This window comes from Sinohyriopsis cumingii, chromosome 17, assembly GCF_028554795.1.
Source record: "Sinohyriopsis cumingii isolate HCF-2022 chromosome 17, ASM2855479v2, whole genome shotgun sequence".
NCBI lineage: Eukaryota > Metazoa > Mollusca > Bivalvia > Unionida > Unionidae > Sinohyriopsis > Sinohyriopsis cumingii.
In genome coordinates this window covers 72,256,752-72,400,930 of record NC_142977.1, presented here as the reverse complement: position 1 = coordinate 72,400,930, position 144,179 = coordinate 72,256,752, and the positions used below count along the sequence as shown (strand labels likewise).

Below are 144,179 nucleotides of genomic sequence, written 5' to 3'. Positions count from 1 at the left end.
ATGCTACTAGACCAAAGAATTGACCACGTTCCTGTCGCAAGGATAGTTGTCGAAACACCTTTCATGGCCGGAACCGTGGAAACTTTGTGCATAGCCAATCCGATCTATGAACATACGATTGGCAATGTACAAGGATCTAGACTCCCGACCATGTCAGGCTTCCGATTCCCGATCATCCAAGCAGTGCAAAAAAAGGCTCAGGTAAAGGAAGATAATAAACCAATACGTAAATTAAAAGTACCGGAAGCCATTACTGATATCTCCCGCGATGAATATCAGAATGAGCAAAAACGTGACGCGTCTCTACGTACAACCGCGGAGAAAGCATTATCGGGTACCCTGAGGAAGTATAAAAACGGGGTTCCTCCAGATTTCTACATCGCAATGGTTTCATGTATGCTTCCTCATAATATAAAGTATCAGCAAGTTAATAATTATCCAACGTTCTTAAAATCGTCAACTTCATGTATATACAATTAAATTCAACGTTTGCAATTTAAACAACTTTGGAATAGAAGTTTAAGTTAACATTTTAGATTTTATACTTTTTCTATTTTATAAATTTTATTTTCAGGTGCACCAAGTAACTTCTAATGCTTCTAGAACTATATCAAACAAACTGAAGGCAGATCGAAAACAGTACTGTAGCTATGACATTTATATCTGAGTCATTTTGACTTGCACATGGAAATTTAAATGACAATTTTCAAAGTCACTTGTTGATTTTATGTTATTCCGTAATATTTGCAATAAAAATATATCCTCTCCATTTGAATTTATATAACACTGAAAATATACGTTCCATTACATATTTAGTCGCTGAAAAGTAAATGTTCCTTTTTTACTTAAAATTCAATTGTGGGACACATGTGTATATTTTCCTATAAAGCTTTGGTTGCAATGCTTTAATATCAGTCCCAGTAATGATCGGTATAAGTTAATTAGTGCAAGAATCAAGTAACTACAATAAGCAAACATTGTATAGTACCCAAATTTAGTTGTTGTTTTAATAGTAAAACCATGATACAGAAAAAATAAAAATGATGAATTTAACATTAGAGGATTATACACAACCTGTTATCAAGAGCAGGATAGGAAAACTTTTGAACGCCTGTTAGCGGATTTGAGGTCACTGTTCTGATTTTATTCTTGACTGTTCACAAAATACTAGACAAAATTGTTTGCCTTTTCTTCATAAACATTTAAAACTATTACAGCTACAATCTGCGATTCGCGAGATATTTTTAAGTATCTATATTATAGCTTTCATCAGCTTTTTTTCGTTCCATCAGCTTGTTATAATGATTCAGTTAGACTTTTTACTCTCAGTAATAGCCACAGTACCTGGGGGCTTGGATTACGTTCCACGCAGTTGCCTTCTCTGCTTTAATAGCTTTCTGATTTAAATATGCATCCTCGGGAATCGTTATTACAATAAAATGTTTGTGTGCCAGATATTTAATTACTGCATCCTATGTTATTTATATACACTTCTAAATTCTGACTTAGGTTTCTTTAATTGCATTATAATCAGAGATAGACATATGCATTAATTTCAGAAAGTAAATTATTTTGGTAGTGAACTAAAGTTTTCTTTCTTAGCATCTTAATTTAGGGACGATATTTATAAAAATAGAACATATAGTACAGTAGCAATAAACATATTCAGCCTAAAAATGGAATTAAAATGTCAGCAGAATGTACAAAATCTGGGCTTCACACTTTAATATGATTCATGTATCTGATTACTTTACAAAATTCACTGGCTTAGGTATTAATTGATAAATATTATTTGTCGAGCACAACACTAATAATGTTTTGTTTGGAAGGAGAACATTTTCATTAAAATCCCCAGTCAAGGTTTAATAATGAGGATTACTTGACTGAGCTATACTTAATTTGAGACGCTCCGAAACAAATAATTCGCAGATGGTATATTTCTTCAATAAGTAAATTCTTCCGTATAGATTTTTTATATATCCAAATATCAGTTGGACAGTAGGAACATCGCGAATATTTTGTTGTCTGTTATGCATATCCATGCCACTCAAATACAGCCTTGTCATTCCTGAATAATGTAGAGTAGTTCGAAATATCCATTTTATCATGGTAAAGCCCAGTCGTAGTGAATATCAATACATCAAACTCCTACACATTTCTTCCAGTGGCCTAAGTGGTTATTGCGTCCGCCTCGAATACGGGAAGTCGCAGGTTCCAACCCCGGCAGAGTCATACCAAAGACTTATAAAAATGGTACTAACAGCTGCTTCGCTAGGCACTTACCATTAATATGTTAGTGTTCAGACTGGTCAGCCTGATGTCAGGATAATATGACTGGATGGGATGGGACATCATGGTACATGTTTGCAGCATGATGCTCCAGTGCTAGATATCGCTATAAACGGCCACATTGCAGACATCGTAACACACACACACACACACACACACACACACACACACACATTTCACGGTATCATATCGATTTTGGTTTTGAGATTCTGTTCGTTGAGGTGCATACTATTATAATGATTTCTGAAGATTTGCGAATCCAAGGTATGTTATATCTATAGTAACAACAGAAGGGTGCTTAAGCAGTACAATAATCCATTGCTCAAACACCATATTTCTGGTAAGGAAAAAAAATGATTTATGCAAATATGTACAAAGGTACATCAAATCTCATAAATAAATAAAGCTGACGGATACAGATGGAATTACACTGTGGAATTTGATTATAAATATTTACCCTATTTGTAAATTCAGTAATATAATTTATCTAGTTCTATCAGTTAGAATTATGGTCAGACTATATCTCTTCGTTTGTATGTACCTCCTGCCGATTTCAATAACGAAAACTATAAATTATATGAGAAATGCACACACCTTACTCAGTTCATTCATTGATTTATAATTTCTAACCTGACTGTGACCAGGGATGCTCTAACACCGCAATCGTCTAGACGTTTCATGCTTAACGAAATTTTTAAATATAAACGACGGCCAAAATCATTTTCCAGTTCCTGGACATGTCTATTTTCAGCGAAGGGGTGAATTTACGACTACACATGTATGTACGTAGAAGGAAAATACTTTGTCGTCTGTTTCTGATGTATATGTGTGCAAAAGGATATAACTCTAAACCCTCAACATCATGATAAGTTAGGGAAATATCTGGCAGTTACCGAATAGGATTGATTATGTCACAATGTTGTCTGAGGAAATCAAATTGCCCATCGTGTACGCAACATGGCGCCGTGTTAGTATGGAAAGTCCGTTAAGTATGAAAGGCGCATAATATGCCAGTTTTATGGCCTTTTGGTCACATACTGGTTAAAAGTTATAAATGAATGAATTGACTAAGATCTGTTCACTTTTTGCCACATTAAAGATTATCGTTATTGAAATCGGTAGGGGGTACAAACAAACGGGGAGGTAAAGTCACACTATAAATGAAGTGTATAGCTTTTGCTGCACTAATTTCAAGTGATATAGCTATATCCGTCTTATATTGACCGAAAGGGGCACATGAATCTTATCGATACAAAACCCAAAGCCTGTCCACATGATCAGATTGACAAGCAAAATGCTCATGATTACTGATTATATTTCATTTGCCAGCAACAATTTTACTCTGTTATTATGTGACTAAAAATGAGTCTTTATTGCCTAAACATTGATTGTGAGCTGATTGTAATGTTTACAAAAGACTAAATTTCAATAATATTTTTGAAAGTAGTTACTTCTGTTTAATTTTAACTCGATTTTAATGCTGATTTTGTTAGAAGCTGAACTTTTCCGTTAGAAATATTCGTGATAAATCTTTCTTTCAACGTTTACAATATAATAAGATCAGAGAGATTTAAAGGATATAATATAGAGACACAGCATCATAATAAACACATAATTATATGATCATAGAATAGAAAACGAACATGAAACAAGACAACAAATTCAATTAAGGAATAATGAATCTTCAATGACACTGAATATGTTTCATTTTGTGCCCATGTTTTCAGTTCATTTGAAAAGAAAAGTGTAATATATATATTCTATAATTACCTTTAAGGAAAGTTAGATATTCTTATTGTTCCTTCCTAGATGTCAATTATTTTGTTTAATTATTGTGTTATGTCCACAGGAAGATCAAGATACAGATTTCCTAGTTTTAAATATGAACTGAAATTCAGTTAAACTAGCCACAATGTAAAGGCAGATGTGCCTTATAACTGTAATGTTACGCAAGAAGTTATTAAAGCAAATGAAGCGTGAATTTAGGTCACGGTAATCTAGTTTGGGGTCATGACGTTTACATGTACCAGTAGTTGTAGAGATACATCTCCTCTAGCGTGCTTTGACAGTCAATGCATGCATGTCTGCACGTTATCAATACCTATGTAGACCAACCATGAAAAGTTAGCTTTTAAAAGAATTAACTTCTGAATTCGGACTTCTTAAACAGTGTGTCTTAAACAGTGTGATGTTGTGGACGTTATATGTTTCACCTTGAACCATCTGACACTAGACTTATAAGTGCTATGTGAAGTAAACAATTGGTTACTTTGTCAATGTATGCATATACTAAACCAGAATCTATACAAATGCTTTTTATACAAACCTTTAAGCTTATTTTAACTTCTGATAGTAGATTATCTTCATGTTTCTTAATTTCATGTTTAACGCCCTCGATGAGATCTCCTCAATTATATTAAATTGCTCGACTACAAAAAAGATTCGCAAAATGAGTTGCGTTGTATTATCTTGTAAAATTAAAACATACTTTATTTATTAAAAGTTATCAAGCATTTACCGTATTGTGAATTAAATCTGAAATGTTACAAATGAATAGTGTTCCGAATGAACTGAAGCCTTGATGTGTCACAATGGCTTTGTCCAGAATTCCTTACAATGAATTCACACTATTCCAAGGTTATTGTTTAGTCCAAACAGTCTTATGTAATTCTGATAAATATTTTAAATGTATTATTCCTCTCAAGTCAAATGTAAACACAATATTAAATACTTGTGCATAATGAAAATATGAAAATAAAATAAGAACAGTAATAAAAATAGGAATGGATCCGTTAACTACTTCTTCATTAGATAAATCCACACGTATCTATCTTTCACTACATCCAACGTGACATAGGTTGCAACAAATCCATCCTGATTTAATCATCCAACGGAAAATTACCCCAACTGTAAACATGTTCATTGTATGTAAAACAAGATATTTATGGCTCATTATTCTTAAATTGAATATAAATTCATGAACAAAATTTAGCTATATAATATCGTGTTATTTAGGATCATTACAATCTATAATCAAATACAAAAATTAAAAACAAATCATCGATATACATAACACAAACACTTAACATTGGTGAGTGTCGAAGGCCAAGAGTCGGCCAGCAATGATGTACATAAATGTTAACCAAAGTTACACATGCAAGTCTCCATCTTGAATAGTGCTTCCGAATCGACTATTTCAGTACTTGGTGTCATTTTGTAGAATTTGATAACACATACTTTTAAATGGCTATTATTCACTTAAAGTTTATCCTTATACATCGATATTCCTTTTGAAGGTCATTATTTACACGCCACATACAATATATCCGGCAAAAGCAATGTTAAATTACGTGGACGATTTTTTACGAGGTAAAAGTAAAGATGTGATCCAGGAAAAACTGGATTGAATATCGCCTGTTATGATGTCACAAAGAAAGTGCCGCGTGCTGGAAGTACATTCGTATTAACCTAATGTTTGTTATGATGGATTCGATTTCCTCTTTTCTGGACGTACTTTAGTTCCTAGCCACTATTGTAAAAGTTCACCCGCGATATGTAATTTTCATTTGGAAGTATGTTGATGACATTTATGTGCATGTGTGTGAGGGGTGTGTGCGTGATAAGGACTTTTAACGCAGGTTTAATAATATCAGTCATCTGTCTGCGGTGTGGTAGTTTATGGTGATTTCTAGTACTGGCGCATCATGCCACAGACATTAATCATTATGTCCCACTCAGCATTATTATTCTGACACCAGACCGACCGGTAATAACACTAACATTTACTGCTGAGCTCCATGATAGGCAGCTGCTAGTACCATTTTTATAAGTCTTTAATATGTGTGTGTGTGTGTGTGTGTGTGTGTGTGTGTGTGATTTGGATCTTCAACGTAGCTTTAACAATGTTTCAGTCATATCGCTACGATATCTGCAGTGTGGCAGTTTATAGGGATGTCTAGCACTAACCTCTTAATGCTGAGCGCCAAGCGAGGCAGCTGTTAGTACCATTTTGTTAAGTCTTTGGTATGACTCGGCTGGGGATCGAACCCACGACCTCCCACATCCGAATCGGACGCTCTAACCACTAGGCTACCGAAGCGGTTTCTTTGGATTGATGACATTGAAGGTACAGAGCCTACGATAATCAGGATTGACTAGATTTCTGTTAACCTATTTTAGTATTAAATTTTAGAACATCAGCAAATATTTAATTTAATCTGAGTAAGTGTGCCTACATAACCACATTGATATGTACTTTAGAACAGAATAGGAAGTTTGTCCTAAATTTATAATTCCGTTCATTAAAAAGTTACGTACATAACAGTTTAGAAGACCATAATATTTCACCAATTAGGCATGCATAAGTTTACAGCTTTAATGTTATAATCTATTTAATACATTCCAAGTGAAGCAAATAATCTGAATTTACACGCTTGCATTACATTTCAGACAAGCTACAATTTGTGAAAATTGTAGACATTTAATCAGTATGGTAATCAGGTATGTCATACGTTTCATGCATAAGAGATTGAACTGACTACAATATATTAGCCATTATATATATATATATATATATATATATATATATATATATATATATATATATATATATATATATATATATATATATGAATAGAAAGGATCTTAAATAATTCCGTTAAAGGAAGATAGTGACGAAACCGGAAAGATGTGAACAACAGTAAAATCATCCTCAATGGTACGTGTAAGGAGGAATCTGAGAAATGTGAGCAGAGAAATAACGTAACTAACTTAGAAAGACGTGAGATATTTGTTAATGCTTTGGCATAAATTACATCTTAATGAACATCTGATGTAATAATGTAACGTTAAAAGACATTAGTTGTCAAGATAGTACATTATGTGAGTATGGTCTGTTCTGGTCCACTTGTTATTGTAATTAGTACAGCATTTTAGATTTTGGGGTATTTTAGAAAGTGAGTTTCTTAGCCACAAAGAGGGCAGATACGTTTGTGTTACTTCAACATGAAAAAATATGTAAACAAATCTCTTGACCATACTGATATTTTGTTTCTGGCTCATTCAACTGTTTTGAAATAAATTCGACAGTGCAAAGGTTAGTAAGAGGATTTCTTAGTCACTAAGAGCTGGGTAGTAGGAGTGGATTTCTGGATCACTAGATATTTTTAAATAACTTTAACGGTAGGGTGTGTCTAAAAAGAGGAACTACGGGTAGGGAATCGAATGTATCATATATTGCTGTAGAAATCGTACTAATAGTGTATTATATAGCGAAGACAAAAATGGTACCGATCTATAATCAAACGAAATAGAAATGGGAATAGTAAAAGCCAAGATTGAAGAGACGACTAATGTAGAAGGTAGTCATATTGGTGAAGATGAAAAGCAACTTACTTTCTGTTGGAAGAAGTTGATGATTACACATTTATATGAGCATATGGTAGAAACATTGCCATGTACGTATTTCAAAGAACATGTAACAACGATAATATTCAGAACATTCGAGCAGCAAAGCTGAGGAGACATTTTAAACAGGATAGACACATTGATAGCATAAAAGCGAGATAAACCCTTGGCTGGTGTCAACAAACCATAGGAAATAAAGAGGAGCGGCAGAGAGTTCGAACAACCTCTTATTGTCTCACACGTTATTTGTAAAAATAAGTCTTCCTGGAAATTGTAAAAAAGGGATTGCAAACTGAGTGCCAAGTATGAGGCTTCACCGTCTCTGCAGCTATTAATCAAAAATTGTTATATACAAATAATGGCTCATCCGGAATCTTATACTGCTCGGTTAGCTCGAGAGCGACTGGAAGCAATTATGAAATTTCTCCCTGTGAGAGATTCTTTTAGAGAAAACCTACAAGCTCGACAAAAAGCAAAAGTTGAATTTGCAGAAGGCACAGAACAATTATTTAAACCCATCACTAAAGCTACTGAAAGAGTTGCAACAGATACTGAAGGTCTTCTTCATTCAATCAAACAAACTTTTGAACAAACTGAAAAAATATCAGCGAGAACGAAACAAACAAAGAAGATTTTTCGTGAACTTCCAACTGAAATAGCTGCCGTACGACCCCAACCCCAACCACAAGATGTTGTCTTTGATCCTGTCTCGGATAAAGATGTTGGTAAAGAAGAATATAAAAGGGAAATTGATTTCACGGAAAAATTTACTGATGGTTATACACAAGAAATAAAAAGATTCACGTTAAAACAATTAAGGATGTAATAAAGTTTGGTTCGTTTGCTGCTGAAAGTTATCCATCAAGACATAATTTTTTAAAACATGAATATACTAGAGTAAGTCGTGATGTATGGGTTAATTGGGTGTATAAAATAAATAGGGGTATTAGTCGGATATCCAAACAAGAAAATATTTATGACACTTTATAGGCGGAGTAGTATTGCATGATGAAATGCAACAGAAAAATTACAGAACGGAAACAAAAAGAACAAGAAGAGCGAAAACAGAAACAAAAGAACAGAAACAAAAAAGCAAGAAGAGCGAAAACAGAAACGAGAACAACAACAAAAACGACGACAAGAACGACAACAAAAGACTTCCTACTATCAACTTCCTCCTCCATTGCAACAAACGGAAACAGATGAAGACTTTTATAAACTATATGGAGAACCTACATAAGAAGAATTTTACGATGAGCCTGGTGCTACTGGTAGCGGTTTCACGGGAAGTGGTCTTGTTACTTATCCTAACAATATTCTTTCCGACATATCACGATTAGAAGTTCTCATAGGAGGAGCGCGGTCTGGAAATAACTCACCAGAAATAATTAATGAAGCAGCTGATATTTGTCAACGACTATATCAAGGTGGTGTCATGGATATTGGCGTTTACTGAGAACTTATCAATGAACTCGTTGATGACTATCACAGTGATTAGATATATAGATAAAAAATAAGATGATCATACATCAAAGACATCGTGGATCCGTAATGGTCAGAGTAACGAATTCCCGATTGCCTTTATATCAAGCAACTTACGGTGATGGTCTTGGTAACGTTATTCAAGTGTTATTTGCAAGAATGGCCCAAAAAAAGCTCCGATTGCAAAACAATTATCAATGACAGCTATTAGTGCTATTGGTGAAAAAGCTCCTGGTGCTATTGGTAATGTTGCTAGTAGGGCCTTTACTGTTATCAAAGATAGACTAGAATGATAAATACGCAGACCACAAGTGGGACGACCACCACCAGTAAAATTACCCAGTACGAAAATCATGCCTGCGGATGTTAGTAAAGTAATAAATCAAGCCGCAAATAAAAAACTAGCAGCCTTGATGGATCAAGGATCCGATGAAACACAAAAAAATATTACTGTAAATTTAATAGCAGGAAGTGGGCTTCGTACTCGCTTGATAAAGTCAACGCGGCGTTGATTTAAACCGAAAGTATATAATAAAATGTTTAAACGCATATCCGACCCAGCACTTGATATGGATGCACCGGTCATCAAAGATGAATCAATACGTGATTATCAATTTTATTCCTATGACGCAAGACAACCAAATCAACGCGGAAGCATGGAACTTCAAGTTCAGGATACAAGTAGATATTTCTTGCCCACTAAGGCGTTCATTGAAGTAGAAGGAGAACTTGTAAGGAATGTTGCGGCTGATATACCATATGATGCCAAATTGCGAGATGGTTTTGTTAACAATGGGATTATGGCACTGTTTGATAGCGCTACGTACATGTTTAATGGAAAAAATATTGAATCAATTCAGAAGGATGTCGATGTTGCTACAACAATAATTGGTCTAGCGAGATATTCTGATGATTATACAAATTCGTCCGGTCCATCAATGATGTTCGCTAAAGATGTTACCGACCACGCTGATCATGTTCAATATACTAAAATACGGACCCCACAGAATATTGCATCTGATCCACAACCAGATGATTTTGAACATGCAGCTAGACCAGCTGTTGCTTTTGATGTTATAAAAAGTGTTAATGCAACTTACAACTTAGGATTTGCAAAACGTGCATGAATGTTGTCAGGAAATAATAAAACTTTTTCATGTGCAATTCCATTCTCTCATATATTTGGATTTTGCAGAGAAGTTAGAAAAGTCATTTTTGGAGCTAAACACACAGTTGTACTCGTAAGAAAAGGTGATGATAATGATGCAGTCTGGCGGGGTGCTTGTGTTGCTGATGGCAAAGTAAATATAACAAAACTCTCACTGTTGACGCCTGTAATGGTTCCGTTATAGTCATGTATGGATCAAGGCGGTAAATCATTGCTATCATGGTTAACATTAACCACAGATGCTATTCAAAGCACTGTTCCAGGTTTATTTACTTGGCAAATTGCATCACAACAAGGTGTTTCTGCGCTACGACATATTTTTATTTCGCTACATCATTCTAATCGGACACATAGTCAAGAACGTTCTCATGATATTTGATCAATTTGGGGTTACCGAGGTTTTGTTGAGAATAAACGGACAACAAAAACCATCCGAAGATATATTATTAAATTACACACAGTCATGTGGCACGTGCATATCACAAATGAATGACATTTATGGGACTTGATCAAATATAGGTACTGGTTTGCAAATATCACAGATTTTACAAGATTATATCCAATATATTACTTTTCGCTGGAGCATCTTGATTTATCAAAACAATCTGTCGTTGACAAACATTTCAGAGCTCGCGTTAATGACCCGCCAGGTGGTAGCGTCGTCTACAGAGCAATCGCAGTCATACTAAGTGACAAAGCAATGTTACTTGAAGGTGGCAGTGGACGAATGAGAGTATTTGATGCACCAGTGGAAAATCTTTAATCCACGTTATTTAGAAACACGAGTATTTTATACAAATGTCATATCATCATGCTAGTGTAAGTCTGACTCCTAGTCAGATCAAGAAGCTACAATCCACGTCAGCAAAAAAATGTGGGACCAGAATAACGCTAAAGCACAATCAAATCACTGGCTGTAGAAATAAACTATCATTGACAGCTTGCCAACTTAAACATCTCAATGACCCTAAACAATCTAAGACTTTAATACGTGTTAAACTTTTTGCTTGTGCTATCAACAACATGGTTAAAACTTGAGGAATATTTCCATTTCTCGTAGCAATACCAGCGCTGCTAGCTGCTACTGCACCAGTCATTGCAAAAACAGCTACGTTATATGCTGTTGGATCCGCTGCTGAGCCTTTGCTGACTCGGCAGTAAGAAAAGCCATGGGAAAAGGATACAAAAAAGGGAAAGGGCCTAAGATTACCAGGGAGTCGCTTCACACGCGGATTAAGACTTCCAGGGAGTCGTTTCTCGTAAATTACAGGAATAGTTTAATGACACTAATGTCAAATTTTGATTTAATTTAATCGATGATGCTAAACAACTCAAAATAAAAAACTTCACAGGAGTTTTTATGCGTGATTGTTTATCACAACATCCCAACAACACTGAAACAGGTATTATTAATCTCGATGATAGCGTTGGTCCTGGAACTCATAGGGTAGCATACGATTGATCCTGGTGGAATTGTTTATTTTGACTCGTATGGGTTAGCTCCACCACGTGAGTTTATCAAATATGTCTCACAGTTAACAATCCCAGTTTGGTATTCAACGTTACCAACACAAAAATTAACCGATCCGCCAATATGCGGCCGTAAAGCAATTGCTGTACTTGACGCTATATCAAAATCATCATTACCAGCTCACAAAGTTGTGCACGGTTATACAAGTCAACGATGGAAATCTACGATTTAAAAACAAAGAAGAGAATAATGAAGTGTGATATTTACGGAAGATCTCGTAGTGATATTGGTAGAAAAAAAACTGATAATAGACTTATCAAAATACGTGACAACATATGATCTTAATGATCCAATAAACCAGGCTGGATTTGATCGAGATGAAGTTGTTGTTTTTCAGGACCGATATGGCAGGCTAAAAACCAGCAACATCAAATGGAATGATATAGTTCGACGAGTACTCGGTGCGGTCACGGATAACATCCCTGTATTTACTGACGTCGGTAGAATCAGATACTCAAGTATATCGTTTACAACCGTCAGAAATGAAATCGCTAATCGTTTAAAGAATACTGGTGACACAATGACAGGTGAACTCAGCATGACCGAAAATAAAATAGTAGTGCTCGGAGACCCAACACCCTCTGAAGACGCGGCATCAAAAAATATGTAGATGCCAGCTACAGCACCGTAGATAATACATTATCCACATTAGGGCCGAGTATGATGTTCACGTAAGTGCGTTTACGAATCTTCGTACAAATTTTAGAAAACTTCATGAAATCGCAGATGATTTCTTTGGCACTCCGTTGACCGCTGACATGAAACTCTCTGGTATCAAGACGGACATTGATACGATTAAGAAAACACTCGAAGACATCGTAAGTGGAATTCCTGATATCGTTAACAAAATTAGTCTGATTAAAATTCCTCCGGGAGTAACTCTCGGGCAAATTACCAACGTAGTATACACGATGTCATCCGGGATCGCAACATGGTCGCAGCAACATAATACTATCAAACACACTGCAACAGTTACTGGCTGTACAGGCTGTCTGTGTTCAGTGTTGCAAAATGTAGTATATACACTACATATCCCTGGCGGCATTCAACCGATACGTTTCCCGGGGTTGTGTCTGTTGTGTTAAAAGCAGAACCGATGAGACATTTATATTGGAAGGAGCTGATTAGAAATTCACCTCAACATCTTACTGGTGTTGTCTGGAATTTGTTGCTGAGACGCTTTAATTGGTTACTGAGTAAAATAATAATGGCTTTGACGAAATCAAACACAGAATCAAGGGTCCAAAAATATAGCTATGATCAAGTATGTGAATGGCAATCAGCGTTAAAAACCATCATTGACAAATATACAGTGAAAGTGAAAAAATACACGAAGCGTGCAGTTGCCATTGATGTTCTAGTTTATTCAGTGTCGACGTTAGTTGTGTCCACTGGTATAGTGTTCTCCGAGCTGACTCCGATAACAGTAGCAGTAGCAACAATATGTGTTTCATCATCAGCAGCAATTACAGGTGTTTTTAATATTATCGCGAAAAAGATATCAATGTGCACGAATACAAAATTGCACGATTATTCTACGCGGTTTCATACGGCAATAGCAGCATATTCTAAATTATCGTCGCTGATATCATTCAACTTCGACGACACAACAATATCAGATTTCGAATTTACCAACATGGTTAAGATATACAATGAAGTAATTGATTCAGAAAACCACCATTTGAAAGAAAATGAAAATAATAATCACCGAACTACTTCAGCAGATAGCCGCAAAACAACCCCGTAAAAGACCACAGTGATAACAGTAAACTCCACTAAACCTGAATTTGGTATTAATTTTCCAACTGCGATTCCGGTGAGTGAGATCGCTCTTGCGCAGTTGCGAGTAGGGTGGCGCTATACAGTTTCGCATTTTCCATAGGGTTCGGATTTTAAAGAAAAAGAATTTCCCCGGCTTTCCTCACTGGTTATACTAGCTATTTAAAAAAGACCTTGTATATCTTAGGTATAATTAAACGAACCTTTAATTCCCTTTATTTTGGTGTATGATTGATGGGTGTACTATGGGTTATAGAGTGTACAGCTTGGCCTTACTTCAAATGTGCACCTTTCAAAAAAGTGCTAGCTCTACTTGGTCATTTTCACTTCAGAGGTAAATTGTATAAAAAGAGCCGATAACTTTTTTTTTACATTTTATATATTTGGTAATTCATTCATTGCACTTTCAGAAGCTGGTATTGTCTAGCCTGGCAAAATTCATTTTCCCTATTTTAATAGCTGCTATGTATAGTGTACTTTAGACTAATTCAGGCTGATTTTTTAACACAAGGGAGCAGTCATTTTAGTTAGCAGTGTGCTTAAATCATGTAAAATTTCCAAAAGTACAAATATTCAAAGAAATATCACCCACATTACATTACTGTAGCATATAGGTATGCCAACATTCTCTCCATTGTGCATGTTTTAAATGCAAACTACTTCACCTTACATACGTCACTCTCTCTAAAGTACATATCAATTGGTGAGCCACAGATGGCCAAATATCAGATCGCAATCAGTCAGTAGATTACAATCAAATAATTCGTTGGTATTTGCAAATAAAAATAAACCGGATGGAAACCCCGACTGGATCGTCGTTGGAATACCAACCGGAAGTTAGGATATCGAAGATATCAATGATGAATGTGCACGCGGAATAAAAGATATCACAGGCCAGGAATCCAAGATAAAAATAACAGTTCATTAACCAACACTATCATCTGCAATCGAGATAAGCTCTCATCGATCAGAACAGTGTTGGGTTGGCCTGTTGTTGCTCTGGAGACTCCTCCACCATTACCAGAACCAAAAAAGTTAGATTATACCACGGATAAAAGCTCGTATCATGAAATTACCCCATATTACAAAAGAACAAAACAACATCTACTTGAAAGAAAAAATTCAACATATCCAAAGTTGACTGGTTATCTTACCTTCATTAATAAGGATGATGTAACTTGGTATATTGTTCAGGAAGATCTCGGGTATGGAGTATTTAAATATATGAATATTCGCCTAGATGAAATTATTGCATACTTTAAAATTATTAATCAAAAACATAAGCGACAACGAGAAAAACTACGGCAAAGTTTCCAAGAACCTCTTTTTGATATAACAAGTTCACGCGAGGAAACCATTAAACAAATTGAGATATTAAATCAGCTCGTATCTGATATGAAATATATTAACTATCGAGTAATTCAGGTAGCAATTAATACTAAAGGGATAGACAGCAAACAACAATTTTTAAATGAATATTCGATAACAGAAGCTGATCTTCCGAATTAAAAAATTTCTGAGTATAACGCAGACGAACTGCAAAAATCCACAAACGTTATCATTGATGAGTTCTTTTCTGAAATTCTTGAACAATGGAGAAAAACATTACCGCCGGCAACTATTCTCCGACACAAAATGACCCATCAGGGACAGGTCGCCATATATCTCGGGAAATGGTGAATATAACCTCAGTGATCACAGCCAGACTCGTCTGTGATGCAATTGATGGAAGCTATCAAGCAGATACAGAAATATCAAATCAAACACAGCAAGGATACATCTTATATACTTTTACTCCCCGAGTTTCACCTGGTTCTCACATTGTGCCAGTCAATCCCATCCATTTGCGATGTCATAATCCACCGTTATCAAGAATACATTTTAAACTGACTGCTCAATCCGGCAACTTGATTGACCTAAGAAATGAAACGCTGAGTCTGAATTTATATGTGAAATCTTCAAAATCTATGATCGATTTCTCGATCACAGCAAAAAAGAATTAATTCTCCGTCCTTGATAAAATCACCGAGATGGATTGACAAATGGAAGAAAAGGTCGAATTTTGTAATTTTGAAAGTAATAAGGTAGTCAAAGTGACAAATTTGTTAATTCTGAAGGGGTAAAGGGTAGTCAAAATCGTGCAAATCGACTGATTTGTTAATTCTGAAGGGTAAAGATTAGTCAAAATGTTGTAAATCGACTGATTTGTCAATTCTGAAGGGGAAAAGGGTAGTCAAAATCGAGTAAATCTAACAAATTTCAGTGAAAAACAAATATTTTACTGAAATCTGTCAGTGTAATCAAAATTATTTTTTAAACTAAAATTCAGACTGATTTTGTTATTTCTGAAGGGGTAAATGGTTGTCAAACTGACAATTTTCACAATAATTTTTTTTATTGAACATTGGTCAGTAACAGCACAAAAAAAAAATAATTCTCAAGGAGTCTAACTTTCATTTTCGTTACGAGACATAATCTTTCATAGTTACCGCAAACGAGTATGAATTATCTTCTTTGCTTCATATTCACGAGATAATTCTGATCTAATTTTTTCGATTGCACAGGAGAGAGAGTCAAATTCCTTTACTTCACTTTCTTTTATTGTAGCTAGCGGTTGACACATTGCTGTCTGAATCTTCTTTACGAATCGATATTCAGATGGCAAATATATCATCCATCTTCTTTTTTGTCTTGCAGTGTCTCAAAATCAGATATACTTTTTAATAGCAGAAAAAACATCACTGATATTTTCATAATTCATAATACAGTATATATATATATATATATATATATATATATATATATATATATATATATATATATATATATATATATATATATATATATATAAAAGAAAAGTATTTTACACTCATATGAACTCCTAGGGTGTCATATAATATCCTAGCAAGTCTAGAGCAGTGTACACTAAGGACATCACAACCCCATATGAGCCAATATGGTGCCTAAATGACATCATACAGGCTCAGGGGCATACAAAACACAACCCTTATGTGAGCCTCTAACTGTCAAACAACAGTCTAGTAGACTCAAGAGGGCGTGTTTTTGAGGACGTCACAACAAATAAGGAAGATAACACAACCGCTTGTGTGAGTCCCTAACCTGTCAAACAACAGTATGGCAGACTCAAGAGGGCGTGTTTCCAAGGACAGCACAATACATAGTATTTACATCTGTAAACTTCTAGGATTCCACCGCATCATAGCGAGTTTACAATTATACAGTAAACCTTAATTAAGGACAGCACAACACATAAATCTTAATTAACTTAATTCTAAGGAGGACGGCACAATACATTTACAGTATTTACGATAAGGACGGCACGGTACATGTATGTATACTTTTATAGTAAGGACGGCACAATACATATAGAACGGTAAAATACATATAGAACGGCACAGATAGATACGGGGTTATTTTCTATGCTCAACAAGATTTTGCACACCCTCCCCCAAAATCAACCCCTGGGAGCGCAGTAGGCGCCCGTCACGTGATGACATGGCGGGAAGATGTGTTTATCTGTTGAGTTTCGAAAACCCAAATAAAGAATACGGACCCTATAGTATATAAACTGGACTGATACCTAGAAATGCAAAGACAGGTGTGACTTATATTCTTAATTTTTTCTTAATTATAATCGCAGAAAAAATACAGATGAACAAGAAAACCAGACGGATTCAGTAAAACATATATATCGTCTGTGAGAAAAATGTATATTATGTATCCCAATGACACCTGCCCGTGTTGACAGTCCTTGATAAAAATCTACGAGGAGTAGTCGGATATATTTTACTTCCGTGTGTCATCAAACCGTTACCACAACAATATTGCTTACAGGTATTCTGAAAAGACTAAACGCTAGGAAAGAATGATAATTTACCTTTGAGTCTATGAAAAATTGTAATGTGTATACAATTAAGAAAACACTCGGGTACACACAAGGTAGAAGTTATTAAAGGTAGCATTGTGATGCACAGTACAGAACAAATATAGTGAAACTAGAATTCGGTTAATCAGAACAGGAAACGAGGATAACTCAGTTAACCGCATTTCATATCCTGAGTAGAGTTATCTCCGTTCATTGCCTGAACATAAGAGAATGAGATCCAATTTTCGCACCCGTAAGAAAAGGCCGATTTGGTTATATTTCCTGCAACACGTCGTATCCCCGCTGGGTTAAAACCGAAATACTTGGCAGCTGCGGTCATTGACCTAAATATTAGTTCTTCGCCGGTTTATATATTTAAATATTGAACCGCCTTAGGAATCTTTTGCATTTACCAGTGCCCACCGTGCAGAAGTCTCACTTTGTGTGATAGCTTGAAGATTTTGTAAAGAATTATTAAGTTTTTGTCCGTCAAAATGATCGATCACAAGACCATCTTTGATTTTTCCGTGAGAAACCTCGAAAATAAACCTGCGATTGTGATACTTCTTTTTCCCAGCGGTGAACCAGCATTATCAACTACTCCGACTGATTTCTTTCGCTGATAGTGTCTTACTACACCATCACGAGATCTCTGACAATTTTTTTGGCTCTATTTATACATAATACTATTTGTCTAAACTATAACCGATCTTCAAATCTAGCTATGTATTCCTCAGGGGATCTTATAACCTTATCAACAAGGTTTGTTATTTTTTTCTATCGTAATATCGTTTTAATTCTCTATATTTTTTATCAGAAGAACACGCACACAGCTGTGTTTTTCCTCTAACTCCAACGCCACACCGAAAACAACGCTGTGGACCAAGACTCACTCGTCGCGTACTTTGCAAATGTTGACCGCAGAATTCCTTCACGCAGGATTTATTACAAGGAGTTGAAGATCCCACCATCAACCACATACACTGATTTCTTATTTGAGCCATCGTATAAATAATATTTTTTAAAATACTTGCCTGAAATATAATATGGAAGAGTTTGAGAGATTATCTACAGTGGAGCCTTGGAAAACTTTTAGGATCGATCTTGACAGAAGAACCCCTGACTCGCGGAGGCGAACTCTGACTGATTCGACGATTAATCTGATTAATATTATGGGAGATGCTAAAAAAGAATTTCCTGATGATGGGGCATCTCACGTATGGTCAACATTCATAACTGTATGCTGAAGAAGTCAACGACGAAGTCATTGATGCTACAATGAACGATACGCCAGCGAAAAAGATAACCGATTATCTCAACGATCAGAAATATTTTTTCAGAATAAAGTTTATTGTGGCAGAAATAGATTCCATTGAGTGGATTATCCGTAACAAACTTGACCCTCTCCTTGCTAATGGAAAACCGCTGTTTTAAGTAAAAATTCCAAGCCAGGATTACTGACTGGTATTGACAGACCATATTATGAACGAGCGTATCCTATAACAACGATTGTTTATGGAAGTTATCAGCTAAATGATAAACCCAACGTCGATAAACTTGCACCAATGAGATTTTTCAAACTTAATTGTGTAGCCGAACGAGTAATCGAACATTTTACAAATGAGATGCGTGGAAATGGGTTAACTGATTTAAGACGTAAAAAAATTAATGAGCTGGCTGAATCGGTTAAGGATAAGTATACCGGAGCTACAATTAATGATGTTGCCGAGTTATCAAGTGAATTACAATATCCAATAATAATAAACATGTTAACGAGATACGTTTTATATGAATCAAAGAATAAAGGAAAGGGGACACCAATTGAAATTATTGATCATAATGCTCACGTGTGGACCAGCGCAGTTACAATATTTCCACGAGATTGAACCGTAAGATTTTACCCAGACTCTGGAAGAAACATGTTTGATTTTCTTCACGAAATAAATAAAAACTATCCTGTGTCAGTATGGTTATTTAAAAGTTCCGATGATGAAAAATATGATCAATTTGTAGGACCTAACGGTGAAATATATCATAAAGAATCTCTTGACGAAACGATGAAAAATCTTGCGGGGAAGTTTAAAAAAATACTGAGCAATTACTAAATAATTGTTTTACAGCTTCGTCAGTTGATCTCACTTCGCAAGAGAGAAAAATTCGTGGAAGCCAACACAATTTGAATTTCTCGAAGACGTACAATTAAGTTGATGTGAATACGGAAACGATGGACTGTGGAATAAAACATGACCGCAACGGCGTTATGTCGGTTGATATGGTGGCTTGTTATCCAGGGAGATTTTTAGGATTGGGAGAATGTTCTGGATATTGTAAGCGATTTGGACACCCCACAAACGAGATGACGATAAATGGACCACTGCCTGATTTTGACGTGACCGGGGGTGCTCGTTTAGTGTCGTTTGAAATGACTATGGGTCTTCATCTGATCTGTTATGTTTGTCTGTTAGACAGGTTTTAGAAAAACGCTGGGCACCAATATTTTTATTACGATATATGATTGATTGTAAAATACTGATATCGCTGATTGTAAGTAATGCAATTATATCATATCGGAAGCAGACCGAAGTTTGGTTACCATCACGTGATAATGATAGCGCCGCAAAAGATCTCGGTAGAAGAATAATTGGCAAGTTTATTCAAGGTGGCGCATATGATCATAAACGATACTATGCACAATTAATTTCAGATGATGCTGAATACGATTTTATAATCGCTGATACAACAACGAGAAATATATTTTTAAGTCGAGAAAACGCTTATTTATCTGACGGAACACGACTGGTACTGTTGTTGGTTATATGAATGGCGAATCGCCTCAGTATACTCATTTAAGATCTTCAATGCTCACGTATGTTTCTATAAACTTATTATCGATGATAAATAGATTCCCTGACACTGCAGTCAGAGTTGCAACGGATTCATTTTATATCGATAAAAATATACATCATTATTAACTCGTTTTACAAAAACAGATGAATGTGGGGTTCGTGGAGAACAAAACAAGAAATGTTATGTAATTATACTGAATCCGCAGATGTTACGATTGACGATATTTATTACAGCAATCAATTGCCTCGACAAATGTTGAGGGAGGCATCCGTGTATGATCCAGTATCCAGACACAAGACGGTCTATCTAATCGTACCGGGATGATCTGTAAGACGACTCGAGCGATCGAATTATTTCGAAAGAATTCAGATATATTTGTTTCAACACCAACACACAGACTTGCCAGAGAGATGAAACAACGAGGAGTACAAACATGTACTTATCACAGCTTTTTCAGATACAACCGAGATACATGGACTCATGACCGAATGGGAGCAAAATATATTACAAAAAGTATTTTTTGGGATGAGATATGCACAGTATCTAAAGATATATTAAAAATGTTTCACGATTGGCTGTTATTGAAAAACACCGCTGTGATCATGTGCAGCAATCACGGTCAACCACCACAGTTCGTTGGACCATCTGCACATGATTGGCTACAGAATTTTGTAGATTATTACTCGGAGATAACTGATGACCACATATCTCTTGATGCAGAATTAAACGAGTTCAAGAAATTAACCAGACTACAACCAAATAAAATTCAGTGTGAAATAATGCTAAAAAAATTTCAGAAACTTCAATGAACAACTTTCTACAAGTGTGGAGACCAAATGATTTCATAGTGGCAAGTATAAAGATAGTTCGTGATACACTTCAACAGCGGTTATTTCAGAGACATAAGAAAACGTTTCCAGCACTGTCTGTACCGTTGTGTTATACACCAGCTGATACACGACGACATAATATTGACCTTGATATATCAGGACAGACCAAGAAACAAAATCTTGTATCAAACGATATTGTTTTAGTTGATGTCAATAACGTTGAAGATGCATTGCGTGCGGACAAATCTCCGTGGACGCTAGGATACACAATGACAATTCACTCATATCAAGGGTTAACCATCTCTGATACGCTAGTTCGGATCGTAGATGATCGTGTCGAATGGTCAAGCTTAGTTTATCTCGCAGTGTCTCGAGTCAGACAAATATCTCAGCTGTTGAGAATTGTTATAGACGCTACAGAAATTATTGATGATGTAACCGACGATAGCACAATAAGAAAAAAATTAGCAGGATATAAACAAAGTGACGAAAAACGTGACTTTGATCTAGATGTTGAATGTGTTATGACACTGAAGCAGCAGCAGAATAATCACTGTGCGAGCTGTAATTGTGTAATGTTGTGGCAGTACTCAAGTAATAATCGAAGACAATTTACCGTAGATAGAAAAGATAGTAGTCGTGGTCATACACGTGAAAATGTGATGTTGACCTATCTCAAGTGTAATCGACGTAACGGCGCTAGTTAAGTGATCGCGGTGTTAATTGCGCATCTTCGGAAATTACTTGTAATTGTTCACGTGTTAATCCACGTTGAGGATCGGTAAATTGCGGGTCTACCCTTGGATCTTATCACGCTGGAAATTTTGTATGTTGTGATACTCCAGACAGGATCAATTGCTCTTTTTGTACCACCTTCAAGTTCACAAGGTTCACATAAATATCTTACAGTCACATTACCTAATATTGGATGAGCTGAAACATCACGTCGATGTACTGGTATATGTTTTATTTTGTGATCGTGTTAATAGATTTTATGTTGGTTGTTGGAATAATTTCATTATTTATGGCAGTTATCAGACTTGGTTATCTTGCAACCCACTCGCGAGATCTTTTGTCTTGAATGATTTCCTTCGCGTATTGATATCCAAATAACCTCTCAGCAAGCGTTCGATTAAATCGTTCAACGATCGCCTGATCGCTGTGAATTGCAGTATGCCTTCGTCGTATTTTGACATTATGTTGCTTCATCAGCGATGATACTGCACCCTGAAATTCTTTGCCAGGTTCAACCTGTAGCAAATGTGGCCATCGTAGACTACCTAGTTGATAAATTCGTTTAAACGTAGAAGCTACTTCAGCAGCTGTTTTTGTTGCTAGTGGCTCTGCTTCCTTGTATCTACTTGCAACATCTACGACAGTTAACGCGTATTTGTACGTTAATCTGCGTCTTCCAAGTTTGATAGTATCATGTGGTACAAATAAAATATCAGCCTGATGAACTTCATTAGGAACGCTGAAATCAACATGCGCGTGCTCTATTGTTTTAGGCGATGGTAGATAATTTGCCATATTGCCTGTCGGGATAATCATTTTCAGCAGTAGAACGTTCGACACCTGATGCTTCAGCGAGTTTACTAATCGGTGCTCTACCTTTCCAGTATCCTCTTGGGGAATAATAAATCGACCCCATTATTTCAATAATTGGTTGATTAATTACCGTTTCCCAATACAAGCTTACCCATCATTGCAGATCTCACCAACCAATTAGCTAATGATTCTTTGAAAGATTTATTTTTTTTATGGTATTTAGCGGTAGAATTAATTTCACATCTGCGATATGCCTATCTTGCAAGTTTTTACTTTTATAAGCTATATCATGCTCATGATACGCTTTATCAGTGGCGTTTATTGGATACTCACCTGGTTTAGGCTGATCTTGGTTATCAAGTCTGATATCAAGTCTGGTACCAGGTCCTTAGTAATTAAATCTTGGATGATGTTTTTCTCCTGGGTATTTCGCCCACGGAGTTCCTGGTAGTTTGGCTAACTGGACGGCAATATCACCTCCTCGCTTTTTTTTTTAAATGTAAATTTTTTGTACCGCATCGTTCACACTTACCTGTGAGTGCTGACCTGTTATTTTTTTGTTGTAATAGTTGTTAGATCACCTGTGGGGGTACGCGTCCTGCATTTCACACAATATAAATCCATATTTATTTATCGTTTGTATAACATGAATGTAATTGATTTCTCTGCGACACGAAAGCAAGAGCCGGTTAAACATCATGCTGCGCTACCAAATTCTATCCGAATGATCAATATAGATCCATCTGGATCTGGTAAGACGCAACTATTACTTAATTTGATAATGAGATGATTAAAATGGAATAAGTTGTATTTGGTAGCTCCGTCTGTAGATGATCAGAGATGTTATGATGTACTTAAGGATTTTAATGAAAACACAAGAGCGTGATGATGTTATTAATTTATTACTGATATTAGTGAAGCGCCGTCTGCATATAATATTGATGGATCCATTAACAATTTAGTTGTGTACGATGATGTGATGTTTGACAAACAGGCAAATCCCGCTCGGACATTTTCTCGAGGAAGACATAAAAACACAGACGTGATTTATGTAACTCAGCGGTATACATAAATACGAAACGTGATAAGGGATAACTATAATATTCTTGCTGTGTTTAACGGAGTTGACACGCATACATTGCAAAATATTCATCGGACTTGGTGCAGCGGAGATATGGACATAATTAAGTTTAGAAATGTATTTAGTCAGGCTCAGTCAACCCCGCATGGATTAATAACAATAAATTTGCATGATCCGCGGTCACGATATCGAATCGGTCTTCATACAATTTTTAATTAATAGCAGCAGAGAGGGTGAAGCCTCATACTTGGCACTCAGTTTGCAATCCATTTTTTACGATTTCCAGGAAGGCTTAATTGTACAAATAACAAGTGAGTCAATTAGAGTTTGTTCGCCCTCTCTGCTGCTAAGGGGCATACACGGGCAAAGGGGCAAATACGTTATGATCTACAATACAATTGAATTGACAAATGATAACCAAACTAATTTCGTGATATCGGTTTCAGAAATATTCACTACTCCTAATTCATCCAGCAACACAACTGATTAAAATTATTGAGTTTCTGTGATTTGCCTTTCTGAGAAAAAATGTGATAGGACATAAAGGAAGCAAAACATGTACATCATGTCCATTTCAACTATTCACGAAATATAATCTATCACGGGTTCTTTATGAATCAAACCAAATAAATATTTACCTGGCACAATTATAATACAGCTGAAGATTAGTTACTCTCTTCATACATTCTACGTTTCAAATCAAAATCTTGTTCAGAGCAAGCTTGTTTAGTCTGAAAAAAAAACAACAGATTTCATCTGAGGCGAGTGCATTGTCGAAGAAATTCTAGTTTTGGTAGACATAGTAGCCTAAAACACTTGGTCAGGTGCATGGGTACTTCGCATTAAAAATACAAGTTGATAGATCGATATCATATTCAAAGTGCAATATACCAATTGCTATAACGGTAAAATTAAAATAATATTTTTAATCATATACCACACATTGCAAAATAATGCAGTGTGAATAAAAATGGCTTTACATTATCTCTTATCAAATTCATAATTCTTAGAGTAGTGTTGTTGCCTATTGGCTCATTTAGCATGCCTATAATGGCGGAAGTCCAATCATGTGATGATTTTCATTTGCAATAGAACAAAAGAGCGTTTAGTATTCTGCTCCTGGTCTAAGTAAACAACTATTCTATATTCGCTCTCCTAGAGAAAGGTTTTGTCCGTAATACGTATAAACATGTTCTTTCGTGCTATCAGCACAGCACCTGCTACCTTCTCCGTAGCATGGCGTGTGTTGACAATAAATCGTCTCGGAAGTCGCTCTGTCATTTTACATCAGGTTCACAGAGCGTTTATACTATACATGGCTTTACCCTGAGAAACTTTAGAGGTTGCTTACCATAATCTTTACACCATGACTTACACCAAGTATAGTACCAGTAATTTTTGTACTTTACTTTTGCATACTTTGCACACTTCTTAAAAGTTTATTGACATTAAAAATCAATGCTATCTTACAGAACTAGCAGCCCATATAATTTTACAAGCCAAATACATTACCTGAATATATCTGCAACTAGCCTAAACTATTTTACATTATAATTGTTGAAGACTTTATAACTGTCTTTCCACAATGACTTGAAAGAAATAGAAAGTTAATTTTACATAAGAAAAAACGTCAGTTGTAAAATGATATCGAGAATGCAATCTATGAATTGCCTCTAATCGATTCAGTTATTAAAAAAAAAGAAAATAATCCAGAACATTCCATTAGCATAATACATTTTTATTAGCATGAAGATGTTGAAAAAATGTTGCAGTCTGTTAAATATTAACGATTTGGTTGCAGAATATTATCCTGTTGGTCTGTTATTGTCAATTCAATATAATATGTCAGATCTAAACTATTCTTACAGTTACTCGAGTTTTCTGAATGCTGGAACTGTTGTGAAAATTCAATTACTGGAAAATCTTTGCAGTTCGCAGGGTTTACAGAAATATTCTACGATAGTTTCTATCGTTTCCATTTGCTAAGGCAGACAGAAAAAAATAATTATATTCAGCACACCATTTTAACTCTTAGGCCTTTAAGTCGTATTATTATGACAAGGAGGTATCCATATTGCCTAATGGCTTGTTACATAGCTCCATAAGTAAGTACATGTATTTTAAAAGGCGCTACAAATATGAAATTATGATACTTGATGTTTGTCGGTTAAACGCCATTTTTCAGCACACTAAAGACAACCGTGTTGTTGGACAAATAACCCTGAGGAGCCGCTGACCCATGGGAAACTATTTAAAACCTTCCTCACATGCCTACAGTGGTGTACAGCCGGTACTCTAACTCACGCGGACAGAAATAACATGTTTAACTTTAAGAAGTGGTATATAACGTGTCCTTAGGATGAAAAGATGTTTGAGGATTGCGCTTCAATTGTAAAATTTGGAAAACAAAGATATTGGCAAATTTACTGCATTTTTTATCAATACTAAGCTTTTCGTGCTTCATTGCCATAAATCAATAACCCTAATCATTAATAAAATAAAAAGATGAAAAGAAGATAATATAAAGGGAAATGAATAGGGACAAAGAAACTGAAAGAGAAGGAGATACAATTATGCAAAGAAAGGGAATGGAGACAAGAGTAAAAAGAAAAGGAAAAGTGGATAAAGTAAAAACGTAATAACAATAACAAGAAGTCTGGTTTAACAACATTTACACAGTTTAATGAAAAAGAAACTTCAGTGCGGAGATGTTCCCTTATTTTCAATGTATGTAACTTCACATAACTAGCTTATGTACTTATGTACCACGGTTCTTTTAATTTTTTAAGTACAATAAAGTTACTATCAGTAAGCATATCTTTATTTTGTCTAAATATTCAGACTGTATTGGCAATGAACTTCTGTGCATTAATGGGGATTGGCCCAGTGAAAGCCATCATACGAGTTAATTTAAGAAAAAAAGGCTATATAGAAATTCAAAATATCTCAGTTCTAACGTCGATTCATATAAGAACAATTGGCTAAGAAGAGTATCATTTATGTTTCAATTGCTGAGAATACCTTGATTCAAGCCTTCACAAATGTTTTGGCTGCAGCCGCCAATTTTACCCGGAAAGGAAATGCGAATAATGAGCTGAATAAACAGAGAATCAACGTCGAAAATATCAACTATCTTTCGGGGATCTAAATGAATTACTTGGATGGTTTACTTGATCGACGGTTTTGTTGTGCGAATTAGATCATGACCAACCACTAGAACTTATCAGTGGCAAACTGGTGAACGCGTGCCTCATCAAAGTGCATCAAAAATAGGAAGTCATGGGCATAATGTTATTTTCAATATGGTTAAAACTAATCAGCATATTTTCCCATCTTGTACACTAAACAGACAAATTATAGCTCAAAGGCAAGTTACTATGAATACAATACCAAACGGTGCGAGTTATATTCGATATGGCCTGTATGAGCTTTAGATGTAGAATCAACTGACTCTTATGTTAATGATATGTCAGCCACCGTACAGTCAGAGTTCATTGATTGACCAGACTACAGTTAGAGCACATCCTGACAATTGTGTGTGAGATATGCTGATCAGTCACAACAGGCTGATTTTATAATACTAAGTTATCAAAGAAATTAGATAAAACACTGATCTTAAAACCAGTGTGCTGTCGCTGAGTGGGTACAAAGAATAAATAATTTTTAAAGTCGACAATCGTACGCATATAACAACCATCCGAAGTCATTTAACACAGCCAACCTTTTTACACAATGGAACTTGAATTAGGTGTCCTATAGAATTAACTTAAAAAACACAACCAAAAGAGTCACGATTCGAGCTTTCACGCAGCTGATTGAAATTCCTTTGGATTCCGATGAGCCAACCTTTCAAGATCTTTTCGGTCAACACAGTATTTGTATGAGTCATACAAGACTGATTTCCTGTGTAATAATACAGATTTGCACGTCAAGGTGGGCACCCTAACATCGCAAGAGTGGTAGATGTTCCTGCAAAAAGTTGGGTTATGATTTGAATATTCAAGTGGCAGTCTTGATTCATCACAGCCTACGGGCAACATTTCTTATCCTAATTTCGGTATGTAACTGGTCAATACATGTTAGGACTGGACACAGTTTTCATATCAACCAGTCTCGCTTCTCCACTTGATCAGACTACCAGTGGCGTGGTGGTTTCAGGGAAAAAAGTTGCTTCAGACAAAATAGAAAAGGAGCAAAAAGAAAGAAAGAGCAAGCAAGTTGGCGTGGAACCAAATAGTTAAACGAGAGAAAATGCAGAACAAATTAGAGGAAGTGGAAGTTTTGATGGCTAAAAAGACTTTAGAGGAGAAGTCGATGATCCAAAGAAGACTAGTAATGGGAAGGAAATGTGCAAAGACAAAATAGTGGACGCCCCTTGAACAATAACCCTACTGCAATGAACACGTGGACACCACTCTAAGACACCTACTGAACAATAACTGCTTAGAGCCTTAGCTCCCAAGGACAATAACCACCACGAGAGAAAAAAAACTTCTCTACAAAAGTACTGAGCAGAATATGTACCCAAAATTCAAAAGCATCATCTCCATCCTCGTTACTAAAGTTGACGAAGATTTTGTTTTACAGGTATGTCTGATACCAAGGATAGCCTTTGAGCCTGTTGCTGCTGTCAATGGCGACTTTGAAGTTGTTGTCGGAGAACTTCCTGAAGGAAATACCGTCAATCCTGGACTGCTTTAAATATACGTATACTGGTAGATGATCGAATAGTAGAAGGATAACATCGTCTTTATATCACAATGTGGACTATGTTTGATCGATCTACTTCGGTTTTTGCACGCAGTAATAATGTATTCAAGGGGCCAGCACATCCGTTTCCAGATTTACATTTGTTGCTCTCATCATAATATTTGGAAGGTTTTTCCGTCGTACGGAAAGAACAGTCCTTACAACAAGTCCAATGCACGTAGATGCACAGGGTACTAAACTGACCTTCCAAAAAGCGTTATGCTGATTGTAATGCACTCATTGTTACTTTAGACTCAACCAACAGAGACATGTTAAATACTTTATACAAACTGATTTGTTCATCTTGGAGGTCATTGTCCTAGGGGGATTTTGTTGGATAGTGTCCAAGTGAGTATTATTCTGTTACAGAAGAAAGAGAGAAATAACACTATTAGTGGCGGAAACGTGGAAACATAATAAAAAAGATTAGGGTAAGAGTTTACAAAGAAAAGAACTTTTGAGAAAAAATATTAAAGATGAATTTTGCGCACACATGTTATCTTAGTAACTCTATATAGTATAGATTACCATAGGGTACGACGGTCAGGGTGACAGCCAGGATGCTGCACCAACAGAAAAAGAGCGGAAGACTAGATACTTTAAAGCTGGGACAGTGAAAACGCCAGTCGACAATGGGTGGTTGCCGCAACAAGAAGATAAAAACTTGCTAGAGCTTCACTGGGACCTCAAGCTCCACAAATAAGATACTCTGATGCAATATCGTTAATTACAGGAAAATATGTTAAGTTACTATCTGAATCCTGCTAATCTTATATGTTGCAATGTTCATGTTTTTCAATCGTTATTACTTCATACACAAATTCCAGTGTCCATATACCAATTTCCTGTAAGGTAACATTATGGGTTGCAATAAGATCGTTTCATTTCTTGTGTTGGATATTAAAACCTAATGCAAAACAAAATCAGTGAATATTTTTCGACTTGAGTAAATGGTAGTTACAAAGGCTCCCTTTACATCTTAGTCATAAGAACTGGTTCCTTTGATATCCATCCTGAGTTGAATCTTTACTGTTGAAATGTGTACAATTAGTGCACGCAGCCAGAGTCCTGGGATGGATGAATAGAAACTTCAAACGGAGGACAGAACAGTGATGCTGACGACCGGAAATGGTATATATCCTGTATAAGAATTAGAATCCTATAGATCTATTGATTCTGGATTATTTAGTTTGTTGTGTCTATAATGTTGTGAAACATAACAGAAAACATTAGAGCATCACAAACATATACACATACTCTATATAGATATTTTAATTCTCCAAGTTAGACAATAAAAAGTTCAGGTGAATTTACATTACTGTGAATTAATTCCAAACATACAGTAAAAATTATATCACAAATCGAAACTATAGATTATGATTGGGTTCCGAATGAATTCCAGGTCTTGAACGTGTGGACATACCAATAGTGTGGAATATGCTGATGTGCAAACAGTTTTGATAAATCACAATGATACCATCCTGAATTCGTTTTAGCGAAATCACAATAATCTCCAAAGTAATATTTTAAACCAAAGTCAACAAGCACTTTGTCATTATAATGCAAAATCTAAATCTAAACACAACATTAAATACTTCTGCAAACTGAAACAAATTATAAAGAAAAGCAATAAATATAGCAATTAGGAATGAATGAATTATTTTCCTATCCACCGTTAGATACATCCCCACGATTCTAATAAAACTGTATGTCGCAAAACTTCCCACGTGACTTATGTCACAAGATGACTTACCTGATTTTTATCATAATGCAACCTACCTAACTTAATCATCTAGTGAAAAATGGACCCATCATGAAAACAGGTTCATTATATTGAACACGAAGCCAACTAAGCAACCTATTTACGATTCATTATTATAAAAAATGTAATCTACACCCATGGAAAAAATTAGCTGTATAATATCTTGTTTATAAAGAAACATTCCAATATATAATCTTGGACAAAATTAAGCACACACACACATACATACATACATACATACATACATGCATACATGCATGCATGCATGCATGCATGCATGCATACATACATACATACATACATACATACATACATACATACATATATATATGCAATGTATAAAATCTCTAAAACAAAAAAAAGAAATCGTCATATGTTAGTTTAAATTGTTTAAATAGTATGAGAAAAATGAGGTCCTTTGAGTGCACAATAATCTGAGAACATGTACCTTTTATACTGCTAGTACTGTTGATGCTAATGATAATAATAATAATAATAATAATAATAATACGAATATGGAGAATATAATCGATAATTGTTATAAACTTAATACTACATTTGTACCATTGTTTAATTTTTTTCTTTGAGTTTATTGTTGTTTATATTACATGTACGTTTTACTTATTTTAGCCAGACTACTGGACATTCCATGCATCATTCCATAAATGAACTAACTACGCAACTACTTAACTAAACTGATACTTGCAAAAGATTTCTTTGACAATGATCATTGAAGTCAGTACGTTGTGCCTCTGTTATATTCAGTAGTGTCTGTTTAAATGTAAAGTACAGGATAATCTAATATTCGATAAGATGCCAGAGAATGAGATTAATAAGGATTATATTTGATAAATATTTGTGTTCCTAGGCAACGGTTGGATAAAATATTATTTTAATATAATTCAAAACGTCTTATAAGAAAAAGGCTAAACAGTTTCATAAGAGTTTGAAAAGACTATTATGAACAATTAATAAGTAATAACCCAATTTGATAAAATACATCCTTGTTAATTGCACTCAAATGAATTCTGTAAAATGACTGTGTTTTAAAAACAAAATGATTACTAAATAGGAATTTGCAATCGAATGGTATCATGTTAATGCTATTACGTTGAGTTGGCATCATATTGAAACAGGAATAGGTTTTGACAGCACAATTGACATGCTTTAATTTGAATAATTTGTTTGCAATACTCCAATATATAGACCCTTATCAAATAAAGTTAATAGCTATATTATCGACGACACTGGGTATATATATATATATATATATATATATATATATATATATATATATATATATATATATATATATATATATATATATATATATATATATATAGTTTTCGATGATAGCACGTGCTGACATGTAACTGACAACACAATTTTCAAAAAGTTTCTTGACAGTAATATGACGCTTTGCTCTAGGTAATGATAACGCCTCGAGTTTGTCTAACTCCCGTAAGTATACAGTTATGTATAACAATGGCCAAAAAACATTAAATTGCCTAATACACGTTTATGCCAGTCAAATTGAAACCCCTGGTGCAAATTGTTTGTTGTCGAGTGTCAAATGATTAAAAATATGTAACTTCTTATATCCGCCAAAATCGCATTTATATACACTACTCAAGCTTATTACTGAACTAATTATAAATATTGCTGTTGAATTGAATGACTTTTTCTTTTTTCTTTCTTTCCTTTCTTCATATTTGAAATAAAGAAAAAAGTAATCAAATATATTTGGAATTAAAATACTGTGTTTAAAGATAAACGTATATTTTGGTACACTAACGTTTGCGTAAGAGTAGAAACAAAACTATCAACACGTTTCTAACCCTATCATAAATGAACTACATGCAGTTTGCATGATCTTCAGAGTAGTAGAAAACTGCATAGTTGTGATGACCAAGATACCTCGAGGATATATATATATATATATATATATATATATATATATATATATATATATATATATATAGATAGATAGATAGATAGATAGATAGATAGATAGATAGATAGATAGATAGATATATATAAGCTTACATAATGCATATTGAAGTTTTTCCTAATGTTGACAACACAGTTCATAGTAGTTTAATAAATGATTCTTCCAAAGGCAGCCTGAGATGGCCGTATCAATGAGGCCAATAAATCTATGATTATATTGATACGGTTAATGTTGAACCTAATGATCCAGATTTGTGTGCACGCTTTTTAAACAGATCTCAATTAATAATTTACTAACGAGTTTAAAATGTCTAATAAATGCACCCTTTGAAACTACTTCCACTAACAGCAGGATTACAAATATTTAAATGAAAGCAGCACAGATGCACATATTGATCTATCATCATTCTGCGGCGTATCGATTATATATTTAAATGCATAATTGCTACATACTTTTGCTATAATGAATATCATTCGTGTATGCATCTTTCCTTCTTCTTTGTACGCTGTTGCCGTTCCTCTGGTTTGCATTTTCCTATATTTATCAGTGCCATTCGTTCTGTCAAGAATCAGTTTAATTATCTTTTTTATTAATCTTTTGTTCTTTTTTAGATTTCGTTTCCAGTTGTACATAATACTAATGTCATTATGGTCATATGACATTAGAATTTCGAATATACAAGTAACATCTTCTATTAATGGTGATAATATGAACCCAAAAGGACCCGTTGGGCAATCAGCACATACTGTTTTGGCGGTTTCCGTAACAGGGATGGTTCTACTCCACAAAAATGTGGACGGAAATTATGTCTCAAATACATATTTAGAGCGTGCGTTCATTGATGAATGACGGAACGTTATTAATATATCAATGTACAGGGCCTGTTGAACCCAATAGTCCCCAATTTTAGGACAGCGCTAAAAACTAAGTGTACTGTTAGGTTCTTCATTTATTATCGTTAAATATGTAAGCTAAATAATGAAATTAATGCATTATCAATGCTAATGAATAGTTTATAATAAGCGATGCCCCGGGGAGGGAGGGAGGGGTGCACAAGGTAGAAGGTCCACCTAGGCCGCAAAATACCCTTGCACCTGCCTTATCTATAGCTCTCAAGCGACATTATCAATGATCACCATTCTTCATGTTTTATGTGTACAATCTATTTTAAATTTCATGTACTGACATGAAACAAAAACTATGTTTCACAATTAATAGAAATGTATTGTTACAAGCGTGAGGTGAAATTTGTAGCTCTTAAACCAGCAGAAGTTTGAAAGGAATCTTAAAAACTATATTGTGTTTTTAACATCTGATAAATATAAATCTTACAGTTGTATTCTATACATATGCGCTTTTTAAAACAGGTGAGCACTGTTACTATTTTACACTTCAAGCTTCGCAAACATATCAATCATTTAACACTTTACAACTGTTTATCTGACGCTTTACGAACTCGTTTCAAACTTCCAACGTATTTCGCTTGAACCGTTTAGCCATGCAAGATTATCGCTATTGTTTCAGTACTTTTTGCATGATGCACGTATCATTCAAATTCATAAGGTTAAAAGTTATTATACCAGAGACTTTCCCGAAAAAAGAGATTAATATAGACGTATACTTTTACATGCCATTATTTTGTATTCAAAATCTACATAATACCATTTTTAAAATCTTGACTCTCGAAAACGGGTAATTGAAGTATTACAAGTCAGGCTTACTGTGTACAGTACCGTATCAAAGAATTTGCCATCACAAACATTGATCATTCTGTTTTGAAAAATGATTTTGTCGTTATGAAATGTTCTGTTTATTAAAAGGGACGCTTGTTCTTTGATTTATGGTTTGTAAAAATGTTCAATTTACTTGTCCTAGTTTAACTTTGTTTGGGACTATATTTTATGCACAACAAATGAAAGGTGCACCCTCTGTTAGAATGAACAAATGTATTCGCTCTTCTTTTAAAATACTTAACATCAAAATAAAAACTGTTAAAAAATTCTTAAATGAATAATGATTTGATATTAAATTTATGAAACTCGTTGAATAATGTCCAACGTTTGCTCGTCAAGGAAAGCAAAACCTAGATATTATTCAACTTATTCAATACATTCAGTATCAAGTCATTACACATTTGAGACCCTCTACGAATGATAATGATAGTAATAAACTTGTCATTGACAAAGATGAAGAAGGAATCTTTGTATTTGAACATGATCGTTGTGTTTTAAGGTTTGCCACGCAATGCAATGTGATGCACAAATTAGCCTGAAGTTATATTTTGCATTATGTAATGGCTTTCCTGAATCCAACATATATTTTAGCGGAATTCTCTCAATATTGTACTTGAAATTAACAATAATTAACAAAATTTATAACACTGTTAAGAAATTCACTAATCTATTCGTCAGTTGCTTTTGTTAACTTGTTTTCTTTTAAGGTAGTGTCAACTGTTATTATAACTGAATAGTAATAAGATGTTTGTTCTAAACTGTAAAGAGGTGGATGGTAGTGCAAAGATCATAATCAAAATTCAAAGCTTTTAATAAAGGTCGAAGCTCACGTGCGTAATGCTTAAGTTTTAGTAAATTTTGGTTCCAAAATAAATAAATTTTAATTATGTAAAACAACCCTTAGAAATTAACACAAACAAAATACACAGGAGCATATGAACCTTTTTATGATTTGGAGCGAGAGATTTTCTATGGTTTTCTACCATAATTACATAAACATTTTAAACATTTATGTTCAGTTTGAGGCACTGAACTAAGTGTAAAGGGTAATATCCTAGTTTGTTTTCGATGTTATCATCCAGCTTGTGTATCCTCGTGTTTCGTTGCCCACCAAGTAATTTACAATACTTTGTTCGTGTTTCGTTGTCCACCAAGTAGTTTACAATACTTTGCTCGTGTTTCGTTGTCCACCAAGTAATTTACAATACTTTGCTCGTTTTTCGTTGTCCAATAAGTAATTTACCATACTTTGCTGGTGTTTCGTTATCCACCAAGTAATTTACAATACTTTGGTTTAGACTAAATCCCAATCTCAAGCTTAAGCTGAAAACAATTATCTTCATGTCTTGTCCCTACATTGTTAAAATAGTCTCAAACTAAACTCGAACTCAGCTTAAAATTCTGATACCTGACAGGCAAAGTAGAATCATTTAAAGGGCAGATGTCTGAATGTTTACGTATATAAAGGTGTAATTTATTCTTTATACTCTCGGGACATGGAAAGTGGCCAAAGTTCAGATAACTTAAACATCACAGTACTACTCATCCATAGATGCCAAAGAGGGATGTTACAAAGTACGATTAGCAAATGAAGACATCAACAAGGAAGATACAAAACTGTTATTATCAATGGACCAAGCGATACTTATCATCCCGCTTTGGATAACGTTGTTTTTCCAGAGGATTATTATATTTGCTTTAGGACTGTAAATATTTGCCAGACGTCAAATACAACGTCTGAAATATATGAGGATTTTACCAATATCCCCTGCACAGAAACAAGAGTTGCCTTTGTAAAATGTTATATTCCACACAAAGGCTCATATACCTTCTAAGAATTCTACTTATTTTTGGTTCTTTTTTCCCTCTTTCGTTTTGTATAAGATTTTATTGGGATATGCAGAATGTCTCATTTGATTATTTAAATTTGGTTGTATGGGCTTGTCTTTTTAGAATTTATAATAACATTTAACTTTAGAATTGTTACTAACCTGTACACTATATTAGAACTACAGAATCATGTGTTGGGTACAGTAGAACACTATTTATATTGTTTTGCTTTTCAATGAGGAGGAATGCATGGAATGAATATTTAAATATTAATGGTTTTCATAAATAATGACAAAATAAGCATGATTTGAAAATGAATAATAAGCTGTTCATCAATTCTTGAACTTGTTTCCAAATACAAACTGAACTGAATCAGTTCTTTTCCAAAACGAACATATATTCAGCTTGTCGTTTCTGACATACATTTAATCTTTGGTGTTGGTCATCAGTTTTCCGTAAAGTATGTAAATGAATTCCTGCATGATAAGGCAAATGGGACTTATGACGCTTGCGTGTCTTGTCTTTTTTATTGGGTGTGTGTGTATGTGAGAGAGACTGAGAGACAGAGAGAGAGATTTGAAATAAAAACCGACAGAATAAACGCAAATAAAATTGTAGAATGATATTTTGTAGCTAGTGGATTTTCTGCGGGAATTAATCTAGTTTATTCCTTGGAATGAAATTATATCACATGTTCTCACTGCCCGTCAATAGACACTAAAACATTAGGACCAAGAAAATAGCCGTTTTCATTTCAAAGCGAACCGAGTTCAAATCCAACAAGGTTCAATATATTTTCTTAATGTGTTATTTTAGATTCACTTGGGATGGAGAATTATAGTAATGTTTATAGTTTCTGTGCAAATAGTCACAACACAGATCATGACATAATTGGTAAACCACTGTTTTCGCAACGGATGTTACTCCCACTGTTATATATATTGCTAGTTAATACATTTGAGCATAGAATACAAATAATTCTGCTTCCTGTGAATGAATAGCACGGGTATAGTTCGCCTCATGGATGAAAACTTAACTATGTTTACTCGTGGATTTGCCACTCGTGACAATATATGTTGTTCACTCGATTCAAGAAAATATCCTCTCCATATTTATAAATAGTTACGTCATTGACATAGCGTTATAAATTATATGATGTGGTGGTGGTTATAATCGTTATCTAGAGGATGATCAACTACGGTGTTCCTGCCCGGATGGAGTAAACAATAAAATACAATATCAATTTTTTGTGCTTTTGTGTTCAACAATACCAGAGGGTGATTTATGTATATTGAACAATATTTCGAAATAGTGAGTTTTCTTCATCCTATGCCGCACTTGCAAAGTGCTTTCAAGGGGGAAAACAGAATGCTTCCAGCGCACAAACAATGTATGACGACTTCTTTTGTGTAGAAATGCCACACCGTAAGATTAAATCTTCACATTACGGAACGTCTTGTCAGTGAGCAGTCCACATTAAGGACTTGCACATTTTTAGCTGTAGAGGTATGTGAATTATTAATTTCTTGAGTATAAGTTATAACTATTGTACTACCTTGTTTATATTTGGTATATTTGCTATGTAGCATCGGTTTACGTAGCATAATGCAAATATTTTCTATTCTTGTCTGTGACTTAGCAACGGATTTATTTTAGCAATGTAAAGCTACATATTTAAGAAACGTTTAGTACCGTAGGCGTCTTGTCGGGCACGGTTAGGTTTACTTCTGAACCTGTTTGTTATTTTGTAATTATTGTGCCTATTATGTAATCTGTATAATGTACCGTATCTAACGTCATTGCGTTGTATCGTATATGCCCGTGTCATGCATAGTACACGGTGTTAGATGTATATTCAGCTGACCCGTGGGATCACATAATCACCGAAGTCATCAGCTGTAGAGCTTACCCGAGTGATCCGAATGACCCCAGTGATCACAGAATGACCCGAGTGATCGGAGTGGTCGGACTGATCCGATTGACCGGAGCGATCCAACTTATCGGAGTGATCGTAGTCGACGTGGTGCCAGCTGCAGAGCTAACCATAGAAGTTGACCATAGCAGCTGTGAAGCTTAGCCATTGCAGCCGTAGAGCTGAAAAAACAGTGTTGCTGGTCTAATAGCATGTGATTGGGCGTTGCTGACCGAGCTTGGTGGGAGCTAATTGCTTGATTGACCATACCGACGGCTTGATTGGCCAGTGTGACTGGTAGCCGAGTGTGCTGGTGATGGAGTGTGTAACTCCATACATGCAATCTTTTAGCCGTGGGCAAAAGTTTTGGGGTTTATGAAACCCAGTGTGTTTTTGGGACTGTAAAGATAATGTTTATATCTGTCCTTTTGTTTACATAATTTCACTATCTGAGTGAATACATATTACTATATGAGTAAAATACTACATTTTTTCACTATTTGAGTGAATACATTTTCTATATGAATAAAACACTATATTTGTTTTACTATTTGAGTAAAACACATCAATCGTTTCATTGTGAAATCACTGTAAATCATTCACACATTGTCCTTGTGCTGTGCAAAGTCATTTATTTGTATTTTCATTATTAAGTCCGTGCGTTTTATGTTTATTGATCCAATAGTTGGATCATTTAAAGGCACATATTAATCATAATTAATTGCTCATTCAAGTCGTTATTTATTAAACATTGTATTTGTATCAACATTAAAAGTGAAAGTGTTCTGTTGTAAATCCGAAATCCCACCCAGTTATCTTGGTACAGAAGGATACAATGCTCTTAAAACGTTACCAGTTTTTAAAAAAAATGCAATCTTCCGTTCTTTTTAAACCAGTAAAACAAAATTTCATCATGAATTTGAATGAGAAGTCGAATTCAATTGTCCAGCATGCCTGCATAACCTGGTTTCGTGTCAGTAACTCCAAATTCAACGTTAAAGGAGTCGTAGTATTTTCATTCCTCCCCTCTCTCTCTCTTTCTTTCTCTCCCTCCCGTTCTCTCCTTCTCTCTCTCTCTCAGCCTCTTGTTTGTCATTAACCGTTGTTGTGTTGTCTACTCTCATGCTCACTGTATGGGTGCATATACAGAGATATTTCCCTTTTTAAATAAATAAATATACAACGTAAATATGTGTCAGGAATTTACTCTTGACTTCGAACTCTACAACTCCCTTGTTACCTCAGATATCATTGTATCGTAATTCAACAAAACCTATGGCTAATATGGGTCAGATCGATGCCGGACAGGCTGATACACAAACCCAAGTACAGTAGATTAATATTTCTCCCTAAGAGTCTAGTTAGTAAAGTATAATATAATCTAGACCTCTTAAAAACCATTACGCCCTGCTGTAGATATATAATAAATAACTGGACTATATGTTTGCAGGCAGATGATCTTATCGCTGTTACCATCAAGTTACGGTTAAAAGAATTCACATCTTCATTAAACAAATGAATTAAAGAAAGTCACCTTATGTTTTAACTACACTATTTTTGATCTAAAAATTCATTGGTATACCATTTCCAGACACAGCAATATCTTTTCCTAGCCTACACGATTCGCATTACATATAAAGGAAATAATGTATAATATTCTTAGAATAAATTAGTTGTGTAACATTCAAGACAAATCAATGCAAACACATATCTTCCTAAATCGTATCAAACGAAACGTGATGAATGAATTTAACACAAAAAAATTCAAACAAATAATTACAAACTCATATTGAAGGACGAATTGCGTGTGACTGAGACAAATACCATGTGCATTTGTGTCTCTCTCGCTTCTGTCGTACCCGATTCATTCTGTAGCTTTAAAGTTCCGAGTCACTCAGTCTTACAGGCACCCGTCCATTGGAAAATTTTATGGAGCTAGTCCTTCTTACTAATCTCGGATTCAAGACTTTTCCCTTCTGAAGAAAACGTTAGACTACATTTGCGAAGGAGAATACTGTAACCATTAAATTTTGAGTGGGAAACACACAAACCTTGGTTAGCTTAGTCAGTTAGGATTACCTTTATCTAACAGCCGAAAATAAAAAAAACGCCTATCCAGGTTTGAGTAACCCCTCATTTTCGCCCGCGCTTTCTTAATATACCGATTCCTATAAAGTTTATAGAAGTTTCATGTTATGACACTTATTTCAAATGCCACAAAATTTGTCTCTGCGTCATTTTAAATATGTCATTTTCCCCGTATTAACCCCAAATTAAGCTTACCTTGTTGATCTGGCCATTATCGAACATAACCTAATTAAAAATCACACAAACAGTGATATTAAAACCATAGCATTCTAGCGATTTAATACAGTACCTAGACCACTCGTCAATTTAATTGGTTATGTGTCATGCTGCCTCTGCAATATTCACTCGGTTATTGTGTTGCAGTAACATCTTACAAAATTCACACTGTTATAAATGGTATGCATTATCATAACAATTTCATGTGTATAACTAGAGCAGAAAGTTACTTAATCACAATATAGACAACAAGCATACATACAACTACATATATACATCATAGCATTATGTTACTAAACGTGTATACATTTAGGTATTGATTAAGTATTAAGGTCATTGTGATACAAAATATTTGACCTAAGGATCGAGAATCCAGTAACTTTCTTAATCAGTATGTTCATCTCTCGATGCACAATATCGATTGGCACGGAAGTAAAATAAAATATTATTACCTGTATTAAAAGATATTTAACCATTATAGGAGAGCTTAGGTCCCATAAATTTATTTTACATGAAAGCGGCGAGTATTCATTCTATTGGTGCTAACTGCACTAAGTCTTAAACAGGTGGTGGATAGCACAACTCAATATGCATTAATTATGTTCAGTGCACCATTTAGCTGGATCAATCCAACTAATAGTTAAAACTAATTGCAGAAAAATCAATAATATACTTCTAAATAAAACGAAATTACAACAGGTCAAAACAAATCAATATGGCGCAAACAATTTTTGGAACATATTTCAAAAGACTTTTGATAATTGAATTTAAAAGTAGAAGAAATCTGTTGTAGAGAGCTTAGAAATATACTAAACTGTTATCTCCTGCAAAATTCTTCTCCTCGAACACCCATACTTCATCCTGTGTTAAGTTTTGATTATGGGAGTGAGAATGAGCATAATTTAACATCTGTTCTCTAATTTCGTAATTTTAACTTTGTACCATATAGTGAATAATTAATTTTTTTTTCGATGAACAACTTTATTCTGTTATTACCTATCCTTTATATGTTCAAAGCCCCGTAACCTGCAAATTCACTGCAAATATCAAATGACGCTAACAAAAATCAGTACTGCGAGGATGTGACATACCCGCTACAAGCCGGTTGAGCTCTATTTGTTACTTTTCCAATAGTAAGGAGTGAGATTTTCTATGAGGATATCCGGTGCGGAATGCCCTTTCACTTTTATCCTGACATGAGTATAAATATTTTTATAGTTTTAATGTGAAAAGGGAAATAACTCAGCAATGACTTTTTACATCTGAGATAGGCTGCTGTCGCCACTGTTCAAAACATTACATTTCCTATAAATTTGACTTCCAAACAAGACCGTGTTACTGCAAAATTACAGAAACATCAAAAGAACAGATTATAAATAATTGCTAGGTAAGGCAATAAATCCTGTTGAAAACGAATGACACGACAACTCTTGAAAGACGCTTTCAATTTGTTCTTATGGAAAGTATTTGTTAAAAGTATACGAATTGTAACATTTTTCGAAAACATTTTATATCATGAAAATTCATTGAAGAATAAATTAATTTTCATTACATAATGCCCAAAACATTAAAATGGTCTTCAAGTATCTCCCAAAACATCCAGGGAGGACAAATAATTGTCCCTAATATATTTTGGAGTAATTTAGCGAATGCCAACGATTGTGGATAAGACGGGATGCTGAATTTAATAGCATTATTGAAAATTAAAAAGCATATCCATACATATAAATTTGCCGGTAAACCAACCCATATCCACTAAACTTACTAATTTGTAGTCAGTCGTGCACTTTTTATATACCTTACATGACAACCATTTTAGGAGAAACGAAAGTGAAGAAGCATAGGAACCAGTTTTACAAGGGAGACAGGGCAATATAAATTGGTTTCTACCGCACGTGATTTTTGATAGAAAGCATTGCGTCATAATGACCTTTTAAATGTAAGCAAATGATGCAAATCTGCAATTGAATATAATAGCTGTTACTAAAAATGTAAAACCTTTACTTTTTAAAAATTTTTCATGTTATCCGATTCTAAGCAAAATTTAGCCAAGTTAGGCAGAAACACGTGGCATAGGTGTTAAGTGTAAACACAAAAATGATCCTGACCAATTTAAATTTGTCTGCAAAATGACACAATTAAGGTCATCATGATAATGTTAGGCTCGAAAATGACCCTCTAGTTTCAAAACAGGGCGTTCATGTATCAGTCATAATGCATTTTACAAATATTTAACATGCTCAATTTCATCTGGAGAGTTTTATAACAGAGAACCTGTTCTAGAAATGATAAAACTCTGAACCTGAATTTTAGATAACGTTTACACTTTTGATAAATCGGAAAGGCTTGCAAACATAAATTTTAATGAAATAAATAGCGACCACATGCTTTCTGTTTCACTGCATTTACTGCTATTTAAATTGTTTCTGTTTTCTTCAAGGGCGACTAGTTTGACGATCGTTAGTTTCATTTAAGAGCAACTACTTTGACGATCGCTAGTTTCCTTTAAGGGTTATTACTTTGACGATCGTTAGACTCCTTTTAGGGCGACTGCTTTTACGATGGTTTCCAAACTGGACACTTTTGCCTCCACACTACTTTTTGCTCGGGCTTCGAAGAAACACGCATAAAATCTCGTATTTGCCGGTAATGTAGGCACATACTGTTTAACACGTATCGTGAAGATTGATTAAAAGGTTCATGTAACTCGGAAATGGTCCTTTCTTAAGGAGAAAGGATCTGATTTTCTTTCATTATTAAGCTCACTGTGGCAATGCCGGAATTCATGTTGTCCCAGAGGTCTTGAACGATGTCCTACGAGAATTAAAAATTGCTTTCTGTACCATTATGCTCCCTAACTTGCAGCCATTCAATCTGACTGTCAGTATATGGCTACTACAGTGGTTTGCTATTTTGAATGTTCTTCAATTTGGCAAAAGAGCATGTTGACAGGATGAAAACACTAGAAATATGAAATAAGTAAGTCATACTCCAAGCCAAGGTAATATTATATATCACTTTTATATCCCCGTCAGGCAATAATACTCCCACTCTGCTTCTTCATCTACAGACTTTGCAATATATAGTTTTTACCGTGTTCTTCAAGTGTTATATTAGCATTTAAAAATAGATGCTTAAGGCCACGTGTGGTAGATGTCAAAAATTATATACTTAAATGTATGTATTATTATAAATGCCACAAGCTTGACAACATTGCTAAAGTACAGAGCCTTATAAAACCATCCTAAGTATCATTCCTGGAAACTACCGGATGCATTAACTGGTTTGGAAACAACACTGTATTTGCTAAAAAAACTAATACTTGTCATTACAATGCTAGGTACTGTATCCTGCGAGTGAAAGGCTGGAATGTTTGACTCATGGTATCCCGGGGTTGGGAAGAGTACTTCATCGATTGTGACCACGTGAGTATCATGTATGTCAGTGCTGTCCAGCCCGCGGCTCGTGGGCTGATTTTAAATGGCCTGCTAGGTCTCGAGCAGCTATATAGTCGTTGATTTTCAGTTAGCTGCTGCGACCCTAGGCTTCAAGAAAAACATTTTTTCAGTGGCCCATGGTGTCAAAATGTTGGACAACCCCGATTGTATGTACTGATGCCGTATTTATCATGTATGTGGTCCTCGTGGTTCTTGTTGACCCTGCACTGAGCTGTAGGATAACGTACAGGGAAGCCTGTGGATAACGTTCCGAAGTGGGCATGTGCGCGTCATCTGAGGACCAAGACATAGGGAGATTGAAGACTTTACCCTGGAGAGGTCAAACAATACAGGTATTATCAGACTGTTTTATATTACCACTGCAACGCAGGAATTCAGATGATATTCAGAGAACGGGAATAAAATGGCATGGTAATAAAGCATCTATCCAGAATATACTACTGGCAGATGATAGGAGAGAAACAATTATCGGGACAAAAGCTGTGACGTCGTTTTGCGTCCTCCTCCTACCCAAGTCATTGTGTTCAAACCAAGAATCATGCTGCCTTATGCCGTTCCTGCTGTTACAGGTACATCATTTATTATTCGTAAGTATCCGCCAAGAAAGGCTCAGTCACAAAGTAACTTCAATTCGCTAACGAAGAGTATATTAATTGTGCTCTCTGTTTCGTCTATTAAAGACAGACACGATCAAGTTGGCTTCCATTATTATTGAAAGAAATTACATAATTTGGAATAAAATCCTAAATAATCCTAAGAGTTCTATCACAAGTCCAAAAGTATACAGCGTTCCAAATGCATTCCAGTATTGAATGTGCTAATGTGCCAACTGCCTTGACCGAATTCATGTGCCAACAATTTTGATGTATAACAATGACAAAATTGAGATTTCTTTAAATGAACTCACAATAATCCCAAAATAGCGATTTAATTCAAAATGACAATGAACAAGGTTTAAAAGCATGATTCCTCTAAAATAATATTTGAACGCAACTAACAATGATTTCACAAAGACTCATATTCAAATAGCATGTATAATTGTTGTTTTTTTCTTGTTTTTTTTTCTTTCAACCAGACGGTCTCCTGATTTATGACACAAGAAAATGCCCTGGATATAATTCTTTTCAAATGGAAATTTCCATCCAATTCGTAAACAAGGTAAGTTCTGTTTTCTGACAATTAAGCAAACAAACTGACAACAATCAGGTTTGCGTGTAAAAACCAATGTCCTGAACTCAAGTGCAAGTAAACATAGTTTTTAAAAAATATTTTAAAAATGTATTAGTCACGTAGGCCCAAACTCTTAACCTCAATTATAGTCAAAGGTCAATTAGATAATACAAGTAAATATACATAACATTGTGGATAAATAATATCCACTGTGTTATTGTATAAAAGCACCATACAATCTCTGGTTTATTTCTACTTGCTATTTATAGCAACAACTACCACTACTATTCATTCTGTTAATGCTACTAATTATCAATATAAAATTTCATGGCGCTAAGACTATAATACTTGGGGATGATTTTCTTTTAACGAAAGATTAAAAATAAGACAGAACAGTTCTATGCCTCTACTATTGTACATGTTCGTTATCATCGTACGGATTATTTTGACCAAAACAATAATGTGGACCATATAACTGAATATTAAAACATACCAATGATAAATTAATCGGCAATCATCTGAATGTGATTACTTCAAGGAAATTCACCCACCCAGTTGCGAGATGGCATGAATTTTATGTGGGGCGTCTGGATTGATTCTCTCCTTCAGAAGTTTTGCTCACGGAAGATTATTTTAAAACAGGAAACCAAGAGGTCCGTAGTGTTCATATATTACCTGAAGGAGGAATGTATCGGTGAGTTAAATTACATTCATCAGAAAAACAAAATATCTGTAAAATAGAGTACATAACCTAATTCACTAAATAAAATAAAAACTAGACTTAGCCATGAATAACAAATCAGAACGGAAACAGCAATGGACAAGGGAAAGAAGCCCAAAGTATAAAGAGAGGAGAAGATTTTATATACCTTTCTGGAATGATTATATGTTGTTAATTAAGGTAAGATATTATGGAATTCCAAATAGCTGATGATCAAATATTGTTTTGGGTTTAATGCCATTTCGCGTCGCAGGATAGGCTATACATGACGGGAACTAAGTAAGAGCCATAGACTCATAACCACACTGGCCAAGCCTGAGACTCGAATCCACGTGGACAGAGGCCAAATGGCAGTGATCGGTCAATGTAAAGCGCTTTAGACCACGCCGCCACCCGCTGCCCCAAACTCTGATGAAGTGAGACCATTAAAATCTGATAGTTCATGAAAACTGTTCTTCCAAATTTGAAACTTGCTAGACTGACACGCACCTCCGCCATTGGAAGTGGTCTGTTTAAACCGATCAGCTTGTGCAAAAAAGCTTCAATATTTTAGTCACCATCAAATAATTGTAGGGACACATGATTCCTCTACATTAAAAAGAGGAATCGTCTTTAAATTCGATCGATTCAAGAAACTAGATCTGTGATCACGCATATAAACTCTGTATTAAATATAATAATCTTATTTTCATTGAGGAGAAACATATGATTGCACCACGAGAATAACGATGAAGAGGGGGATGGAGAGTTAAATTCCCAAATAATCTCAAGCCTATGTCTGATAGTCTACTTTTACAAGTCACGGAATTTCTTACGGTAAGTGACAATCTAGTTTTTAAAATACATATTTCAAATTCATCAAATAATAGAATTTTACAAATAAAAGCAATCTTCTCCTTTATTTTCTCGACCACCTGTACTCGATTGAGCCTTCACTTCCGCTATTCACTGTTTTTCACGCAAAAATATAACTTCATTCTTGCAAATTGTACACTACGTTAAGATATAGAGAGTCCCTGTACGGTGTTCTCCCCTGTCGGAAGCATTCTAGTAATCCAACTTTCTGCTTATCATTCAGGCAAGGGAACAAACCCTATCATACCATGCAAGAACGCAAGATATTTATTATAGTGTGAGTGAGTGTGTGTGTGTGTGTGTGTGTGTGTGTGTGTGTGTGTGTGTGTGTGTGTGTGTGTGTGTTGTGAGGGCTCTTTCAAGAAAGTTAATTATATGCTTTCTCTTTTCATGCCTGTTGGTAATGAGCTATTGTAGATTAAAGGTAGCAGGACAGACAGTTTATGTATGTTTATATACTATGATTGAAATTAAAACAATATGATATTGAGGTCAAAGGTCACGTGGAAGTGTCAATGTTGTAGATTTAGAATAGATCATTATCAAGCTAAATGAATTAATTCTTTGACATGCTTGAGTAACATTAACATTAAAGTCATACGTTTACAGGAGTATTATGATTGTGGGCTTAGGCTTTATTGTTTTTGCAATCCCCTATTTTGCCTCCCTTCCTTCATACAGTATTCAATCATCCCGCATCCAGCAGTGATCAGTGGATTATAATGTAAAGTCCCTCACACGAATGATTGATCTTTCTGGTAAGCGTTTGCCACAAGAGCAATGGAACCTTAAATATATCATGAATTTCCATCCAGCAATTTAGAAAACATTTATGTATGGGACAAAAAGAGGGTTTCACAATATCGCAATATACAATGATGAAGCATGGGGATAGAAAAGGAGCTGTTCACATCAAACACTTTAAGTCAAAACTGTTTGGATCCAGCACAAAAGTTTAGTGATCGTGGAAACATTATATTGATGAATGTTTGCCACAATTAATGTAATAGGTAATTTGCTCATAAACTCGTAAATCTAAAGGCTATTTACATGACATAATGAGTTAATATAAAGAAATTAGTATGTTAAGCTGGTATCTACATGTATATAGACTGATGTACAATGTAAACAAAGGTATCTGTGCAAGAAGCCATAAAAAACCTTATTTTCATTTTGTTTAAAAAATTCAGTTTGAACTAATGATCCAAAACTTCAAATATTCCGTAACTTGTTGTATTAAGTATTAAGGTAGAATCCAAATTTTTAGACTAATAAAGTTAGAATCCAAATAATTGTAGATTTTCATAAGTTTTGGTGCACCCTTAATTTCAATATTGTATGTGACTCACAATTTAACTGTCCTGAGTCTGTTCGGTCTCTTTGTAAGAATGAGTGCATTTCCTGTCCGTATCAAGTATTGCAAGTGTTTTTTTTTTTATATATAACTTAATTGGTGCATTTTCTTTATCTTTGGAATGACTCTAGTTAAGAATACTGTTGATGGTACCTGAAAAATGTGATTTATTTGTCCTTATTTGATCAAGCTAACACATGGAAATACCATGAGTGTGAGGGCTTATTAAAAGTGTTGCAGTCCCCAGTTTAGACATTACGTATGATAAGAGGTCGTTACAGTTCATGCATTTAGAATTGTATGCTTTCTCTTTCCATGGCTATAGACCAGGAGCACTTCATTGAGAAGCAGAAGATCAGCAGATGAAACTGAAGAAAAAGTAACACCACCAGTTCCTTTACGTATATATAAGATGAATGGTTTTAATAAAATGATGGTGAGGTCAAAGGTCATGTGGAAGAGTCTATTTTGTTGATCTAGGTATGTGTAGATCTTACGTACATGTGGAAATAGAGCACCTGCATTGACTTCCAATCACCAATAATTATACTCTTTGTGAAGCCTACATTACAGGTCAGTCATGTTTCTGCTGGGGCAGCAACAACATTGTTACCAAGCATTATTTAAAGGTTTAGGTTTTCCATTAGTATAAACACCTTTATAAATATGTCATGACATTTGGAACAAATCGTCATGAGACTAACACAATTCATTCTGTGACATGCTTACTTGCCCTTTTGAACTTGAGGTAAATATCTAAGCCATTGAAAATTTGCATTAAGGTTTTCGTTAAGATAGTTTCATTTGCGTATACTTCTTAAACATGAGCTGAAATTAATTTTATAATTCGGAAGAATCATTATAAAGCTAAGACAGTTAATTCAGTGACATGTTTCAATATCCTTGACATCAATATGATACATTTTACAGCTGTTACATATATCTCATTTCATTCATATTTATTTTAATTTAATTGTTTGTCAGTTTTAAAATTTATTTTATTATATGCTATTATAATGTAAATTTATTCGCTGGAGATGATATTATTCCATAAACTTAGTTGACCTGAATCATTTTTTTTGTAAACACCAGGTGTTGATCTAAATCTTGACCTTGTTTCAGAATTTGTAGGAACCTTCGTAAACAAGTAGTATTTTATTTTATTCTATTTGATTTTAAAACGATTTGTTGTCGTCAGGGTCATTTTTGGTGTACGTGACATAAACACGATGACGTGACCCCCCTTTCGATTTTGTGATTCCGGTTTTTCCATTACTTCGCATTTGTTAGTTTTAATAGAGATGCTTGAGACAGATTTCTCAGTTTTGGGCTTTTTACATTGATGTCAAGTTATTTTTCTACTGGTGTCAAGGTATTTTGTTGTAGCCAGATTTCGAGTTATAATTTTCTTCAGATCAGATAGATTTAAAAAGGATTAATTAATTTTTATCTGGAAATATCTTGAGGAGTGCTCACACAGAAATTTTTGAAACACATTGTTTGCAAATTTATTTTGGATTTCCAACACCGGAGTGTCATTATTTGTATTTCTACAAGGAACTGTAGATAAGCACATTACTGACTACAGTATACGCCATCGTCATACATCCATCTTGGATTTTCCATCAGGATTCGAACTTGAAATTATTACATCGTTTATTACTAGGACTTTTGCAGTTTAATTCATGAATTATTCTTAGATTTTGTTGGAATTTGATTCTTGACGTAAGTTCTTCTCTTTACATTTTTACAGAATTTTTCCAAGAAAATAAATTATTTGTTAAATTTTATAACGCTTGTTGTTTTCACTCTTGCTGTGTTACTTTTTATATAAGCCTAAACACGTAATACAGCAATAGTGCGATTGTGGGCCCTGGCCTTATTGTCATTGCATTACATAATCTTGTCATCAGTGTCATACATTTTACATCAATGGTACGAGTGTGGGCCCTGGAGTAATTGTCATTGCTTATTGTGATTCACCTTCATACCCTCGTCCAACAATATTCTTCACCATACCATGGACAGTTACCTGTGGATTATAATGTAAAATCCATCACGTATATGATACATGTTTCTGGTAGGAGTTTGCCCCAAGAGAATGGAACCTTCAGTGTTTCATGAATTACCACAAAGCAGTGTATGAAATGTTATGGACCAAAAGGATCGGTTTCACAATATCATAACATCCAGTGCTGAGGCAGGTGGATAAAAGGTTGCGATAATCACATCAAACGCTTTAACTCAAAACTCGTTTGATCCAGTACAAAATGTTAATGATCGCAGAAGGGATATTATATTGATCAATGTATTGTTTGCCAAAATTGATGGAATAGGGTAATTAGCATCAGTTACTCGCATTTACATCACTTGTATGATGAACCAGGTTTATTGGTAATAATTTTAAAAGATGATTTATATTTGTACTTAATTTATAATCAGACTTTTCCTGTGTCCTTTGGCAACTGTACATGGGACAACTCTTTACAGTGTCTAAAATCACATGGATTACTCTGGTCCAATTAACCTTACACCCACTGTCATTGTGTGGTCTCACTACACTATTTTTGCAAATAGGCTCTTATTGCATCTGTTTGTGGTACTTAATAACATCAGTAATATTGTTCTCAGATTTTGTGCTATTGTTAGCCGGCTAAGTATATTACTTGCATTCATTAGAAAGCAGATTAAAACCTAAACAGAAAATGTTACTGAGTTCAGACTCTTGGCGTTTGCATAGGATGACAAGCACACATCTACGATTTGGTTGATTCTGGAAACGCCGTTTACACAGAAAATTGGTCATTCCAATATTTGCAGAAAACTCATCATAAGTAATGCTGACCTTTTGTATGTTGTGTCAAGGTGAGTGCCTAACATAAATAAGATAGCTTTGGTGGAACTGAATATATGACTATTGCACTGGATTTCATTAAAAAATTAACTAAATATGTAGAAACTTAATTAGTACATTGATAAAAAATTTTTGAATAACACGTTGGCGACAATCCAGAGTGAACACATGTTGAGGTCACCACAAGATTTTGCCTTGACCCCTAATAATGTTTTCACTGGAAGAGTTGCACACACCTATATCAAGTAGTCCACTCGGCACAGTTCGGCCATCACTTCTGACAAACATTTTCCAATGCAGAACTGATACTCTTGTTGTACCAACAGAGCAAACCTTTTCCCGTCATAAATACTGGAATCAGTCCAAATTATTGCCGCACATCCTTCCATCCTTTAATTGTTCAAAGAAGAGCTTTCTTTCGCCTCTAGTGAGTTGTTTAATTACCTGAAACGTGGCAGCTGCTGTCCATTGGTGTATTTCAAGTACTCAGGCATTATTCTTATACAGGATGAACTTCATATAAATAGTCGAATCGTTCTTGCATAAGACAGTGGTTTTTGGATGTTAGCTAGAGCACGCTATACATCGATATGCCATGTGTGTCTGTTACATGCAAGGTGTCATGCAACAAAGTTCTTACCTTATCTTCACATCTCATCCTTCATTTGCAGTATTGTCAAAGCCATGAAAAATAAACTGTTTTGTTCAGAATTCTTGTTCTATTTGTTCATTTGTTTGTTGCATTTAATTTCTTTCGCCAAGTTTGAGCTTTTGTTCCCACAATGTATTTTTCTGCTATCTTAGATCATTTTGACAAATCACTGAACATCTAAGTGGCATTTATGCTGGAATCATTCATTTCAATTCAGCTTAACAATACTTTTTTAATGGCACTGTCTACTGTAGAACATTGGGATATTTTACTCAGACACTTCCATATTCTGATATAGACAGCTTCCTGTGTTCCTTTCTTTTCCTCTACAGGGCCCCATATGTTCCCTTCAATAGAACCGAGATTTACATACAACGACCAAAACATTCACTTTGCTAGGTTGGATAATAGTGCCAATTCTGCCATGACAAAGTTTAGTATTTATTCCAAAATGGGATGATGTAATGTAGAGATTTGCAGTAAATAATTATTAATTTATATTGCATGTGCCACTTGCTTTGATTCTAAAATTAACTATTCTCAACAGTTGCTACTGACCAATTGACAATGAATTGATAGTCCTTTGGCGGGTCTACATATTGTCTTGCCAAAACTAGGAATGGCACAAAATGAAATTTTGTCTTAATAAGGTAACCCATATTCAATTCCAAGAAAATTTGTCCAGAAAATTAAAGCAAAAGGTCAGGAAAATGAATCCACTAAATGCCATCTCATTGTATTCATATTTTGTTATGATTATATTTTCCTCTATCCATGTTTAGGAATTAATGAGAGAACAATCACATGAAGAAAGAAAATTATCTTTACTAGCCCAACCTTAATCAGACATGAGTTGGAGCGCTGAACATGTACCAATCGTAAGTGATGGATGTTCATGTGTTGATATAGCTGATTATATTTAGAGTGGCAACATTTTAATTCCCTATCTAGCAATATTTTATATGGTTTCAATTTCATGTTAATGCCTGTTAGAGCTGAGGTTTTTCTATTTGTAGTATCGTATATATTCGCGTAAAAGTCCAATCAAATTGAAAACAACCGAAGTACTGATCTGATGTTATTCCTTTAATCCAAACCAGTAAATGTATAAAGCTTTCCATGCAAAGACTAGGTTCGCTTTTAATTTTTTAATTCTATTTAAAATGTTTGTGATTTGTGTATATTGTAATATTGGAATATTTTCCGTTCGCATTCCTTGCTTCTGTATAGGTATTGTTTACGTAAATAATGCATTTTTCCATATTATATTATATTATTGACTTTTCCATATCCTTAAGTTTACTATTTATTTCAATGAATCGATTTCATTATATAGTTTACATTGCAATACATATAAGCTTTTGCCACATGGACATGTTTCATTATTCTGCGTGGCTTAAGCACCCAGACTTCTATGTTTTTTTCTCCTTTTTTCTCCTTGTTTTTCTTGTAGTTTTCTGTTATAGCTTTACGCCTAAAGGTAACACATAGGGTGTTGATCTTGTCTTCAATATATGGTTGGATTAGTCCTTTATGATTGCCTCTCCAGTTCCTTATTAGTAAAATTGCTGTCTTGGTTAATTCTGGAAACTTATGCCTTTCCAAAATTTTAAAATTCCTTTGGTAGGTGTTTAAAGGAATTTGAATCAGTTATGAAATGTGTGCAGTCATCAGCAAGTTGGAGTATTTTGAGTTTATAGTTCAAATTTAGTATGTGTATTCCTGCAATAGGATGTATGGCTGCTCTGGAATAGGATTTGTGACTGGTCTGGAATAGGATTTTTTACTGGTCTGTAATAGGATTCGTGACTGGTCTGGAATAGAATTTGTGACTGGGTTAGGAATAGGAATTGTGTTTGCTCCAAAAAGAGATTTGTAGTTGCAGTGTTAGTATTTGTTTCTGACCTAATAATACTGGCTTGAGTAATTTCTTATCTAATTATATTGGTCTGAGTAATTTCTTATCTAATTATATTGGTTTGAGTAATTTCGTATTTAATTATATTGCTCTGAGCTATTTTTATTTATTTTACCTAGTTCGGATGAAATGATATTGGTTTTGGTTATTTTTGACCTAATTATTTGTCTTGCGAAGAGATATACACTTACGAAAATCACAAACTTTAGAATTTGAGTACAAGTTATTTAAACAAGAAAAGAAATGATAATGAAGAAGGAAAAACAAATATAATCTGCAATCATAATACAGGGATTAGCAGTATATCTCATATATGGGATTATCTGTTTTATAACTTTCATCCAACAATAATGACCAATTTGTATGAAGCCTATGTGACAAGCATTTTGATTGTTTAGACTCATATTCTGGGATATAGAAAACTAGATATTTTTAAAAACGAAGTTGACATAGCCAGAAAGGAACTACCTACCCATTCGTGCACCCTTCATCAGTGTTTTGACAATATTTGCAAACAGTGATTGAACTTTAGGTCAGCTATATTTCTTGTGATTCATTTTTTGTATAACTGATTGTTGTTGTTGTTGATTTGGTATTTTGTGGCACAGCAACACAGGCAGATTATTTAGTGCCAAGTTTGAGTAAAGTGCCTTGCCCAAGGACACACCATGGTAACCATTGTAGGCTGACCTGATGGTAGGATTCGAATCCACACCCTTATGGTTTCATGTCCATTATTCCAACCACCATCTACGTGCTTTCTATTCATATTTGTAATTATATGAATGAAATATGATGTTTTAAAAGATTGAAGCTTGAAATTTGATAACACACCATTAATGTACACACTTTGCTTTACTGTGCCCATTCATATATAGTGGGTATTAATTTTCAAGCTTCAACACTACATTAACTTGGTAAAATAGTAAGTTCTGAACTGAACTGAACAATTTGCTTCAGTTTACAGTTTTCTTTACATAACATAAGTGTATATACAATCACATTGGCCTCTTGTATTGAATTCTAAGTTTGAAATTACCCATTTTGAACAAATATTTTTCAGAAATGGTTTAAGTTATGACTTTACGTAGACGTTACAGCTACTTATTTAGCTTTCAGGTTCACAACAAGAAAGTTTAAGTAGGCAATACTCTGAATATTTATTAATATATCCTTTGTTTGCAACTTTTGTTAATAGTAAAATAGCATGAACAGAAATTGGAGCAGAATATTTCAGTATAATTTATACGGAAAGATGGATAACTCTAGGAGGCAATCAAAATTATATTGTCATTATATTTGGTGGGGGGTAATATGTTCCTTATTGGTGGATAATGCAAGTTGGGCTGAATATATATACCTATATACACTTGCCTTTCTTTGTAAAACTTGCTTAGTTTTGTTAAAATAGCACATTGGGTCTACATAAGGAACATTGAGATACCTGCCTTTCTTTATAAGAATTGCTAAGTTATTTAGCAAAATACATTGGGACAACATCAAGAACACTTGAAATACTTTTCTTTCTAGGTAAGAAAAAGCCAAATTAAACTTTCTGTGATAAGGTTCCATGCAGTCACAGTTTTATTTTGTTATATCTGGGGGCAGTAGAACCAAGTTTATGGCAAGCAGACCATACATTTGTACTTTTTAAGCAGGTTTTTCATTGTATGTGATTCATATTAACCAAGGAAAAATGTAAAGAAAATTGTAGGGGGAACATTTGGTAATTCATATTATGTGGGGTTTTGTTTGAATATAATTCATCTTAAACGGATCCATCTGTATTTATAAAGTAGCAGATCTAATTCACATACTAATATAAAGCTCACTAGAAACATGTTTTCCTTGATATGGAAGAAGTCGATTTGTGGTCCAAAAGTCAGAGGTCAAACTCACTATGGCTTACAATAGACAAATAGTTTTGTGTATGAACTTTTTTGCCACATACTTGGTCAAAGATTTGTGGAACTCTAACACTTTGGGTATGGAAGAGGCCTGTTGCATTTGAATTAAAAAAGTCAAAGATTAAGGTAATTGTGTTAACCAAAATAGGTAGTTCAGAATAACATTTATTCTAGAAAATGTTCCTTGACCAAATTTTGTGGATTACTTGCACGTATGGAATAAGACACCTTTAGACCATAGGGTTTAAAGGTCATGGCCATGTAAAGACTAAATAAGAAACCTATAGATTATAGGATTTCAAGGTCATGACCATGTAAAGACTATTACGAAAATTATGGTTTCAGCACTTTAAATGGGTTAAGTGCCTTCATATAGGACTATTAAACAATGGGCATTTGTATAATTTACCGCTTACTTATTATAGCTGAAACGTTTTACAATGAAGTATTTATTGTTTGCTGTGTAATTGCAGAGTTATTGTACTTTTTCTAAGTTTATAGTGTTTTGGAATAGAGGTGCACGGTAAACGTGCCTGCCATTTTTATTTTCGTTATATTTTAGTGTCAGAATTTAACATATGTATGTTATGATTAACAATTTGTAATTGCACTTTTGTTTCTGTGGATATATTCTGCTGATACTGACAGTCCAAATATTGTTTGTTTTATTGAAACTTGTATTGGAATTAATAATTCTTTCTGTACATTGCATATTTGAGGAGAGGGAGGTAAGACCGTCAGAGATAGTTTGCAAATGAAGCAAATTTTCTATTGCTTTCCATGCATATTCATAGAACAATGCCACTGATCACAAAAATGATTGTTCTCACAGGTTGATAATGCATGCTTCATGATGACTTTTGTATTATGTTTGACTTTTATACCATGCATAACTTCTTTTTTTATGTTACTCTCCAGAAGGTGGAGCATATTACATTATGAATGTTGCCTGTCTCTCCATGTGTTGGTCTGTTACCAAGTTTGTTTCTGCATAATAACTTATCACTATGGTGGCCAAAGTGGTTAGAGCATCCATCTCAGATGGAGGATGTTGCTGGTTCAAACCCAGGCTGAGTCATACCAGAGACATATAAAAATGCTTCAACCAGCTACCTCACTAAAGTTTGGACTAGTTGGCCTGGTGTCAGCATAATGTGGCAAGGTGGGACATGATGCTACTTGTCTGAAGCATGATGTCTCAGTGGTATACATCACTATGAGCTGCAGACAATGTAACAATATGAATGAAAAATTATTAAAGCTATATTAAAGTTGTCTGCCATGTACAGCCATCCAACTATACAGAGTGCATTGTATGTAAGGAAGAACTATATTGATTCCAGGATTAAAAGTTCAAAGGTCAAGATAACTGACTGAAAGAAGATAAACATTTCTGCATTTACATCTCAAGTTCTCTACCATCTACAGTTACCAAGCTTTGGTTAAGAAAGGATCCTAGCACTTATGAGATCTAAAGGTAAAAGTCACTGTGACTAAAAGAAGGAAAATGACTTTTGTGCAATAAATTTAATTCTGTACCATCAATGAACTTTGTGGATTGCCTGCACTTCAGTCACTTTTGGAGTCAAAATGTCAGTGGTCAGTGTTACTCAGACTGAGAGAATGAAAATGGTTTCTAGACAATAATGGATGACTGTTCAGTACTGAATGGGTTTATAATGTTCCAATCTTCTATCTTCAATAGTAAATATTTGTATGGAGTTTAACATCAAGGACTCTAACAAATTACGATTAAAATACAACAAAAGTCTTGTGACTGCATGATGAAAACAGGTCATGGTGACCTAATTTTTATGAGGAAAATGATAATTCTGAAATAAGCACTTGTTCCATCATTTGACAGTCGTAATTTATAATTAATAGTAAATCCTATTATGTATATAACTTGTAGCTCTTCCTGAAACAACACGTCAAATATAAAATCTTTACTTGGATCACTTTACATATTTTGAAGTAAAATATATAATTAAAAGATGTAGAGTATTTAAACATTTGGAAGGAAGATGTTTATAAAAGAAGTCCCAGCCAATTTGTTGTTTTGTAATTTAATCTTATGTACATTGATTAATACAATATATTAATATAGTTTTATAGTTTTATTTATATGCATATATATGTAGTTTACCCGTTATGAATTCTATATTTGTTTTCAGCTCTCACTTTTAATTTTTTTGTAAATAATTCATTTTGTCAGCTTTTCTTTACACAAAAGTGAAAGTGAAGTGGAAAAAATATCAGGCCCCACGATCGAGAAACTTTATTAAAAAACAGTTTGAACTATAACTGTTACTTCAAACTTTAAGACTATATTGAAAATTAACAAATTCAGCTTGCTGATTGGTCAAAATATTCCCAAGTAAGATGGAACTGAGTAATTATGACAGATGTGCTAGAACTGTTTTTTTCTTGTCCGGGAGGCTCCAATAGATACAGAAGTATTTAAACTCCCCATGCATGTACTGCAGGAGAAAGTTTATTCTTCCATTATACCGAATTTTACACTTTTAATTCTTTGGACTGGTTGTTTTTTCACCATAATATAAAATCTCTCTTTGAAATAACAATCAATTATTTGGACAATTGCATTTTAAAACATTTTGAAATTCTTTAGATGGATCATAAGCATTTACTGAATTACCAATAATTACCTCCCATATCTGACTCTTCAGTTTGCAATAATCATAATTTGATAGCCACTTCTTTGTAATGAATGTAATCTGTCTTAAAATGTTCATATTGTCATATATTTTTTTATCACAAATATGATTCAGGTTAGAGGAAAATGTTAATGTTTTCATACAGTTGGCTTACCACAAAGACTAGAGTCAGGTTAGAGAAAAATGTCAATGTTTTCCTACAGTTGCCATATCACAAAGACTAGAGTCAGGTTAGAGAAAATGTCAATGTTTTCCTACAGTTGCCATATCACAAAGACTAGAGTCCGGTTAGAGAAAATGTCAATGTTTTCCTACAGTTGCCATATCACAAAGACTAGAGTCAGGTTAGAGAAAATGTCAATGTTTTCCTACAGTTGCCATATCACAAAGACTAGAGTCAGGTTAGAGAAGAATCTGAATATTATCATATAGTTGTTTATTGCAAAGGCTTGAGTGAGGTATGAGGACAATGTCAGTGTTGTCATACACTTGATTATTATAAACATTTCATTCAAATAAGAGGACAATATATATTTTGAAGTTCTTTGCAAGTATTAAGTCCATGGGTATATAATTAATCTATGTTATTTTATATCTGGGATACAAGTTTCATGCATTGAACTGACTAAATTATACACACATGCACTTTGCTGGGCACCACAAATAATTAATGATGATCAGAAGTAGTTTGATAATACAGTGACTAAATGCGTTTTTACATAGTGTTTTATTCACCAATTACTTCATTATTGAGGAAAAAGATTGCCTCTAAGAATAAAAATCATTACGTATGCCAAATTTGTAATAAAGCATTTTTCAATACGTTCTAAAGATTGACACACATAAAGTGAGCTCAACTTTTCAGTTCGTTTTTATATTAGTTTTATTTCAATGTTCTAAAAAAATTGGTGTGTTTTGTACTGAATTAAAATCTAAATTATCTACTCTGAATACATTGATGTTGTATCTGGCACAAATTAAAGAGACTCCTCTAACAGTTGGTATGTAATGTCAGGGTCAAACTCAGAACATGCTTACTGTGAGTAAATAGCATCTACACACAGTAAATCCACATAAGAATATGGCTTCTTGAAATCATACAAGTCTATGGTGTTATATAAGGAAGCCTACCTTATACAGAGATATCTTATATGATTAGTGCCTGCTGTGGTATACGATTTGTGGCTCCTTTATAATATGATTTTTGTCTCCTTTATAACAGGATTTATGGCTGTTCTGGAATAGAATGTGTGGAAATATTATTATTAATTTTGATTAATTTTGTAGACGTAATTGATGTTGTGGAGGATGATAGCGACAACGATGATAATGTGCTAAGCGTGACTCGGGAGATGGATGCAGTGTGGTGGATTATCGTTTAATATACAACAACGTTGAGGGCGTGCAATGTAGTCTAATTCTTGTCTCAGTCATTCAGTCTTTAAGAACTGTTTTCGCCATATTTGTATATATTCTTCATTTTATTATAAAGACCTTGGTTGGCAAAATCATATATTCATAATGCAATTGAAAACAGATGCATTGTTTATAAATCTGCATAATTACCCCATTATTTTTATCATACTCATGATGTGGATTTAAATAATAATAACATATCTGAGATGTTTTTAGATTAAAGTTTCGCTTTGATATAAAAAAATTTCATATTTAGTTTTCGCTTTCTCACAAATTGGAGGTCTCGGATGGACGAGTGGTCTAAAGAGCTCGCCTATACAAATAACTGTCATCTTAGCCCTTTTCCGTATAAGATCATCTCGGTACCGTCCAATGTGGGTATTTGAAAAAGATTGCCAGTAGCTTCCTGTGTTTTGGTGGCTTTTATAAGGGTTTTCCTGGCTTATTCTTCCACCAGTTATACTGGCCGCTATGTAAAGCGTATCGTGCATTGAAAAATAGCGTTAAACTCCAAAACAACAACATTCTCACACATTGTGATTTGTTTTTCTCATTCTAAGCTTGTTATAAATTCATACTTATTTACAGAAAATCAAAAGCTATTTTTGTATTTTTCGCATAGATTTCTCATAAGCATTGCTGTATTCTAAACGAAGACACACTAATACATGCCATCAGACGTATTGACCAACAATAGATTGACGATGTGTAAGTAAAGAGATATACCCACGGTTAATGTATGCTATTATATTGCACTGACTACAGAAAAATTGCTTTCGTTTGAAAAGAAAAGAAAAATGCGTCATTAAATAATCTCTTCTCTGTTTATTATTGTATGCTTTACACTGCGCAATACAGAACACCGTATCAGCGTGAACGATAGGGAAAATAAACTATCGTGTTTAAAAAAAAACCTTGAAAAACACATGAAACACACAGGTAGCTGCCAGTTTTATTTCATCGTAATGTAAGCAACTATAAAAAATGTTTTAACTTTGATAATAAATCCATCACTCATTTAAATAAGGTTAAAATGAAATAAATGTCATAATGTTTGAATGTTCCAAAATCACATGTCATTTGAAGTATTTAGTTGTTATAAATAGAACACGTTTCTAAAAAATACGTAGAATGATATACAAGAGTTATCATAATTTTAGGAATTCTTCCAACTCTGATAATATAATGAACATATTTATAATTTCCTTGTTATTGAAGAATACAGAATCACGATCTTAAACATTGTGGCCTAGTGCTTAGAGCGTCCGCCTCGGATGCCGTAGGTCATGGGTTCGATCCCCGGCCGAGTCGTACCAAAGACTTATAAAACTGGTACTAACAGGTGCCTCGCTTGGCGCTCAGCATTAAGAGGTTAGTGTTAGGACTGGTCTGCCTGGTGTCACTATAATGTGACTGGGTGGGGCATCATGGAACATATCGGCGACATGATGCCCCAGTGCTATACATCACTATAAACTGCCACACTGCAGACATCGTAGCGATATGACTGAAAAATTGTTAAAGCTACGTTAAAAATCCAAGTCACACACACATACACACACGCGCACGCACGCACGCACACACAGAGAGGTCTATGAATCATACGGCTGTACAAATGACCGAGTCATGTTTATTTCAATTGATTATTTCAAATGAATACAATTGGGTCATTTTCATTACATGAGATTATTTTAATCTTATTTTCAATTGATGATATTATTTTAATCTTATTTTCGTTACATGAGATTATTTGAATCTTACTTTCATTACATGACGTTACATGAGATTATTTGAATCTCACTTCCATTACGTGAGAATATACGAATCTCACCGTCATACATTTGAATGTATGAATCATTTTTTGTTTCATATTTGTGAATGTTTGGATGAAGTAATTGAATGAAACGTATGTTTAGAGCGTGAATGAATCACTGTATTTGTAGTATATATATTTTATCAATTCATATCACAAACTTCCATCTTTCATCACATTGTGTTGTATTGTCATTTGATCCAAGCATCCATTCAGGTCTATCCTGTTACAATGAGATTTCAGATTTTTTTACATTATTTCTTTTAAAACAAAAAATCTCTCACAATTAGAAAACAAGGTTATTCTGTTGAATTAAGAACTCTATGAACACTAACATATATAAATTACTCTCGCTTTTAATGATTTCTCATATATATATAATCTGTATAACCGTACAGGTATGTGAAGTTTAATACGTACTCTGCACTTATAGGACCCCGTTTTCACAATTTTGTCACTGTTAATAAATTTATTATATCACAATAAAGTAAACTATTTAAAAGTTTTAAAAACGCGAATCAATTGCTTTGAAACCAGTTCACTATTAAATCGGCAATGCAAGATAGGCAGTCTCAATATATGATTTGATTTGTATGCAGAACTATGCGATTATCTCACAAATCAAGGTTTTATTTCCTAAAGAAGAGTTTTTAACTGCTCAACGTACCTGAAAAATACCGAGAAATATCACATATTAGGCAATTATAAATGTCATGTTAAAACTTCATAATATTTCAGATTCATTGTCTCAGCTCTAGATATGGTATAAATATGTATGGTACGAGTGTTCCAAATCAGCCTGCAACCAATATTCTATGGTGACCCAAAATATCGAGCAACATCAGTTCATGTTGATTCATTCACGGAGTCCTTGCTTGAATCGTGTGAAAAACTCACTGCAAAAAAGTTTGTACTTAAAGGCTTCTTTTTGTAGGTTTCAGAAGGAGCAGAAGAAATAGAAAAGAAATAGGTCTACATACATGATACAGAACACAGAGGTCAGCTTAACACAGACCATGAGATTCGCAAAATGTGGTTAGAAGTTTTGACATCAAATCAATAGGATTTTCATCTACCGGTTGTTTAGCCTACAAGTTGACAAAAAGGAAAACTATGGAACAAATTTCTTTCTCTTAAATATGTACATCATCTCTTCACATCAGTCCTTTAACTATAACTTGTTGCCTTTCATACTGCCCTCAACATCACAAATATGTTTAGCCTTTCTTCGTAGCACATTGCCTGGATTATATTTGTGGCAGTCCTATACTTGTGATTCTACTGGCGGTAGGACAAACAATACCGTTCACTGCACATTACCTTTCTATAGATGAAATCTACTTGGAAAATTACAGATTGAAAACATTTAGGGGAAACAACTAGAACTTGTATTGATTCTGTCCACATATTACAGAAACAATGGGAACCAGTCTACTGTGGATTGGAAATGTACTGGTGTGATGTCCTCGTTCTGTAACATATATGCAGTCCTCGTCATTTTTTATCTCAACACTTAGGAGATGATATATCATTACGGAACTACGTTTTCGCCTGGAGTGAGGCAGAAGTTTCCTTAGAATATAAAATGCCCTTTCATCGTTTTTATTTAAATATGCCAATGTTAGAAGAATTCAATCTTAGTCTACCATGAAGTTTAAATTGCTTTCTGCATGTGGGTATATTCAAGTTACTGAATGCCTTCCAGAATTAATCAAGATTGCTGCTATCTGGGTCAAATTTAGGAAGTTCTTCTTAAAAAGATACTCTGCTTTCAAAAATGAATGACAGATTAAAAGCACGATCATATATAATTAATATATAAAATTGACACGATGACTACTGTGTGGAAAGATTTGACATGATGGCTACTGTGTGGAAAGATTTGACATGATGATAAGTGTTTTCCAAAAATTGACATGATGACTACTGTGTGGAAAGATTTGACATAACTACTGTGTGAACAGATATAACAAGATGACTAATGTGTGATTTTGTTTGCATGATGATTAGTGTGTGTGAAGATTTGACATGATGACTACTGCCTGGAATGATCTGACATGATGAATATTGTGTGGAAACATTTGACATGATGATTAGTGTGTTTAACAAATTGACATGATTACTACTGTGTGGAAAGATTTGACATGATGAATACTGTGTGGAAATATCTGACACGATGCTTAGTGTGTGGAAAGCTTTGGTATGATGATAAGTGTGTAGAAAGATTTGACATGACGAAAAGAGTATGGAAAGATTAGACATGATGACTATTGTTTGAAAATATGTTACATGCTGATTAGTGTGTGTACAGATTTGAAATGATGACTACTTTGTAGAAAGATTTGACATGATAACTATTATGTGGAAAATATTGACATGACGACTACTGTGTCGAAAAATTTAACATGATGACTACTGTGTGGAAAGATTTCACATGATGATTATTGGGTGGAAAGAGATTTGACATGATGACTACTGTGTGGAAATATTTGGCATGATGACTACTGTCTGGAAAGAGTTAATATGATTACTACTGTGTGGAAATATTTGACATGATGAACACTGTGTGGAAATATCTGACATGAAGCTTAGTGTGTGGAAAGCTTTGGCATGATGATAAGTGTGTGGAAAAATTGACATGATGGCTTCTGTGTTGAAAGATTTGACATGATGATTTGTGTGTGGAAAGATTTGACATGATGAAAAGTGTATGGAAGATTAGACATGATGAGTGTGTGAAAATATTTTACATGCTGATTAGTGTGTGTAAAGATTTGAAATGAATTCTACTGTGTGGAAAGATTTGACATGATGATTTGTGTGTGGAAAGATTTGCCATAATGACTTCTGTGTGGAAAGATTTGACATGAAGATTAGTGGGTGGAAAAAGATTTGACATGATGACTACTGTGTGGAAATATTTGGCATGATGACTAGTGTGTGGAAACATTTGACATGATTAGTGTGTCGAAAATTTGTCATGATGGTTAGTGGATGGAAATAGATTGGACATGATGACTACTGTGTGGACAGTTCTGACATGATGACTACTGTGTGGAAGGATTTGACATGATGATTAGTGTGTGGAAAGATTTGGCATGATGATTAGTGTGTGGAAAGATTTGACATGATGATTAGTCAGTGTCAGATAATGCAGTACTCCAATGTCCAACAGAGTGCGACGGGAGTAATTTGTGACTAAATTATAAATGATGGAATCTGCATCAAACTGAATTCTGATATCGTTTGACAGAGGAGTTTAAAGACAAAAGCTTTGTTTATTCTTATGCCACACCATGACGGTGGATGGCGAATATAGTGTTACCCTTGTCTGTCCATCCATCTGTCTATTATAAGTCTTGCATCCACACCTGCCTCCACTGATTGGAGGATTGACATGTATGTAAACTTAATTGATCGTCTGCATATGGGAGGAGAAAATTTTATGTGAATTTGAAGAAGAAAAGGTCCATTGTCAAGTTTTCAGGAACTAATAATGTGAATGTGGTCTACACATGATCATTTTAGTTTCCTGAAGAAATTCTTAGCTCACCTGGTTGAAATACCAAGTTAGCTTATGGTGTGGTCAAGTGTACATCATGCATCCATCAGTAAATGCTATTTTAAACTTGGTCTCTAAATCCTCCAGACCAGTTTTGACTAAATTTGGCACTGAGCATACTGCCATCAAGGTTGTAATAATGGATTCAATTGTTAATGATGTGCCATCAATGTGGCTACGATAACTACAAATCCTAAGCAACATCATCTCCAGAATTGTTAAATATATTTTGATCCAGCTAGACAGAAAACAGAAAACATCCTGGCATGGAGACGTTTCAAGTGTTTTGCAAATATTACAGATCCACCATCAACTATATCCATTGTTTGACAGAAAGTATCCTGTTGTAGAGGACTTTCAATTTTGGGAAACTGATGCGGATCCAGTCAAACTAGAAATATAAAAAACTTACTACAACTCTTACTGCTTCAGAATCAAGGTCAGGACCTAAGTCAGCATTAGATACAATGTCTATATATGGTTGTTTACTAAAAAAATATAAAAGAAACAGTCAGAACTGAACAATATAAATCCAGTAAATAACGTTACATTACAATAACATAAAATATAATAAAATATGAAATCTACGAACAAACAATTAAATTAAATTAAATATAAATTAAATCAAATATACATAACAACATGGCCCTGATGAATCTATTCGCAAGAAACCATGCCCCACCACCTATACTTACCCATTCTGATTGGTTTGGAATGTCAATTGCAGTATGACAGTAATGTTTGGTCTTTTCAGTTGTTTCTTTATTATAAGAGCCAAATATAGCTTTTAGGTCAAGAAAATACTAGACGCAAAGTCTCCTAAAGATAAATGCATTGGATGGGGATGTAACATGATATGTTCTATATCATGTCCGTCAGTTATAGTTATATTGATGCAAATAATTATATTTCCTCTTTCTTCGAACTTGAATTGTTTAACCCTAATAAATATAAATTTTCCGGTTAGAAAACTGGGTGTTAAATACTTATTTCATATCTAATGTTTAAAAAATTGGAATAGGCTCTTTAGGAGAATTTTTATCTGGTGCTTTCTCTTGGTAGATTGAAATGTGACATAGACCTTAAAGATATGACAAACTGTGACACTAGATAAATAGTTTGGTAAGGAGAGAAATGTGCACGTGCCATGCTTTATCCCTATACAGTTACCAGATGTATGGTGTTAAAGTAAAATTGTCAAAAGAGAAAGAAAGCGAATTTTAAAATATGAAAACCGACATTGATTTAAACATTATCAGGACTACTATATATTCCTACTCGTTGTATAAATTTTGCATTAAAAGGAAACTCGGCAAGCATCGATTTCTGTTAATAAGCAAATGTATACATCTCGTGTTATATCATTGAACCAGCGTACATATTATATATATAGAATCAAACCTGTCTCCAGGAGCCAGCCATGGAAAATACCAATGGTGGTCATTGTGGACAGGAGACCTTTGAAGGTGAGTTTAGGTCTCAACCTTCGATGGTAACAATACTATAAGCTGAGTAACATTACCATTAATATCAGAGGTATTATTATTATTATTATTATTATTATTATTATTATTAGTGCTTCAAATGTATTATTATCAGTAGTAGTATGCTGCCAAGGTCCGTACAATTAGTTCAGCCATTTAGGAAAAGGAAAAATAAGAAAACTTAACATAGTTATTAGCATAGAAGCACATTCTATCCTCGCTTTTTTCATTGTCACTGACAAGAGGTGTTATCTTCTATTCTGTAGAGAAATAACAGTGTGTTCACGTATCAGTACCCGACTCTGTCATTTAATGTCTAATAAAAACCACAATCATGCACAATCATAATATCAAGAAAATTAATACTGTGTACATCCACACATTTATTCAAGGCTCTCTCTCTCTCATACAGAGGTAAATAATTTTATCTCGTTATCTATAGAAACGGTCCCTGAATAAAATTAGTAAATAACATCTTATATGTGATTTGAAAACAATCGACTAATATTTTGTTATGGAAGTTGGTATCATTAGGCATGAAACCAGTTGTTCACGTTTTAATCAGATGCTAAGATTCGCCATGATCAACATACAGTCGAAATTGTTTACGACTTTCGATAATAAGGTAATGAAAAGAAGCTTCCTGGTTCTAATATTGTTAGCACATAAACCGTTAGTCAGAATTTCCTTTGATCCTTCCCATTTGCGACACATCGATAGTTATGTTTTGGTGTGTGGTCAGAGTCAATTGCCTATCGAATAGTTCGAATTCGTGGTGGGACCATATGGTAGCGCTTACCAGCGGGCCTAGTTAATTAAATTACATTGTATCGAAACAAACGGGAATAGAATCGAATTAAAAATGATTTTTCATAAAAAATTAAAGTATTATAATCTTTATATGTTTTATTTGCTTCAGACGGGACTAAACTACGCAGTTGATACAATTTAACCTGTTATTTGATATTTTCATCTCTATTCACGTAAACATTCAAATCTGCTTGTCAGTGACATCAGATGGCCAATAGTCACGTGAGAACACTAATAAAATCTTGTTCCAATTTTTAAAATGTTAACAAATATGAAAATATTAAATGAAAGTCACACACAATTGGTAAAATATCAAAATGGCACAAACTTCTCAACATATTATTCCAAGAGGAAAGACCAGAGACCGGTCGCTGTCGCAGGAACTAGAGAAAGTCAGATTAAGGAAGAATCGAACAATTATCTAAGATATTTTTGATGTATCGAGTGACTACCGAGATAACATATGATCTCTGCTTGACGAATCTGCCTTTGTCAGATACATTTGAGATTTAATTTGAAGAACAATCAATATATGAATCTTTCAAGCATCAATTCATGTAATATACCTTTATATCAGCCATGCTTTGCTCATCAAGCAAATGAAATTTATTTTGCATACTTTTAAGCAGTCACTTCTGATACACTGCTGTAACTGCTAAAAGCAGGGTGAAACCACTGCCTGGTAAGTAAAAACCTTGCCGCTGACCGCGAAAGACAGGTGACCGCTGATTGCATGTCATTTATACAGGGATTTTGTCGTGAACGAATTAGAAAGGCCGTTATTATCATGTGATCGCTGCACACAGGTGACTGTTAAGACAGGTTGGACACTGTGTGTATATATTGATGTGGTAGATGTCAATTAATTCGGTACTAGTTTCAATACGACGCCTCTACCCACACGAGTCTAAAATAGAGTGATTATAGCATGGCATCGGTACATGGAAAGTTACAACACTGAGGGCTATGGGAAAGTTGAACATAAACTTACACATGATTTGGAGATGTACGACTGGAACATTATTGGTCTATGTAAAGTGCGCTGGAAAAACTTTGGCGAAATAAGAACATATTGAAGGGCATAGCTTATGCTTCAGCGGAAGAGAGGACAAACACAATCATGGCGTTGGATTTCCTGTCCGCAAGGACATTTTGAATAGCATTATGGGTTACTGCCCAGTCTCAAGCAGATTTATTACTATCAGCATGAGGGAAATTTTCTTCATCATCTTAATCATACAGGCCTATACACCCCATCTATCTATGACCAGATCGGACTGGAGAAATGTTTATGATCAACTGATATCCTTGACAACTCTCCCAATAAAGACATTATGTTTGTACAAGGAGACTGGAATGCAAAGGTTGGAGTTGATTCATGAACAAACTGGCACAGCGCTTGTATATCATTCTACAATGGAAAAACAAATGAAAGATGGCCCCTTCTCTTGCCGTTTAAGGCCTTCAGCGATCTTGTGGTAGTCAAAACGTTTGGCCATTCAAAATCATATATCAGATGACCTGGCAGTGTCAAGATGGACAACATCATAACCAGATTTGCTACATCTTGTAAAAAATATGGTTCAGCAATGAAGTGAATATCGCCAAATATAGTTTTCCAGGAGCATTATTGATTAAAGACAACGTTTCGCATCCACCTGCAAATTATTAAAAAGCCTAACCAACTAAGAACCATATTTGAGCTTGAAATATTGAAAGATTAAAAAGTCTCAGAATCCTTCAAGGCAATGATTGATGTAAATTGGCACAACTGATAACCCTCGGCTACCGAGTTACAAACGAGCGTCCTTAAGAACCTCATTCAACGTAGTTGTGACTGACACAACCAGCGACATCACTGACAAACATTGTCGAACAAAGAAACCAAGAGTCACAACGGATGTCCTTGAAATATGTGACAAACAAAGAGAACTGAAAAAAAATGTAAAAAGAAACCACGAAGGAGATGGAGAACACAGAGAGATAAATATCATGATCTGGAATAGTATGATAAAGGCAAAGGAGTCATGAGTGGAAAGAGAATGCCGTGTAGTCGAAAACAATCTTAGAGAATACAAGAGCAAGAAGGCATACCAACTGGTGAAATATATCACAACTACGAAAGATGGGAAAACTACCACCGTCCAAGAGAAATCAGAAAACTGCCGAACAGACGATTAAGAAATCCTCAAGTGATGGAAAGACTATTGCTCAGATCTGTACAATGATAAGACCCAAGGAGATCCAGGAGTAATTAAATAACCTCATGCGGAAGAAATTGATGAAAACCCTACTTTTTGGGAGGAAGTAAAGTCTGCAGTTTGGTCAGTAAGGAAAGAAAAGTCAGTTGGGGTTGACAACATATCATCAGAGTTCATTAAAATCAGGAGGAAAAGAAATAGTCACAGTCCTAGCAACTATCTCCAACAATATATTGCAGGCAGGAGTATGCCCCATCACATATACTCAGTCTTTGGTCATTGTGGTCCCTAAGAAAGGAAGCCTAGATGTATGCAAACACCACATAAATATCAGTGTGATAAGCCGCCCTGGCAAAGTCATGCAGAGGATAATTCTCAACAGACTAAAGCATCAAACGGAGAGAATTATTGCTGAAGAGCAGACAGGCTTCCAAGCAGGATATAACACCGCAGAACAAAATCTTTAATCTCAGACTTCTTTGCGAGAAATATCTTCATCATCAACAAAATCGATACTCGATACCATGACCTTATATATTTTAAGAAGGCCTGTGACAGGGTATGCCACGTGGCATTATGGGCAAATATAAGGAAGTAAAATATCAGCTCAAACCTGGTGCAGGTTGTTGAGCACCTCTGTGACAAAGCCACCGGTGCTGTCCTCATCAATGCCGGTAGAGGAGATTGGTTCCGCACAACATTTGGAGTTAGACAGCGACGTATATTGTCACCTACAGTCTTCAACATTATCCTGGAAAGGATTAAAGAGGATTCGTTGCAAGACCACGGGGACACATCACCATTGGAATATTAGCAGTGGGAATTAGACATGAAAAACACAAAGTGATGACAAACTAAACTAATGGCATCGGTGCAGAAATAATGAACATTGGAAACCACCTGGAAACAGGCACAAACTTTAAGTCATGCGATCAATTATCACAGCTCGTTCAAACCATAATTACCTTGGAATATGGCCAGACAACAGCAGGAATAACAAGGTTGAGACCAGTATGGAAGAACGCCATCATTGCTCTTGGTACCAAACAAAAACTGATGCGCTTGATTGTCATATACATCTACAAAGCACGATTCAAACCTTCGAAATGAGATGCTACCGCAAACCTTTGGGCACTTCATACACAACCATGTAGACAACAAAGAAGTTCTAAACGTCATTCAATGAACCATCGTACGCTATGATTGATTTATTGTGTTTTAACGGCGCATCAGCACTGTTAATCTATTTAGCGCCAAAACAAAATGTTATATGTATAATCTTTTAAAAATTATAAAAGTCTCATATCGACCTGCAATATCAAAACCAAATAGTTCAAATTAAAGCGATAAGATGGTAACGGTGAAAAATAAAGCTTCCCGATCAACGGGGCATGTAAATGGTGTATGTTAATGAAGAATGATGATAAGGTATTAAAAAAGGGACGGAATATATATTGCATACAACTGCTCAAAGTGATAGCATAAAAGAGTTTAGAGCACATATTCACTGCTTTCAGGAACTCTATAATACAAGTGATGTTTATGTATCAAAAAGTTACTTCATGTCATGCAAATTGTAACACTGATCGCGCGTAGGTTGCAGGTCAAACCACTATCATAAAGTGCTTAACAGTGAATGGTTCATTGCAAGAAATGCACTCTGGTGGGTCTTCACCTTTTAGTATGTGGGAGTGGGTGACATAAGTATGACCAATTCGGATTCTTGCAATGACTACCTCCTCCCTACGCATGGTTCTGCAGGACGGAGTCCATTCTCCTAGAGTTGGCTTGATTGTATGAAGTTTGGTATTCACTGCACCATTCCATGATGCCATATACTTCTGACGTATGGACTATCTGACACTAGGTTTGAAATCAGTATACGGTATTTCAAAATCAGGTGGTTCTTGAGTAAGGGCCATTTTAGCAGCGCGATACGCTTTTTGTTACCTTTAATACCAATATGGCTAGGTAACCAACATTATATTATATTGTGGGAGACACTCAGCTCGGTATTTTTGACGAGTATGCTTTTCAATAATAGATTCTCCAGTTTTCTATTGTGTAATGACTGAAGTACTGATAGTGAGTCGGAGAAAATGATGATGTTTAAAATACGTTTGTTTTCTATATATTGCTGATCAAGGTCTATTGCTCTGATTTCGGTTGAAAAAATTGATGTTCCATTTGGTAAGCGAACTTGCGTTGTGTGATTTCCACAAACGAAGGCTGCAGCAGCCTTTTCCTCATCCCTTGATCCGTCGGTATAAATTCTTGTGTAGTTTTTAAATTCGGTGAGGAGTTCTTGATAACAGTTGTGGAAGACGGAAGTGTTTGTCTCAGATTTTTCCATCGTGTAGCGTAAAAAGTACCTTTGGTTGTTTAAGTAGCCAGGGTGGTGTTTCGGAGATGGACGTTTTCTGAATTTTAGAAAGATCTATTTTTGTACTGTCAAGGCTGGATGATATTCTAATGCCAACGGAAGGTATGACGTTTGGTTTATTTTCATACAAGGTTTTATATTTAGGTTGAAAAACAGCTAAAAAAGCAGGATTGAGAGGGTTTGATTCTAATTTGAGAGCATACTGTGCGGAAAGCATTTTTCTACGATGCGATAACGGTGGTTCGTTCGCTTCACCTAGTAGGCTTTCTCACAGGGAGGTTTTAAATGCTCCCAGAGCCAGTCTTATTCCCTGATGATTAATTGGATCACGCATTTTAAGATATGACTTTCTGGCTGAACCATACAAAACGCAACCATAGTCCAATTTGGAGCGTATAAACGTTCTATATAAACTGAGTATGACTTTTCTATCAGCACCCCAGCCAGTGTGCGCTACTACTTTAAATCGATCTAGAGATTTTAAGCATTTAGCTTTCACGTTCTGTAGGTGTGGAATAAAAGTCAGTTTTCTGTCAAAGATAATACCTAAAAACTTTGTTTCCTCAACAACTGGAATAGGCGTTCCGTTCAGCGTGAGGTTAGGTTCATTGTGATGTCTTCGAAACTGACAGAAATGCATGCATACTGTTTTGGATTTCGAGAATTTGAAACCGTTTGCACTGGCCCAATTTTGAATCTTGTTTATATTTTGTTGTAGTTGTGTTTTAATTGTATGAATGTGCTTTGATCGATAACATATTAGAAAATCATCAACGTATAACGAGCAATCCACACCAGGAGCCAAACACTTGGTGATGCTATTAATTTTGATGTTGAAAAGCGTCACAGATAAAATACTGCCCTGGGGCACACCCATCTCTTGCTCGTGCAGATCTGAGAGGGTAGAGCCCACTCGTACTTTGAATTCCCTATCTGAGAGAAAGTTTGGTATGAAAGAGGGCAGACGACCTTTTAGACCTAGGTCGTGCAGGTCATTTAGTATCCCGTACTTCCATGTCGTGCCATAGGCCTTTTCTAAATCAAAGAAAACCACTATTAAATGTTCTTTCTTGATAAATGCATCGCAAATAAATGTTTTAAGTCTAAATAATGATCACTGGTGCTACGGCCATATCGAAAGCCACTTTGGAAAGGAGATATTAAATTGTTAGTTTCCAAGTACCATATAAGCTAAGAATTGATCATTCGTTCCATTGTTTTGCACACACAGCTTGTGAGTGCAATAGGTCGGTAGCTGTTGGGATCTTCGCTATCTTTACCTGGTTTGGGAACTGGTATTACATTGCTTCTTTCCAAATTGCTGGTACATTACCAGTAATCCATAAATCATTGAAGAGTTTCAAAAGAGATGTTAATGATGATTATGGAAGGTGTTTCAGAAACTGGTAATGTATTTCGTCAGGCCCAGCGGATGTATCATGGCCCTTATCTAAAGCCTCCCTAAGCTCCAATAGTGAGAACAGTTGGTTATAACTTTCCGAGTTGTTGGATGTGAACTTTAAACGTGACTTTTCTTTTTAAGTTTTAAGTCTTCGGAAGGCTTCTGAATAATTAAATGATGATGAATTTTTGGAGAAACTGTCAGCAAGAGCATTTGCAATGTTACGTTTTGAACTAAAATTGTTATTGTTCAGTTTCAGATGTCGGAGAGGATTTTGTTTTCTCTTTCCGTTTATTTTGCATTTAGTGTCCCAAACTTTCTTAACAGAAGAACGAGAGTTGAAAGAAGAAACATTTTTTCTTCCATGATGCTCTTTTACTTTCTTTGATTGTGCGGCGAGCTTTGGCCCGGACAATACGATATATATTTAAGTTTTCGGGCGTCGGATGATTATTAATTTTTTTTCGATGCTTCTCGGGGTTGTCTAATGGCTTCATTACATTCCTTAGTGACCCAAGGTTTTAGGGTTCTTTTACAGTTCGGCGAGGACTTGGGAATGGATTCTTCTGCAATCTCTATTAAAATAGAAGTAAAATGCTGAATAGGGTCATTAATGTTGAAAACTGTATCCTCATTGAGCTTAGTTTGACAGAATGTTTCAAACGTAGCCCAGTCGGCCTTCTTAATATTCCATTCTGGAGTTGCAATTTTAATATTTTGAAGGGAGATTGGAAAGTGATCACTGCTGTGAAGGTCATCATCGACCATCCATTCATAGTCCAAAAGCAGCGAAGGAGAACAAATTGTCAAATTAATGCACGTGTATGTACCCGTACATGGGTGTAAATATGTAGGTGTTTGGGTGTTATATAGACATAGATCGTGTCTAGAAATAAAGTCTTCAACTTTGTGACCTCTGTCACTTATATGATTTGATCCCCATAAAATGTAATGGGCATTACAATCCCCGAGTAAAACAAATGGCGCGGGAAGCTGTTGAACGAGATTGTCTCATTCGTTTGGTACTAGGTTAGTGTTTGACGGTAAGTAAATAGAGCAAAATGTAATCACTCGATGCAGAGTGACGTTTACTTTTTGGTGATTTCAATGGTTGGGTATTATTAAATGTAGTCTGAGTAGATGCCGTCGTTGTTTGGCGCTATTGAACTTTCTGAGTTGACGTTCTGACTAAGATAGTTTATTCTGACCACATGTGATCTGATCATTGTTAGTGATAATTTTGATTGAAGACTTTTAATCTGACCAGGAGTCCAACTGACACTAGCATGGTGATACGACATTATAAATATCACGAGCGACTTAATTACATGTTTTCTACTGGGGCATCAATGGCTCTCATTTGTCCACCAACACCTTCAAGTAACATTGTTTTATCACTGACTATAACAGTAACTGCTCTGTAACCACTAGCGGACAGTCGAGCTACACAAGTTCGGAAGTGTATATCAGCGACTGATTGTCTGAAAAATCCAAATGTTCCAATGAAAAGTAATAGATAGGATATAATGTTGTGAAATCCCGCTGGGATATATGCAATATTTTGATCACGCCCCATAAATGACATCAACCGATGATAAGAATGGGCAAAATGATTTTGATCAAATTTTAACAACCCTTCTTCAGGAGGTTCTTTATGTCCGTTTATCCTCAAAGCATCTTCAGAAATCCCAAGTGTGTCAAATACCATTGGATTTCGTTCCTGTGAATCTATTCTAGCATTTTCCTGAAAGGCAATAAATATGTCTTGGTGTAGAAACTCATTGCTATGTTGCTATTTGCCAGGTAAACTAGTCCCATTACTTTGAACGCTATATGTAGTCATTGTCAACCATGATAACAACGATTTACCACCTGAATTCATAAAAGCAAGTAGTTTTTCTTCTTCAGCAAGCGATGGAGTCATTACCAGAATCCACAGTGACAGTTTTGCCAGTATTATTGACCAACATTATCTTCGTCGGGTCGCCAGACTACAACATTGTGAGTGGCTTTACTTACAAGTATCACAGTGTGTTTAGCTCTAAACATAACTTTTCTAACATTTCTACAAAATCCTAAGATATGTGATATTGGAATCACGTATGAAAATTGTTCTTCTCCTTTTATTATTGATCTAGGTGCGGCAAATCCCAAGTAGAAATTTTTGTTCATCGACGCAACTTCAGTTCCAGCTGCTTTTAGTCTCACGTTGCAACTCTCGGGGTGATCAGTGGTATCCTTTGCAAACATCATTGACGGGCCAACTGACCTCGAGTAATCATCGTTGCCAGACCCAATATCGTCGTAGTAATATCAACATTTTCGAGACACGATTCAATATTTTTCTGTCAATCGTGAATATAGCACTGTTAAATAATGCCATGACACCATTATTAATAAAACCACGCCGATCTAAAAGTCCGTACGCTGTATCATCTGCTTTCAGAAGTCTACCTTTCAACTCGAAATTTCTTCAGCTGGTACAAAATATCTGCTTGTATCTTGAACTTGTAATTCGATTCTTCCTCGAGCGTTAGGTACACGTGCGTTATAAGAATAATACTGAAAATCGCGTATAGATTCATCTTTGAGAACCGGTGCGTCCGTATCAAACACTGGATCAGATATACGCTTGAGCATTATACATGTTATCGTCTAATATGAAGACCACTTCCTGCAATTAAACATGCTGTTATATTTTATTTTATTTTTTCATTTTCTGGCTGGGATATATTAGCCAGCTCTGTTAGTTTTTGGTTTTCAGCTTGATTTATTATTTTGCTAATATTTGCAGTCATAATTTCAGTACTGGGTAATTTTATTGGCTGTGTTTTTCTTCGTACTAGTCGAGCTAATCTTTCTTTGATTGCTGAAAAATGCTTTACCGGCAACATTACCAACAGCACTGATACCTTATCGCGAATAACGTCAATAGTTTTCATTCCTAATTGTTTTCTAATCAGCATTGCTTTTGGCGCCATTCTTTTAAATAAACCTAAAGCAACATCACCAAGTATATTTCCGTAAATCGCTTTGTACGTTGGTAATCGTGAATTTACTACTCTGATCACTTTAGGAGCGTGCAGAGCATAATATATAATCATTTTTAAAATTACATGATGATTAATTGTTTTCAGTCGTTGTAATAATCATCAACAATGTCATTAATGAGAGAATGATAAACATTACGATCCATAATACATCCTGTAAATAATCCTCCAAAAATATTAGACATTTCATTAATAATTTCTGGAGAATTATTTCCTGCTCGTTTTCCTACAATCAAAACTTCTAGTCGGTCAACGTCGGTAAAAACACTGTCAGGACAAATTTCTAATCCACTTCCAGTTTTAAATAGGTGCGTATAAAAAGCTTCATCTGCTTCTTCTTCTTTCAATTGTTCTATTCTTTCTTTCTTTTGCATCACTTAAAAATCTTTTAACTAAATTTACATCACTGTATTTTGTAAGACCATATTCAACCAATAATATATGTTTAACCCATTTTTTCTGTAGTTTCAAATCTTGGGTTTAAATTTTTACAAATTCATTTTATTTTGCATCAATATTAATTAACTCAATCGGTATTCCTCATAGTTTGTAAACCATCATGTGTAAATCTGTTTATAGTAAAAGATTCAAAAGGATCCCCATGAAGAATGAAAATGTTACTGCTCAGAAGACATAAGATAGACAAAACATTTTAGATACAAAGCCCCACATATGCTCGTGCTTTCTCTTCTGCGAAGTAATTTTATTTTCACGGATGTATCTATATTATGTTTGTGATGGTTAAATTGACAATTACCTTGTATATGTGTACACAGTCATCAAGCAAAAAGCAACACACAAAGTTATTGCGGTAGGAAGGAAAGGTGAATGTAGTTCCATTGGCAGTAATCGATTATTATCTTCGTTGTTAGTTAACTTCATTTTCTGTACTCAAATTTTAAACTCTAATTAAAGTTAAATCTCATTAAGAGGATTTAATTAAATCCATATTTTGAAACAAGTCGGTTATTTGGTAACATTAGCATTAAGATACTGACCTTAATTTTGACTTCATAAAATATTTTAAAAAGGCAAAGACATTTATTCTGTGAGTTGACGACGTAGAATAGTCCCAGTGGGTTCCACAGCATGTAATAAAGGAAATTACATAACTCAGTAACACTCTCAGCGCAAAAATTATGTATTCGGCAAGTTGTTTGTCTTTACCACTTTGCTATGGGATGCATCACGCGATGATCTTCCAATGAGAATGTCTTGTACATTTTCAAAAGTACTGTTCATACAGAGAAATTAGTAGCGTGGTATCAGAGAGTTCGAGACAATTTGTAAATGTTACATTATTACAGTCTCGTAAAGTATACTAGAACACACTGAGTCCACTTGTAAATTTCAAATAATTTCAATCTAGTACTATAATACCTCTTGACACTTCAAACTTATAAATTCAGCTCTGTATCTTTCAAGTTGGTTTTGACCACCTACAATATATGCGAAGAAAAAAATGATACTGTTAGATTCTAATTACCATACTCTTAGTATTTATACTACTCTCTGTGTAGGAACACGTACAGTTTCAAATTAGTACGATTTTTTGTACAATAAATGATAATGATTACCGTGCAAATATTATCTATCCAATTTGCCACAAGGCAGATGAAGATCTTCGTTCCAACAGACAATAATTACATAACGATATCTAAACAAAATAAGTGACATTGATATACAGATACCTAAGGATGAATTCTGACTGCCAAAATTGATTCTGTACCGACCAAGCCAACAAACAATATTATTTTTTTCCAGACTGAATGTTACCTTGTGTCGTCCACACACAAGTAAGAGAACACATATAAGACAACTGAGAAATGAATTTCAGAACACAATGTGTCATGTACAATTTCGTATTAGTTATATCACAAATAAATGCCAACGAACGCTTGGTAAAACGAAAACTAAATATTGTTGTTATGTACAGTGTTAATAAGTATGGATCATTTATGAATAGCAAACGTTTCGTATTTCAAAGTCAGAAAATTCCAGCACGAACTTTGATAGAGAAGAAAATATTTCCTATACAAAATGAGAAAAAAGTGTATAATATAATATAGACCACTACAAGAGATCAAAATAAACTCCGCGATCAACAGTAAAGAGCTGCTCTGCGATTTGGAAATATCAAACATTTTAGCATATAATACAACATCACAAATTACCATGTAATCACAACATGCATTATAGAAGCGAGAAAGACTCTGGAGAAGGAGCTCGTTTTGTATATGATTCATTAAGGAAAGCCGCGTTATACAATATTTAAAAAAATTAAAAAAATTATACAACAAGTCAAAAATACCACGAAAACGTTCAAGAATCAACTTAAGAAACTTTAGTAATGAGTCCCATGCATATATTAATGCATATAGAACCACCGTACGCGTTAGCATTACGAAGTAAAAAAGAGTCATAACTCATGGAGCGAATGGCTTAAAAACAAAGTGGAAACAAAGTCAAAGTGGCAGATGATTTAGATAATGAAATGGGCAGTTTGTAAACACTTATGATAAACGTTAAATACATTATTCTTTTTCATGCAACTAAATATATAGTTGTGAAATATGTATAGATGCTTAAAGAAATAACATTGATGAAAAATCTTTAAAGAGAATGAAGACTTAGATAAAAGCAAGATATACGAAAAAATAATAGTTAATTTGTATTCACTTTCATTGACTTCATTTATTGTTTAGCGGATCGAATTGACGTGACCTGGTACATAACCAGATATCATAATCTTTTGATTTGATGTACGGTCGTATATTTTAGTCTTTCAGGCACATTGAGTAGAAACATTTTCAGTGTGATTATTTTCATTTATTGTGTAAATAATAATCTAACTAATTTACAACTATACCTGTGGACCAGCACAGCAAGTAGTATGTATATTGAGAATACTGTAATTAACATTTAATGGTGTCATATTGTATCTTTTTTATAATTCTGCAAAGATCCAAACCAATCTTTTATAAAATTTAGGTGGTCTTGGGATGTTTCCGAAATTCTTCACGAGATGTTAATAATTTTAATTGTTTAGTTGTTTTTTATCGTACTGTTACACAAGATGATAATTTAAAATTAATTTGTACCTTCATGTCATTCATGTACAGAATATAGTACTCGTGTAAGATTTAAAGCGTGTCTCATATCGTTACATGACATGGTACTAATTTAAAATTCACTTGTGCTCCGGCAGCCTCCTTTCTGATATTACTTCAATTTCAACCTCATAAGGATTGTACCTTTGTGCAATTTTACTTGAGGTTTATATTTTTTTTATTTTTTATTTTTATTTTTTTTTTTTGTTTCCTTGTTGCTTTTGCAACATCTTTATCTCTTACGTTTTGTCCAGTTCTCGATACTTAATTTAGTTATATGATATTGTCTACTTTGGATGTTCGACAGCATTTAACATTGAATTGTTGCGATATTTTTCCCTGTACTACATCGCTAGGATCGTGTTTATATACCGTTAAACCTATACATTTATATTTATGACAAGTTTTTGAGCAGAAGATCAACGTCTGAAAAAGAGGACTGGTTTAACAGAAGCACGGAGATGCTTCACTACCATAGGTGACTCTATATTCCATTTACCTTACCGAAGCGATGCGATTTGCATCGTTCATTTGCATTTTCGTAAAGCAAGAATGCGTGCAATGAGTCATTAAATACAAAAATATTTATGTTAAGTAATGCGAACATAAGTATCATTCAGAAAAATAAGTATACAACCATTATACATTGCATGTACACGATCGCAAGTACAAAGTAAGACTACTGCATTATTTTCCACAAATTAACATATATTCTGCGTTTTGCCCATCTTTTGGTTCTTACTTGTTAACAGTCTTTCGTAAAGTACGCAAATAAGTTTTTCCAATATATGGCGTGGTTTCTTTTATTAAAACTGAGACAAGAGAAGATTAAAGTATCTTCAAAATAACTGTTTAGATGCTTGATCTCTCTCTCTCTCTCTCTCTCTCTCTCTCTCTCTCTCTCTCTCACATACACACAAACACACACACACACTTGCGCTCACATGACACAAGATGTCACTTGGAATATGTTGTGCGTCACTTAACTTGGTGTACGAAAAATACAAAATATCACTTTTGCTATATCGTGTTACGTTGGTACGTTGGTATTTAGCATTTGAGTTTGGGTGGGGAAAGCCCATGAGACCATATGGCTACTTATGTGTTCATGAATGATACTGCATGTTTTCTCCTGCGTTTGTGTACCCTCCGTGAAAGGAGTTGATTGACATTTTTTGTTAGTTGGTTGAAGGTGTAGGAGATCTGTTGGGCGAAATACTTTTTCCTCTTTATGTTTTTTAGTATATTAAAAATATGATAAGTATGTTCCTGAAGACCTGACAACTTCCAAACAGGAGACACTTTTTTGCAACTGAATAAAGAGGGAAATATCAAAAGCGAAGATCTTGATTATATTTAGGTACGGCAATGAAAGCTATTGAAGTACAAAACATAATAATAATGACAGACGTTTGAGAACTGGGACATACATTCTGAATTTCTAATAACATTTTTAGAGAAATTTAAAAAGAAACCGATCCGAAAATCACAAATAAACATCCATATTGGACACTTATTTTTATGTTTGGCATAATCAAGCTTATACCAACGTATGTTGGTAATATGAGATGCTAATCTTTGAAACTATTTCTAAAATCAAATGAAATGATATATTTTGCTTGCATATCTCAATCATGTACATCGACAAAATAAGCGACGAAACTTTGTATTTTGTGGGCAGTCTTGTAATTTTTGTTGTTCTTGTATATAAACATTTTAGAATGAAAGCAACGAAAAGATAAATTATAATCAATTCTACTAGGGAGAGACAGAAAACATATATATATGGACTGCTACGACTTGATAATCTTAAACTAAGCAACAGGAAATGCATCCCCGACAAGTTTAGTACAATTCAACAAATAGTTTAATTCACTCGAATATAAAATACAAATGTTAGAAGTAACTTACTTTATTGTGAATTAAATCCCACTTAATCCAAAAAGTGTTATCACAAGCCCAAAAAATATTCGAATACATTCCAGTACTGCATGTGCCGATGATCCAGTAGTTTTGACTTCTCACAATGATATAACCCAGAACGTGTTTTACTCTATGCATTCCAGATCTGAATTACTCCGATTTACTGTAAGTACCGTAATTCAATATCGTGATTTAGAACATAAGATTTGTTTATGTGCTCAAAATTGTTTAGAAAATCAAATCTGATCCTACGAAACATAAGGCTTCAGATCAGAAGGATTCACAGAACATAGCAATGTAAAGATTTATAACTTTGGTCTAAGTTCTAATCTTCCAAGATTATTTGTAATCTTGATGTTGCGGCGGTTTTGATATTGCAATTATTTGACCTGGGGTCGATATGTGGTCAATCACCGTGTAAAATTCGTTCCTGGTTGAGTTTGGACATGTTTGGCACTTGATAATAAACACGTTAACATCAAGTAGTTACATTACTTGACAACTTGACTCATTTATGGGATCTGTACACGTGCAAAAGGTACACTTTTCTAAAGAAAACAACATACATATTTTCATTGCCATCTCAGTGATCTGTGTTAGTTGCTACATTATGAAGATGCTTATGGAGTCCCAGACCGTCGGATGAGATATTAGCAGAAAATCATTTCCACCAGAAAATCTTGAAATGATGATTTATGCGCGCTATTAACGATTTGTTACTATTTTAGTTCGCTGTAAATGCACACACATGCACATAAAATGACCAAGAAAGGTCTTGAAAACAGATATCGAGATCACACCATTCGTAATGGATGCACTCGAGTAATACAGAGTAATACTCTACAAACCAGGAGACAGCCTAAGAATTCTGGAGGTACCACTGACACTAGGCCATCTGTAGAAAGGAACACTACCCCAGGATTGCTCGAACAAAGCCACATTCATTGACCAACCTGATGATTTGAATAGATGGACTAAATATGACCGTTAATGAGTAACTAAAGAATATTTCAACATTAGCATGTCTGCGTTTATTTTCTGAATGGTTATATTTAAAATTATTACTGGCGTATTCGCATTGACTCATTTGAACGATAAAATCAGTTATTCTCCGGATAAAATATGGCTGGGTTTTCCGTACGCATAATAACCTCCAGATTAAAACAATAGAAACAAATAAGGGACCAAACGCAATTTTCTTTTCATTTTGTCTCAAAGTGTTTCATAAGCAACAAGACCATTGCTGGGTGTCTCTGCATGAAAGAACACCATTGCACATTTATTTCTACGCCTAACTATACCCAACTTTGATTGGTATGTCTTTTCTTGGAAAACTTGTTCTTCAGTAGAACATGTCCCGGAAATGGAGTTTGGCTATAAAAGAGATTGTTCCTTTTAACGGTTGGTTTGAGTGAAAGAAGCTTCAAGTAATGATGCGTTGCGTGACGAGGTGTAGGATTGAATCACTACCTCACGTTGTTACATAGGTTCAGTGTTATAATGTATTTTTGGTATTGCATTATTTTAAGACACATACTAAAATGTATAGTCACATCAGTTCCACATTTCTTAAAGTTAACTTCAAGGTGTTTATATTTTTCTGTTCAAACTATTCAACTTTGCTGAAATTTCTAATGTGGTGTTCGTTAATTATTGTTTGATCAATAGGTAACTTTCCTGTACTCATCATACATATGACGCAAATAAGGGCAAATTTAAAATAAAAGTCATTCATTAATAACGCTCTGTAGGAAAGACCAAGAGAATTGTTGATGCAAGCTAATTTGAGTGTATGTACTAACTCATTACCAAGATAATAATCATGGCCAAAAAATACGGCATTAACAATGAAAGGAGTAAAAAGGAGAAAAAGAATAGACTAGCGATATAAAGTTTTGTACATAATTAAGTTTTTAAACTCGTATCTCTTCTAAAAGCGTAATATTTAGCTCAATATCTTTATTAGCTTCTTTCTCGTGTAACTTCATAATTTACCTGTGCAAGTTCAAACATGAAGATAACATGACCTATTCAAGCTAAATATAGCTTCTGTATCGAGTAACCTCATACATTACTTGGGTAAATTCAAATATGACGTCAGCGTGTTCAAATCAAGCTCAAAGTATTTCTTAGCTTCTCTTTCATGTAAGCTCGCAACTTACTTGGGAAACATATGAGCGCAACATGTCAACATCAGGCTGAAGATATTTTCCCTAAACCGTTAAGGTTGCAAATCAAACTAAATATTAAACATGTGCGATAACCCACCTACATTGTAGAAGTTTAGCGTTATGGATGCAACATCTCCTTCGATGATACTAGTTGCAACAGGTTAGCCAATCCCGTAAACTTAATTTATACTCTTTATTTTAAAATCAAGTGAAATATGATTTAATAAATATTGCTATTCTTCGATAGAAAAACCGATTTCATCAACATTATATTTACATTAATCATATGTAGTCATTACCCTTTAGTATCAAAGATAAAATAATAAATTACTCATCGCATGTAAACGAAATATTGACACATTGCTCGACAATAAACATTAATTCAAGATATCTTTCTATTAATCTTCTTCCCTCCATACCTCCAAATATAAAAGTAAATGGTGCATTTGTATATTATTGTATGTATGTGTGTGTGTGTGACTATTTATTAGCAACGTTTTCCTATCATCATTTTTCACAGTGCCTAATGTCACAAGAAGCCAGCGGTGTATTTATCTTTTCTTCTAACAATGACCACGCGTTTTCTATGAGGGAATCTGAATATGTGTTACATAATTTACTGCAAAATGTGCTCATTGGTAACATTTTTTTCAGTAGAAAAGGGGACTTTCCATTATTTACAGTAAAGCCTATGCATCCTCCTTAATACTTTCATTCTGTTTTATGCTTTAGAAATGTTATATATTCATTGCTTTATTGTTTTATCGTCGCTTTGATAAGTTTTCGATTTAGAGTACAGAACAGATTGTTTTGTCATGCCACGTTAAAATGTCGCGTCTATTCTATCTAATTCAGTGTTTGAATCGCTGGTAGTTTAGTGTCACAGAGTTTTAGCTTCGCTGAACTGCATACTAAATAAATAAATGAAATGCAGATTAAAACAGGCGTCCTTTTTTAATAACCCTACAGGAGATTGAATTGTGACGCGTTGTGTGAGAATAATTTGAGCACCTTTTTATACTACTACTACTACTACTATTAATAATAATAATAATAATAATATGATAATGATGATAATGATTATGGTGATGAACCAATAGTAATGATTATACGATTGTTATTTGCAGTAGAATTAAAAAAATATTAGCGATATTTTTTGTCGCTTTTATTATTATTATTATTATTATTATTATTACTATTATTATACAACAGTAAGAAGGTGCTAATATTTCATATTTTGAATTTAATAAAGCAATGTAATTTTAACATAAATATTTATACATTATACAATAACTGCATTTAAGAAGGATGAGATCAAATCGTATTATATGTAAATGACATTCATTACCTAACCCCCCTCACACACACACACACACACACACACACACACACCACCTAAGGACTAATATCCTGAAAATATACATCCAAGACTGAGATAATACTGAATTCTGGGCGAAGAGACTAGAACGGGGATCGACTTGTGTGTAAAGCCAGATTTATTACCGAGAAGGTATAAAAGGCATTCAGAACGGTTTTAATCGGACGTCACTTACTCGGCCTTCTGCATATTTTTTTAACTTACACGTTTAACATTTTTCTCAGGATTTAAAAGAGGTATACGAACTGCTGTTCAAAAGGTGATACAGTTTCCAGGTATTCATATTTTGTGTTGCTTTTTTCTTGTTTTGTTTTGTCACAGGCATTGATAAATTATCAATTTAATCCTGGCGTTTTGCTTGCAAATATCTGTCAAGTAATCGTCTCTTCGCTTCGGCTCCACACTCTGCGCCAAGAGAGCTTTGATGAAATCGATCTCTAGAACAATCAATGAGCACGCATGCCTTTATACCACTGATGCAACACTGCTTCTTCTGAGATGAGACCCCAAGCGTCCTCCAGATATTCGTCCAGTGTTTGTTCATATATTTATCGTGTTGAATTTGACTGGGATAATCGTTTTTACATCAATAACAATCATTCTTGATCAATTCCGTACTTTCATCCGCCAGGTGTTTGGCAAAACATGAGACTAAATGTTGTTCTTGTTCTGCCAATCTTGTCTTCATCACTATGTCCTCTTTGTCTTTGTCTTGTGGTTCTGCTTCCACGGTATCCTCCCATTCAATTTCCATGGATTCTTCACCATTCAAAGAGGGATAAGTGTCTTCCATAGTTTCTAAACGTCTAGAATGACTTTTTTCAAACTGTTGATTTCTATCGTATTGTCGAATTCGACGTACAAGATGACTTTTACCGTGTTGCTTACGGTATTCGCTTTGCAAATTAAAGTTCCACACGAATTTGGCTGGATTTTATAGAATGGAAATGACCCTCGTCGCTACCTTGGTATGGAGTGAAATCAAAGGCCCACAAAGTGTAATGTTCTGCATATGTAATGCCGTGACTGACGTTGGTTCCTAACTGTCCCGTGGCTCCGTACAGGGAAAAATAAGATCTCAGGTAATTCTTCTTCTCGTCACTAACGTCAGGTTCGAAAGGCCTGATACACAGGTTTTTTGCCATCTCGACTGACTTCGATCTTGGACACGTTGAAGTGCTGAAACTCAAACGGATTTTTGTCGAAAGTTCCATTAAAGTCTGTATTTTTAACGATACCAATGATATAACGTTCGATCATCAAATGATGTCCAGTAGAAATGGTAAAAGTTTTAACTTCCACGCGTCGTTATCAGATACTTGGTGGTAGTTCTGCTCAAAGTGTGACTAATGTCGTTTCCCACTTCAGGTAATACTTCCACACGTTGTACGTACAGTCTGCCTTCTTGAATGACTGTTTTGTAATAAGCAGACTCAGCTATCAAATGGAAAGTGGCACTGCTACAATTCAGTATCAGACATCCACTCCGTTCAGCAAATACGTCTCTTGCAAAAACATGTCTAAATGCAAAACATCCACCAGTTCTAAATTTTTGTTGGCTCGTTTGATTTTGTTTCGTCGACCGTTGAATCCCACACTGTGGTCTGGTTCTTCGTCTGTAATCAAATCGGTATCGTTGCATTTGCCTGCTGGGTCAGGTTCCTATACCACACTAGCATCCAGATGGGTATTCTTGTCTTCTTTTCCGTACGTTAAGAGATTTTCCAGGTACGCTCGGTAAGGGTATGGTGTCCATGCTGCTACTGACCAGTTTGTCATTCAAGTACAAATCCACTCCACTTAGCAAGGAATGCATTATATTGTTGACCGGGGGGTGGGGGGACTACTTTGTCTTCGTCCTTTATAGCGGGACCGTCCGTCGATGTGTCCATCACTTTCACTTTCAAGTACAAGTAACTGCTACTCTGATCAATGTAATCTTCGGGCTGTTCTTTGATTTCAAACTCGATGGGAGCTGGTCCTGAGCCCTTCACAGAGGAGACGGGATAAAATTCGACCAATTGGGATTCTTGCATCGTCATCATGGTGGATGGCATGGCAAACAGATCCAGTTCCGACTTAGAACAAGCGAAAGACTCTCCGGGCATCATTTTTTTCTTTCGTTTTTCTATCCGTTTTAATAATCAAAAACGTCTAAGTCTCAGACGGTTTTTCTTTTCTCGGTTATTCTAGCTCTAGGGGGTGTGAATACTTATGGAAGAATGTCTTTGCCCGTTTTAAACAAAACATTTTTGCCTGCTCTCAAGAAATCTTCGTGGGTTCTTGTTTGTAGATGATGACATTTTGGAGAAATTCTTTGCCGTGTCTCAATGCGGTATCTTTCTAAGCGTGCAATCCTCGTGTCACAATCGGTTTCAAAACCGGGGCCACCGAACCAAAGGCCAATTTGAGCATATCTCCTAAACCATGTCTTTGCTGACGAGTAACGCCTCAGTATACTCGATACATGACTTATTACACGTCAGTGAATCACTTTCGAAAATGGAGTTTCACCGTGACCTTTCCTTTGGAGAATGGAATATTTGTTCCCAGATCTCCTTTCATAGCAAAGCACGACTTACTGACAGGTAAATAGTGAAGATGTACAAATTCGCGGTGAACGTCTTAGGTGTTTCCACCATCCTGGTCATAGGTCGTTGTAGAATCCATTTTGAAAGGAATGACACGTAGTAACGGTACGGGGGTGTGTCCCACTACGTTGTACTCAATCACATTGGAATACACAAAAATCAAATTGAGTCCTTGGTTCAGTTCTACAGGGGACCCAAAAGCCCTATAAAAAATCCATATTACTATTGATCTTCGAGCTCAGATTCTGTGCTATCATCTGTGGATGTCCACCCAAAATTTCAAACAATCTATCATTAAACCTGATAGACAACGTTTCGGTACCCTGCAATTTCATCAGTAGGCGAAGAGCCACATTATGGAACTCAATCTTAACACGTGTTTTTGCTCTGCTCAGGGTTTTGCCAAACGCAGCATTTAACCTGTCAAGAATTGTGTCCACCAAATGTTCATCGCTAAAATAATAGCCTGCCGGAATTTGAAACGTGTAGATGCTTAATGATGAAATGCTTGCTGACTTTGTGTCACCTGAAAACCCGATTTTATTCATGTCTTCTTGGACGTTCAGGATCTCGACCTAGAAAGTGTTTTGTCTTTCATTTGTTTTTTTTAGATGTGTAGGGTAAATCATTTCTACCAAAGCCATTTCCAAATGGGCTTCGTGATCTAATTAGATGGCCTGAGTTAATCTGGCCGTTTAAAAACACAAAGTATTGTTGGGAAACGCCTCCATGGAACTGTCACTGGGTAACATTAACTACAATTGTGTTGTTCATAATTCCAGAGTTCTGTTGCTATCAGAGAGGTCACTCGAAGTCAAAGAAGTGTCTAAAAGAGGACTGATGTTGTGGTTATTGTTGGAGTGGTGACTGACTTTGGACTCAAGACTCCCGTTGTTCCCGTTTGAGGAGTATTTCAGGGAAAGATTGAGGTGAACAGTTGCAGTCGTTGCTATTTTTCTGTTTCGGAAAAATCCTTCCGATCCATCAACGACTGCAGTTCGTGTTGTTACTGGGGCATTTAAGTCAAATGAGGTTTGGGAGGCAAATGCGGGGTCATTTGTTTCTGCCAACGATGGTATTCCATCCATCATTTGTAGGGCACTAAAGCCAGATTTCATCCTTACATTTGATTCCAAAGGTGACGTCTGAGATCTTTTGACTCCAGAGGTCCCTTGTATCTTCTAGAACTTGTTATCTTTGACCCATGGGTAAAACGACTCCCAGGAGTCCTCCTAGCATGGGTCCAACTTTTCCGTTGACAATAGGTTATAAATAATTCAACTACGTTGCACCATCATTTTTTTCTTTTGACAGATGGATATTTACTTTTAGACCATTTGGCGAGGAACGTGTAGATGTTTGCCTAAGCATTTATTCTGATGTGGAGACAAGGGTATCGTGTCTTTCAAGACATTCAGACAACATTTACGCACGTTATCGATGACATCTTTAGAGATTGTTTGAATGAGTTGTTTTCGCACTGGTGAAGGAACTTTGGACAGGACAGACAATACGTCAACGTTTGGTTAAACGAGGAGGAAGTCCTTTCTTTTTCTTTACTATTTTAGCCAGATAGTGGTGTGCACTTCTTTTAGGGGACATATATTTAGTTCATAAGCAACAACTACACTGAAGTCGATCGCTTTATTTAGAAGGTTTGAAAAAGCTTCCCTTTTGGTTGCTCCTCTTTTTCTTTGGACGACTAGATCTTTTTAGGGGTAGGCATCTATGCTTGGCTAAGTGTTTTCTCGGATGACGAGACTAGCTTTTTCTTTTTCCTTTTCCTATTTGTACAGAAGAACGACGATGGTGACGGTGAGCGTTTCTTTCAGGTGACATGCTTGATCGTTCAAGAGCACAAAAACACTGATACTCATCCTTTATGGCAGGTCTCTTTTATACTGAAATGAGTTGCTACTGATTGTCTTTACGTCGTATCAACTTGGTGACAGGCATCACACGTCGTGGAGGAGTTTGCAACGGAATAAATCGGGACAGTTCTTGCTTGGACAAATCCAGTAAGCTCTTTAACATGTACGATCTCTTTTGGACTTTGATTTTGGAGGCAGGTACTTTGTGTGGCAGCTGCTACTGCAGCTAAAGAGGCGGAGGGTGTCACCGCTGGAGAAGATTTTGGAGACGTGGGTTTCCATTGTTTCATCAACTGAGGAAGAATGGCTGTCAAAGTGGCCTTGTCTGGCATCACCAGAAACGAAGAAGTGGACCTGAGGCTACTGGAGACGCGGTCACCGTCGGTGCAGGTCGTGGTTTGCGAATGTAAGGTTGTGTTCTTTATAGACACATTAATCCATTTGCAACTGCAGATTACAGCTGAAACCCTGAACTTGTATTCCAATCCAGTATCATGCCCCAAGTAGACAAATCCTGTTCTAGCTAAGGCAATCCTTCCCTATCCGTGGGCCATTTTGAAACGTTTCCTAACGATGGGCACAATCACAATAGTCAGGCAAGAAGACAGGAAAATGGTATGTTTGAACATGGATGATCAGTGGGTCTCTCACTCGATTCTTGCTGTAACGAAGTCATCCTTATTGTTGGTGGGTGTCTTCTTGAAACCATTTTCTTTAATACCCGCATATCCATATGGTAACGTGAAGTGATTGGGTCTCCATATTCGCTTCAGGTATACGATTTAATGGACTGTTTCCAAAGGTCAACTGACGATTTTGTGTGTGGGTAAACGTACAATCTTGTGCGGTTTGTAGGTGGTCACTTTAAAGTTTCCATCCTGTACAGACTGCACTTTTCCTTGTGGGTCCCGTTATTCGTAGCCATAATGTTTAGGACCACAACTAGCAAAACTTAGAATCTTGTCATCGGGATGCTCGTCCATCCAGGCTCCTAAACGGTCTCCTTCGATGTCAGGGTGACGTTGACCCAGGCGATTGGTGTAGATGCAAGGGTCCGTGTCAATACGCTGGACGCGATCTCCTAACAGTTCTAAAAGCTTCGTACAATTTTAAGCGAGCATGGGCTGTCACGTAAGCCGCAACGATGACATTTCCAAATTCGACGCCTTCTACAAAGTCCCGTTCTTCTTCGTAATTGACTAAGATCATGTCCTCACGAACGCAAACCATGTGTTTCATGTATATGGTTTTGTCGTGAATCATCTGGAAGTAGCGGGAAGGTTCTGCCAAGTACTCCGTCTTGTGGAAACACGGTCATAGTGCCATTTTAACTCACAAGCAATTTAACATCACTTTAGGAAATGATATCATCCTTCGTTTTTCTCCAGGTTGTCTACAGTGATTCCTTCCTGTTCCCAGTATTTGTCTTTAAATTTCTTTTGGTCTTCAGGTGCGTGGCACCAGAAGGATGCGGCTGGCTTCTTGTTTCAGTTTCAAAAAGTTATCCACGTAGTCTGCGAAAATGCCTTTCTTAGTCTCGTCCTCCTTGTGGTGTTTTCTGTCTTGGAAAAGTGGTAAATTTCGTACACTTCTAACATTTCGTATCCCAGGTCATGAGCTTTGAACAATTTCACGCTGACTCACGTTCCTGTCAAGGCACGTTCTTCCTGGGTGTGTTGACAAGGATGGTCTTGGTTGCACGTTTCGGCACATGGGAAACAACAGTTTTCCTTGACAATGGTGAGGTAAAGCGGGATGGTACAAGTCCGTTGGAGGCAAGACTTTGCATTTCATCAATCCTTCATATTGTCAAATGTTGTCCAGGTCGATGTAATCCGTCAGCAATTGTGGGTGCCCTGTGGAAAGTGACAATATTTACACACGTAACGATACAGCGAACACAGTCCAAGAATTTGATTTCTTCTCCCTTCTCTTCGTCGGCGCGGTACAGGCAAACAGATGGCATCTTTCCATCCTCCGTAAAAACTGTCCCTCGAGTACAGTGGGTCCACCAACTTGTACCTTTCCACGATGCGTTTAAACTCGGGATCGGTTTTCAAACGGCTATAGTACTCTCATTCCCACATTTCCACCACTTGGTATCCTTGCTGTTCTAACTTCAAGCGCCGCTGACATGTGACCTCGTACAAGTATTCCATGGTACGTTGCAAAACCTGATGTTTAGTGTCACGTTGAGGGTAGCAGATGGGACATCTGTGAAATAAGCAACCGTTAAACTCGGACAAGATCTTGGAGTTGTATAAGTCCCAGCCATCCACCGAATACATTCCAATGGACTTCTTGCCTCCTCCGTTTCGGGCATGTTAAATACTTTGTCTTCCTTGTCGCACAAGTGATATAGCCAGCTTAGGGCTTTGACCGAGTATCGACGTTTGACAACGTTCGTCGTTTGAGGACTTATGGCAGCCACGGTGGTTTTGGGGATGAATCGCTTGCGGTACACTAGGGAACACGCTTTGGCAATGGTACAGGCTTCTTTCTTTCAAAGTGTCGATCCCTCCGTGTTCCATGCACATTTCTCGAAATTTTCCACAGCAGCATCGTACAATGACCACATCAGAACGACAATACTTTAGCATTTATTCCTGAAAATCAAAGGGGTCCGAGGCGTGAGTCTGGTACCGAGCGTAGAAAGCTTCTCGTTGTTCGGCGCGCATTTTGTCGGGGTCGTAGTAGTGAGCTTCAGGCAAATGTGTCAGAACGACGTGTTGATTGGCTTCCGTATTGAAAAGTGTGGAAAATAACCCTTGGCCATTTCGTTCATTCTAAACGTTTTAGGCATTCGAATCAATGGCATGGCCAAGTAACTCGTCAAATCTTGAAACTGTACTTGTCCCATTTCTCTCCGTTCACAGTCACTTTGCTTTGTTCCGTATAGTATCTGAGAATAAATTGTCCATCGTATCCAGATAAATTGGGAGCCATCACCGTGGCATTGCGATGACAATCTATGTAACTTTCAATGTTATCTTGCTTCCATGTCTAGTCGATGGGGTCTAAGACCCATTGGGCACAATCGGCCAAAGGTTTAGGTCCCAGAAAGGTTTTTCATGTCCTCCAGGAATCTTTCTGCAATAAGGGCAATGACTAAAGATATGATGTTGAAAGCAACTGTAGCACGCACGATGAGCCACGCAGAAATTAGACATGTGAAAGTCGGTCTCTTGCATGCATTTGAGATCGAAAAAGATGAAATTGTCTTTCTTCTCATCATCTTCCTCCTCTTGTTTGGAATGGAATTTTTTAATGTAGCATTCGCCTTCCATGTCCACGATTTGGCAACAAATGTGACATCGTTTCTTTCCTCGACAAACGTGTAACTTGGCACTATTGGCAAGTATTCTTTGTCAACAAGCAGGACACATTCTGAGGAGTTGGCAAGCACATTTCTGGTGTGAACCTTGCGTCTTCAAATGTTGTTGGTAAATGGGAAGGCTGACAAAAGTTCTCTGACAATGCACTAGTTCTTGTCCTTCGTCAGGACAGGATTGATAGGCCAAACATTCCTCACATTTCGATCCACATGTTGCTCTCGATTGCTATAGTTATAGTCACATTTCTTGCAAAAATAACCGTATTCCTGGAATGCACTGATACTGGTAATGGCATCAAAATGTTCATCGTGATAATAGCCGTGAATGTATTTTCCGTCTTTGAAATTTTTGCCTTGAAATAACAGAGGTCCGCGCACTTCTTGAGGGTGCACTTTCCAAGTGTGTAGCGTGGAGCCAAGACGTCTTGCAATTTGCAATGTTTGCATTTCAAGAATGCAACAGGGAGTGTCTTTGGATAGCCCCGCTTGCTGTAATAAGAGTTCTACTTATCTTTGTTGTTTTACTCGGTCCAGCCGTTGAATAGTTTTCCAGGCTCTTTTCTATACTACTGTGTCGTTCCTGTCGGCATACGATCGTTCCACCACGATGGCACGGGCTAAACATATCTGGTCTTGAGGGTTGTTAATTTGGACGATGTTCTTTTGGTGCTGCGAAAGTCGTCCACCGATAACATCTTTTTGCGTCAGGTCCCTTGGGGAAGAGACACGTGGTTCATGAACAGTGTTGATTTTCCATTGGTGATATGAAAGTTCTGGCAGACAATTTTCATTAAGTATGAAGCAGTAAAACGTATTGTCTTGTTTCGTCGCGTTTAATACGAAGAAGAATGGGGCCGTTTTTTAAATAGATTTTACACACGGAAAAAGTCTAGAGAAAATCATTTTTGTTTTGGTTGTGAGTAATCAGACATAATATATTTTAGTCATATGTTGATATTAGTATTGTCCTTTCTGTTCTAATTAAGACTGACAAGCTAACATTTAATTCAGTTCACTTAACGATGCTTAAAATTTAGTTAATTAGTTGAAGGTACTTGATATTTCATGACATTTGACCGTGACGAAAATAGAATATTTACGGTCTGGTCTGTGTTATCTATGTATTATGCTTGCCTCATAGGCTTGCTAAACTTACGCTGATTTCGATATCATCTAAACACATCTGTCTTCTCTTTGACAAGTTTTCTTTTCCAAGAAATGTGTATAACTAAGTGCCCCACGACACGTTTTGGAAAATGCCGGTGTCAAGGTCTTCAGTGATGTAGAGACTCTACTGAAATGTCGAGTCACCTCTATCTTCATGTCTCAGTATTGCAATTCCTATTTAGCACAACTAGCACAGGACCAATATATATATATATATATATATATATATATATATATATATATATATATATATATATATATATATATATATATATATATATATATATATATATATCCTAATGATTATGGCAGGGGCTGGCTATTGAATTAATTATGATTTTGTGTGTAAGTGGAAAAATAAAAATTTAAAACATTGATAATTGTTCAAATGGAATAGGGTGAAAGTAGATAAGATTATTTATTAAGACTGCCACAACGAAATGATAATTGTCTTGTAGCACATTAAAAAAAATGCATTTTGGCTCGAGCTAGTTGAGACAAACATACTAAATTATGCATAAGTAGAATGCATATTGACAGTGTCCAGGAAGACTGGACATGATGACGATGACATGACCAGCTTGTTCAGTCTCTTCAAGTTATTGAATTAATTCCCCTACATATATGATTGAAATGTATTCTGTAAAGACGGATATCTTCGACGATGATTGGAATAGACGAAATTCTTAAAGCTCCTAAAATACTTTGATGAGGCTACCTCAAAAAATGATCTGACCTTGCAAAGGATGTCTATAGGATACATTAAAATTAAAAAAGAAAATGAAATACCCGTAACAAAATTTCTTATGATACTGAGATAACGAACCACATTGGTCTTGAACCAACCGCTTAAATACTGTAAACCCTGATATTACAAGGTAAGAGAAGCGTCGTTTGCAATTTTAAGAGTTTTCTGACTCAAAGAACATATATCCTGGAAAATTACAGGTGCATATGTATGATAAACAAAAGTGAATAATCAATGTAACATGTAACAGAACAGTTTGTGTGATTTCTAATATAAACAATCACAATGATACGATTCTAGAATATTTGAGAAATTTTTAACTTACAGATTGTTATCGGTTTTAACGGAGAAAAAAATGTAGTCTTCATTGCTTTTTTTGTATTTTTGGGGGTATGTGGGGTACTCTTGCAAAAGTGTGAACTTGGACTCTGATACAAACATTTTGTCTTATTTTCAAACTACAGAAACAAACAAAACTTGAATTTTATTAGCATATATCTTTTCAACCTGGTATTTACAACATTCCCTTCAGATATTAGTTTGCAAATGTTACAGAACTAGTGGCTCCATTTAACCTTACTTCAGCAATAACAATATACAAGCTCGTTTTAAGTTATTAAAACTTCTGTAAAAATAGTTTCATAGTTTTAATAATTGTTGCACAATTAGTAAAATAGAAGATAATTGTAAATCAGTCATGATCGATAAAAACTCCAAGAATCACAATAATTTTAAGTTTGAGTGTGAGTTTGACTTCCAGTACATTATATCTCGTGTTTGCGATGACCTCAAAACAACAGTCGTTGTCAGCTGATGGATTGCTAGACACGCAGAAACGACAAATAAGTTTTCATATAATTGCCCAACGACAATACATCATAAAACTCTGTGACATTTCTTGTTTCGCACGGGTATAGCTCGTCAGTAAGCCTTTCCATCCCGAAGACTGGTACTTTACGCTATGCCTCACTAAACATGACCCAAACCACTAATACATAAAACTGTTTCCTATCTCAGAATACTAAACATGTATACCTAAAAATATCCAGATAATTCCATGCTTTAAGAAACTGAGAAGGACCATTTTACAAAACTAATCCATACTGCCATAGTGTCTCGTGAACACCGGACTGATGTACGCGCCTAGTAACTGGCTAAATACTCCGTTTGAAAAACATCTTCCAATGCACGCTCACCATAATTATACAATTAATCACTAAAAGCTAACAAATGATACACGGAAACTTAAAAACAGAGAGCATATACCATATATTAATGATAACAGCATGCATTTAGCATATAATGGGGCTCGATCAAGGCATAAAGACAAAAATGACAAAGTATAGTGACTTGGACAGATAGGTTAGAAGAAAAAAAAAAGTATTAAAAGCAAACCAAATAGTAAAGTTTAGTTGAAAAAGAAGAGCAATAATCCATAAATCTCGGCCATCCTGGATAAGCTGGAAATAAGACTAAGGTTTGACCAAATCAAGAACGCTGCACTCAAGGGAACAGCAATGATACAACGGCCGCTCTTTTAGATCTAATGCTATTGGAAGAGTCTTGATCTAGGGGTGCAAAGACCGATCAAAAAATACATCAAAGAGACTGTGGGCGAGGATAATAATAATAACACCTTCACTTAGACAGGATACCATATTTAGTAGTTTACAGTTTTTACATGGATACTCTTTAAAAACTGAACGTGAATGTCCAAACTGATAAATAAAGAAAGCCGTGTGAATAATCAGTCCGCAGACAGTGATAAGTTTCGTCTGTTAATCATGTAACTATGTGGAAAAACTTATCTCTTCTTTTTATCTGAGGTCTACCAGTGAGGCCTGTTTATGATGTGAGGCATACTATTGGTCTATACAGTTTTCAATTGGATGAGACTTATGCATGGATAAATACGGTATTGTCTGACCTCCCTTTTCCTGAAAATTACTATCACTGAGATTGATAGATCACAAAAAAGAGGTTAATGCATATTGTTAAGTGCTCTTTTGTCACAGACTAAGTGCCGTTATGGTTATTTGATTAGATAACACTTGATGTACATATAAATAAGAAATAGGACTAAACGCATAATTTAAAGCAAGGGCAAAGAACGAAATGAAACGAAACACAAACCTCTCATGTGACCAGTCAATTTCAAAGAAAAAGACAGTTCATAAATGCACAACTTTTATCTTGACGAAGAAATTAGCTTTGAGTGTTACCTAATTAGAATTTGTTCTACGCAGACGAAAAGACAATGTCGAGATTACCATTCTCGTTAAAATATGGTCACTTCGTTTTGAATTACAAATTAATAGGTATCAACATTGTCCTTGCAATTACAACCACAGTTTATATTAATTAAGAAATAAAGATAAACTCGTACTGAACGAATTATGTTGCAAGTATAATTAAGATATAATTCAGTTACAATTACCATAGAGTTTGTAGATTTATAATGGAAAAGAATAAACATTTTAAAACAGTCTTGACTTGCAGTCATTAAAGATTGTGTAAAAGCAGAGGTAAGGTGCAATATGGCTACAAAAAGGATTATATTTGGTCTTTTATTCCTGCTTGTTACCCAACAAGCACAAGGTAAGTAACAATAAGTGTTGAGAAAATATATAGAGATTTAACCTAACTTATCAGAGTCAAAACACCTTAAGTAATTAAAATGTTGAAACTTTAAATAGTTTAACAAAAAGAGGGAAAAAATGAAATATTGATGTCACATATTCTACTCTGCATGATTTTGTTTCCATTGGTTCTTTTGGCCTTTCTGCAATTTACATGAGCATCTAGTCCCCTTAACAGGATATGATGTCACAGCGCTATATTTGCTGACAACATAGTGTATTGTCTAACAAGTCTCTTAGAATATAGATGATTATTTCAGAGTAGATATAATAAATATGATGATGGCATTTTGAAAACGATATATTTCTGCGAACTCAGTCCTTCTTCCACTCATTGATATGTGGAACAAATTGTTGTAAGAACCGTTTGGTGTGTATGTCGCAGATATCAACATAATGTATATTTATGTGTAATTTTTGTAATAAAGTTAAACTTGTTGCTGCTGTTTTTCTTTTCTCGCTATACCGTTCGGCGGAAGTACTTTTGTGGATAGCGTCAGAGGGTGGCAGACTTAATGTATCAAACTATTTTGCGTCGCTAGTATCTGGCTTGTTTATGATAGCGACCCAGTGTGTTATAGATCCGTCAAAATAATATTCTGTGTTATCAAGTTTACTTTTCTTCTGGAATAGTGTCCTTAGAAAAATACACCGCAGAATGATTGTATGTCCTTGAGCCATTTCTCAATGCCATTGTTACTTTGCGGCGTTGTGTTCCTATCAGTGTTTGACCGCGAGCTCTCTTTATTTACCGTCGCCACGGCCAAAAAGCTTTTCAAGTACCCCAGTCAATTGAATGCCTGCTCCACCAACAGCGAGCAGTGGCAACATAGGCAAGACGCTTCATTGTTTTTTCTTGTTTTTTTTTAATTTGTGCTACAATTATATTAAGCATAATGCTTTGCTTCATGCACTTTGTTTTCTCACTTTATCATGCTAGAACTTTATCAACATTGGCTTGTCGCTGCCAGAAGAAAAAAGTCAAAATCAGCACTGGTGTTCTTAAAGTCGTCAGTGCAACAAATACTATTTCGCTAATTACCTAATGATCGCATAATACGAAACTAAATGGGTTTTCTTGTTTTACATCTGTATGGCTCATAAGGAAGGTTTTCCATGCCTAATAGTAGCACTTTACCCCATGTACCAACAAAATAAAAAATAAAAAAATATAAAAAAAACACAACCCAAACCCCTAATACAAAAAATCATTCCTATCTCAAACATTACTAGACATGTATACCTTAACATAAAAGAAAATCTCCTTTGTAACGAAAGTAAGGAATCAGAAAAATGATAAAGGATAGTGACCTGTACATATAGGTTAGAATAATGGTCTTAAAAGCAAATTAATAGTCAGTTTTTTAAAAACAGACTGGTTACTACTCTATAAATCAAGAACATCCCGGAGAAGCACTAAATAAGAATAAAGCTAGCCAGACCTACTTCAAAATGCTACAATCAGTTTTCAGTGGAATGCAAATTATACAAATTCTACACGTCTACGTATGGTATGTCCTGACCTCTCTTTTTCTGAGCTCCATCGTCATTGAGATTGGTATATCATAATGAACGTGTTAGTAGGTATTGTTAAATGATACGTTGCTAGTTACCTTGAGATCTAATTGATTAGATGACACATGGTTTTGCGCATATAAGAAGAAACGGGACTTGACGGATAATTTATTAAAAAAATACAAATAACGAGATTCATCAATTTCAAAAGTAAGAGACAGCCAATAAATGCGTAACTAATTATCTGAAAAAGAAAATTCAAATTGAAAGAGACTGTTTGGCATGCATTATTGATATTTACCACTTTCAGATGGTCAATATATATATATTGATTAGTAGTGTGAGATAGCTTTCCACCTGTCATTATATTCTACTCATCTGTGTGTTCTTCTCTCCTATTCCCCTACTATTCCTTCTCTTCCTCCCGACTTTCTCCAAACTCCTTCTCCTCTCGAATTCTCTATAATCTTCCCCTTCTCCACTCTCTCCTCCTCGACTCCTTTTCTCCTCCTCCTCCGCAACTCTCTCCACGACTAGACTTGTCGACTCCGAATGCTCTGCTAGTCTCACTTCCGTCTCCCTCTTAGAGACTCGGGACTTAGCTGAAACGGAAGATCTGTCCCCCAAAATGCTTCCTTTACGAAGCTTTGTCTTTCCTTAGAATCTCCTCTCAAACTTTTACTACCAAATTACTTTTTGGGGGAGGGGGCACCAGACAGATGCCCGCTCCCCCCCCCCCCCCCGCCACTGGCCGAAAAAAAGAAAAGGTGTTTTATGTGTGTGTTTCACCCAAAGGTGTGTTGTTTGTTTTTTCTTACAAAAATAACTTGGATCAAAAACTTATTTAAGTTAAATTTTTGATGTGGCTTTTATTTATTGTCCCTTGTGTTATCTATAGGGTTGTTCATCCGCGTCAGGTTTCTTTCATCTATTTCGAATTCCCTCCCCTAAAATTGTTCAGTGACCTTTGCTAGAGGTTTCGTAAGTCCTGTGTTTGCTATGTGTATTATGCTATATTGTGTGTATGTTATAGATATATGTGTAAGGACAGCATCTATACCAAATATCATTTCCCCTTGGTTTGTCTAATTTTTTTCTCTTTATTTAAGAGGTTTTAATTAAGAATAAAGAAAGAAAGGTAACAAACTTTATTGAATTCCATAATTTGACAGTTTTACCTTTGAGATGAAATAAGAATCGGTGTCTTATACAAATTTTTTATATATAAAAAAACACAAATACCTAGTGTTTTTTTGTGTTTGTCTATGTTGTGTCTATTCTTATTTGTTCTCGGATAGATTTGGGAGTGTTAAGGCTGTGTCCTATATTAGAAGCCGCATTTTTTTCTCTTTATTTCATTTATAGCGCATCTCTTAGTTTGCGGACACAGCCTTATCACCGTCTTGAACGGTTTCTCCAGACATCTACCTTAGAATGGCCGGACAATTTAGTAGTTAATTTTCGCGGTATATCTGGTGCAAATATACCACGCCTTATTTACAATACTCGCCATTGAGGGAGTGTGCCCGATGTCGAGCTCCTCCAAGTCGGGGGAAATGACCTCAGCTACCACCCTACCAATGTTGTAATTTTGGCGATGCATCGTCTGTGTGATGTTTTACTTCATTTGGGCTTGCGCCTCGTGTTTGCTGGAAGTTTCCTTCCACTCACTAGGCCACATGGTATGACACACCACCGATTTATGCGGTCTCTCCTTCGGATCAATCGAGGTTTGGCTGATTATTACCGCTATCATCCCAACGTATCCTTTGCAGACATACTGGATTTAGGTATTCTTACCTCTCTCCAGATGGCGTGCATTTGAGCCCCGCTGGGAATCTTTTTTTTTTTTTTTTTTAAATAGTTTCTTTTATCCGGCTATATCTAATGTAGATGTACTATACATCATAAAAGGATGGGAAAGGGCCTGATAAAAAATGTGTTAGTCCCTAGGGTTAATGGGATTCTCATATATTATTTACTTGGAAATAATAACCCCGTGTACTTGTACTGTATGTCCATGTCCAGGATGCTGCGTTTCTTAGGCTTTGCTATAGACCTGTTCACTTCATGTGACGCCTTGTGACATAGCTCTGTAGCGTCTGTCTCATACTTTGCCAGCATGCTGGTTCCCTGTCCCTTTTACTAGTCAGAGTATAGAGGGGGAAAAAGTATTAAATATTAGTGGTCTCTTTTCCTATTCAGAGAATCGTATATTCTGTATTTTGTTGATTAGCATGTTAGTATTTCCTATATCGGTGGTTTGGAGGCACCGGAGGGGTTTTGAAGAGATTAATATTCATATTATTTTTTTCCTCCATGGGGTGGGACATGAGGTCAATGATCCAGCCCGTGCTTGACGGTACACTCCCCTATGCGGGAGGTAACCGTATCCCTACCCCCATCTCTCCCCCCCCCCCTTGGATCTTCTCTATTTTTGGTACATTTATTGTTTTCCCTGGGGTGAGAGGTGAAGCCGGGGCTCCAGCCCGTACTTGATGGTACACGCCCCTATGTGGGCGGTAAACCGAAGCCACTTACCCACCTCCCCTTCCTGGTTTGTTGTAGTCAGGGTCAGGCTATCGTCCAATTGTGATAACCTGTCCACAGGCTAACATAGTACTTGTTATATAATCCGTGATTTTGTATAGTGTTTTCTTATCAAAGTCCCCATCTAAATATAATATATTATCCCTCCGGTACCTCTCTTTTTTGCTGATTTCCATTATTAGTTTTATCCTTTCATCTTTCCTTTTGTCACACTGTACCATTGTGTGGTACTTGCTGAACCTTGCCTGTTTACATAGCGGACATTTTGGCGATATTTTAATCACGTGTCTCCTAACGGCTACCTCTTCCGTTAGCCACGCATTGTGCATGTCCTTATAGCAGAGATTTTGAATTTTCAGGGAGCTTAGTTTTGACCAGTGCCTCCAAGCCCTATCCCAATTTACTGCTATGTTTTCCTGCGTTTAATACGTTTGGTAATATCCTCACTTATCCAGTTGTACGTCTTTTTAGTATCCTGTTCCCATAATTCCTTCGTATCTCTGTATTTGCCTAATAAGTCCTTTATATATTAGAATTTTCTCGGAACCTCTAGTTTCTTAGTTAATTTGTTATTTTTATATATATCCACCCTATTCCTCATTGAAAACCCAAACCGATAGATGTATAAGCCCTCCCATGGTGATTAGGGTTCCGATTTAATTTTCTTTATTCTATTCAAGATATTTGTGCATTAATTATATTAGGATAGGACTAGGTATGTCAATGGATTTTGAAATATAATTAATAATGGAATACATATATGTCTTGGCCACTTGGGCCCTTCCATTAAAAATAGTGGCGTAAGTGCCAGGTATTTACGTTACTCTCTATTTGTTTTTTCCTAACTATAGTTTTCCCGTTCTTTTCCTGTTCCGAAATAAATTCCTAAAGCTTGTACTCGATCCTTAATCAAATGTGGGGCAATCCTGGATGATTTCCCGCCAGTTACATATTTTAAGTATTTCGGTTTTATCATGATTAATTTTAGACCCTGAAGCTGTACCAAATGTTTCAAATTCCTGTTCTAGATGTTTAAAGGAATTTCAGTCTTTTGTAAAGTTTGTGCAATCATCTGCGTGTTGTAGCATTTTTATTTCATTCCTTATATTTGGGATTTTAATACCTTCTATATTTTTGTTAAGTCTTTTCTGTATGTTTGGAATTTCGATTGCTATTACGTATAATAGCATTGATAGTGGGCAGCCTTGTCTCACTGATCTTTTGATGTCAAATTTCCCAGTGTTAGCGCCATTTACCTGTACTCTTGCAGTTATCTTGTTATACAGGATTTTAGTCCATTTTTGGAAGTTAATTCCAAAGCCAAATTTCTCTAATACTTTTTGTATATAGTTATGTTCTAATCTGTCAAATCCATTGTCCTGGTCGAAAAGTACCATAGCACCTTTCAGACCTACTTCCTGTAAATAATCTATAATAGTTCTTATGCTCAATGTATTGTTTTGTATGTCCCGCCCTTTTGCCCCACATGTTTGATTAATATTAATTATTTTGTCCGTTCCTTTTCTAATTGTCTCAGCTAGTATTTTACTTACATTTTGTAATCAGTGTTTAGGAGGGAGATGGGCCTCCAGTTTTTAAGGTCTTCTCTATCTCCCTTCCCTTTATATATTAATGTTATAATCCCTTCCCTCATTGTTTTAGACATTGTATCATTTCTCAGTAGTATGTTTTTGTATAACCATTCTAGGATGGGCGACAGCTCACCAAGGAACTTTTTATAGAATTCCGCGGTGAGTCCATCTCCACCTGGGGATTTCCCTTTTGATGATTGGTTTATGCTCTTTTTAATTTCATCTATGGAGATGAAATCATCACATAAGCTTTTATGTTCTGATGATATCATCTCGCATGTTGTACCATCTAAGTAATCATCTATAGTTTTAGTTTCAATCGTTTGTGATGTGTATATGTTACTATAACATTCTTTAATGTATTCTAAGATTTCATTTTTCCCCGATATTTCTTTATTCCCATTATCTTTTAATTTTTCTATATAGTTCAATTCCCCTCTTTGATATTTTTCCCTTTTATGTAACCCTTCAGCTATTTTAAATACTCTCGTGAATTTTCACGCTCTTATTTCTCTTCCCTTATTTTCCTCCTCAAGTATTTTGTCAAGTTTCTCTTAGTGTTTTTCCCATTTCCCCTGTATTTTCATTCTCTAATTGCCTTTTAATTGCCTCTTTTTCCATTTTCTATTTCTCTCTCTTTATTGCAGAAAATTTTATCGCTTTCTTTTTGAATGTATTTTTGTTTGTCCCATTCAGTTATTATATCTTTGTTCCCTTTGTTTGTAAAACGCTCTATCTCTGTCTTGATTTCTTCAATAAAGTCTTTTTCCTCTAGAATATTATTGTTCAATTTCCAATATCCTTGACCCCATTTAAGTTTGCTTTTCGTATTTATTTCAAGGTAAATTAATTTATGGTTATATCATTTCATATATGTGATGCCTGCATTTTTGTAAATGTTGTGCTCATAATTTGTGCAATAAAATTTATCTTGTCTACTACCTTGGTTGTCTTTGTAATCATACGTAAAATCCCTTCTTAGTAAATTTAGCCTTCATTATATATATATTATATATATATATATATATATATATATATATATATATATATATATATATATATATAAAATTATGTTTTATGAAAAAGTTCTCCATTTCAGGTTTAAATCTTATATCATTTGTTGTTAGTTCACACACCCTGTCTATTGTATCCCCCATCCAGCTAAAATCCCCTCCTAGTATGAAGTTTTCCATTGAAAATTTCTCTAAGTATTTGAACAGATTTTCAATGAAGTGTTGCTTTTTATATTTACTTGCAGGTATGTATACATTTATGAAATGGGTGTTCTCTATCACAATATATATATCATTCTTTCCGTAAAAACGTTTCCCTCAGTTTTTTGCTCCCAAGTTACTCCTTTTTATTCTTAATGAAAGTAGCTACCCCTCCTCTTAGATCTTCTCCTTTACAATCGTTCAAAATTATAACCCCATTCAATTTTTCCTCACATAATGTTATTAATTCTTTAGTGAATTTGTTGTGGGTTTCTTGTATGAAAATCATAATTTGTCTCATTGTTTAGTTTGATATTTTTCCCTATTTATTCCATTTACATTTGTTGAGGCTATACGGAAGTTCTTTCCTTCCATTTTTGCCTCTCCACCAGGTGGTCACATTTTTTGGTTATACATTAAGTATCATTGGTTTTAATTTAAATTGAATTATCCCCTATGGGACCAGAAAGCAATATACTTAGTTTAGTTTGAAGAGGCACCGCCCCCCCCCCCCGAAAAACCGTTAGTTTGGTTTTATTTCTCTTTTTTAGTCATGTTGTTTTCAGTGTTGTCAGTGTTTGCCGTGTCTTCAGTTTCTATTTCTGTTTCCATGTCATTTTCTGTGTGTTTGCTGTCGCTGTCCTATTCTTCCTTCCCTATCAGTTTCAGTTACTATTTCCGTGTCTATGTCAATATTTTCGTCGCTGTCGTCCTTGTCGTTGTCCTGGTTATCGTCTTCGTTTTCCCTGTCGCTGTCCTTTTCACTGTCTTGTCTTATCATTTTGAGTTTCAGTATATTGGCTACATTTTTGCCATGTGCCGTTTGTGGGATATCTATCTCAGTCTTGGTATTTTCACTCCTGTGATGAGCTTGATCCTGAGAAAGCTTTACTTTCTTCAATTTTCCCCTAGGTACGGGGATCGAAGTCATGGGCCTCAGTCCTATTAGGTCTATAGGCCCGCGCTCCATTGCTTGTTGCTCAAGGGAGTTTTCGTCTTCTAGCAAGAGCGCGAATCTGTTTTTAAGGCAACCTGCCCCTCTTTGTAACCCTATCGTTTGAGCATTCTTTGTTGGGACTGTTAATTTCGCTTTCCCTTCTTACTTTCTCTATTAAATTCCCTATTTGTGTGTTTATATCCTGCTCGTCTATGTTGGGGTTTGGTTGGACATTTGCAACTTTGCTGGCATAGGTGGGTGCTGCTGCGGGAGTTTTACAATCCTTAGGAATATGTCCCACTTGTCTACACCTAGGGCATTGTCTGTCCATTTCACTGCCCCTGTACCAACTTTTGAGCAGGAAGCCCATGACATAGAAAAAAGATGGTATTTTTTTCGAATCTTCTTTGGGGACTGTTAGGATTCTGACCCCTGACTTTACATCTCTGAAACCCCAGACTGTTGCCATTTTGTTTGCTTTAACTTTAGTCTTTAGTTTGTATTCAATTTTTTCCACTACCTCCTTGTTGTAGATCTCTAGAGGAGGCCGGAGATAATAGCGTCTATCACCTTGGCCTCGACCTCTCTGACAATAGGTGCAGAATTACTTATGGTTGCCTGTATCTCCTTGACTTCTATAGTGGAGGATTCAATTAAGGGGGTGTCCAGTTTTTTTAGGATAAAGTATGTATTTGTTATATCCTGCATTTTGTAGTCCATCTATGGACTCTGTTTGTATTCCTATGGTCTTTAATGCCGTGAGAATTTCTGATTGTCTTGGACCATTTGTGATGTTAACCAAAATCAATGGTCTGACACCCCGGGGGTGGAAAGCAAACAATCTTTGACTATCCCCACTTCCCTCTAATCTGGTGTGGAAGTAAGTGTTCAGCTAAGGTCCACTGGGTTGCGTAAGACCCCGGCCTACCCTTGGTATTTCTTGATCCATTGTGATTTTCTGAGTAATTTTCACTTTATGGTATAAGGTAAAGAGTGGCCTCACACCACTTTGATTAGTACAACTAAAAAAGTCACAAAATACTGCAAGAAAGGCGATAAAGTATATATAAAGATGTATGCAGTTTGCTCTAAGCACCTGGCACAGTACAAGGAAAGTAATATGACCCACAAGGGATCAAAATGCAAAATGAAATGTGAAAAAGAAAATAATCCCAAAAGGGAAATATAAATGAAAAAATGACAAATGGACAAAACAAACTCAAAATCTAAAGAAAATACCTGAAAGGTGTATGTAACCCATCAAAAATGGATTCTAAACTCTGGTTTGCTTTGTGCGTGCCATTGCCGATGATAAAATAGACTTTACTTCTCCGCCAAATTACGAGTGGCTTTCTCGGAGTAACCCTATATTGCTCCACGATCTTCCTAGGCGAGACTAAATTTTCGCTTGCTAGTTAGAAGTTATAATTCGGATCGAAATTGTTATCACACCCTCCGTCTCAATTCTGAATGGCTGTTGCTGACCCGATCCAATCAAACTTAGCGGACAATGTCCTTCTCGCTGTCTGTCTACGTGGGGACGGATTTAGAACACGCCCCGGGTTTCTCGCGGTTCCTCTGATCTTAGGACAATGCTGTAACACATAGGTGGGAAGTCGCGCCATCTAACGCCTGTGCCGATTCAAGATGCCAGATCTTCTCTCTGGTCACGGTAACCTTGTGTAAGAGATTAACTCTAGCCTGCGGCAATGTTCAGACATCAAAACATGGCTTGTAATAATACCTTAGTTTATACACAATTTAGGAACTGGGGCTGAACAAACTTGACACACACACACACACAGATATATATATATATATATATATATATATATATATATATATATATATATATATATATATATATATATATATATATATATATATATATAAACGTGGTGTCTAGAAGACCATTCTTATCAAGATATGATTTCTTCTTCTTGTGATACACATTTATAGGTATGGACACAATGCTCGTAATTATAACTATTGTCTATATTAATTAAAAAATAAAACTAAACTAGACCTAAGCCAGTAATTTTGCCGACTAATTAAAATTCAGTTTCAATTGCCCCAGAATAGGTAGACTTACATACTGAAATGATGAAAATTTTATATTAGTCTCCATTTGAGAGTAGTTAACCCATTGACAGTTTGACGGGCGATGGAAACTCGGAAAGACTCTACTTTCATTGACATAATGTTCCATGATATACTATAATGAGATTTCCACATCCTTTTCTATGATATACTAAGATGAGATTGGACATAAGTTTCTTTGATACACAACGACAATATTGAACCTATTTTTTTATATAATATACTATGATGAGATTAGACATATGTTTATATTATATACTGTGAAAGTGGGCATACTTTTATATGATATAATATGAGACTGGACATACTTTTCTATGATGTACTATGGGATTGGACATACCTTTGTATGATATACTATGATTAGATTTTATATACGTTTCTATGATACACTTAGATGATACTGAACATATGTTTCTATGATATACTTTTCTATGATATACTATGAAAGTGAACATACTTTTATATGATATCCTATGAGATTGGACATACTTATCTATTATATACTAGGATTAGATTGGGTATACATTTCTATGTTATACTATGATGAGATTGGACATACGTTTCAATGATATACCAAGATGAAATTGGACATATTTTGTGTATTTCATAATATGATGAAATTGAAGATACTTTTCTATGATATACTGTGATACTGGACATACTTTTCTATGATGTAGTATGATTAGACTGGACATACTTTTCGATAATACACTACGATGAAATTGGACATATTTTTCTATTATCAACTATGAGATTGGACATACATTTCTATGATATACTATGTTTAGATTGGACAATTTTATATGATGCACTAAGATGAGATTGGTCATACTTTTCTATGATATAATATGAAACTGGACATTAAGGTGATATACTATGAGACTGGTCATACTTTTTCTATGATATACTATGATGAGATTGGACATACTTTTCTATGATATAATATGATCAGATTATTGCAAAGATGCTTCTAGAATCGATGCTTGACGACTAGTCTAAATGCGATTACTACAATACCTCTGATTATAACACACACGGCATTCATTAATTGCGTTCCTTGAAGATGTTATCTCGTAAGAGATGTGAAACACTGGAATGCTTTTGCATATGAAAGCTGATACGGTCTACTGTATCAAATGCAAAGAATAAAGGGAGTGTCAGTAGCAAACAGCTGTCATTACATACAGACAAAATGGTGTCACAATGCAATATAAAATGTATGATTACTTTTCTTGTTTTGCCTGGAAACAGTATATGTAACTTACAACTCATTTAGAAAGCTTTAATTGAGAAATGTTTCAGTACAATAATTACATGCCTGTGCTTCAAACCTATTCTGTTCACAACTTCTAAAATCTTGTTAAGTGTTTTAACTGATTGACGAAAAAATCCACAAAATTAACAGAACAAAAAATTGTCAAAAATATTATATGTTTGAAAGATGTATACTTTAATACAATGTTTACTGAGTTTGATCTTAGTAAGGTTATTCAACTGTTTTGTTAGTGTTTAGGCTTTTATGGAGGAATGTTTGCCGAATTCGTAGGTTTGTTTGGGGTTTTTTGGGTGTTCGGGCGTTGGAGGGGGTTTACAAATTATGCAGATAAAGGCCGCACTAAATGTTTTGTTTTCGGTTAATTAACTTACTGTCTGTTTGAAAATTAATGTAATAAACTAACATTCATGCAATTTAGGCAAGTATCGATTCCCCTGAATAGGATATCAGTTGAGACATAGCGCTATATTTGTTGACTAACATTACTATAAAAGATTGATGTATTCATTTCTGAGTACATCGTATAAGTAAAAATATTATTTTAAAAACGATCTATTTATGTGAAAGTATTCTTTTTTTCTCCTCATTGACATGTGGAAAAAACTATTAAAAGGCCAATAGTGTGCATGTTTGCAGCTATCAACATAATGCATATCTATATGTACTTTTTGACTGTGAATAAAGTTAAAAGTGTTGTGATGTTGTTGCAGTTCTTTATTTATGCTTTTAATTGGAGGTACTTCATTTTTGTTGAGTATGCGACCAAGGTTAAACTCTTTTTTGTTAAATAGCAGCTTTGATTCATCGATAAGTTCATTTTGTTCAATACATCCTTCTCTCATCTGTATCTGTTACCACAGTGGGGTTCCTGCATTCGATGTTAGTGACTTGAAATCCGTGTTATTTAGTTGGTCTGGCTTTAATGGTTGTGCTGCCCATTGTTCTATGTTGGCAACATGTCTGCACATCTTAAACCTGTCAAGACGTGATGCCTTGCCATTGCCAATGTACATATACTATCGGCAATATGACAACATACCCTCCATTAGTAGGCTGGACAGATGCGTTTTACAGCGCTCATACTACATGTAACGTGAGCTAATAGGAAGGACATAAGGATGAAACAGATATACATAATACATGATAACAATATCATTATTATTCATCAGGGTTCACATTACCCCACTATATTCTTGGTTGTTACTTTCTATGCTTAAGATCGCAGAATCAAATTTTTATTAACTTCTACTCTGTGGGGAAGATACACAAAGAGTAATAAGCATGGGAAGGAGATAGAGAACAAAACTAACCATGCATACATAATAAGCTGTGTTATCATTGTTTGTTATTCATAAATTACACGAGCCATCAAGTACCTTATTTTGTTTAAGTGCATATATGAAATGTTTAGAGACTGAGTTCAATGAACATTTGCTTTTGCTTTGCAGGCAGATAAATACTTATCATCGGAAGGGTTAATAATATATATATGGGTGTTTTAATTATGTTAAACAAAATCACGTATGTTGATAGAGAAGGTCTTATAAGTAAAATAAAAAGCAGCAATGGTCACAAAATTGCTAAAAACTGTTGAAAATAATGACAATCGCAGCTGACTAATCAGCATCGTCTTCATATTTATATAAAAATTATATTTGCTTATTCTTTCTCATGACCTCAATAAATATTGCTTGATGTGCACTCATAAATCTCAGCTTGTAAATTGACTAACACATGTGAAACGCTAATAACGTTTGATAATAATAAATTATCTGCAAATTGACAAAACGATTTTAGTCCCTTCATTATAATTGGGACCTTGTGTTTAAAACTTGAATTATATATACATTCATGTTCGATAGGTTCGGCTGGGGCCGTGTTAGGTACTCTTCAATTTTCATATTAGACTTTGAGGGGTGACCCACTTTTAAATATCATACGACAAATTCAAAACGAAACATCACATACTCACTCTCCATGATTTCTGTCCCATCCTCTCTCCCTCTCTCTCTTATTTTCCTGTTCCATCCGTGTAATTTACATCACCTATGTCTGTTAAATGGTTTCTTTTCCGGGCTTTTTAAAAATAAAAAGAATATATATATATATATATATATATATATATATATATATATATATATATATATATATATATATATATATATATATATATATATATATATATATATATATCCACCTTATGTCCTAAATTGGAATCCTCTCTTCTTGCCGTTTCCTTATTATCAGCATTTTCCAGGTTGCGTCTGAAAATGTAGTAGCGTTCAACCGTACTCGTTTTATTTTAATATTATTTTATTGTATCGTTCATGTAAATTTCTTCAAAATACATTGTATAGATTCTGTATTCGAATTACGTATTTGCGGTGTTGTTATTGTTTTGCTGTGAAGTCGTTAATTTTGAAGCTTTGTGCCCTTGGAAAAGGAATTGATTGATTCCGAAAGCACTTCGTCTGCTTGCAAGCCAGTCTAGTGCTGTTGCGTCTTATTTAGTATATATTATTTTCCCGATCCATACGATTTTTTGATCCATACTTCTAAGAACGGCTGATATTTGCCGGGTAAGATATATATCCGAGTTTTTTGGATGGAAATACTGCACGAACTTGGGAGTGCAGTATATCCATCCGACAAAACGAGTTCATATTTTCTCATACAAATGCAGTAACCTTTTTATTATATGCTCATTTTCTTATTCTACCTTAGGCTTAATTATGTAAACAAAAGTACACTACATAACGTTCCCATTTGACCTGGATTGAATAGAGTTTAGTTGTTTTTTTCTTCTTTCGATTCATTAGAATTTTGTGATTATGGACTGGATTTATATGTGACAATTCCAAATGAAATACATCGGATTGAAGAAGCGAGGGAGAAGCGTGTTGACATCTGCAAATGTGTTTCTGTTTCTGTCATTGAATGTTTGAAATCATAATGTGGGAAAAATTTGAAGTCTTTCAATTGCAATTCTCAAAAAGACTCTATGGAATTTAACGCTTATTTCATTTTGAGTGCAGTAATTGCACTTAGAATATATTCGAAATTACAGTACATTTTCGAAATGTGTAATCAAGATTGAGAATCTATGACATGACTCATGCAATTCGGATTGGCAGAACTAAGAAAGTAGATTTTGAGAAAATTCAGGATGTGAAAATGTAAGTATATTTTTTGCCATTCTTATTACCAGCTAAAGAAGACAAGTTTATGCCTTGTCACTGTCTGGCGTCTACTGTATAGCTAGCCTAAATCCGAAACATTGTATAAAAAAAAGTTAACGCGGAATGTGCCAAAGCAGCTAGTATGTGGCAGTCCACGAAACATATGTTTTAGTTCATTCAGAAACAAATTTCATCAACTAAAACGTAAAGCGCCTACTACGTGAGTGTACATGACTTGTTTACAAATCAAAAGTGCTGGCGTGTGCGTCCATTGTTTGCTTATAATAGAAAGTAGTTGCTTTATTCCTTTATGCACGTGAATGCAATATGAGGGTGTGCAATATCATAAAATATTGTACGAGTCTAACAATGTACAAGTTAACGAGATAAAAATTAGCATATTATATATATATATATATATATATATATATATATATATATATATATATATATATATATATATATATATATATATATATATATATATATATATATATATATATATATATATTGTTGCAGGTATAGTATCAGATTGTGCCAAATCTGCTGTAGAGGAGTACGGCAGGCGAGGCCAGATTGTGCCACGTGTTTGTGAGAATAAGACGAAGGTAAACACTACTTGCTGGGTTCAGTGTCGTGCACCACGTAACAGCGAAATGGAGATCAGATGCAACCAACATGGAGTATGGGAAGCTGACGAGAACTGTTCAAGAAGTATATCTTTGTTATCATTTCATTTTCTTTTCTTTCTCTATTTATATTTCCACTCCATTGTCTAATGACTATGATCGCTGAATACATACCAGTCCATTTAAAACACTGCAGAAGAATCCCACACACACACACACAAAAACAATGGCGTTTATGGTACTTCTAAATACATGTGTCAAATGAGTTTGAATCTATCAACACTAACTTTATGGAACTTCTGGAAACGAAGAGCAAAGCAAAACTTATTAAGTAGCGGTAATCTTGGTTCCAATCTATCGGTATCATTTGAGGCTGAGTGGAGTAGACATATTGAATCGAATTAAAATTTGTTCAGTATAATTTATGGTACGAGGTAATGCTTACCGGTTTTTTCCGGGATCTTCATTCACCACTTATATTGACCGCCATATAATCCTATACTGCGCTTGGAAATGGCGTTAAACCCCCAAAAAACAACAACAACAACAATAAGCAATGTTGCATCCGTGGAGAGCATGGAACAGTTGCAAATATCATTGTGGAGCTTCTATATTATCCCAGCTTATTTTAATTAATTTAAATTGTTATTAAATTTCACCAGCAGAGTATACAGTTTAAAAGCTAGAACCATTTTTTAATCGACAAGAATCCTATATCTGTACGATTGCAACTGATGAAGTATTACGTACAGACACATAATACGTTATTATTGGTGTTCTGAGATAAAAAACACAAAACATGAAGAAAGACATGGATTTTTTTTTTAAATGTAAAAGCATTCTAGCAACGTTAGCTTGGTAATATATTTACTTCCTGGATTGTGACATAACACGAAATTAAATTTTGTACCGACTTTTAATAAGCTATAACGTGTATACCACCTTTAAGCAAAAATATTTATTTTCTGGACACAACGAACATAAATGCATCTAAACGATGCATACTACAAAACTGTCACACATTTGGTACATACAATACTTGATAGCATAAGGACTGCTATTCTACATTCTACGATAAATGTATCCGCCGGGAGTAGGAACAGGATCATTTGGATTGCCAGTAATAAGAAATGGCAAAACAAGTGTGACAGACTTTGGCAAGATCATTTGGATTGTCAGTAACAAAAATGGCACAACACGTGTGACAGACTTTGGTAGTACCAAGAATGGCAAAACACGTGTGACAGACTTTGACAAAGAAATATGGCTTAGGAAGACTCCAAGATACAGTTATAAAAATTTCATGGAATAAAGCTTAAAAGTGCTGGGGCCGCGAATGGCCAAGTGGTCTAAAGCGCTCTCCGTTACAGATCACTGCCATCTCACCTCTGTCTGCGGCGGTTCGAGTCTCGGATTCAGCCAAAGTGGGTATGTGAGAAAGCTTGCCAGTAGCTTCTCGTGGGTTGGTGGTTCTTTCCGGGGTTTTCCCTGGTTCTTCCTCCACCATTAATACTGGCCGCCATGTATCGTGTGCTGAAAAATGGCGTTAAACCCCACAACAACAACAACTTAAAAGTGCTAACATATTATTTTTTGAGGATGTTCTTCTTTACAACGTACCAGTTATGCATTGTATAATGCAAACCTTATAAATGATTTCTGCAGAATCTTGTTATCCCGAAATTCATTAAGAAAGTATTTTTTCTTGCAATATTAGTTTGAATGTTGTTTAGCTTATCCAAAACAACATCTGTTTTTACATCTGCTAGTTAGACCTATTAAGAGCAGTACTAACGACTTACGTGTCTAATTAGAATATATTTGATATCTCGGTTGAAATTGTATGGATGTGGTGTTCAAGACCATTTAAAGGTATTGGTTGCTAATTGTTATAACTTGCGTTTACAAAGGATATTCCTGAAAATAAGCCCGATAAACTCTGTTCCACTCTTTGTGTCCAATGCTGTATTGGTCTTTCCGAAAATATTTTTCAAAATTAAATTGTCACCAAATGGTCATGGAATACGGCTAAACTTTTATTTTACTGTTCCACCCGTGTAATTTACATCACCTATGTCTTTTAAAAGGTTTCTTTTTCCGGACTTTGTAAAAATAAAATGAAGCAAAGAATGGAAAGAAGAAGTCTTTCGTTTTACTGTGGTAAAGCTGTTTTCGTCTGTTTCGTCTTCTATTTTTAATCTTCAATTTATTCGAAATGTATTGTTGATATTGCTAAACGCCGCGTTACCTCCGTTACTATCAATACAAATACGGTTTATAAGGTACCAATTTATTTGATGCACTAGTTTAGCGAGTGTGGACCAGTGAGTGTTTTTCACAGAGGTAGATGAGACTGGACTGCTGATCTCTCTCTCTCTCTCTCTCTCTCTCTCTCTGCGTGTGTCTTGCAGTTATGTTCGCATTTGTTCGATATTTCTGTTGTCAATATTTTATAAATGACGTTTCTTATTAAGTTCCAAGCAAATGTGAAGAATACAGCAACAAAGGTGTGACTGTTGTACCTGGATGCGTTCGAGACGTAGGCGAGACATGCGATGTTTTATGCAATGGAGGTGGTTACATGAAGATTCACTGCAACGGAAGTGGACAATGGGAGGAGATACAGAACTTCTCTTGTGTGCGAGGTATAGTTGTTATTACTACCTTTTCTCTGTGTATCTCCCCCCCCCCCCAATCATGTTTTTCTTTTAATGTAGTATAGATATTACGATTATGAGCGGATTCCGGTTCTGCCATTTTTGAGTCTTAAAAATCATCCAAAGAAAAAAATATTAAATTACATTTAGGACTTATTTAGTATATTCTTTGTATACAAAATATCCTACAAGGACCTGTCTGTTTGTTAAAAATTATCGGACTTAATATATAAATTAACCAACAACCACTCAAGAACTATACATGATCAGAATAGTTTATACGAAATTTAGGAACTGTAATAATTACACACATTCATTCCATATCGTCGATTCGTCGTCTGGTATAACAACGTAATTAGGCTCGAAGGTCATAAGTTCTTAGGGGTATCATGTAAGAGCCACATGTCTAAGACAACGTAAACTCTAGTGCATGTGAACTTGTGGCGTACGTTAAATCTCTGGAGACTGTGCCTTCCTCTATATTTACTTTATTAGCGCTAGTCATTTTCTTTGACTTAGAGGTTTCAGTTTTTGATTATAAAGAACCGTAAAAGTGAAGCTGAAAAAATTCAATGACATACCCTCCCCCTTTTTACCCGATGAAACAATGATGAATCCTATGACTGTAGATACGAGAAGTATTCAACATTTCAGTTACAGCTGCCACCTCAGAGCACAGACTTCACTCGGTTGGTAAACAGTAACAACATTATCTCAATGAAAATAATAAAGAAACGGTGTTGAGGTTGTGTTTTTGTTTGGTTAGTTAAAGGTTCTGTGAAAGTAGGGATTTTTTCTCAATGAATCAGAGGTATCTGTGTAGATGTTTGAAATATGAAATGGTAACGTAGGTAATAAAAACTGCTAGAGCTGAATACAAGTTTACTTTACTTTTGTTTGATTTGCTATTTCACAGTATTGAAATAACTAAAGATTAGTTTGTACCGAGGCAACTGGAGGAAGATAACATCCTCAGCGACGCATTTCAATAGGTTATTCTGATGATAGGATGCGAACCCGCATCCTGTCGATTGCGGTTATGGCCCTGTACCACTTAGCCTTTATTATTATTATTATTATTATTATTATTATTTATACTGTTGTTGCTAATGATTTATGCAGATTTTATGGGATTTTTAGACCGTTAATAGATACAGTAAATACCTCTTTGTCTTTAAAGGCCTAACACTTTACCCAGCATGGCTTGCTGTGTGCCATGTGTATTTATTACTTGCATTAACGAGAACTCGAGAGTTATGTTTCATGCACTTAAAATCAACATTTTCTTTACTATCATCAATAAGAGTCAGTTCTTCTTTCATTTTTAGATGCATTTCAAGGTTGGCGAAAACCGTTAGGAATTAAAAGAATCGTTTGTATTTCCACGATGATAGTTTACGCTGCTTCTCACTTGCAATATTGTAATTTTAGGATATACCGTCTGTTCGATTTCATGACAACGCTAAATTATAGTTTCTAATCTCTGCTGAATAGCTGATATGGACCTTTTCCTCTGGCAGTCAAAGCTTCAACCAAGAGTTGCACCTTTTCGTTTCGGCTTATATTCTCTTGGGTCAGTTGGTCACTTTTCCTAAAGACGTTCCATGCACATTTGGTTTACTTGATTGTTAGAAGCCTCGATGTTCTATTTTACACAGAAAGTCTTGATTGTCTCACCACTGTTAGACATTTTTGCAATGCTTCCACCTCTAAAGTATGCTTTTCTAGTTATGCTTTATCTGGGCTTTCTCGGTATTCTTTTTTGCATTAATTTCACTTTTTTCCTGCACGTTTGATTTCCTCGTATTTGTAATGCTTGTCAATGGTCAAGTCAAAATCTTTATTAACAATTTCATTTTCACTTTCTGCGTTATGTTCTTAATATCGATACTGTTAACTTATGAAGAAATTATCGTCGCCGAACAACTTTGTGTTGAAAGCTTTTGCAAAAATAATTTTAAATATTGTTACACCGAACACACTAAATTCTATATGGCTACTCAATTAAGTAGTACTTATTCCCCTTATAAGTAGCAGTTATTCCTCTTCCACCTAACACGATGACTGTAGTAACTTACTGATCTCTAAAACAATTTATTGAACAATATTTTTATAAGACTTAAAATCTAAACACAAATACATGATAAAGACTTAAAAGTATTTTTTTTCAGCTGACACTTATTAAATGAAAAGTTAATGTTACTAATAGGATTGTATTATAAGCTAAAACATTATTTTATTTCGCTTCGTCTTTTTTTTTTGACGGTTTGCAATACAAGTTCCCGAGCAAATGATTTGCGCATACCTTGTAATTCATTAGTTTTGAAAACAGCTAATTTTGCTTTTCCTCATATAACTAGACACGGTTTACAACTTTTAGGCCTAATTTCAGGTACTAAATGTTTCATTTTATTGCAAGTTTGTTTTAAATGAGCTAGCAACAAGAAAAATGCACTCGTTAAGCAGGTCGCTTAGATCATTTTTCGCCAAGTAAATTAACCTTTTTTTGTATTTTATATGAGTATGATTCAACAGATTGTTAAAAACATACAAAATTAATTGAATGCTTGCATGAGATAATTGAAATGTTTCTTGTCAGAGCCACTTATAAAATCCATTCGCAATCTCATTGCAGGCAGCAATATTGCCATATAATTGTTCCAATCAAGATTTGGCAATCTCACCTATAAGAAGAAAACTATCTCGCCTAGATCGTGTTACAAAGCATGTAACATCCTGAAATGAAAAGCAAGACAAAAACATGGATATCTAATACAATAGATTTAAGAAAATATACTACTTGTCTTCAGAACGTCACCTTGAAATTGTCAGTGGGCGAAACGTCTTACTAGCCATGTGTTCAAGTATAGTGGCCAATTTTAAATTGTGAAGTTGTTCTGTAACTAATCAATTTGGTTTAAATCTTAAGGCTGTTCTGTAACTAATTAATTCGAATTAAATCTTAAGGCTGTTCTGTAACTAATTAATTCGATTTAGATCTTAAGGCTGTTCTGTAACTATTTAATTTGATTAAAATCTCAAGGGTGTTTTGTAACTAATTAATTCGATTTAAATCTTAAGGCTGTTATGTAACTAATTAATTCGAATTAAATCTTAAGGCTGTTCTGTAACTAATTAATTTGATTTAAATCTCAAGGCTGTTCTGTAACTAATTAATTCGAATTAAATCTTAAGTCTGTTCTGTAACTAATTAATTCGATTTAGATCTTAGGGCTGTTCTGTAACTAATTAATTAGATTTAAATCTTAAGGCTGTTCTGTAACTAATTAATTCGATTTAGATCTTAGGGCTGTTCTGTAACTAATTAATTCGATTTAAATCTTAAGGCTGTTCTGTAATTAATTAAGTGGAAGTGTATTGGATTGGTTTTACAATGTTGTGAAAATATAAGTATCATTAGGTTTTTACGCCGACATTTATTTGATATAGGGCATCTATTTAACATTTTTATTTGTTTACTGCATGTCACAGCTTCATACGTATGGGGTTAATACATATTCGCCGAGTGGGAGTGCAATAAATTTGATATATCTGGATTTTTAATGTTACCAACGATATTGTTAAAGATAAAACTTTGGAAAATATTGCAAGAATTTCAGAAGTGGAAACAACAAAGATTAAATTTACAATGTTTGCAGTCTTTCAAGTATTATAATATGTACATACGTTTTAGTTACGAAGTAAAACCTTAGAGATATAACAATGCTGGGTTCCGAAACGAAACTTCCAGATGTTTGTTAATAACCCTTTCAAACAATTATCAATTGTTAAGTCTTTAAATTTCTGATGAAAAAAAAACGGTATACATATTCTTATCAGATGCACATCACTGTGATTAATATTTGAAAGTGGAAATCAGTAGTCATGAAGCCTTTCAAGCAACACTTTAAATGCTCTGTCACAGACTCCATTCCTAACATTTTTATATTAACTTCTGAACGTTAAAGCAGCGGTAACTAATAGATACTTAAAACATGATATTTCGTTTCGTTAATATGAATAGGAAGTTATTTTATGAACTACCGCTCACAAAATATCATGTATTCATTACGTATTACTAATTGGAGACAAAATAAATTCTACCTACCTCAACATGTTCTTACGTCTTCCTGCGTTCACATTTCTGTATTTCGTTTGAAATGTAATAGTTTCGGGACTAAACATTATGGAATGAAATAACATCATAATTATTTTATTTTGCTAATATATGTGTGCGTAACTTGAATGCACAATTCACGTCAATATTGTTCCTAACGAGTTTATGTTCATGTTTTATTTGAACATTCACTTAATAGTTTCTGGCATGTGTACATTAAACTGGTTTCGCTGAGATATTCTTAGAACTCAATAAAGAGGGCAAAAAATGCCGTCTAATAAAATAATCGATTGCTTCTGTTTAAATTATTTTTATTATATAATAATCTTTACAGCGTGCCCTAAGCTGAACATGATGAACGCAAACGACACAACTATTCAGTCTGATAGCGAAATAGGGAAAACGATGGAGTTCCAATGCCATGACCGTTTCGTTTTACAGGGTCACGAGAAAGTCATGTGTCAGGCGAATTACACATGGGATCATACGGATTCATTTTGTGAAAGTAGGCTCACAAGAAATTATGTATGTGTGTAACGGATGGATGAGTGGAAGGAAGAAGAGGTTAATTTTTCTGTTATTTATGTAGATCAGTAACATAATGCCAGAATACTGATTGAGGAATATGGTTTAAATCGATCCTGTTGTTTCAGATCAGTAGTTTACATAGGAACGTCTGACCGAATATCGGCATTGGGTTCTATCAGAAGCTCGCTTATACCTACATAACACTTATTATCTCCTTCGTATACCATTATATTTGTATCTTAACTTGGCTGGGAATAAACGTTTTAGCATGATAAGCGCAGCATTCTTTTCAAACATCATATGTACAAATCTCTGTTTCTTTGTCAGCCAAATAAATTTAGATTGTTGTTATCAACTTTTAGTCCTTTGCAATACTTAGGATATATATTGTTTAGATAATTCTTGGTGTGTCTAAAGTTAATGAAGGAAGTCAGCTAGTACCCGTGGTTATGCCATAACTCCGTGGACAGAAACTAATCTGCTTTCAATGCAGTTTGACATTTTTAAATCCAGTCACGTCACTATCACCAACCAGTTTCCGCCACAATCCTCCGCTTTCAAACAGATTTGCAATACTAATGTATAAATGTTTATTTCGATGATAATGTATAGCTCCTTTTCAGAATAATTACTTCTGAACAATACTTGCGATTGAAAAGAACTTGCAGAATAAACCTTGATTTTACAATGAGTTCCATAATAGGCTATCAGAACCAAACCTCATGTCTAATTTCATAACAAGCATATCCGAGGTTGTTAATGGACAGAAAGTATATATGTTGATTTATATCGATGCGAATATACAAAAGTATACATTTCTTAAAGATTTATGTAATAAATTGAAACAGAAAAATTAACTAAATTTTATAGGTAGACGGTTTGCACATGAAGTTGTGAAAGCAATGAAAGACTTCTTCTTCCTGAAGATAAACAAAAATAATGATCAAGGTATGTTTTCACGTCTTAACAATTTTAGAAATAACGGTATGCAACGGTTACAATATTTTCCATCTGCAATCGAATGAAAATCCATAGTTTTCAAATTCATTCTTTTGAACATATTCTATTGACTTTATCAAGAAATGAGATTTTACACAAGAATTATTGATTTGTTTGTCCTTTTCCAACATTAAATGGCATATTAATATCACACATGATATTTAGACAAAGTGTACAACTAATCAATTTAACTCAATCCTATCTGAAGTTTGTAAACTTAAGTAAAGAGAAGAAGCGAAACACATCTAACAAGGTTTTTTTTTAAACGAAAGGGAAGACAACTAACTAAAAATGTTTATGAAGCAACACTGCAGAATGATAGCATAACTTTGTAAATAGGAACAATTTCCTTTGCGTTGATTTTTCCTCAAAGATTCCAAGGAGCATTACAAATGTACATTTTTTAACGTACTTTTTAAACGTTCTTGTTTAATACACCTAAAATCATTTATACCGAAGGAATATTACTAAGGCACAACCGTTAAGCGAAAATAGTAGGTCCTACATTCATGTATCATTTTAACTTGAAAGAAATATCAATCGAGTTTTTTGTCATGCCAGACATAATAGAAGATCTCTGAAAATGTGTATTTTACATTAACTATCTCCACATAAACGACTGCAACCTTTGTGAAGACTGATATATATATATATATATATATATATATATATATATATATATATATATATATATATAGAGAGAGAGAGAGAGAGAGAGAGAGAGAGAGAGAGAGAGAGAGAGAGTCACGTCCGTAAAAATTATTAAAATAAAAGGAAATGGACTTGAAGGATAGATGAAGCGCCAGGTTGTGCACATATTAATGTTAAAAACATGTATGTTTGCGAACCTCGTTCTGGTATTATGAATTCATTCACTAAATACACAAGTGAAGTCCAAAGTTGAAGTGGTTTGTGGGATAAGTTCTATTAAGCATTAAGGAGATTCACCCTCCGTTATTTTATAAAGGGTGCATGTTGTAACAGTATGATTCGGTTATGTATTAGATTATAGCAAAGACAATAAAATCAAAGTCAAGAACCGTGTATTACGGGAGTCATGGTCACGTACAAATGCAATGATATATGGTATGCATGTGCGAACGTGAAGTTGCTTATAATATATCAAATCAGATCAGCAGAACTACTTGACGAAATTAATATTATAATAAGCAGCTTTCGAAAAATTATAAGAACACATGTATTTTTCATCTTTTAATGCAAGCAACTTATAAATGAATTAAATTCATCTGTTCACTTGTAAAATGACTAGCTTGAAAACAGACAATAATCTATCAATTAGCGTGGCGTTATGCGTCATATGTCTGAATATATTAAAAATTTTGAATAAATACTGAAACATCCAATGTATCAAGTAATGCTATCACAGTATGCGGATAGCGAGAAAGAACGCAATTGTATATTTCACATACACCTTTAGCTGAAGATTGTGCCCATAAAGGTTGCTTGCGTATGTAGTTTGAAAAACACAATCAGTACGTGCTTGAATAAGAAGGGTGCCTTAGCAGCTTTATCACAAAACTTGTATTGTGTCGTGATATGGACTCGAGTCTATAATTACCCTGGTCATTGTGCAATCCACGGATTGGGTTGTGATATAGACTCGAGTCTATAATTACCCTGGTTATTGTACAATCCACGGATTGTGTTGTGATATACACTCGAGTCTATAATTACCCTGATCAGTGTGCAATCCACGGACTGTGTTGTGATATAGACTCGAGTCTATAATTACCCTGGTCATTGTGCAATCCACGGATTGTGTTGTGATATGGACTCGAGTCTATAATTATCCTGGTTATTGTGCAATCCACGGATTGTGTTGTGATATAGACTCGAGTCTATAAATACCCTGGTTATTGTGCAATCCACGGATTGTGTTGTGATATAGACTCGAGTCTATAATTACCCTGGTTATTGTGCAATCCACGGATTGTGTTGTGATATAGACTCGAGTCTATAAATACCCTGGTTATTGTGCAATCCACGGATTGTGTTGTGATATAGACTCGAGTCTATAATTACCCTGGTTATTGTGCAATCCACGGATTGTGTTGTTATATAGACTCGAGTCTATAATTATCCTGGTTATGGTGGAGCCCACGGATTGTGTTGTTACATAGACTCGAGTCTATAATTATCCTGGTTATGGTGCAGCCCACGGATTGTGTTGTTACATAGACTCGAGTCTATAATTATCCTGGTTATGGTGCAGCCCACGGATTGTGTTGTTATATAGACTCGAGTCTATAACTACCTTGGTTATGGTGCAATCCACGGTCAAATTGCTTCAGCTTATGGCTTTTTTCACTGCCAGTACTTCGCTTGTACACCATTGGATGAACCTCGTATTGGGAAATAACTTTAGGCGTAAATAAACTAGTATCGGGTAACGTTGCACGCGGAAACGAACCCGAGTGCATTTTAGTTCAGGTATAATTCAAGTATAAGGAATGGGTTTCGAACCTTCGGGTTCAAATTTTTCTCTCGTGCTCCAATTAAAGTTTTGTATAAGGTATACTTTACATAATTATCATTGTATATCGCAGAAAACACATGACACTGTACAACTCCAAATGAAGTTGTGATCTATTCCCAGATGCTTCGTCTTTCTTTGCATGTATGATATAGAATATGCAACATCTTAATTAAATCTGGATTCACCCCAAAATGGTAAGAAGATACCTAATTTCCAGGCTCATGCATTGTTTTGACTTTCAGGGCTAGATCTCATCATACTGCTGGACGTTTCGCACCATAAACGGGTCAGAATCACCGTGGATTTGGTGAAATCGCTGATCTTGCATTGCGAAGAAAACCGTAATTAGTCCCTCAACGTTTCCACCTCTTCCCAGACTTTTTGCCTGATGATGTACATTTTAGAATTTTAGGACCAATGTATATATAGACCTAAACAAATCTTTTTAAATTACGTTTGCTATGAATAATATGGTGTATATATTCAATTATTCAGTTATGAGGACCCAATCGTAATAACCTGCGATTAACAGGTCTATTGGACAAGTCTATCCATTCGTAATAACGCTGCGATTAAGAGTTCTATTGGACAAGTCTATCCATTCGTAATAACGCTGCGATTAACAGGTCTATTGGACAAGTCTATCCATTCGTAATAACGCTGCGATTAAGAGTTCTATTGGACAAGTCTATCCATTCGTAATAACGCTGCGATTAACAGGTCTATTGGACAAGTCTATCCATTCGTAATAACGCTGCGATTAAGAGTTCTATTGGACAAGTCTATCCATTCGTAATAACGCTGCGATTAAGAGTTCTATTGGACAAGTCTATCCATTCGTAATAACGCTGCGATTAAGAGTTCTATTGGACAAGTCTATCCAATTGTAATAACGCTGCGATTAACAAGTCAAGTGTAGGTTATTATTGCATCTGCAGACATTCTTGTCGTTCTCGAGTTTGCCCAAGAATTGTATGGACACGTAAAACACTATAAAATCATTTTCAGTCTAAAACATGACATGAACTGAGCCTTTGAAAAGTGGACGTACTTTTTCCAAACAGATTTTGATATGTTTAACTTGATTTTTTCCGTTAATTCTCTTTATGGAGGTACATTGCGAACCGATTTAGGAAAAAAAGTCCAATTTAAATTTATTTGTACATTTTACAATTTTGAAAGAGATTTCCAAGTAGAAGCATCGTTAAAAATGCTATACTTCATCAAGTTAAATATACCTTTTACAGATATATATATATATATATATATATATATATATATATATATATATATATATATATATATATATATATATATATATATATGACGATTCTTTGTTAATTAATTATTAAAGTTTTTATTATAAAACCCACGTGACTCTCGGAAATATCACCGAATCTTCACAACATGTCCACTATGTATTACGATTTTTGTTCCTGGGTAGCAACTGTTATTTTGTAACTGTTTATGCCTAAAAAAATATAGTAAATGACTATTATTTCCCACAACCTTTGCTCATGGCACTGGAATAAAGATAGTCTGAAACTTACCTATTCCCAACGAGAAAACAGGCGAATGTTTTACTTTTCGCTCACATAGAGTAAAAAAAAAACGACATGAATCAAAATTAAATTGTATTCATACTAAAGTAAGAAAATAATAACCATAAAAGATTTAGAAGTGAGTATTTTTTCAAGATTTACAACTATACTGTAAATCACTTTCACGAATCAGCCCTTAAATGTAGTCTACCATCATGTTCTCGTTATAATGTCCATGTTAGCGGCGTTCAATGTACAGTATATCCTGGTGGAAGCGCTCATCATGCTCCTCCAAGTACGCTCTCATGTTCTTCTTGAATTTATCAAGATGAGAATCAAAGATATGGACTCTGAGGGACATCCTGCAGCCCATTATGCCGTAGTTCTTCACCAGGGCCTGAACCAGCTCCATATAGTTTTCGGCCTTATGATTACCCAGAAAGCCCCAAACCACTGCGAAAAAGCTGTTCCAAGCCGCCTTTTCCTTACTAGTCAGCTTCTTGGGGAATTTATTGCACTCCAGGATCTTCTTTATGTATGGTCCGACGAAGAGACCGGCTTTGACCTTTGACTCAGACAGCTTAGGGAAGAAGTCTTTAAGGTACTTCAAGGCTGCCGACTCCTTATCTAGACCTATGACAAATTGTTTCATAAGGCCCAATTTAATTTGACGTACATTGGTGGCATCAGCATGTTCCGGGGTTCCAACATTGGCTCCGGCTTGACGTTGTTTCTTTCCACAGAGAACTGGGTCAGCTGTGGCCAGTCCCGCCTGTGGTAGTGTGCCTTGGTGTCCTTGAAATCCCAAAGGCAAAGATAGCAGAGTAACTTGGTAAAACCGCCTTGGAGACTCATCAGGAATGCTACCGTTTTGAAATCTCCGATGACCTCCCATCCGTACTCATAATACTTCAATGCCTCCTGCAAGGTCTTAATGCTGTTGCAATCCTCTTTGAGGTGCACCGAGTAAGCCAGGGGAAGAGACGGGTACTTGTCCCCATTAAGGAGCAGCACGGCTTTGAGGCTCCTGGATGAGCTCTCAGTGAAGAGGCGCCACTCGTTCTGGTTACAGCGATTCCTATTGCCTCGAAGAGACTGGTCACATTGTGGCAGAAGCAGAGCCCATCTTGATGAGTGAAGAAGGTGGAAATGGGTATCTTTCATCAACACCATCTCTGAAATTGACATCCTGATCTACAACCTCTCTGACTTGCTGATCTCTTCTAAAGACGGTTGCTCTTTCTCCGGAGGGGTGGGTACAGGGAGCTCATGGCAGCGTGGAACCGGAGCGATGGATGAAGTTAGGTCCAGATACGTAATAGCAGTTGCATTATGGCCAGTCACACGTTTGGATGGGTCCACCATTTAGAAGTTACAGTTGATTAAGTGGTGATTGGGTTTCCGCCAGATTCTTGGGATAGCGAACATCATGGGTCTTTTTATCCCTCTGTGCCATCCTACACAGATACATTTATTTCACCCATGACTAAGGTATAAGAGATTCTCGCAAGATTTTTCGTATATGACATATGATATCTTTTTCAATAACATTGAAAAGTGTAAAACATTTGAAAATTAAAAACCTTTGCAATTTAACAAATTTTAACAAATTTTATAACATAAAATTCCTAGCAACAATTGTCCATATTACCTTCCAGAGTCTTTTTTTGTCCTTGGAGGTGAAATGAGGTACCCAGGGTTTGTCTTGATCCCGACAGGCATGCCGAAATATACCTGGTAGGCCTCACACATCTTAACAGTTGCTTCCACGAAGTCCTTTTTCGCTCTTGTCTTGATACATTGGATGTAGACATTGCACAATACGTCTGCCGGATGCTTGAAGTCTCTTGATGACATCTCAGTAAATGCAGATATGTATCCACATAGGCAGCTGGAACTCAACTGAATTGATGGGGTTTAAGGCCCCTGTATTTATATTGCTATGTATATTACTGGAAAGTTCTACAAAGTTCTAGAAGTTACTCCAAGTTTACCCAGCACTGAATATATCTGGAATGATCTAGAAAATAGGTAAACTTTAAATATCACTGTCCTGGTCACAAAAGGAAAGTTTGTGCGGAATAATAGCCATTTTCTATACTTTTAAGGCATAATCAATTAGGAATAAACACTTACTACCCAGGAAAAAAATGTTACATGGTAATATTAGTCTTGCTTGAGGAGGACGTCTAGAGATATTCGTAAGTTTTCTCTTCAAGTGTAGTCGCTTGACACTTATTTGAGTTCGCTTTCATTTCATTTTTTTGAAAACCAGATAATCAAATGTGTCCACTCAGTCCCCAATAAAAAGAAGGTCGCAATGAGCAAAGATAAATGTTTTGTCAGAAGCATAGTTGTATAGATCAGAATAATGTGCCGAAAAGATGATGACGGTAACAATAAGGGCAGTGACAAAACAGATTCCCAAAGCTTCGAGCCAATTAAGCTCTTCATCAGGGACAGACAAATTTACAAGAAAAACTTCAGATAGAATACAATGCCAGATAATACATGAATTGCTTGAGAATAATGTACCCATTTTGTTGATTAAGCCATATATTTCAAAACAGACAAAGCGAAAACTACACATTGCAATTATTTCTAATTAATATTATTATCTAGGTTACATTATTATAATTATATTAGGTAAAAACGTTTTATCAATGGCCACTAGATCAACAAATTTGTTTTTCTCGTTTCAAAAACCCTTCAAAATTAGCATTTGATTAATTGACCCATCAAACGTTCAGATGTAAATTTGAGATCACTCATCGGTAACATCAGTAGCCCTATAGTTTAAATATATGGCTTTTATGGTGTTAAATTCTCGGTGAATGATTTCCTATGTACATCTATAGTTTATATATGTGTACTTATGTTTCTTGATTTTTATTGTGTTTTGTTTTGTGTTTTGGTTTCTAAATAACCGTGAAAAATATCTTAGACTTTACCAATTTTTTTGTTTAATTGTTAGAAATTAATAAAAATAAATCTGGCTGTTCAAACGGCAGTTTATTATCCATTTTAATATCTAAAGCCCATGTCTTTAAATTTGACGGTCAAGTTAATTTATACATTTATACGGGATTAAAGTCAAAATTATTTATGTTGGTACTGTTTATTAACCCCAATGTTCTTCATACATTCAGCCACATGACAGTTTGATAATAAAAAAAGATTTTACACTCATTTCTCATATTCTGCTTCAGAGAGAAGAAAATTCTACACTCTGATTACGTACGGAAAAGAAGGTCACGTACATTGCACAGTTTGTAACTATGAAACGATAATCCGAATGCTTAATGATGTGGCGAAACGTCAGCATAAGGTGAGACAATCATCAGTTTAAAATGACCAGATAATATTAACTGTTCGTTTCTCCCCTTAATATATGCTTTCATTTGTCCAATGCCTTGCACGATATTAGCGAGCATAATGGGTATAGCTCTGGGATGTCGTATATTTGCAACGGTGCAAGCGATCTTTAGATTCATTAACACGCGTTCCTATTAGCCTGTTTAACCTGCGTGTGTGGATAAGTGTTCTGTGTGAAGCATTTATACATAAATGATATTTTACTGCACCAGTTAGTTAAACAAATTTATTAATTGTTTCAGTTTACTGACCCCGCTGACATATGGTAGACAGAAACAGACTAACGTATAGGTATTTAATGTATGCAGGTAAAACAAAACATACATTATTCTCAGTTGCTACTATGAAGCTTTGAAAACTTTTAATCATTATAACATTTCAACAATGTGGAGTGAAAATAATGTACAAAAGACTGAATCGACAGCTTAAAACTTCCGCACTGTCAATCGAAGAAAAAAAAATATTGACATAATTCCATACTATAATTTTGGACAGTTAAAGTGAAATATAGACCCAGACTTATGTATCATTAAAATATTAACTATATATGACATAATCTTCTTTCTTATTTAAGTAATTATTTTTTATCTCAATAGCCTGCTGGAAGCAACCTGGGATCTGGACTGAGCAGGATCTTTACCCATCTTCTCCTCGGCGACCATCTGAGTAGGCACCGGGATCGGATTCTGCTTCTGGTAACTGGAAAAAACCCTGGTATTAGTAACAATCACCAACTTTGGACAAAGATACTACGAGAAGGTACTTGTTGGAACGCTTTTTTCAAATAAAAGCATACATATAAAGATTTACACAAATATGATGTTCCATTGTTCAAAACATCAGAACAGCCTGGGTCAGTTACCTTCGTGTACCCTTCGGCAAGGCACTTTACTCCGACTTCTCGGTACCAAAAAACATACATGTGCTGTTATGTACAAACAAAATCCAATATCTTATGTGTCAATGTTTATGTCAATGCATCCGCCTCCTCAATAAGCAACATATCAGAATTAATACCATTCTAGAAGATCGTGGTCAACCTCTAGATGTTTAACCTTGTCGATATTATTCACCAGTTTATCTTATTTAAATCCAATTGTTTGTATGGGAACCAACGAATGTGCTATCTGTGTCCTTTTGGTGTATTTTTTATCAAAGACATATTCATGGTTGTTGTAGCTTTTAATTTATTTGTCTTTTTGGAATATTGGTTTGAAATTTATTGCATCAATACTATTTGAAGTTGTGTTATATATATATATATATATATATATATATATATATATATATATATATATATATATATATATATATATATATTCCAAGTACACCTGGCATATGCAATGGTACATTTATGGCCAGTGAGATTTTCTATCGTTTCTAATCACTAGAAAATACATTTAGAGAACATATGTCAAAAGTATGAGATGAAGAACAAATCAGTGTTGAGATTTGTGTCATTTTGAAGAAGTAAGTGAAAAGAAGACCTTCTTAATAGTGGACAATAAACTGTATGGTATATAAGCTTTACAGATTCCAGGTGGTCAAGGCACAGCTCAGACTATAGCAATGTATTGTGGATTTCACGATTCACTCATGGAAATAGCTCAGCTAGGCTGCTTCTGATTGCAGCAAATACTACACCAGTTCAGAGTACAGTTATAAATAAACTAATCAGAAAACAGGGGAATCGAATTCACAAAATTTATTGAGGCGGAATGGGGGTAATTCCATTTCTGAGTACTTGACAGCCCAAACATGACGTCCAGTATAGTTGCCAAAAGAAGCTACTGGCAAGCTATATTACATATCCAAATATCAAAAAAACAAAGAATGGGTTCAATAGGAACGAACGACTATAAAGAGTTTACGATAGGAAAAAGGGTCTGCAAGCAAATTAGCAAACGGAATGAAATATACGTATATCTGCACAGATGCGGATGGTGGAATGGACTAGGGCAGTCAATGACAATAATAGCCCCCAACAATCAATGTGGGTATCGTAGTTTGTGACTGACCAAAGCACTTCACTCCCATTGCCTCGGCACTGTCTAACCTACTCGTGTTGCTGTGCCGCAAAACTCCAAATGCCTTGTTTTCGATTCGTTACTATGCATCTCTTTACTGAGTTCATGTTTACTTCCCTCAACAGGCAATTCTGACATATTAACAGGCACGTGACTTTGTGCCATGGACAGTAAGGTGAGCAGATGCTACCTGTGGAATAGTGTATTTATGGACAACTTTTTAAAAATTAGTTAAAATATGCAGCACCGACTTACGTATTAAAAGCGTATATAGCGGCATATAATATATTTCGATTTGTGGTAATGAAACAATGTTTATAACTTATATATATATATATATATATATATATATATATATATATATATATATATATATATATATATATATATATATATATCATTCTGAAATGTTTTAACAGCAATATATCTGTATCTTTAGGATAACAAAACAATGGAATACCTACTTAAGTCATGTCCTTACTCAAACGGCTTGGTCAGCATGTAATGTAGTAAATGCTAACTGACCCAAAAACCACCTTCTTTCAACATGCAGTGATAAATGGTCAGCTGTGTTTGATGATGTTTCTTCAAAATAGTAAGTGATGCCATAATAGGCTGTTTGAAGATGGGATGGTCTTTTCATGCGGTGACCTGAGGACCTTCGCTTTATGCGGTGACCTGAAGACCTCAGCAATATGCGTGATCGAAATGATGATATAGGTCAGAGGTAAAGGAGGCAATCTTAGTTGGCCAGTAAACAAAACACAAAAGCGGTTGTTTATTTTATAATCAAAATTGCAGAAGCCAATATATTAAGAAAACTGTGTTTTTAGCTGACGCGATTGTAAAACAAGCAAGACCCTAATTTTTAAATGATTTTTTCAAGAAATATGATTTACTTCATAACCCATCAAACCCTGTACAGAACACAACTCTCTAAAATGCTAACTAGTATGCTTACTCGCAGATCAAGATGACGTATAAAACGCGCAGTGTGACGTAATAGTATTTGTTTACTTTCGGCAGATGCTGCCTTCAGTATGTTCGTTGTATCATTGGATGATCCTGTGAGTAAGGATGATCGTGTGAATAAGGAAGAAATGAAACGTTTGGCGGACCAACCATGGCAAAATCACTATTTTCATCTGGAATACTCCGAGATCCACGAGGCAGTGGGGAATCTCACCAATAATGGTAACTCTTTCTTTTCCATTCTTTTTTCCTGCGTATCAACTGCAAAAGATACCATTCCTCTCGTAGAAATAAACTCAGCATTAAAAGTTTCGAAAAACATAAATGTATTCCACACCCTTTCTGCGCACACTTTTTGAGTCCCTCGTCAAAATGCCATATTCTCTTTGTACAACCTGCAAAAAGTGGAGACTTTTTAATGATAGTAATGACCGCTCCGATGGCCTAGTGATTAGAGCGTCCGCCTCGGATGCGGGAAGTCGCGTGTTCGAACCCTGGCCTAGTCATACCAAATAGTTATAAAAATGGTACGAACAGCTGCCTCGATAGGCACTCGGCATTAACAGGAGAGTGTGAGGACTGGTCAGCCTGGTGTCAGGATTATGTGACTGGGTAGGACATCATGCTACATGTCTGCGGCATCATGCCCCAGTGCTAGACATCACTATAAACTGCCACACTGCAGACATCGTGGCGATATGGCTGAAAAATTGTTAGAGCTACGTTAAAAATCCAAAACACACACACATATTAATAATCGTAAAGAACCACTGTGCATTTTATTCGTGTCTGGTTCAAAGCTGGACACTATTAATTTCGAAATGAACATAAACCGCTAAAAAATATATGCACACGCAAGATGACATAAAGTTTTTGAACACCACCTTCTAAATACTTTACAACTCGAACTAATGAGGCAAGCCTTCTGTGCGCATAAAGCAGACAATAAGAGGTTATTCCAGTTGGTTTGAAGCATGCTGTTTGTTCCCTTAATTATTTTCAAATATCTCTATTGCATGTAACGAACAATTAACACAGTCCTTTCTTTATGAGAGATTATTCAATACCTCATGATTGATTATGAACAAAACACGTTATACAAACTTGTGTATAAAGACCACTCATTTCACCAAATAGAAGAGATTTTAGGAGCAGGTGACCTTTATATGCAGGTCAAAATGCATATATTTATGTATGAATAATTAGATCATATGAGAGTAGACGTTATGAACAGGTGACCTTTCATAAAGAAGAAATGTTTATATTCAGTTATTGCTGAGACCATTTGAAAATTCCGTTATGAGTAGGTGGCCATTATATACAGTTTAGAATGCACACACACACACACACACACATATATATATATATATATATATATATATATATATATATATATATATATATATATATATATATATATATATATATATATGAGACCTTCTGAAAGCGGGATTGATATACAAGTGAAAATGTATTTGCCTATGTATACATGAGGCAATCTGAAATACGTGTTTATGAGCGAATATCTTTATACAGAGAAAAACGTCATTAATTGTGTCTATATGGGATATTTTGACATGAGCCTTTATGCACTGGTTAAAATGAGTTGATTATATATACAAGTGTCCTTCTGATCATCAGCAAGTAATCATTATAGATGGGTGAAAATACAAAGTCGTATGTATAAATGGAGCCTTCTGAAAGAGATTTCTATAATTTGTTGATGTATAATGCAGATGGTCGCTTTACCAGTTTTGAGTGTATACGATTTGCTATATTCATATGTTTGCCTGTACAACCCGGAAAGGTTTGAACCAGAAGGATGTTGCTCGAATGAAGAATCCCGCCTTGTGTTCCGGTAAACGTAATAACTTAGCAAATTTTAAAGAACGCTTAAAGGAATATTAAAAACAGAACACGTTCGAAATAGTTTAGAAAAACTAGATATGAAAAACAGTCGATCGGTTGATATTATATGTCTATTTTATTAGTATTATTTCTTTCATGTCTTTTACAAAATCATTCAGGACTGCGCAAAGTGCCTACACGGTTCTACCTGACAATGGAATGTCAGCTAGAGTGGGTATACGTTGTAAGTGCCAAATTAGATCCGAGCAGCTGAGTGACGAGATTCATTTATGTCCATTTATCCACAACTCACTCCCCCCCTGAAAAAAAGCATTATATACGCTAATATTAATTCCATTATTTTCCTACCACTTTATAACCTGGTTCATAAATGTTTCCCAATATCACACTTATAAACTACATGCTTAATTTGTACTTCCTCGATTTTCATTTACGAAGCTTATTTAAAAAAGAAACTTGTACTTAGAAAATGCAAGCATCGTCTACCAATCATAATAGGTCTATTTACAGTAGTTCTGGGCCTCATTTTTTATATTTATTTGGTAGGTTTTATCTCCTAAATATTGTAAACTTCTCTATCTTTAATTTGTAACATTTTTCTAGTAAGTGCAACGATATAGCCATTATTTTGCTGATGTGCCGTAACACTACTACTTTCATTCATACCACAATATTTCATTTAACAAGCGTTGAACGAGATTTCTGATTTGAAGAAATGCCTTTACTAGAATTGTATATATATATATATATATATATATATATATATATATATATATATATATATATATATATATATATATATATATAATTTATTACTAAATAGAGATAAACAGTGTTATCAATATTTGTATTATGTATAATGCATACTTATTAAACATATAGAAAATAAATAAATAAATTAAAAAAATTAAAATTTTAAAACAAATTTAAACAAAATTAAAAAATATGTCTTGATATATTCTTGACAAACGGTAAATAGTTTATCAGAACTCAATTTATATAATAAAAAATTATGGTGTGCATAATCCTTACTATCAAGTATTTTTATAAATAATTATATTGAGAATTAATTTAGAAATGCATTTTCATTTTTAAAGAATTAGTAAACTTATTTTTATTATATTACATTATACTTTTGCCAATTAAGTTTTTCTGCAAAGTAGAATAATATAAAAGTATTCTTATCTAATTGTAAACAGGGAACATAATTCAGAAAAAAAAGAAAAAGAAAAAGAAAAATAGAATTAATGAATGTCATATAGTGTTTTTGAATTTAGACCTTTTGGATATACCGTATTAAGACGGTGAATCCAATAGGTTTCCTTTAGCAGACGTTCCATTTTAGAATCAGCTTTAACAATAGGTTGGAAGGAGAAATCTTGCAGTGTATGGGAACTTTTTTTTAAAATGTGCGGCAACATGAGATGAAAATGATTGATCAGTATAATTCTTTTATATCTGATCTATGTTGGTTCATGCCTTTAGATATTTGTTGACTGGTTTGTCCAACATATTGGATGCCACATTTTTGGTATGTTATCAAATAAATAACATTTGATGTTGCACAATTAGTATCACAACGCATATTAAAAGTTTCTTTCGTATTATTACTATTGAAAGAAGTATTTTCATTAATAAATGAACAGTGTGAACATCTAGGTCTATTACATTTAGTTGATGATCCTATTTTATATGATGTTTTTTCTAATTTAGAATTACTTAGGAAATTATTAAGATTTTTAGTCCTTTTATAAGCAAGTGTGGGTTTGCTTTCGTGTAGCGATTTAACACTTGCTTTACATGATAAGTTTAATAAATCACAATATTTATTGATCATCTTACCTATATTAGGCAAACTTGGATTATATTCAATAGCAAAAGGAATGATATCTTCATTTCTACTTTTGATTTTATATTGTAAAGATTCAAGCTGTATAAGAGAAGATACTTTTTGGAAAGCAGTATTAATGATGTCAAAAGGGTAATTTCTATTTAAAAATGCTGACTTAACTCTGTCAAAGATGATTTAAAAACAGCGTCATCCGAAATAATTCTTCTATATATTTGTGCTTGACTATATGGTGTCCCATTTTTACATGATTTAGGATAGCATGAAGAATATTCAACATATTGATGAATATTCGTGTTTTTAACATGAACCATGGTAGTAATGTCATTATTTTCATTTTTCATGGCATCTAAGTCCAAAATTGATACTTTAGTTTTAGAGACATTGAATGTAAATTTTATTGTTGGATGTAATTTGTTTAAACTGTCTATAAAATAATAAAGGTCTTCTACTGAATAACTCCAAATCATAAAGATATCGTCTAAAAACCTTAACCATAAATCCAGTTTTAAGAGGCATTTATTTAGAAATTCATTTTCTAATTTTCCCTAAATAAAGATACATAAGCAGGTGCCATAGGACTACCCATTGCTGTTCCCATTTTTTGGAGATAGTTTGTATTACCAAATTGAAAAAAGTTATTTTCGAGCACAAGTTTTATCAAATCACAAACATGTTCTTTTGATAATTTTATATGTATATTCGTTTTCTTCAAGATAATATTTACACGCTTCGATATCATCATTGTGTGGTATATTCGTGTAGAGTGAAACCACATCAAGTGTAACAAGGAATGAATTTTCAGTTAGTTTCGGTAAAGATTTCAATTTGGTAATGAAATCAAGAGTATCTTTGACATATGAAGGTAATGATTTCATCAGCGGTTGTAAAATGTGATCAATATATTGCGATATATTATTTGTAATTGAGTTATATGTAGAAATAATGGGTTTACCTGGATATCCTAAAAGTAGTGACTTATCAACCGTTTTATGTATTTTTGGTAAAATATAAAACTGAGGTGTGTGTATTTTATTTGGGAAGATATCTAGTTCATCATATATGGAACAATTTGTGTACAGAGATTTTATTAATACATTGTCTTAATTTTTCTTTTATATATATATATATATATATATATATATATATATATATATATATATATATATATATATATATATATATATATATATATATATATATATATTCGATGACAATAGGTACATTTATTTGCATTCTATTTCTATTCTATTTGTACAGCTATAATTAAACTACTGTTCTTCTAATGTTGTTAATATCGCGCAGGAAGTGGGATTGTCAATACTACTGGTCATCTTGTTCAGCGGATGATGGAATCGTTGAATGCTGGTGAGTTACGGATCAGTATCGTTACTTCCTTTTAGAAAACTACATCACATCACAATAATCCATGACGTACTTACTTTTAGAAAACTACATCACAATAATCCGTGACGTACTTACTTTTAGAAAACTACATCACAAACACAATAATCGATTACATCATTTAGTATTGACCTCAGATGATTACATAAGCATTTAAACTTAATTACTGCATTTCTTATCACAGACCGACAGGGTATTTTAATATTTTGACGAATTTAATAAGCTAATAATAGCAATGACTACAACTAACCAATGAGATATATTTGTCTCAGCACAATCACTATAACTTACCAATGAGAATGATTTGTCTCAGTGCAATAACTAAATATTTATTGAAACATCTCTTTGCAGTTTGACTTTTTAGCTGTTGTTTTCATGTTTATTCACCATTTAAAAGTGGACGGATTTAACAATGGCTTAAAGCGTCATCTATGACCCAGTTTTTACATCCAGCCTTATATCCATTACGCTCAAGGATCATCCAGCCTTATATCCATTACGCTCACGGATCATCCAGCCTTATATCCATTACGCTCACGGATCATCCAGCCTTATATCCATTACGCTCAAGGATCATCCAGCCTTATATCCATTACGCTCAAGGATCATAACTTCTTTTTTAAATTTAACATCCATCTGCCACAATAATGGCTGACTTTGATCTTAATGCAAAGATGTCTGGAGACGAAACGAATCCATTAATATTAGTCACCTAATATGTTCATTATTATTATTATTGCCATTATTATTACTAATATTATTATTTGTGAAAATGCATATATATATATATATATATATATATATATATATATATATATATATATATATATATATATATATATATATATATTCGATAAACTGAGACAGAATTATTATAACTTATTGTGCTTTTAAACATTCTGACGAATTTGAATTAACAGTCTGTTTTGCATATTATATTTTGATCCGGGTGACTTTTGACAATATGCAAACCGAAGTGATTGAGTGATTGGTACTTGCCTTTAGTGAAAGTGTAGATTGATGCAATCGTGTTTTTAAAAAAAAAAAAAAAGATCTTCCTTTCTTTTGTTTTTGAGAGAGAGAGAGAGCGAGATCAACATAATTGAAGAATATGACATATTGTTCCAGATAACAGTGTTTTAGTCTCTGTAGCTTTGCAATGACGTTGTTAATGTTGATTGATTTCTAACCGTACTTTTCACACATTTCTGTCAGTATCATTTGAAAAAAAATTAGTGACATGTTTATTTACAAAGCGTACACGAGGCAACCAACCGGGACAGACCTTTACGAGTGTATACCCTCTACCCTTGGATTACCTGTTCAACGCTCTATCACCCTAGCTAATAGCATAAACGTAACAATAAGGACTGAGTTTCTTCAACTCTTGAACAATAATTTTTTGTTCGAGAATAGACGAACAATTTATTCTAGGTTTGTGAATGCCTATATAGCAAACTATATATTTAATACACGTAGATATTATGCAGGTCCTAAAGATAGTATATCAAATGAATCATTAATTGTAACCTAAAAGTGATGAGAACGATTACTTCAATACTGTAACCTTATTGTCTAGTGATATTGTATTATTGTTTTCTTTAATTTTTTTTAACTTCCACTTCTCTTTTTTCATAATATGTTATTCTTTCAATCCGGTTGAAGTTGATTACAGAGCAATAGGTAGATATAATGGTATTTAGTATCACAAAGTTATATAATCACCTTTTAACCATTGATACCTCATTAAGTTGCATTTGTTTTCTTTCTGTAGCAAGCTACGGAAAAATATGACACAAAAACGATCGCATGTGATAAACCTCGCTTTAAAATGAAAACTTTAATAGTATTTAATTCAAACGCGATATTATGTATCAATTGCTTGCCCTTAGACTGACCCTTCTAAATTTTTATTTTGCTTTTTACCACAACAGGTAAGGTATCCCGTCTGTTCATATATATGGAAGTGCCTAACAGCTCAGAAATATTCACTCTGCTCAAACAAGTAACCGAGAATATACTCGATTGTATGGGTAAGTCAACAATTTTTCATTTGCATCTATCTCCATCAGTATATACAAAACTCAATTCTCAGCTACGACTGCCTACATTTGAAGCCCTGTCATTGTCGGTTTTCTCGTACAGTATCACCAGGCGTCATAACATATATAAGAAGTTCCATATAGGACAAATATGATAATATTAAATATCGTCTTAAGTCAGTGCAACCTCGTTTAGTAATGAAAGGAGGTCTTTTATGGACGAAAACTTAACTAGCAATTGATTCTATTTATGAAACAAAACCAAGATGATCGACTGAAAGTTTACATCCTGAAAATGTATTATTATATAATAATCAATACTTGGAAGTATAAATATATATATATATATATATATATATATATATATATATATATATATATATATATATATATATATATATATATATATATATATATATGGTTCGCTAAATGATAGACACAGGAACCGGATCCTACATTATTTTTGCATAACTTTGTATTTTTGCATCTCTTGTTGTAATTTTCCCCTAGTTATTCTAACATGTGATGTTTCGTACATTTTGTTTTCATCAGTGTTTGTTTTATGTGTGTGTGTGTGTGTGTGTGTGTGTATGTGTTTGTTTAGCTCGAAACGTTGGAGACTTGTTTGAATTTGCATCATTATCATTCTCTTTATTGGTTTGCTTTAAAATGTAACCTTTTCATTATTTGACATGAGTCTGTTTTGGAGTTTCAAGTTGGAGAGGTTTAGTTCTGCAACAAGAACAAAAAAGTCCCACCCACATTCTGTGTGTAATAAATGAATTCTATTGTTGAGAGGAAACGACCGTTCATTCAATACAATTATGCAATTCGAATAACATCTATATTTTAGGTGATAGCAAGTAAACGAAAGAGAAAAAATTTGCTGAATCTAACTTTCACTGTTTTCTCTTTAAACTAAGATAGCCTAGTCTTTTCATTTTCAGATGAATCTGAATTGAAAGTTGCCTTATCCATGGATAATGTGACTGAGTTCATATCAGTGAATGATGCTATTGACAAACTGCATGACGTAAGATTGATAATAATAATAATAATAATAATAATAATAATACTTATGTGGGGTACTAGGAAGAGTGATAGGAGAATTAAGTCACCAAGGAAAGATTAAAGTTCTCAGACTTATTATATATTTTAAACTACGTGCACACATTTTCAAGAATAGAACATTTAAAAGCGCCATTTCTTTTGAAAATCAGTGTTGGACTAATTTCAAGCATGCATTCCTCGTAATTCCTAGCTATTTAAACTAATGTCTTACCAGTAAAATAAATTCCACTCTGATCTTTCGGCTTATTGACTTTATGAAAATTTCACTCTTTCAGGCTAAATACAATACTGATGGCTACATTATGATTAGAATAGTTTTCAAAACGACCAGTACACGTCAGCAGCTCCGATTGCTGTTTGAAACGTCTAAATAATTTCTCATGATTCCCACTCGAAAATGCAGAGTTTTTTCTTCCGAGTCGTCGAAAAGACCTAGCTTGATTTAGTTCATCTAATGACAATAGATTGAATACCCGTTACCTTTTGAGCAATACATCTGCATTTAAAGCAGTAAAATATGATGGTAAAAATGATGATATCTTACTGCTAAAAGATACGTTGAAATCTGGATAAAGTCATAATTGAATGTGCCTTTTTTAATTTCTGCTTTAAAGACAGACTAGATGATACATTTCTGTACCAATTCTCTGTTATATCATTTTATTCAGTTTTTGTCCGTTTCCTACTTTACATATTTTGAGCGACATTTTGTTGCGCATCAAATTTCATTTATAGAAACTATGATAGCAATTAGAGGCATCTGTCGTTTGAATAACGATGCCATTCTCAATAGCTCTCAGAGTCTCTTTGCACCAGGCTGTCAAGGGTAGCGATGGAATTAATCATTGCATCGTCTTTTCTGGCCATGGTTCCTCTATGTTATCAATATCGTTAAGGTATCCGAAACTTAATTAGCGATAATGTACTGTCGTCTGCATTTCCTCCATTGCTGTCACTATCATTTTAGTCTTGACTATCTGGACTATCTGAACAAAGACTGAGTTGGACTATTTTAATTTTCCTTAGGTTGCAATATCACGCTTTCTAGCTTGTTTGCAACAGTTATTTCTTTTAATATTGAATAGTTTTCTCAACCCTGCCTTCATAGATCATTTTACCTAGTTTATTTTGAAATTTGGATTATTCATAGCTATATTTCCTTTCACTGTTGTGTAAACTGAATGTATGAGACAAATATTTGTATGACATGTTGATAGCCGTATAAAGCAATATGACCATGTTATCTAACTAAAGAGTCAATCTTCTTTTACTTAATTTCTTAACTATTGTTTTCATACATATTTCTGTAATTGCCACGCTGTACATTAGGAGCCAGTCTTTCATTTCAGACGTTTTCACTGATTGTGAGGTTTATACCAGCTAAAAGTGTTGCAGTAAGCTACATTCTCCGTAAATATCTGCTAAGCAGCCATTTTCCGCTCGTTGTTGATAAAATTTGAAGGATTCAATTCATCATGATAATATCAAGAGACCGAGTGTACCCTGAATAATATTATTACCGCCTTCTGTGCCTTCGGAATCTATCATTACATTACTTCTGCATTCAAAGTCATATTTAAAATGCTTTCAATAAAGTGTCAGCAAAATCGTAAAGAAGTAAATCAGGAATCCTGATTCGTTTTCCAATATATTTGGTATAAAAGCAGAGGTACGAAACCACTGTGACAATGTTACATAGTCTCAGAATCAATAATCTGTATGAGTCAGTTGAACAATATTCATTCATTCATTCAATATTTATTATTTCACATTCATTATATAAATATATAACAATGCGGTCTTTTGCTAATTTGTTTATTATTTAGATTTGTTCAAATATTTTCTTTTTGTATTTTCATCCTTCTCTATATATATCGCGCATATAGCTTTAAAAAATCGGCTGTACGAAAGTCACGTATATAGCCATACTCGAAATATTCAATGTTTAATGTGGTACTCTAGAAAATCCTGTTCTCACATGATAAAATACTAATATAGCGGTTGTTTCCCTTAAACGACGTACTCACATAAATAGTTTCATAAAGTAAAAGTTATACACAAATAATTAGTGCAGGTGAAAAGGAATCTTTTAAAATAAGATGTTTTCTAATCAATGTATGCATGATAGTAATTGACACGAAGAAGACTATACTCCATATTTATGTTTGTTTTCAGCTACAACTTCCCACGCTGCATGAAGTGCAAACACGTCAATACCAGTGGATCAAGGTTATGAAAGATAATGATAATTTACATATTCTGTTCATCTATTCTTCTGGACGAATGTTCGAGATTGGTGATATAAATAACTTGAAGGATTTGGGTAGGTTACTGCCCATTTTTGTTCCTTTAAGCAGTCTCTAGCACTTGTGTTCCTTTAAACAGAGTCCACCACTTTTGTTCCTTTAAGCAGAGTTCACCACTTTTGTTCCTTTAAGCAGTGTCTGCCATATTTTTTAAGATGATGCTAACTTTCTCCCTGTTTTAGAATCATTCGGGAGACTGATGATTAATAAGGTATGAAACAAAAATAACACATTCATTCCTATGTTTTAAGAAGTGCATTTTTAATTTATCAGGTTAAACGAATCGAGCAGGGATAATTGTCGCTCTACACCTTAACGTACAATCGTGTAAAAAATTATTAAATAATCAATTTATTGTAGATTCGTTTCTTTTTTGTGTGCATGTATGTGCGAATTTCCGTGGATCTACAAATATTTTCGCCAGACTTTAACATTTTGCGAATAGTTCTTTTCTTTTACACAAAACTCCTTGCATATTGGGTTTTTACATTTGTTGTATGTAACAATATTGGTGCCCCATGAAATCCTCGAATTCTTGTACCCTATAAAACGATCTAAAAACTATTCGTTCCTTGATTCATATGCATTATATCACTCACTAGTGAACTCCTAATGATCAAATATGGAGAAAAGCTTCAATAAAGTATTTGTCTTGCTTTCTGTAAAACAATATTTGAACATGAAATTGCTTCTGTTTTTATTGTTCAAAGTTACTGACTATATTATGCAAATTACATTACTCAGATTTGGTTGTGATGTGTAACGTCACTCGTGAATGACACGAATATGCCCTAGTGTGTACGTCTGGTGGATGGAACGGTCATGTCAGGTTAAAATAACAGTTTCTCTGCTGCATACCAACGCAATCATTTACGTTTTCAGGGCGGTCGTGCAGTTTTGTGGTGAAAAAAAATTACTAATTCAAAGATGTGGATTTATTGATCAAACTGTGTTCGTCCTGACATAATTAGGAGATAGGCGGCTAATATTCACTCTAAATTTTCTTACATGCAGATATAAAACGGTACAATCCGTACTCTTTCTATATGCTGAATAATACAAATATAGAGATTTAGGCCACAACTTCGGTGTCAACGTAACTTTCAGATTTTATCAAAGAAAATGATGGGAATAGATTGTTGCAAATTATGTCGTCTTTTTGTAAACGGCACAATAATTCGAATTATTGAAAATTATTTCCAAAATTTCTCTGTTTATAAGGTATAAGAAATCAATGCTACACCTATCAAGTAGAACATGGCGAATAATTATTTTAGGCATGCGGTAAAATTTTCACATTGAGATCCCTTATTTGTCATGTCAGATGATTCTATATATTCTCAGTGAGCTATCACTGATAATGTTTGACTAATAATAATGTTGGATCTATTGGTATACTCTATATATAGAGGTTAAAAAAATGCATTCTTTAAAATATGAGATAGCTCTAATACATTGGAATTCACAGTATGTTAGTTATTTATCTTAATAATATCATGATTCACTTTCTTTCTTAAGCCAATGATGGCTTTAGTGACTAGTTAAATGAGTAATGTTTGATGTTTTTGAATTTCCATAAAGTCACTCTTCATTCGATAGGCTATCGCTAATGCTTACGCTCAAATATCCACTATAGTGAATTCTGTCTAGCCTAATACTTTACGTACGCACTCGTGTAAGTGAAGTGAGGAAATGTCTCCTCCAACAGTAGTTCCTAAAATACTGAACAGAATAGTTTAAACAACAATTAATTAGGATGTTTATGCATGGAGAAATAAATAGTGAGTGTGTAAAGAAAAGCTCCATACCAGAATTTTATATAGACTGAAGGATTAGGTTTTAATGCATAACCAGTTTCATCGGAAAAAATAGGACGAGGTGAAACAGAAGGGTAACTAAAACAAGCGACACCTTTAACAAACAGTAAATTATTTTACTATTCATCACTGTAGTTTTCACTGTCCAGATTAAAAGTAAAGTTTTAAAGAATAACAACACTTCTGTCTCCTATATAATAACCAAATACAGTTGGCTTTGTAAAAATTCTGTACAGATTAAGTACAATTGACATAAAGAACATAGCTAAAACCGTTACACCAATTATATCAATTTTCAGAATTGTTTTCATTTGTCATTACCCACCAGTTACACATGAGAACTAATATCCGTCAATTTCATGTCATTGTCATTCTTGTGCTTTGTAGGTTATGAGATTTATGCAGTAGGGGTAGGAGAGAAAGCAAAATTGGAAGAGATGCAGGATTTGGTTTCGTTTCCCTGGTATCGGCACCTTGTACATGCTTCGGAAGGAACTTTTGCGTGTGATGGCTAAATGTTACATCGTCAATTACAAAAGTGAACGTTAACCAGAACAAGCATAATTCAGAACAAAAGAAAATATATAAAAGACTAAATTGCCTGCAAATACATTTTGTCATTTCAACAGCAAACCTATATCATGACTGCTCTCAACGTGACGTTAAAGACAAAACCGGAAGAGAACATTCGCATGCTTCAAATTGGACTTCTGTTTGGGTGTGTCAGCATTGCATATTGACCCCAGAAGAGTTTGATAACTGTGGAAAGAATTCACCTACAGCATACTTGGAAGCAATGGAGATTCATGTTCAGTTTCACCAGAACCTGATTTGTGTGTTTCCGATTGGTCTAATCTGTATTTAACCAAATAAAATGAACGAGTCACATTACAAAGAGGCTAGATCAGATTGTCAGCAATAAAATATATTCTTATATATCTACGTTATCCTTTGTATGTACATGATTAACGCTAAGAAATCATTCATTAATGCATTCAAAAACATTCTGATAAAATCATCTATCGATCTGTCATTTCTTAGGCTCGGAAATGATGCATGTTGTACCCGCAGATTAACACATTAGTGTAACCTCACAATCATGTGCACCCTCAAAATGTGCTATTACAAAGATACTAAAATAAACGTCGACCATAAATGACATTACAAACGTGATTCTTCTCAATTTTCATAATAACACCTGATTTAACACGTGGGTAAGAAGACTCACGTGACTTAAAAGTGGGTGAGAAGAATCACACGGATTTTCGCGTGGGTGAGAAAACTTGCATGATTTAACACCTATGCTGGATGAGAAAACTCGCATGATTTAACACCCGGGTGAAACAATCTCGCACCATGTAACACCTGGGTGAAAAGAAAACTCTCATGATTTAACACCTGGGTGAGA

The 144,179-nt window shown here is 34.8% G+C and overlaps 1 protein-coding gene across 2 annotated transcripts; it reads left to right on the top strand.

The window, feature by feature from the left end:
- The first annotated feature begins 96,544 nt into the window (after window positions 1-96,544).
- On the top strand, window positions 96,545-143,707 carry LOC149779228 (uncharacterized). Of its 2 annotated transcripts, none has more exons than XM_089938590.1 (14): window positions 96,545-96,667; window positions 111,591-111,785; window positions 114,175-114,345; window positions 118,809-118,979; window positions 119,873-119,950; window positions 122,741-122,839; window positions 127,249-127,367; window positions 128,011-128,173; window positions 130,468-130,635; window positions 135,437-135,499; window positions 137,470-137,568; window positions 138,525-138,610; window positions 140,824-140,877; window positions 143,159-143,707. In XM_089938590.1, the coding sequence occupies exons 1-14, from the start codon at window positions 96,607-96,609 to the stop codon at window positions 143,177-143,179; spliced, it is 1,548 nt and encodes a 515-aa protein (XP_089794716.1). In that variant the 5' UTR covers window positions 96,545-96,606; the 3' UTR covers window positions 143,180-143,707. The 2 variants fall into 2 exon arrangements, with proteins under 2 accessions (XP_089794716.1, XP_089794715.1); XM_089938589.1 differs by having other exon boundaries at window positions 140,824-140,971.
- Window positions 143,708-144,179: the final 472 nt, after the last annotated feature.

What these genes read in the sequence shown, in the direction of transcription:
- LOC149779228 (XM_089938589.1), top strand. Translation starts at nt 96,607, where the DNA reads ATGGCTACAAAAAGGATTATATTTGGTCTTTTATTCCTGCTTGTTACC. An exon ending in GAACTTCTCTTGTGTGCGAG is followed by an intron (nt 114,346 to 118,808) that starts GTATAGTTGTTA and finishes TAATCTTTACAG; the next exon opens with CGTGCCCTAAGCTGAACATG. An exon ending in AAATAACTTGAAGGATTTGG is followed by an intron (nt 140,972 to 143,158) that starts GTAGGTTACTGC and finishes TGTGCTTTGTAG; the next exon opens with GTTATGAGATTTATGCAGTA.